Below are 144179 nucleotides of genomic sequence, written 5' to 3' on the forward strand. Positions count from 1 at the left end.
CCCTTTTGCTCAGCACTTTTCCTTGCTGCCGCCATGAGAAGAAGTATGTGTTTGCTTCCCCTTCTGACATGATTGTAAGTTTCCTGAGGCCTCCCCAGCCATGCTGAACTGTGAGTCAATTAAACCTTTTTCCTTTATAAATTACCCAGTCTCGGGTATGTCTTTATTAGCAGTGTGAGAACGGACTAAACAGTCTCCTTCATTATTTTGGTCTGAGCCCTGATTTGGCTACCTTTAAGCTGGGATTGGCAAATACATGGCACACCTCACCCTTCAATCCATTGTCTACAGATCACTAGCTAGTCATGACACTCTTTCCTACTGAACCCAGATGTGGCCTCAGAATCTGTCTAAACCCAGTACCCCAGGCAATGATGACTAAACATCTAGAGTGCTGGTTTAATTGGAGAGAGGGACTCTCTTGGTGGGCCCTGTCTAGGCTTTGCCACTGGATACACTGGATACCACTGGATACCACTTCGTGGTGCTTTGTCTTTTTTATACTTCATCCTGCAGGGGCTCCTCTTCAGAGGATCAGCCTTGAGGACAACTGTGCTCAAAGAAACCACGAGTTTGAGTGTTCCCTGGAGCATTACTTTCCAATATATCAACGGTCTTCAAGACAGCCCCACATACTCAGGCTTTGCTGTAGAAAATGTTTATGCCTTTAGATCCTAAATAGCTATATTTGCCATTTTGCAGCTCTTTCCTGAGAAAACAGGTTCTTCTGGGGCTTTAGAAGCTTTCCCGTGGAAAGGTTTGTTTGTTGGTCTCTGTTTGGGTGGGTGGGAATGGGATCAGCAGGTGCCCTCAGCTAAATTTTTATGTCACTCTGGGTTAAGCAGAAGCATCAAGCTTAGGTTATATAATCTTCAAACAGGGCCATGGGGAAAATTTGGAGTAGGAACAAATCTAGATAAAGGAAAGAAAATTCCATTTAAACTGTTCACAGCCAAAGAATCCCTGACAACCCTCTGCTACCCACCTTTACAGACAGGGTGGCCATCCTTCTGTAGTCAAGACCAAGTCCTACTTTCAGGACTTGTTGTATCTTCCAAGTAGTCAGTATGTGTCCTCTTTTAGATATTGGACTTGGTAAAAGGCTGCATCCTCAGCCTCCTCCAGGATGGTTACTTCACCCCACATTCCCAGCTCTCCCCAGGATGTGGCCCTCCTCTGAGAGAATCTTGGGTTCCCCTCCTCAATGTCCAGGATGTGGCATACAGAGTTGGGCAAAAAGCCCAAGGGCCAGCCCTGGTGAAATGGGAACATGCCTTGACAAATGCTTAGTGGATGGTTATGGACTGCTAGGCAATAGTACTTTCCTGGCCCTGTCTTCCTAGTCTTTCTTAGTTTTCCCAGTGAAACACTTGCCAAGCGTTTACCAAACACCTACTGTGTGCCAAGGAGCAGAACCAAAGCATATATATTCAAGGAATTCACATCCTAGGGGCAGAACCTCCAAGTACTTCCTCAATCCCAGAATCTTGTAGAAGGTTCTGGGTTAACAGATGAGCAACAAAGTGTGACATGAACATGGAAGATGGGTAGATAATTCCCCATGGCTTGGGCAGTGGGAGGACTAGGAAGGTCTGACAGAGTGGTGGGCTGGCCTGATCCACAAAGGCCAGGCAGGGCTTCCTCAGGAAGGAAAAGGCGTCCTGGCTAGAAGGGACAGCACGTATAAAGCATGCTGGTGGGAGGTACATGGACTGCCTGGTGTCACATGGTTGATGATTCTAAGGGGCTCTCAGGGAGAGTGATGGGGGACAAAGTGGAGAAAGCAGTGTGAGGCCAGAGTAGGGGTCTAGTCTCATCCCTGAGCAATGGGGAACAATTGGTCGGTTTTAAGTAAGAGTGGAGCATGGAGCGATCCTCTTGGCTGTTGTGTTGAGGCTTCTCTGGATGGTAGGGGCAAGAGGGAGAGAAGGAGAAATAAGAAAGAAGCTGCCTTTCATCAAATTAGTCCACAACACCTTGAAAGTGAGCCCTTGGAGTACATATTTCTCCTATGTAGAGGCCCCTGTCCCTTCCACAAACCATCTTGTGAAGACTTTTCAGTGATTGCTGGATCCCAGATGGCTTTGGGTATGCTGACTCCACACACAGAACCCTCACCCAGTCTTTCCTGAACCCTCCATAGCATAGGCAAGTTAACTTGTGTGTGCTGCACAGGTCTCCCTTCTGGAAGAAGTTGCTGATTCTCTGCAAGGAGTGCGGGTCACAGACAGACTCCAGGTGTTAGCACCTTCAGGGTCTGCCTGAGCTTTTGAACTGAGGCCAAGCTCTTGCCAGGCAGCCCCAGCAAGTGGCTGAGCATGATGGTTTCTCTAGGGCCTGGCCATTTCTGTACAGCTCCAGACTCTTCTAATACAAATCTTTGTTTTGGAACTTCCTGTTGGGTTGGCTGGGACTTGGTCAGACTTGTACCATTGTCTGAGCTTCTCTCTGCCTCATCCTGCTTCCCCCTCTCCCTTTTACCTTCCACAGGTATTGCCTCCAGCACACTGTTTACATTCCTACTGTGTCTCAGCATCTGTTCTCCTGGGAATACAACTGGTCCACCTGAACATATGATCTGTGCTGCTGTTGGTGCACGAGGACAGGAGGGAAATAAGCTGGAAGCCATGGATGTGGAGAGTCTGGCTTCAAGATGGAGCTTGTTTACCTGCAGGTAGGGCTCCACCCCTGCACCCTGTTGAGTCCCCCGCCTGGCTGTGGTACGAAGAGCCACCCTGCATACCCTCACCCAGTAGTGGAGTAGGCTGAGGCAGCCAGTGTGGGGTCCAGCGAGTGACATGCATCATCGAAGGTGCTTATTATTTTGATGAAACACAACACATTTCTTTCAGCCTGTAAAATCAAAGGTGTGCAAAAAGGCTGTTTTCAGGGTGTAAAATGCCCCTCGTTTCCCTGTGGCGGTGCATAATTATTATGCCTCTGGGGCCTTTGTGCATTTTTCAGGTATGAGTGACACGAGGCTGACTGGGTGGCCTTGGCACCTTGTCTCTTTAGAGAAAAAGGAGACAGGGCTTCTTCCCGATTCCCTATAAAAACCAGTTTTTGTTTGAAGACCTGCCTTTCCTGCTAGTGCCTAATACCAATTATGTCTTTCCAGAGGTGGTGAGATTCTTCTGAAAGGATTTCTTGGAAACCTTGTCTTAACAACCGTATCATCCTGGTGCAATAAGAATATATGAATGGGAGGCCAGTGTGGACAGTAATAGGGCCGGGAGGCTTCATCTCCCCATGGAAAGTATAAGACACAAACAGTATAGTTGAGATCATGAGGACCTGGTTTGTAGCGGGTCGTGGGAAAGGAGAGAAGGTGGAGTTGGGAGAGCAGGTGGGAGGTGAGACACATCCAGAAGGGACTGGGTTTCATCACCAGTGACTGCCATGAGTCTAACTTAGTTATCTGGTTGGATAGGGATGCATTTACTGAACTGGGGACCCAGGAGGAGTTGGGAGTAATTTGAGGGAGAGAAGTAACTCCAGTTTAGCATCTTTTGACTCAGAGATGCCTGTGGGACACCCCAAAGAGGACATCCCAGTTAACTTTCAGTTTCCTTTAGTTCTGCTTGCAAAATCAGACAGAACCAGCATCCTGTCAGAGGCTGTTCTTCCCCTTTGGTCCCTCTGCTGGGCTTTCTCCAGCCCCTTGCCCTCAGGCAAGAGAGGAGCCAGCAGTGCAGTCTGCCAGGGGCTCCAGGGGCAGGCTCTTAACACAGCAGGGCCCTTCAGATGTTCCACAGCAGGGCCCTTCAGATGTTCTGTAACTGACAACCCCAGGCCCACTGCCTGCCAGCATCTGTTCACAGAGACACGGCATCACAAACTCTCCGGACTGGAAGGGACGTTGGAGGTCATCCACTCCAGCTTTGCGGATGGCATTTTCAGACTGTTCTAATAACTCAAGAGTTACTCCTTCTTTTGTGTGGAAGGCTGTTTCTTCTGACTTCCTCTTAATATGCTGCCGGGTCTCCTTCCTAAGGAGAAGCATGCTGGGCCTCGTTTTTGTGGATCTAGCAGCGAGAGACATGACGAAGCCAGATTTGGGAACACAAGTTCTTTTTGTCCTTCACACTACAGCTACGAGAATGGTCTCCATGGTTACAGCAGCTTCTCAGAAATGTCTGGATTTTTCGTTTTCTGTATTTCTCTAAATGTCTAGTTTATGAATAATCTGCTTAGGTGACCGGCTGGAAAGTTTCTGCATGTATATGAATATCAAGAAGTACATATTTATATACATTCAAAAGAAAAGTAGGCTGATAGGCATTTTTGGCAAATTTTTTTTCTCCCACTATAAAAATAAATTAGGATTGACTTTAAAATTTTCAAGTTAAACAAGATTCAACGAAAGAAACAGTGCCTTCATGTTCTTCAAAGGCATGTGAACCACAGAGTGGCTGGAGCGAACCTAATTATGTTTTCTTTAATGTGAAATAGCTATTTGCCTGACGTTCCATTCGCATCTCACCGTCGCGTTCAACTGGCTGGGACATCGATTTTTTTCTAGGGCTTCCTTTGAACATGAAAGCGTTTTTCCTGTTTCTCTCCATTTCCCACCTTGTGAAATACATGATAAGAATGAATCAATAATTACATTGTTGGATAAAAATGAATACAAATTTTATTGAAAAACAACACCAGCAACAACATGGAGAAAGCATACTCAACAGCCACTGGCCCACACAACTCAATGCACACATTATGAGAAGTAATCACCTCTTTCAATTGCCGACTACTTACTCCAAATGAAAAGAAATTATAGACCTAAGATAAACCAAGGTGGGCTATAGAGGCATACCATCTTTGAAAATTTTGCCAATAGCAAATGATGTAGTGATGCTGTTAACCCTCTGTTTGCTGCAGGCAGACCAAGATATCTCAGGAATTAATTGGTTTGGAGAGGAGAAAACCCACTCCTTCTAGTGAACATGGCATCTAAAACCTCAGACCACTGGGAAAACTTTTCTCCTTTTCAAGTCCTTTGAGAAGAGGATTTCACAAACTTTCTTGGCAACTTGTCCCTCCTGCTTAACAACAGGAAATAGTTCTTTATGTCTAGCCGAAATCCTTCATGCTTCAGTTAGTCTATTTATTTCCTTTTAATCTCAGCAGGCAGTGAGGAGGCTGTCCTGGTAGGACAATGTAACATATGGGGAACTCACAATGATCATAATCAGATTGAAAATGGAGTCCAGCTGAGCTGGTGGCACTTCTGAAACAAGCTGGAAAGAAGTGAACTGCAGTTGTGGTTGTAGTGCCTCTGCCCACCACTCCTCCACCCTCCGTTCCCTTCTGCCCTGTGGCCTGGGGGCTGCCATCCTGAGAATTGCAAGCAGATACTTTCTGAGTTTGATCGGTTCCAGTCCTTCAATGGTATAGTAATGAGTGTAGTCACAGCTGTTCCATCCAGTCCTATGTCAAGTGCTTCTGTTTCAAGAGGTGATTTCCAGGCAAAACAGTCCCATCACATCCCTTGTCTTTTCAACACACCAGGTTGTCCCCCAGGATGTCCTCACAGCTTGTGCGTGACAAAGATGTCCTCCGTGTACATATAAGGAAGCACTGAGAAGCCACGAGAAAGCACTTAGTGATTTTAACATAAACATTTCCACGGCATTTTCAAGTTCTGCGTAAAAAGCCCGGTGATAGATCAGCCTCGCGGTGCGTAGCGCCGGCAGCTCCGCACTTCGGACACCTGGGGGCGCCCGTGCCATTCCACCGGCGACTGGGACTCGTCATCCGGGAAACAAAGATGGGGATTTAAAGAAAAGCCTTCAAAATGCAACTCCGAATGTCTACCCTGAGCAGCATGCGTGTAAAAATTCATGAAGATTAGATTTCATTTCATGTATTTTTACTTCGGTGGAAAGAAATGCAGGTGATTTTCTGACTGCGCCTACAGCTGTCTTTACAAAGGGGGTGCCTGGTTAAATGAGAGGGAGGGGCTTGCCGACGCCCTGCGGTGCTTTGAGGGGCGGGGCCTCCCTCTCTGGTGCTGGGGACAGCTCCTATTTTGTTGGGTGGCATTCTCTGCATGCTCCAGGATGTATTGATTAATTATATTGCATATCGAAAAGGTATGGGGGTCTCCAGCAGGACTAAGGGAGGCAGCCAGCGCGGGGTCCAGTGAGTGACATGCGTCATCGAAGGCGCTTACTGTTTTGATGAAACAAACACATTTCTTTCAGCCCATAAGATCAGAAGTGTGCAAGAAGGCTGTTTTCAGGGTGTAAAACTCCCTTTGTTTCCCTGTGGTGGTGCATAGCTGTTATGCCTCCGGGGCCTTTGTGCATTTTTCAGGTGTGAGTGACACGAGGCTGGCTGGGTGGCCTGGGTGGCACAGACTGCGGAGGGCGCAGGACCTGCCCAGGACAGTTCAGCCCCCCAGGGGAGACACCCCTTGTGCTCGAGGCCCCCGGCCTTGTGAGCTGGTTCTGGGCTAGGCCACCCTGCTGGGTGGCAGTGGGGACTTTTAGGGGAGGGATCCCGGGGGATAATGAACAGAAGTGTCTGGAGCCTGGATCTTCAGTCAGGCCTGGGCAGGGGAGGCTGCTGCTGCCTGGCAGTTTCCTCACCCTGTGCTCTGGATGGCAGGGGCCAGGCCCTCTTGGTTCACCTCTGTAGCCCAAGCATCTGGCACTTACCAAGGCACTCTGTGAGCATTTGTTGGATACAGGGATGTGAGGGTGAGTGCCACGGAGGAAGCTATGAGGGTCCCAGCTGGCCCTGGCTGTGGCTGAGCCTGGAGGCCTGTGGAGGGGCTGTGGGGAGAGGTGCCAGGCAGTGCTGGCTCTCAGGGGTGGGGGGCCAATGAGACAGCCAGGGGCCACGGAGCTGGAGAAGCCGGGAGTTCAGCAGGGAGCGTGTCTGTGTGCCAGGATGGTTCTGCAGTGGCCATGTGGGGCCTCTCTTGCCTTTCCCTCTCATCTGCCCTCGCTGAAGCCAGCCTTTCCTCCGTTGCCATGGCAACGGCAGCCTGAGGTGCTGCTGAGGGCCAGCTGGGCATCTGAGGCCTCTCAGTCTGTGCCTGAGCAAGCAAGGGGCCCTGAGCTGTCCCCATGCAAGGTGAGACTGGAGAGGGGTGTCTTCTCAGAGAAGGGAGGAAAGGAGACGGAATAGGACGTTTTCTCTGAGACAGGCACAAAAGCTGCTCCCGCGCAGCTGGAAGTCTTCCCAGCCCTGGCTTTGCTGGTAGAGACACTGGGGGCAGGCAGAGCCCTGTTAAAGTGTGAGTCTCCTCGGCATTGCCGCACTGCACTACTCACCTGATCTGCGCCCAGGTCCTTATTCAGGGCTATCCACAAGACTCCCCAAGGGCCTGGCCAGCCTCTGGAGGCTCCCTGTGGAGGCGGAGCAGGGGCCTGAGGCCCAAGCTCTGCGAGGGCCTGGAGGGCATTCCAGGCCTTAGACTGAACTAACTGCCCTGCGTACTCCTCTCAGAGCAGAGCTGGAGGTCTTACACCCTCAGACCCAGGCTGCAGCTCTGCCAACAGTGTCCCTCCCTCCTGGACAGCCACAGTGGGCATGGGCTGCTCTTTGCTTTCCAGTCTCCTCACAACTTTCTGGTTGTCACATTCCTGACTATACTTAGGGACGTTGGAGATGATCAGCTTCCAGCTAGTTGTGGGTCAGCTAGCTTCCTCACCACACCCTTTTTCTTGGGCTCTTGAAGAACAAGAAGTAGCTAATGAAGAGGCAGAAGGATGCGGAAGATGATGAGGTCTGGGAGGAGAAGATAGTCCAAGATTCCCTGGGGGCCCGGAGCTGTCGAGAGGCACGGTGATATTGCTTGAAAGGGGTTCTGTGATTCAAGGACAACCCAGCCTTGCAAATCATGTCCCCTTGGGCATGGAAGAGAATTCTCTAAGCATCACGTGAAAAGCTGTCAACCTGGGCAATATCCCTGCTTTCCCACATCAACCCTACAACAACAAGAACAACAGCAGCACTAATACGAGAAGGGGCATCTGGATGCAGGTGTACAGTTTACAATACCTTCGATTTACATAGCACCTTTTCCTTCTAAAGAGCCACTGCCTCTGTCCCTTTAGTCACAGCCACACCTGAGTGAAGGCTTCGGAACACAAAGATCACAGCTCCTGTGGCAGAGGTGGGACACTGAGGCAGAGGCCTAGAAGGGATTTCATGCAGACTCAGTGGTGTCCAGGGCTCCCTGCACTTCCCTTGAGCCCTCCCTGGGGAGGTCTGGCCTTGGCCCTTTGGGAGGGTAAGACCGGGGGCACAGCCCTCACTGGGCATTCACTTTGTATTTCAGGATGTAGGAGTAGAAATTGTGGTTGGCATTCTCCAGCACCATGACATAGACTTCCTGGCAGCCAGCTGTGCTGCAGCTTCCCTCCCAGTAGCCCTCGTGGTTCAGGGTCAGGGGCCATGTGTCCTGCCCCTTTACCAGGACTTTGGCAATACCATGCAGCTTCAATTTGAATGGGACGTTCCGGTTGGCAGGAAGCACACCTGACAGAGGCTCCAGCAGCTCATTGTCCTGCCCCCAGTTGCCAAAGCTCTCAGGGAACATGGGCCAGTTCACCTTGGTGTTGGCACAGCATAGGAGGTAATTAAAGACAAAGATGTAGTTTCCTGGTTCCTGTCTCTTCTTGACAAAGATCTTGAGGGCAAACTTGCCTGCATGGGGCAGCTGGACTTTCAGCTCGGTCTGCTTCTCCCGGTGCAGCTGGAAGATGTAGCGCCGCTGTGTCTCCTCAGTGATGGGGCCATCATCCCCGTGGAGGGAAGCCAGGACGTTAATGCCCTCCTCCACGCTAAAGCTGATGGAGCAGCGCCCGTCGCTGGTGTGGATGATAGGGTCAGGGTGGGAGGGCTTCATGATGCCCATCTGCTCCGAGAACCAGCTGGGGCCCACGGGCTGGTGAAGCTCAGCAGGCAGCTGGACACCCATGTCCACATAATTGCACTTGAGCGTGTACTCCAGCACTGAGCTGTAGATGTCGGAGTTGCCCTTGGCGAAGATCTGCAGCTTGTGAGTGCCCATGGTTGGAGGGTACACCTCCAACTTCATCCCATTCTTCCTTAGGCTCAGCAGCCCATGCTCTTGCTTGCCATTGAGCATGAACATGAACAGTGTAGGGGCGCAGCTCTCAATGGTGACCGTGGCCTTCCCGTTCACTGGGGAGAGAAATTCAGGGTCAGCAGAGATGGGTCCAGCATGTGCCGATGTGCTGGTAAATGTTTAACAACTGTCTCCCTGGGAGAAAAACGTCCTGACTTATGTTGCTTGCCTATGTCCACAGCGTCAATACTTACACCACAGTCCATTTCAAGCAACCAATATGACTTCACTGAGCCTGGCATAAGCCAGCGGCAGCACACCACTGGAAGGGTTCCCTACTCCCTTCAGGTGGTTTTCTTTGAGAGAAATGAAAGCTAAGGGGCCTCTAGAAAAATTTATCCCCAGCTGTATGTGTGCATCCTGCCCAATTGATTCACATTAGATGAAGGTTGCCGGTGTCCAGAGAGGGTCGTGGGTCAGGAGGGGCACCATCTCCCCCAAGTCTCAGGTCTAGCTTGCACCTTGCTCCCTCCAGCATCTGTCTAAGTGTCAATGCTGTCATGTCAACATATTGTCCTTAAAACTAGTGAGAATGGCTTCACTCCCTGAGACTGTGCACAGGAGGTTGGGGTGGGGCAGTTCCCTGATCCCCACCTCCCCCACCCCATGCTTCTCACATAGGTGTATCTTAGCCGTGTTTCAGGAATGGGTCCTGAAGAGTCAGAGTGTGCACAGGAGGGTCTTTTGCAACCCCCACACTTCCACCCCCCATCTCTCCCCTTGCTCTGAAGTTTCATCTTCATCTGTCCTGGTCATTGATTTTCAGTTCTCCAGTCTTTGTAGCCCATGAGGACCCACTGCCTGGTCCCTCCTGGCTCCCAGGGTCACAGGGAGGGACCATGGCTTCTCTTAGGGTCTGGCCTTAATTCTCTCAGAAGCTGGTCATCTGCTCCCAGCCCCAGCAACCTCCCCAGCCCCGTTCACAGTTGAGTGCAAAGGAAGGAGAGAGGCTCTCTGATCCATGTCCCTAGGAACTTCCCCCTAGCTTGGACTCTTGGTGGGAGAGGCAGAACACTGTGCCTGGGCTCTAGGACAAAGGCCTGAATAGACTTCTCATTGAATCTGCATTCCATGCCGACTCCCACCTCAGGAATGGGAGAGGCCCACATGGGCCAGCGTGATGGGGAGGCTGCTTAGACAGCCCCTCTACCTTCTTCACGGCTGTCCCACCTCAAAAGCTGTCCCAGCCCTCTCAGATACTGCCCACTCTGCACCTGCCCTACACTCCCACACATCCCCCCACTGCCTCCATTTCCCCTCTGCCTGTCAGCTCTCTGGCACTCCAGTGACTTCCCTCTGCCCCCGCCCTCCAGTGACTTCCTAATAACGAGGCCTCTCAGACCTTGGAGGACCTAGGCTGCTGGCCTCCACGCCTTCATCTGAGTACTCTCCCCTCTTTGCGACCCCTACTCTTTGAGGCCTGGCCCTCATCCCACCCTCTGAGCACTGCTTAATTCCAATGCCATTGCTTCCCCTTCTGTTACACTGAAATTGTGTGACTCTTGGTGCTTTCGTGCTATTTTATTTGTCTACATGCTTTCTCTACTGCCTTCAGCCACTGCATGCCACATCTGTCCCATGTTAACCTCCAAAGGAAGGTGACCAAGATCAATAGACTTGCTATCCCCTCTTGGTGGAAACCCTCCTCTCCCCTCACTTCTGAACCAGCTCAGTGGGCAGAAGCTACCTCAGCTCCTCACTGCTCACGGCCCCTGGTCCTGTTCCATCTCACAACTGGCTGTGAGTCTTTTCTGCAGAGTGAAGCCCAGATCCCCCTGCGATTCACCTTTGATTGTGGAGCGCCACCCAGCACCCCACACAGCAGCCCCAGGGCTCCTTTGAAAACATCCACCTGGCTACTCCTGGGCTGACGGCAGAGCCCTCAAGCTGGAGACCCGTGGAGAAGCCTGTCTCTTCCTGCCTCACCAGTATCAAGCACTCTCTCAGATCCTCCAAGGCTACACCTCTTCATGCCTCAGGGTCCTCTTACCCTCTCCTCCCTCCCCACCACTTCCCCCAAACCTGGATAAGGCTTCATGGTAATGTCCCCATGGCAAAGCAGCCCACCTGGACCCCTCAGCTGAGGCTGAGTTCCCTGGCAGCTTCTCTCCTAGCCCTGGCTGTCCTTCAGGGAACATTCCACTGCTGTAATTCATCATGTGAGCATTTTTGTGTAGTGTCCGAACTCCTTGCTGGCCTGTGGGCTCTGTGGTGAAGGGGCTAGCCTGTTTCATTTCCTGCCACATCTTAGTGCCTGGTTGCGGTGCCTCACCCAGAGGGTTCTTGCCAAAGGTGTGTTGAATGACTGGGAAGACTTGAAATAAAGGACTGGCCACCCCTGCAGACCTCTGTGGGAGTCCATGGCTCTTCCAGTTCCCCCTGCCTCCTCCTCCTCCCCTCTCCCGTCCTCCTCCCCTCTCCCCTCCATGGTGCTCTCCTAGAGCCTGGCAGCTTTCCACCCCCCTATCTAGGTGCCCTCTTTTTCCTTTCCTTTCTGCTCACCTCAGTTTCCCTATTTTGCTTCCTTCCCCTCCCCACTCTTAACAGAACTAGCTGCCACAAAGAAATACTCTGTAAACATGTATCAGATATATGGAATCATATTTAGGTTTAGATTTCTATAAATTAAGGAATCTGGTGTTTATATTTTTGTGTTTCTTAAAAAGGCAAACTCCACTCAATGACATCAGTTTGGTGTTGCTTTGACCTGGTCAGTTCTTTCCGATATTTCAATGGCCTATGATACATTGAACAAGCCCTCCATCTGTTGTAAGCATAGGAAATGGATTCTCAAATTGAGCAACTTCACACTGTTATTTTAGCCGCGGGAGCTGCCAGGTATTTGGAGTTGGAAGAGTATGCAAGAGCTCAGCAACCTGGCAAAGGAAGCCATTGTGTGGTGGAAGGGACAAGTCAGTTGGAACTAACTTGGGGACACCTCTGCTCCTCACTGCCCCATTGCCCTGAAGCATGGGTTGGAGCTCCCTAGGGGCTCTGGGCCCACCCACAGGCACCCTGCGCTAATAGTCAGTGTGAGCTCAGACCTCCTGTCCTGGGTGGATGGAGGCCCCAGTGGCAGAGACGGTGCCACCAGGCAGTCCTTTGCTGAGGTGTGGGAGGCTGGGCTGACCCGACTTACAGGGCTCTGCAGCGTGCCTAGGCTGTGTGCCCAGCACTGGATCAGGCGCCAAGGCCTTGGAGAGGCATAAGAGACAGTCTTCCAGAGAAGGCCCTGCTTTTTTGTGACCAGTTCTGGCCCTCCAGGGTAGCCCCCGTATGCCTCAGAGTGTGCAAACATATTCAGCTGCCATGGCTCTGTGGTGAGGGTTGGGAGATCACATGTCAGCCCAGGCCAGCCATGGGAGATGGCTAAGCTGGGTATCCTATACTGCTCCAGGGGAGTGGGCTGGAAATGGCTGGGTCCCGCCTCCAGAAGGGAGGGGTACTGAGCCAGCCAGGCAGAGGTGCTGGAGCCTGGCCCTCATCCAGGGGTGCCTGAGTTTGGAGGCTGGGGGCTTACTGTGTTCCCGCCTCTCCTCTGCTGCCTAGAACATGTTCATCTCTGTCTAGCTACTATGCCTATTCTCCTCTCCCAAGACCCAGCTCAGTGGCCACCTCCCTAAGGAAGTCTGCCCCAACTCTCTGTCTCGGGTGGGACTGGCCCCACCTGTCCTGGGAGACCCATGCTGCTCCCCATCCTTGCTGGTTGGACCACCAACACCCAGATTCCAGCTCTGCTGAGGCCATGTATTCTCTCCAGCAGGAGTTGGGGAAGAGAACACAGCAGGCCAGTAGCTTCTGTTGGGGACCTGAGCCCAGGGGCTATATGTAGCCAGGGTGATGCAGTCCTTTTCCCTGCTATGTGAACTGAGAGAGACTCACCCAGCTAGGAACTGCCCAGCCCTGGCTTCTGTGACAGGCCAGGCTGTGTGTTCAGCCTTCAAGTTCTAGGAAACCTGCAGCCTTCAGACACATCCCTTTCTGGGTTAATGCTAGTGTGAGTGAACTTCTGTCCCTGCTGATGTGGCCTATGCCCCTCCCCTGCCCTGATGGCCTGGGCTGCCTCAGCAGCCTCCACACATCCACATGCACACACAAGCTTTGTGCTAAGCTCACAGGCCATGGCCCTGGAAGGGAGCAGTCTCAGGCGGGCTCCTGGAGGACAGTGCAAAACGCTTCATTCCTGCTGCTAGCACACTGGCACCTGCTCTGGGCTCACCTGTTCTGATCATGGAAGTCTCCGGGTGGGCACTCAGCATCCCTTTGTTGTAGAATTCACTCTTGTGATACATGTTGTTCTCAAACTGCCTCAGAGATTGAGGAGGTTTTAGCAGCTGCCAGTTCTTGTTGTCTGGGAAGTGGTCCTCGATGAACAGTGCAGGGTGGGTGAGGAAGTAGAACTCATTGTAGCTGGAGCAGAGACAAGCTGGTTAACAGCCATCTCCATGCAGGGGAGGCAGGGGCCCAATACACCCACTGGAGTGGTCCTATGGACACCCTGGATGGGAAGAGGCACCATCTCCAACCCTAACATGGGCACTGGAGACTCCTCCTCAGTGGATGCTTCCAGAAATTATAGTCAAGGCAGGGTCTGGGGTCCCTTCTAAGGGAAGGCCACAGCCTGCAACTGTGGTCTGCACTCAGTGCCCTAGGCTGTCGAGGGGAAAATTGACTCCCTCATGCTCAAAGACAATCAGAAGTTCAAAGAGGGGAAAGGCATAGCCTGTGGACCACGCAGTGGGGTCGTGGGAAGGCAGGGAGACAGAGCGCTTGAATTCACTGCCTCCATCTACCCCAGCCTGTTTCTGTGCTGTGCAGCTGTGCTGGTGGGGACCTTTTGTGGCTCTCCAGGGCCAACTGGAGTGCTGCCTCTCTGGATGTCAGTAATGGGGATCAAGAGAAGAACAGAGAGGCCCTTCCTGAGATGGGGGAGGCTTTGCTCTGCCTAAGAGGAGCAGTGTTGAGCATAACAGAGGTAAAGAGGGCATCTGTGAGTACGCGAGCCCTGTGTGTAGGATGTGTGTGCACACGGCTTGTATTTGTCCCATGTGTGGGAGTGTCAAGATTTAAGCTGCAAAAATCAGAGAGAGCACACTCATGTTTCTGAATAAAAAGGGATCTGAGCTGCTGATAACATCATGATCCATGAAGAATATTGTATGTAGCCTCAGGTTAAGGCCAGGATTGGCCAGAGCCCCAGAGGACAGAAATGCTCCAGTGCCCTGCACCCCAGCCGCCCTGCCCCACTGTGCCTCACAGTGACCCTGCACCGCCAATAGCACCCCTTCCCCAAAAACCACAGCCCTTTCCTCAGAAATGTGATACGGTCTCACTCAGACCTGAGAGGAGAAGGAGTCTGGTGTCTGGGCAAAGCAGTAAGAGAACATTCTGGCATTTGTGCCTGGTAATGTGGTCAATGGCCAAAGTCTGGAAGGGAACCTGCCAACAACTAAAGAAGGCTATTAGCCCTGCCTTTCCTCACATGTGGTCTGGGGGCAAACGCTGCAGGCTTTCAGTGCTTTGGTGGAGGGAGTTATAGGGAGTCAGAGTGGGGAGTTTCTCAGCGGAGGGTGAGGTGACAAAAGGGTCTGGGCCCTCACAATTGGCCTGGAGCCAGCCCACTTCAGAGACAGGGAGGAGTGGGCGTGGGGCCTCCTGGCTCTCCTTCCCCTCCCGCTTGGCCTTCTCCACCTGCTGCTTCATGCAGCCTGGCACGTCCTCCACTTCCACCTGCCAGACACCCAGCAGAACTGAGACAAGTACTTACAGGAAGGTGAATTTGGAGGTGGTGGTGTCCACCAGGCCGCTGCCCCAGGTGCTGTCCACCAGGTGCCATCTTCCCTCCAGGTACACAGCATTCCAGGCATGGTCAAACTCCCCCGAGAAGCTCTGCCCTGTCTGGTAGCCGAAACCCTTGGAGTAGCCAGGCACGGTCATGCACTGCACTCCGGCGAGCCTGGGGGCAGGACAGGGGGTCTGAGAGGGGGATCCTGCTGCAGCTTGCCTCCAAGTTTGTCCATGGTCTCAGGTTTCAGGCATGTTTGCTGCCCATCAATTCTCCCTGTCTATCCTTTTTCTTGCTTCTTGTACTCACATATAAACAGCCTTGAGGGCTTTTATCTCTGGGCATGGGGGACAGGGAGATACAGTGCTGGCTGGTCCTGTCGGTACAGACTGGCTGCAGTCTCCGCTGTCTGCTCCTCCCCTGAGACCAACACCATTCAGATCACTTCTGAAATGTTCATCCCTAGAGCCTGCTTGACACGCTCCTCAAGCAGCTCTTCAGGAGGAAAAAATGGGGGCAAGCGTGAGGCTGGCTTCAAGAAAATAGGACCCGAGAAATGACAATGTTCCTGCAACAAAACCTACATGTAAGGAGTAAGCACAGCTGCTGGGAGAACCAGGGTGCTTCTGGACATGCGACTGAAGAGATGGGTCTCGTGACACGGGTGGGATGTCGGGGAGTTGCTGGTTGTGAGGGTACAGAAGCCAAGCCCTACTCCCCTGCTACTCTTCCCAAGGATGCCTGCACGGGAACCCCAGGGCAGGCAGTGGGTGTCTCCAGCCCTGGCCCAGGGAGGACTGGCCAGCTGCCAGTTTCCTCAGGTCTGACTGGCAGTTCTGTCCTTTGTGAACATGGTGCAAAAGCCATCATGGTGCATTGAGGTCATTTGCTGACTGCCTGCCCTGGCCACAATTCTGGAGTCTCCTGTGGCTGTCCTGAGGGGAATGGAAATGCTGACCAGTCAACCTGAGCTTTGGGGTCCTTTTGACATTGTGCTCCCCCACTGCTTATAGTAGAGCTGGCACTGCTTTCTGGGAACCTGGATGGGAATATGGGCATGGATCACCTCTGAGGAAGACATAAAACTAGACATTTGGAGTTAAAACCCTGAGGCCCAGGCCTGGGCTATGGGCACCAGCCCAAGGCCAAAGCAAGACCCCTGGGTGTCCTTTCCCGGCCAGCTGGTCTTGCTCCTCAGCAGCCCTGCTCCCCCAAGGACAGCCAAGGGGATGGACTGTGCAGACAATTTCACTGCTAGTCTGACCTAGGGACATCCCATGCTAGCCCTCCTAGGGCCTTTGTGTAAATTAGAAAAGGTGCCCCTTCCTCAGGACATTTTCCTTGCACTCATGGAAAATTGGTGTAATAGATACAAAACCTGTGAAACCGAGGATGTGCTTGATGCCCCTTTGATGGGGCTCCTTTGAGCATCACACAAGCTGCTCAGTCCCCAACTCAGTGCTGACCCTGTGCTCTACTCAGCTGAGCTGAGTCTGCAGTCCAGGGTGTTGGTGGGGCGTGTTTCAATGAGATGGGCCCATGGGGCTGGGCCCTTCCACAGACCAGGGCTGCAGCCTCAGTTGCTCTAAACAAGAGGGCCACGGAGCCTCCCAGGGTAATGGGGTGAAATGGCCATGCATCTACCATAGGAATCGGGGGAATCTTCCCTGTAAAAATGAACGTGTAATTTAAAATTAGCAAAATATTGGATTAAATATTACTAATATATGTCACTTGCTGAGAGAGTCATTGGGATCGAATGTGATGTCCTGAGGGTTAACAGATTCTACTTTCCCTGCCATCAGTGTTTCTTCACATGTATGCAGTGATGATGTGTTACCGTGTCTGCCTTAACCTCTGCTCACCTGCGGCAAGTCCGGGCCACTAGTGCTGAGGTTCCTTAGGGGCTTGGAAGTTTTCCAGCCCCCGCCCTTTTGCCTGTTGCTTCACAAAAGGAGGTTCAGGCCTCCTAAGCCCTCTAAGGAATCCCATGAGAACATACCAGCTGGGCTCTGTGGGAAGGCTTCTGGGAGCACTTGGGGGCACGGGGACAGACTGCAAGAGAAACTAGATCCCAGTGTTGTGATTTTCTGCTGGCAAAGGCCATAAGCCACTGCAGGGCGGATGGAGGCAGGAGCTGAGGAGACCATGGAAAGAGGAGGAGAAGGGGCAGCCTGCATGCCTGGAGTGCCCTCTCCTCATTTCTCTGCAGTGCAGACAGCGGAGGGTGGTGGGGAGAGCTGAGGAGATGCAGGGCTGAGGGGGTTGTTCTTAGGATGAGGAAGTCTGGATGTGTTTATAGTCTGAGAGGAAACAGCTAGCAGAGAGGGACCAGAGGAAAGCAAGGCCAGAGGAGTAGGTGGAGGTGTAGGGGTGGGATAGACATTCGATAGGAGGTGGGGCCCCATCTACTCAGAGACTGGGTGAGGAGAAGAAATGTTGTGAAAAATATTTAGTGAGCTAAGCAGTGCCCCTGACATGATGTGAACTGACAACAGCATGTCAGTCTCTCCAGTCAGCACAATGTCATGCCGATGCTGTGTGTGTGTGTGTGTGTGTGTGTGTGTGTGTGTGTGTGTGTTGCCTGCATGCACAGAGAAGGAGGGGCAGGGAGTGAGAGGGGGAGAGATGGCACAAAAGGCACCTGATCTCTTGGCAATGAGATTATAGATGATTTTAATGTTTTTCTTGAAACTTCTCTATATTTTCTAAATTTTTAATAATGATTATATGTTACTTTGAGAATTGGAAAAAAAGCCATAAATACTACTTAAAATTATATTCTTCAAGAAATTACTTTCCACTGCTGCCTAGAATGTCTGTGCATATCACTTTCCCGGATGATGTGGAGGGATAAGGGGAGTCCTGGGAACAATGGGGCTTGGAGAATGGCTCGTTTTGCATTAAGGTGAACTGATTTAGTGGAGCTGCGGACCTCTGCACATGCTGCCCACTGATGCTTGTCCTCTGCTCAGAGCCACCTGGAGTCAGGGAAGGAAGGACAGGAATTTAGCATTTGTGCAGCCTCCAGGCGGTGGGGTAAATCAGAATGGGTATGGAATATCCTCCTGGGAGAAGCCATGTCCTAGGCCATGTGCCCAGGGGGACATCCTGCCCTCAAGGGGGTGAAGTGGAGGCAAGATTGGAAAAACCAAGTCAGGGAGCAGTAGTGAGAGCCTGCCCCAGCCCTGGAAAGGAAAGCAGGAAGAAGAAGCAAGGGGCAGGGATGTCCACCTATACTGCTCTGAGTGGGGGTGGTGGCCCCTGAGCCAGGAAATAAGGTCACCTCCCAGGTCTAGTGGTCACCTCTAGGGACACCTTGCCAGGCTTATCATGGGCAGAGAGAAATGTTGGCATTAAATGATCTCCAGGGGTTGATTCTTCTCTGACAGGCTGAGGAGAAGCTGGGAAGGCTGTGGGGAATGCCTGGGGCAGAAAAAAGATGAAAATATAAACTCAGCTATAAGCTTATGCTATGCTTAACTCTGATATGAGGATGTTTTATTACCTGGCAGCAATGTGCCAGATGAATTGGACAAAGAAGGTCATAATGTAAAGCATTATTGTTAATATGCCATAATTCTCGTGCAAAATCCTCTGTATGTATAAGACGATGATTGTGGAACTCACAGGAGTTTTGTCTCCAGCCTCTCTTGCTAGCCAGGATGAACCACAACTCTTTCACGTCATCAAAAGATCACTGGCCGCACACACTATGTATAAAGCACTGTAGCAGGGAGTACTATAACATGACATGGCACCATACAACGCAACACAATATAACAACATAATAAAATATCATATCCCAAAAATAAGGCTCAGTGGCTGCCCTAGATGTGCTGATAGTTGGAAGGAGGGTGGATATGGGAACTGTCACTGGAACTGTCTCCAGAACTTTGCTTATAAAATGCCAGTCTATAAGCAAAGCCCTGGAGAGCCCAAAGGTGGAGGAATTAACTTTGCAGGCGGGAGCTGAGAGAGCATTGAAGGAGGGGCAGAGCACTAGAAACATTTCCACCTCCTGAAGAGCTCCGACCAGCCATCCCAGAGCCTAAAATATCACCCAAGGAGATTTATTTAATGACCTCAGACTGCAGAATCTTCACTTCTACTTTCCAAAATTGACAACCTCAATTCCGCCTCCATAGCTCACGGCTGATATGTATCCCAAGCCACAATGAAAACATGGATGTAAGATGCCCTGAACAAGCTGCCAAGGAGCACCCTAGAGGATTTGGAGAAAGCTGTAGAACCCCCTCTCCAGCAATATCAGGGGCTCAGGGACTCAATCAGAGAAGACCCAAGGGCTGCAAAGGACCACATGGCCACCAAATGTGGCCTGATGGGAAGAGACTGAACAGAGGGGCAGCCAAGCAGAAGGCAATGTCATTACCTGGGTTACCCTTGATGAACCCTGAAGCTGCTGAGTCTTCTATGAATGCATTATCCTTATTATTTAAAAAGATCTGTGTGTTCCAGTTTGGTGCAGTGTATCCTAGTGTATTAATTTGGTATTATTTTATACTGAGATGATCCGGGCCCTGCCATAGGAACTGTGTGATGCTCCTACAGTCAGCACCAATGCCAGGCCCCAGCAGCAGTGTGGCTGAAATATCTGGGTGGGCAGGTGCACCCTACACCAATGGGCTCTGATCACAGTAGACTTTCCCAAATCTGATCACCTCTCCTAGGATGTGTGAGCCAAGTGAGGGAAAAAGGGAGGGAGTGTGCCTGTAGGAGAGACTATGAAGTATGCTTTTCTTTTGGTATTTTGTTGAAAATACTGTGGTTTCTATACTGCAGCAGGACAAACAAACCATGACTTATCTTTCACAATTTATGTACTTGATTTCTTATAATCTGAGAGTGTGTTTATATTTCTCCCATGTGCTCTCTTTTCCCTTTTCTTACACACTACCCTTACAGCTAGATCACTAACTGGTAATCTTGATAATAATTCTCTCTCCAGGGCCCCATGCAGAACCTCATGAGACGTGACTTCAGAGGCCTCCTCTCTGACAGGTGAGGGAGGCGTCAGCTCTTCAGAGAGAGAGGCTGCCTTGCCTGGGGACACACAGCTAGCCAGTGGCCGAAGCAGCAGTGGATGCAGTTGTCCTGATGCATAGTTCAAGAACCTTTTTTTTTTTTTTCCACATGTGAAAACATCTATTGGGGAAATGGAAAAAACATTTGACCTCACATTCCTCATACCTGACATGGTAAGTTAATTTTTTTTTCTTTTTTCTTTTTCTTTTTTATTTTTATTATTATTATACTTTAAGTTTTAGGATACAGGTGCGCAATGTTGTACCAGCTCTTTTGTAAATCAAGATTTTGTTTTGATCTATACACTTGTAGGTGGTATAGAGAGTGAAATGAAAAGATGGTTTGCACCAGTGACATAACTCATCTTCGTGAGTGCCATCCTTTGGTGTAGCTATAAGGGTGGGGGAGCTAAGATGTCCCTTTCAGAGGCCTTATACACCAGCATCAGATTTGGTGATAATTTAAGGTTATCCAATGAATCTGCATCTCCCAGAAGGCTTAGATGGCCACTCCCTACCTTTTGGGGCCTTTGGAACCAAGTGATGTTTTAGGATTATAGGGGACATACTGCTAACCAGAAGCAGCCATCTGACTGTACACACTCCTGCCCCTGCTCTCGGTGACAGCTAGAGGATGAGTGGAAAGCCAGCTGACATCTGATTGGTGACAACCAGCTCCCTCAGTGTCAGGGCTCAAACTCGTAATAAGTGCCTGGCTTTGTCCAAAGTCTCCGAAACCTGCTAGCTGGTGATGCTAAAGCCTTGCTAAGGGGAAGAGAATTTACTGGAGGCTGACTCAAGGGCAGCAGTCTGGGGAATTAAGCTTGGCTCCTGTGAGGAAATTAGGCAGAATCAATTAAGGATGCGGGCAATCGAGGCAAAAAGAGAGACATTAATGTTGGATGATAGAAAGTCAGAAGGAAACTGGACCAGCAGTTACAAGCTATAGCACTAACCAAAAAACCCCACACCAGTGATTTGGGAAAGACAGAAGCAACTGAATGATGTTGTGAAAATATCTGAATTCCTCCCTAAATTACTTTATTAAATCAGTCTTTAATGAGGCAATTTCAGGGAGGTGGAATGGACTGGCAAAAAGTAATGATGTCCACCCTGACAACCAAGCAGGGATAAATCAGCAAGTGCAGATTACATGTCCTCAGTTATTAAGGAATTAGCTAATTAATTTACCAAACTTTTGGCAGTTATTTTAAAGGTAAAGAGAGTTAGTAGAGGGATGCATAGATAGGTTACTGATCTTTAAAGAAACAGTTAAAGGAATTCAGGGGACTGTGAGCTATTGCTACACATCTCAGGCAGTGTGAGGAATTTTGCACATGGTAATCACCGTGTTGGAACTAACTTTAAATGATGCAAAATGTTAGAGAGAGTTTTAATGATAAGCTGCAGGCCAGAATAGGGCCATTGTTAAGTATCTGGACCAGGGCAAAAAGCTGACAGTTTCACTCAAGGCAAGTGTCAATTTTCTGAAGCCATGTAGGCTGGCGGAATCAGTAGGAAAGTTCCACAGAGCAAAAGGACTCCAATCAATACTCAAGAAAGACAAGATAGGTCAAAAAACACCCACCCCAAAATTGGGTTGGTAACCCCCAAACTGCAGTCTCATTGAGTCCTATAGCCCTGCCAGGTAGGCAATCTAGTCTCCAATATATAGATGAGAGCACTGAGGCTGCAAGAGGTTAAGGGCCTTACCAAAAGGAACAAAACTAATAGGTGGTAAATTAAAAACTGGGAGCCAGGTCTTTCTGGCTTTAACTTTGGCACTCCTTCTAAAGGATGCTAGGATGCATATACTATATCAAGGAGGCGATACCACTCTAAGTGGTAGACCCAGGTCTTTCTAGCTTCGAATCTGGCATTCCTTCTACAGTATGCTAGAAAGCTTATACTGGATAAAGAGGAATATATCCTGGAACTTGGAAAAAATGCTAAGCATTTTCAAATTTGTAAAATCAGAGGAAAATAATCATGTTCTGAAAGATGCTAGGCATAAATGGAGCTCAGAGACTCATGGCTATTTCATCAGTTAAAAGAGAATTCCACATTCCATTCCACATAAGTCTGCTAGGAATATCCTGTCATTTCTATATGTGTCTATTGAGGGCCTACAGGGTGTAGGATTCTGAGATGGGTATTCGCAGGGGAGGTAGAAGGAGAGAGGAGATAAAGGCAAATATAGACGTATACAGTTGATAGGATGTATGACAACAACCGAGCACAGGTAATTCCTGTATGCACAGAACACAGTCTGGAAAGGAATATGACCAAATGTTACCAGTGTTAGCTGTAAGTGGTGAGATTCAGAGTAATAATTTCTTTTATGCTTTAGTGAATTTTATAAACCATCTACAATGAATGGTATTTTTTAAATTTAAAAATGTTATTAATTGAAAGCATAAGGCAACACATGAGTTTGGTGTGCAACTGGGCTGGGGGTACCAAGGAAGGGGAAGGTTGTGGGCTGTCCTGGAGCGGGGCCTGGAAGGAGCACTGGGGAGAGGGAGCAGGTGTGCATGCAGAGGTGGTCAGGAAGGTGGTGTCACACAGTGCAGGCTGGAAACTTGGCTGAGGTCAGATTTTGGAGGACTTTGCTAGACAGTGTGATCCTTTAGTGGTGTTAGGAACCCAGGACCAGGGGAGCCTGGACAGAGAGGCCAGTGAGGATCCACGTTCCTGGAGAGGCCCACAGGCAGCAGGAGGTATGCTTGGGTCTGGGGTAGGGGGTGGGAAGCAGCCTGGGTGGCATCTTCTGTACCCTGACCCACCGTGGCTGCCTCTGGGGCTGTGGTCTCAGGGATTGGCCTTGAAAGTGAGAAAAGGATTGGCAACTTTTTCAACCACATAAATGTGTAGTAGCTTTAATTTATATTTAATCTTTTTGAATCTGACCTTGGTCCCCAACGGTAGACCACTGTTTAATTTCATGGTTACACTAAATAATAAAATAAAGCAGTTCTAGACCCTGGGGAAAAAAAAAAAAAAGAAAGTGAAAAAAGGGAAGAACAGGAAGCAGAGCAGGACGCTTAGAGTAATTCAGCAGCCAGGTAGGTGCCTGTGCTTGGCAGTGGTGATGGGGGGCAGCAGGCAGCACAACAGGGGGTTTGGGCCAGGAATAGGTTGCATGCACCCAGTGCTCAGCAGCTGCCGCCTCTGCAACACTGAGGCCATCACAACTGCCTGCCTGTGGACTAAGTGTTACGCTTGGTTTGATGAATTGCCACCTGCAGTTCTGGTGGGCTGACATCTGGGTGCCTGAGAAGACTCACTCCCAGAAGCCTAGAAAGACAGTGGGCAGCTGTTCATCCACCCCTTGGGGAGGGGTTCTTTGATGGCCCCAGGGCTAGCTGACTGTTTTCTGGAGGAACCCAGCAGACCTCAGAGGGTAGGCTCAGGAAGCTATGGGGGTCAGTGGCCATCCCCTCCCCCCACCCCACATCTTGAGCCTGTTTTGAGTCACTGGGAACTGGCAATGGCCCGTTCTCCTGCTCAGGCCAGAGCTGTCACCCACCCTAGCAACCTGGCCATATGCCCACTCCCAGAGTGCTGAAAATGGAGCCCAGCGACTCCAAGAGTAGCTGCTTCCCAGTGATTCAGCTGTCCAACTGACAAATCTTTTCAGGTGGGAGATCTTTTGTTTCCCCCAAAAGAGGCCCCCTGTGTCAGCCCTGAGGACAGCCTTTCACAGTCCCCTTGGCATCTGCAGCCACTGTCCTCCCGCTCCCAGGCCTGCCATTCTTTTAACCTTCAGCTGCATAGGGATGGGAGAAGGCGGAAAAAGGGCTTTTTATAACCAAATTATCTCTGTGCATTCATCTGCCATTATGTTAATGCATCGCGAAGCCCGGCAGATGGTACAAAGTCAATTATGCTGGTGTTAAAAAGGGAGAAATTGACCTTTTCAGGACTCACTTGGGTTCCAGAGCAGAGTTTGCAAACTCAGGTTTCAGGCCTGGCATGTGGGCAAAGGCACATGGCACTGTGGAAGAGGGAGAGGGATGGGTCTGGTGGTCAGCACGGGGACTCCTGTCTCTCGTACCTGCACATTCTCTCAAAGAGGCCAGCATAGCCATCACAGTTGGTCTTCTGGGTCCTCAGGATGTCAGTGGGTTTGAAGGCTTGGCGGTCCTTCTCCTGAGCAGCTGCAATGTCATACTCTATAGGGCAGGTGAGGGGATCATGAGGAGCCTGAGCCTGGGAGGCGAGAAGACTCCACCCCAACCCCCAGCTGTGCTCTGGCCATCACCAGCCCCAAGAAACTACAGTGGGCTGAATGGAACTACAGCCCCAGCACAAATGGGATCTGGGAACTGTCACCTCTTTGTGCAAGTGGTGAGAGGAGGAGCAGGCCTTGGCAGAGGGGGCCACCTGGCTCCCCAAGCCTCTGAGGAGGGGCTAGGAGGAGAAGGGACCAGGACAGTGCAGGGGCATGAGGCTCTCTCTGCTAATCCCCACCACACAGCTCTGCACACAGTTCCAGTGAAATCACTCATCCTGTCTTCCTGCAGCCCGAAGGCCTCACGCTGACCCATGGGGGACACACAGCTCATCCCCAAGTGGAGAAGGCTGCTCTCCCACAGCCTGTCACTTCACTAAGGAGGGGATGAAGACATTGCGAAGAAGCCTGAGGCCTGCGGTGAGGCCCTAAGGCAGAAGTCTCTGTAGCTATTGAGGACTCATTGAGACTGTGTATGTGTGTGTTGGCATGGGGATAGGAGCAGTAACGAAGTCCCATAAATGTCCCATTTCTGACCCTGCCCCTTCAAGGCACAGGCACAGCTGGTGGAGTTGGGATGGGAGCTGGGGGTCTCTCAGGTCCTCAGTTTGGACCTCCTACTTGTGCCAGGTGAGCTCATTCTCTAAGCTGCATTCCAAACTGTTGCTCCAGAAGAATAAAAGAAAAGCCCAGTGGCAGCAGGTTGAGAAAGACCTGGCTGGTCTTTATGTCAAAGGACTAGGAGTCCACCTCGTGATCTGGCCCTGCCCACTCTCATTTGTGTTTGCAAGGCGGCAAGGGGCAGCATCCCTTAGCCACCACCTCTGCAGCTCTGCTTGACCCAGGAGCTTCCTAAGGCCATCCTGTGGAGAGCTGTGGGCAGCTGCATAGGCCCAGGTCCCTCAGGTGGCTCCAAGAACCTTGGATACTGGGCTGGGACCAGTGGCCAATGTTGCTAGTGTGGGAGCAGGAAGTGGAGAACCCGCTTTTCCTGGCCCTGGTATTTAATGAACCCTCTGGTATTGCAATCACTTTTCAAACAGCTGCAACTTCTCCCCACCAATCGTCATCCTTCTTGGAGATGACCTGTTGCTCTGGGCTCTCATCTCTGTGGAGATGAGACAAAGGGAAGGCTGGGACAGATGGAAGGCTGCTGCTGGATGAAGTTTCCAGCTCTGGGCATTGGCTATGGGCAGAAGGCTGCAAGGAATTCTCCTCCAACTAACTTTCATGGAGACTCATAGCACATGGTGAATTTTATCCTCCTTGGTTACTCTCTGGTTCATCAGTACAGTCTTCTGGGTACCTCTCCCCTACCTTTCATGTCACTCTGCACACGTGAATGAGCTGATAGGAGCAGAGGCCTGCAGGGAATGGAAGCAAGGGATTCTAGAGCCAGCAGTTCCACAGGTGGGCCTACCTATGTGACGGCAGATCCAGATCCAGATGGCGCGGACCCTTTCCAGGTCAGTGTGGGCCTCCTGGAGCAGGTCATTCACCAGTTCATCTAGGCCACTTTTGGCTGTCACCTGGGGAGCAGGAAGGGTATGCTGTATTAGGGCCTCGAGGAGGGGCTGTTGGGGGCCCAGCATCTTGCACCTATAGCCAGTGCTGCTCTTCCTCCAGGCAGAGAAGCTGGAGGAGAGGTCCTGAGGGTCAAAGGCTGGCTGAGGACAAATTGGGAGGAGGTGGGGGAAGTTGGACAGGGCAGGTGGTGCTGACCAGCTCAATCAGAGGCCCTAGAGCCATCATAGCTTTTCTCTGCAGATCTGGGGGCTAGCCAGGCAGGCATCTGGACAGCTGTAGCAGCCTCTGGTCATGGTCAATACTAAGGATTTAACATAATCCTTATCAAAATTCCAATAGCTTTTTGTGCTGAAATGGAAAAGTCAGTTCTCAAATTCCTATAAATTCCAAGGGGCTCTAAGTAGCCAAAACGATTTTGAAAAAAGAACACATTTGAAGGACACAAGTTCCCCATTTTCAAAACTTACTGTAGAACTACAGTAATCAAAACAGTTTGATACTGCCATGAAGACTGTATAGACAAATGGAATATAACTGAGAGTCCAGAAATGGACCCACATATCTACGGTTAGTGGGTCTTCGACAAGGGTGTCAAGTCCATTCAGTGGGGAAAGAATAGTCTCTTTTACAAATGGTGCTGGGACAATTGAGTTTCCACATGCAAAAGAATAAACTTGGATCTCTACCTCATGCCATATACAAAAACAACTCAAAATGGATCAGTGACTCAAATATAAGAGCTTAAACCATAAAACTCTCAGAAAAAAAAACACTGGGGTTAATCTTCATGACCTTGGATTTGGCAATGAATTCTTAGATATGGCACCAAAAGCACAAGCAAAAAGGAGAAAACAGATAAAAGGGCATTTGTGAAAATAAAAAATTTTTGTACATTAAAGGATATCATTTAGAAGGCAGAAAGAAAACTTACAAAATGAGAGAAAACATTGCAAATCATATATCCAATAAGGGTTAAATATCCAGAATATAAAAAGAACTCCTACAACTCCACAAAAACAAAACCAACCCAATTCAAAAAGGGGCAAAGGACTTGAACAGATATTTCTCTAAAGAAGATATACAAATGGCCAATAAGCACATAAAAAAATGCTCGACATCCTTAGTCACGAGAGAAATGTAAATCAAAACCACAACGAGATAGCACTTCAGACCTACTAAAATGGCTATTGAAAAATGAAACCAGAAAATAATGTGTTGGCAAGAATATGGAGGAATTGGAACCCTTGTACGATGCTGGTGGGAATGTAAAATGGTGCAGCTGCTGTGGACAACATTTTGACAGCTTCTCAGGAAGTTAAATGTAGAATTATCACATGATCTAGCAATTTCAGTCCAAGGTATACACCCAAAAAAACTGAAGGCAGACACTCAAACAGACATTTGTTTCCCCAATGTTCATTGCAGCACTATCCACAATAGCCAAAAGGTTAAAAAAAATCCATCCACGAATGAAAGCATAAATAAAATAGAGTATATACAATATATACAATGGAATATTATTCAACTATAAAAAGAAGGAATTAAGTTCTGTATATGCTACGACATGGATGAACCTTGAAAACATGATGCTAAGTGACATAAGCCAGACACAAAAGGACAAATATTGTATGATTCCACTTATATGAAGTATCTGGAATAGGAAAGTTCATAGACAGTAAGTAGAGATTACCAGGGGCTGGAGGAGGAGAAATGGAAATTTCATTGCTTAATGGGTACAGAGTTTCTGTTTTGGGTGATGAGTATACAACATTGTGAATATAATTAATGCTAGTGAATTGTACACTTAAAAATTATTAAAATGGCAAATTTTATGTTATTTTATGATAAAAAAGAACAGATTAGCTTTCTTCCTAGGGGACCTCAGGGAAACAGGGCTGAGGTTGCTGGAAAGGTGGCCCTGATCATGTTTAATCTCTGTAGAGAAGCTGGGGCATGGGGTCCTGCAATGGTGCCCACACTCCCCTCAGCTCCCAGCTTGAGGGTACTCCAGGATCTTGTTTTTAGCTGGAAACATCTCACTGCTCACAAGGGATTCCAGGACTCACCTGCTGACCACTGGCCCAGCACACTGGCACTCTGACCTCTGGAGACCTCTGGGCCCCTGTTCTACTCTCTCAGCTGCTTTCTGTTTCATTTTCTTCTACATCCAGCTCCAACACCACAGACTTTGTCCTTGTCCCTCTCCCAGGGCCCTGAATGGTACTCAGCATTGCAGGCCTGCACTGCAGCCTGGAGTCCTGACTTAGCCTTCTACTTCAGTGCCATGGCTTCCGGTCTTTTGGTCCCCACCTCCTGGCCCCACCTGGGCCTGGCTTGCTCTGGCCACTCCCTGCTCTGTGGCTGGGTCTCTGGCCTCCACTGGCTTCCTGGCACTGTTTTCTGAGTATGGCCAGCAGCCTGACCCATCCCTTCTGAGGGCCATTACAAAAATCTGGGCCCTTTGCAGACTCCCGACCCCACCCACTTTCCTCACTCACAGGTAATGGCCTGGCCTCCACTTCACAGCAGGCCGGGTGGGACTTCCTCACTAAGAGTCTCATCCTCCCCTCCTGCTTCAGCCTTCTCTATGTCTCAGGTCTTCTGCCTTTGCAGGGACTTCCCCTCTTCAATCAATGGCCTCCTTCTCCTATGTTCTCACCTCCTCCCTTCCTTTCCTGGCTGCTCCATGCCCCCTTGTTCTCCCACCTTAGGATGCCCCCCCCACTCTCCTCAGTTCTGCTCATGTCTAGCCTCCCCGTCTCTGCAGGCTCCTGTGGGATTTTCTCCTCGCTCCCTACTACTCACCTCCTGCTTGCTCTTCCACCCACCTGAGTACTGAGGCCTCCAGCCCCTGTGCTCTGCCCCTCTGGAGGTAAGGTGCACTTTGATGCTGCAGTAGCCGACATGAGTCTGTCCTGATCTCACTTGAGCAGACAGCACAGCTCACACTGTTGACCACGTCTGCCCCAGGGAGCCCCTCCCTGGACCTTCCAGAACTCTGACCCTTCCTGGCCTTGCCCCAGCCTCTTTGATGGCTCCAGGCCCTATGGGCTTCCTCCACCCCCGCAATATGATGCCCATCCTATGGCTTCAGCTTTTAACGAAATCTGATGACTGCCAATCAGTGTCTCCAGCCCAGACCTTTCCAAGCTTGTATATGCAGCTGCCCAGGGGGCATTTCCCCTGGATGTGCCACAGACACTAGAGCCCCTCATATCCCAAACACACTCATCCCCTAAAACTTGCTCCTTCTCCCTTGCTCCTCATGAGGAGGTACTGATCCACCCTCCAGGAGTCAATCCAGTCATCTGGGAGCCCCTCTCCCCCACCTCCCACCCACTCCACACCCACTGGTGATAGAGTTCTTCCCCTCTGCCCCTAGCTCAGGATTGGCCTTTCCACTCCTCTGTTTCCTCAATGTCTCCACTTAATCCAGGTCATGTCTTCTGCCAGGACAGGAGGATGTCCTCAACTTATGTCTTTGCTTCTCATCTGGCTTTCTTGATCCATGCACCCACCATCACTATTTCAACAAAAGAGGTGAAATATTTCAACTTGTTTGTTGAAACTCATTATTTCAACAAACAAGTTTCCTGAGTACCTACAAGGCGGCCTTTTTAAGACCACTTAATATCCTGACTTCACTAAAGGGTTCAGCACCTTGTTCCTCCTATCAGACTCTCTGTGCTGAAGCTCCTGCCTGGCTCCAATGACTCCCATATGTCCCTAGTGTTTCAGCTCTTCATCTGCCCCTCCCACCTGCACCTGAGACATGCTCAGGGCCAGAGGCATGAGAGCATGGCAGCTCATGCACTTCAGAGGTGAGCACAGCTGTGATTATAATGGTCCTGGCCATCTGCATCCGCGGTCCTCCCATCCTCTCCTCCCTTCTTCCATGGTCCGGAGGCGGGCATATCTTAGGAGCAGAAATGCCAAAAGGGGCATGGAGAAGGCAGATCAGGGCTGACCAGAGGGGCCTGCCAATGAGGAGCTCCAGGGTGTGTGGTATGGGGTGGGAGCAACAGGATTGTGGGTGGGGTGGCGGATGGAATGGCCTTTGGCCCTGGGCAGGGGCTGCTGCCTTGTACCTTCTGTCCCCACCCATATGCTATGAAAAGGCATTCCAGGGCCATCCAACCAAGCCACTCAGGATATGTTCAGGAGGTGTCTGGGGAGAGGCTTTGCTGCCCTAGAACTCTAAGCCACCTTAAAGGGGCCCACGGTCGGAGTGGCCAGCTCTCCTACCTGTGAGGCGTAGATATCCAATTTCTCAAACTGCTGCAGGTCCAGGGACATGGATTTCAGGCTGGATCGATCCCAGGGGTAGGCTGGAAACACAGGGCAGCTTGGTCAGCAGCTGAGACCCACTGAGGAGGGCTGCCTGGCCTAGGCCTTGCTGTCTCTTTGAGGAGCTGTGACTGTCCAACCTTTAACACAATTCTCAAAGCCTGAAACATTGAGCCTAAGAGCTATGTGGGAACTTTCCTAGAAGGGTCCCCTGATCAAGTTAGTTTGGGAATTATGGCAACTCCCATAGTCCTCTTAGAGGCCTACAGGGAACATACGCCTATTGCAGACTCTGAGAAGTCAGAAGTAGGAAACGGGCTTAACCTTAGTTAACCCAGTAGTTCCCAGACATATTGATGATGGAATCTTTTTTTCCCCACCATTTGGTTTTCCGTGGATTCCCTGTTATTTTTCCCAGGAATGAATGCTCTTTGGGGAGTGTCCAGGCAGTGCTGCTCGTGCTCACAAGCTCAAGGAGGGAGGTCTGTGCCACAGCCATGGCCCTGGGGTGGAGGTGTCAAAGGACGCCTGGGTGGAGGAGGAGGGCATGGAAAGGCCGGGCCATCTGGGTCCTGCAGAGTGAGGTGCATTTGGCATCCAGACAGGCTTCCTCCTTTGCCCTTGGTCAACTGAAGACTTGAGCATCTCAACCATGTGTGATGGCATTCTGGTAACAGGGCCCTGAGAAAGGCTGGGCTTCCAAATCCCTCAACTGTGCTTAGCCTTACTCACAGGGAGCCTGCTGATCACAGACCAAGCCACGAGTCAGGTCTCTGAGACAGAGATACAGGAAGGAGAGAAAACTCGAGACCAGTGCTGATGCAGGGCCAGCAATCATGCAAGCTTCCCACTGGACATGGGACAGCCATAATCAGCTGTTGCTGGGGGGCTGCTGCAAGGCTGCCTGGCCAATGGTTAGACCAACAGGTGCATGGACAGCAGACCCCTGTCCCAGCCCAGAAGAGAGCCTTGGCTCTGGCAGAGCCTTTCTTAACCAAGGGTCCCTGAGTCAGGCAGATCAAAATCAGGAAAGCTGGGTGGGAAGACAGGTTGGGGGTGGGAAGAAGTTGGGACCAAAGAGGAACTGAGCCCCTGACCCAGGTGGACCCACCCACCTTCAGCCTCCATGTCGGGAGCCTCTGGGTGCTGGGCAAGTGAGGTGTGCTGGAGAGACCCCAGGGTATGGTAGGGAAGTCTGGGAAGAGTAGGGCCATGTGAGAAAGCACCTGATGGACCTGCACTTCTACCTTGGTTCCAGTCTGGTTCTGACTTCCACCTTGCTGGGAGGGACTGGACCCAGCCCCCTGGCCTCAGGCACACATCTGTGGGATTCCTGGGAGCATATCATGTTGTGATGTTAGTGTCACACTGCTCTCTGGGAGGGTGCAGGGTGTGGGGCTCCTCTGCAGGTACATGCAGGGAGGGACATGTGGCCTCCCTGCCTGGTGGGGGACACAGCTGGTGCATTTGCCTGCACATCCTCCGGGCTGCCACTGTCAGTGAGAGTCCCTTAATCTGGTGCTATTAGACCGGAGAGATGTGGGGAGAAGGTGGGGAGAAGGTGGGGATGGGTGTGTGTCACCTCTAGACATGGCCCCAGCCTCTTCATGACTCTCTTCTGGGCCGGCATGGTTTGAGAGGCAATGCCCACTTATTGGGGAGCTGACCAATATTTGGGCCCAGGGGTTTCTTGCCTGGCCACTATGACTTATGTCATCAACCCCTGCCCTGTGTGGTCCAAATGCAACCAGAGAAGACTGGGGATACTCAGGCAGGCCCCTGCTGAGCCTTGCCTCTTCTCAGTGCCCTCTCCCTCTGCAGAATCTGTTCCTATCATTCTCTCACAAGAGCCATCAGGGCGACCTAAGTGCATTCAAAGTGGACTCACACATCGAACAGATTTCCACTCAGTATAGCTCTGCAAATGAGGTCTCCCCGCACTCCTATTTAGAATAAAGGTGGCATTTCTAAAATGGTATTGAAAACCCTATTACTAGTTTTCCCCTTTCTTGGTTTCATTTTCCAATATCTGAACATTAAAAATGTCCATGATTTATGCCTCATTAAATCTACCTGTGAGGAGATTATGTAAGATCTAAATATGATTCTACATAAATACATTTAAAATATCAGCGTCATTAACTAAAATATTCTGATTTTAAAGCAAAACAATAGGAAGAAGTATGGAGCTGCACCCCGCCTTAGATAACATCTGGTCTACTGAGGGGGAAACTGAGGCATAGGGAAGGCAAATGAGGGGCAAAAGCAGGATTCCAACCCAGGCTGTCTGTCATCCCTCTCAGTGTTTCTTCCTCTGCCTCACTCTGCTTATTCACATGCCTCCTACCTTACAGACATTTGGCATTTCATTTAAAGTTAACATAATCCTGAATTATGATTTTAATATGTTTCCTATAATGGTCTGCCTTGTTATTGGTGGGGTTTATACTTTAGCTTTAGGATGACATCTGGTGCATGAGCTTTTTCCTTCTCCACCTGTGTCCATGGCAGACATTGCTAATTAATCCTGACACTCTTTCCCTCCTGAACCCAAAGGTGGCCCCAGCCTCTCAGCATAGTGACCCAGGAAGCAACTGTCAATTGGAGATTAGTCTATGAGGCTAAACCCATGTGCTCTCTTGAGAATTGTCCTGGAAGACTCTGGAACTTACCATGGGCATCTTTCCCTCCAGGTTGCCGGGGTCTTGTGTTTCCATTTTTATCACCTTGTAAACCTACAATATTCCAAAGGTCAGAAGTATAGATACTTCAGAAGAAACAGAAATGCAAGCACTGATGACTCACCTTCTGGTGGTGCTTGCTTTTGACCCCTCCTCTTTACTCTCCTTTTCATAGTCTCCTTGTTCCCACCCCACTGACCACTGAATTGCTGCTGGAATTGCCAGGAACTTCCTGGTGTGGCAGAAGGAAGACTAAGAACCAGGAAGTGGCTGACAAGAAAGGGAGCTGCATTCTGCAACTGGAGTTAGTATTTGCTCTGACCTAACACTTTGGGTGATTCAGAGGGTCCTCCTGGAACCTGGTGTTCCTGCCCTCTTTTGGATTTTCCTGCTTTCTTGAATCCACTGCCAGATAATGCCGGGATAAGAACTGACCATGGATGGAAACAAAGATGCAGGAAGGGGAAAGCAGTTCGTGTGAAGGTCAAAACCTAGAAAGGTCAGGTCATAATTAAATTATTCCTTGGGAGGATTAAAGGCCAACTGAATCCCACAAATCTAAGACAGTAAAGGCAGAATTGTAGCCAATAGTTATTAGACTCCCTGGGCAAAAGGAAAGGAACTTTCCCTGCTGATCCGGAACCAGGTCAGGAAGATTTGGGTCCTTGATGGGATCAGGGGAGTTGAAGGTTGGGATGCCAAGGCAGGTAGTTTTATGCCCCTGAAGGCCACTTTAGGCTATAAATATAACAAAGAAGAGTGCAACCACACACGGGTCATTCTGAGAAACAGTGCTCCCTTTATTTCTCACACCTGCATTTTGTATTTCACACCTACATTTTTGATAGAATGATAAAGGTTCAAAATGATAGCTAGCATTTGTTACACACTTACTATGCCTGGCTTGGGCTTTATATTTACTCTCTCATTTAATCTCATAATAATCTTATGAGGCAGATTCGCTTATTTTCCTTCTTTTATAGTTGACAAAACTGAGTTCAAAAGAGGGGTTAGGCCACTGGCCCAAGGTCACACAGCTGAAACATGAACCCAGTCAGTCGACCCTAGAGCCTGCCCTCTTTACAGTAGACTACTCTCTTGAGATCCTGACTGCTGACGACTACAGGACCAGACAGTTTTGGAGGACTTTGGCTCACTGCATGGACCTAAAGAGGACTTGAGCCTCAGTTGTTCTGCAGCCTCTGTTACTTAACCTGCATTCTTCCTGAGGTCCCTGTTTAACCATAAGCTGGACAGATGCAAGGAGAGGACCGAGAAGGGAGTTGGGGAGACATCATGGTCCTGGGCCTGGGCCTATGTGCACTGCACTGAGGGAAGCAAAGTATGGTGGTTAAGACCACAGGCTTCAGAGTCATACCTGGGTTCTGACCCACTTTCTGGCTGGGTGACTTGGGTAGTTACTTCACCTCTCTAAGCCTCACTTTGCTGATCTAAAAAGTGGGGATGATATTAGTATACATCAAAAGGTTAAAAAGTTAATAAATGTTAAAGTACTTAGCATTTTGCATGCCACTTTTCGGGCAGTAAACAAATGGTATCTAAAAGCAACAGCAACAACACTCTTGTGATGCAATGTGTCTTCAGCTAAATGTCTGTGTTACCTATGACTAATTCCAGAGATGAAAAATCAGTGGTAGCTGGGTGTGGAGAAAAGAGTCTCCCAGGATAAACCTGTCATGCTTCTGCCTTTTCCCAGTTTTCAGGCCCATGTCACTCTTCTCCTTCCCTCAGAAGATGCTCGGGCTGGGATCTGGCCCAACCAGCTGCCTTCAATCCTCTGTGCTAGCCCTCCACCATGAGTACCTCTGTCATACATACGTTTAGCTAAGGAGAACTTCTTGAGCAGCTGGGGCATGGCATCTCGAGGGTGGACTTCCACAGTCAGTTGTGTCCCTACAAAGGAAAAAGAGATGACATTTTCTACCAGATGCTGCCAGGAAAGGGTGAATGCCTCATGACTGATGATTGATTAACAAAACAATTAGTTTTAGAACTTTCTTTTGTGTGTAGAAATCATCCTTTTTTTTTCCTATAAATCAAAACAACAACAAACTAAGCAGATAGTTTCCAGATTCAGGCAAGATGGAGTAAAGCACACTCAGCCCTGTGTCTCCCACTGAATGCAATTATGAACAATGTACCGAATGTAAGGGGCAACTATTAGAGGATTCTGCAAAGTAAATAATAGAATAACTGGGGAAGAGTGGGAAGAATTTTTAAAGCATTAGCAAATTGGCAGTGAATTTACCATTCTTCTTTCCCCTCTGGTATCATCTAGACTGGACTTAAAGGCATTCCCAAACCCAGAAGGGTAGAGTGGATGCAGAAAAAGAGCACACAAGAGAAATCCTCTCTTTCTGGCCTGCAGAGTGAGAAAGGGAACCCCTGAGTCAGAGAGAGTGAAAGAAATCTTTTGTTGTTGTTTTTCCCCCACTTTATTGTGTTATTTCCCAACTCAGCCCCCAGGCAATTCTGTTGGTAGCAATGGCAGCAGTGATGTTGGTGGCCATGCAGGCATCTACAACTCTGGAGCAAGGATAACTATTTTCTTCTACCAGAGAAGTTATAATCTCAAGAATATGAGGGCAAATATTTATTGTTTTTTCTCTCTGTTTCCTGCTGATTTGCCCCAGAGGCAGACACAGTTGTGGGGCCTATATGGCGGAGTGAGGAAACTGAAGCTCCAGCTTTTTGGGTAGAGGAATGAGAAATGGGTCATGAAGAGGAGGGAGCTCAAGAAGGCAATTCCATAAAGTTGTAGGTGGACTCCTGTGGTCACCTCTGAACTGTGCATGCATAGATCTCATCCTAAACATCATACCACAGTCTTCAGGAAGTAAACTATGGGGTAGATTAATGCCCAGGTCCCAGACTGGCCACTGGGTGGTGCAGATGCAGGGCAGATCTGTATAGCATTACAAAGGCTACAATTCAAAATTACTCAGCTAGGAAGACTCAGGAAAATCTTAACTTGAAAAGGAAAAGATAATCAACAGATGCCAACTCCACACACACACAAAACCAGCCACAATAACATGCTCTAACAAGTAATAGCAAACAGTTTTGAGATAAATGGAAAGATATAAAGTATCAGCGATAAAAAAGAAGATATAAAGGAGAAGTAAGTGAAGATTTTAGACTGAAAAATATAGTTAAAAATTCTCTGGATATACTCAATAGCAGAATGAAAATGACAGAGAACACAGTCAGAGAACTTGAAGATAGATCAACAGATATTGTCCAGTTTGAACAACAGAAAATGTAAGTAGTGCCTCAGAGATCTGTAGGTCAATACCCAAAAGTCTAACATTCACATCATTGAAGTCTCAGAAGGCAAAAGAGAAATAATATGATGCAGAAAAAATATTTGAGGAAATAATGAAAACTTCTGAAATCTGGCAAAAGACATAAAACCTTACTGATTCAAGAAACTCAGTGAATTCTAAATAGGATAAATGTAAGAAAATCCAAGTGCAGACACATAACCAAACTATTAAAGAAAAAAATATGGAAAGTAGCCAGTGAAAAGTGATGTAAAGCCAAGAGAATTTGGTACCAACAAACTTGCTCCAAAAGAAATGCTAACGGAAGTTCTTCAGATGGAAGAGAAATTATACCAGAGGAAAACTTGGAAGAGGGATAGAAATGGTAAATATCTAGATAAATATATTAGTCTGCCCTCCTCTCAAGTTCTTGACAATATGAATAATAATTGAAAGAAATAATTATAACATCTGATAGGTTTTTGATATATTAGATGTAAAATATATGACAACTACAACGTAGAGTAGGAGAGTGAATGTACCTATATGGAGGTAAGACTTCCTCATTCTACTTGAAATGTTAATATTAATTATAATTAGATTATGAAAAGTTAAGTACATATAATACATACAAAAATAGCTATATATGGAGATACAGTAAAAAACTTAATAGGCAAATTTAAATGTAATTCTGAAAGGCAAGAAAAGCAGGAAAGGGGAAACAGAGGCATGAACAGAAAACAAATAATAAAGTAGAAAACCTAAATACAAATGTATCAATAATTATATTAAGTGTAAATGGTCTAAACACACAAATTAAAAAATAGAGATTTTCAGAAAGGGTGAATACATAAGATTAAACTATATTCAGTTTCCAAGGATCCAACTTTAACTACTATGATATAGGTTGGTTAAGTGAAAAGATAACAGAAAGCTGGAGTTGCTATGTTAATATCAGACAAAGCAGACTTCAGAGAAAGGAAAATATCAGGGATAGAGGAATATTAGCAAGAAGACATAACAACCTTCAATATGCATATGTCAAGCAACAAAGTTTTAAAATACATGAAACAAGAACTGATAGGACTAAAAGGAGGAATAGACAAATCTACAATTATAGTTGGAGATTTTAGCACTAATCTTTCAGTCATTGAGAGAATTAATTGAAAGAAACTCAGCAAATATATAGAAGAAATGAACTACATAATAAAATTTATTTGATGTTTATAAACAATTCCATCTAATAATGGCACAATGCACATTCATGTCAAATGCCCATTGAATAATCACCAAAATGGACTATATCCTTGGTCACAAAACAAACCTTAAAAAGTTGAAGAGAACTGAAATCATACAAAACTCCTGAACTAAACTAGAAATAAAAAACAGAAAGCAACTGGAAAATGTCAAAATATTAAAAATTAACATACTTTCAAATCACACATAGATCAAAGAAGAAGTCTCAAGGAAAATTAGAAAATATTTTGAACTCATTGAAAATGAAAATAAAACATATCAAAATGTGTGAGATGAAGCCAAAGCAGTGCTTCAAGGGGAAATTTGTAGCATTAAATTCTTATTACAGAAAAAAGAAAGGTTTCAAATCAACAATCTAAGCTTCCATTTTAAGAAAGTAGAGAAATGAAGACTAAATCCAAGGCAAGCAGAAGGAAGAAAATCATAAAAATAAGAGAATAAATCACTGAAGTTAAAAACAACAACAGAGAATAATCAATGAAACTAAATGCTGGTTCTTTCTAAAGATCAGTAAAATTGACGAACCTCTAGCTAGAATGACCAAGAAAAGAAAGAGGCAAGACACAAATCAGGGGTAAATACACCAATATCAGGAATGAAATTAGGGCTATCGCTACAGACCCTCATATGTATTAAAATAATAATAAAGGAATGCTACAAAACTTCTGTGCACATAAATTCTACAACTTAGATGAAATGGGCCAATTCCTTGAAAGTCACAAACTACCACAAAACTCATATAGGAAGCAGATAACCTAAATATTCCCAATATCTATTTGTTAAATTAAACTTGTAGTTTAAAACCTTCCACCCAAAAGCCAGGCCCAGATAGCTTCAGTGGTAAATTCTAACAAACATTTAAAGTAAATAACATCAATTCTTCATAGGATCTTTTGCCAAACAGAAGTGAATGCTTCATAACTCATTTTATGAGGCTAGCATTAATCTGATATAAACACAAAGACAGCAAAAGAAAAGAACACTACAGACCAATATCCCTTATAAATGTAAACACAAAAATCTTCAACAAAATATTACAACATTAAATCCAACAATATAGTAAAAGAAAAATATACTACAACCATGGGTGGTTTATTTTGGGAATGCAAAGCTGGTTAAATATTTGGAGATCAATGAATGTAATTCATATTAACAGGCTAAAGAAGACAAACTACAGGATCACACCTATTGGTGTAGAAAAACGCATTTGACAAAATTTAACATCCGTTCATGATAAAACCTCTCAACAAACTAGGAATAAAAGGGAACTTTCTTAATCTGAAAAAGGAAACCTACAAAAAGCATACAGCTAACAGCATATTTAATGGTGAAACATGGTTATGCTTTCTTCCTAATATTGGGAACAAGTCATAGATGTCCACTCTCACTGATCCTAATAATATTGTACTGGAAGTCCCACCCTGTGTAATAAGACAAGAAAGAGAAATAAAAGGCACACAGATTGGCAAGGAAGAAATAAAACTGTCCTTATTCACAGTTGATATGTCTGTCTACATAGAAAATCCCAAGTAATCTACAAGAAAAAGCTCCTAGAACTAATAAGTTAGTTTAGCATGGTCACAGTATACAAGGTTAACATACGAACATCAATTGTATTTCTGTATATTGGCCATAAGCAATTGGAGATGGAATTTAAAAATAACCATTTCCCATAATTCCAAAATTAAAATATTAGTTATAAATCTAAGACAAAAACCCCAAACATGTGCAATAATCACATACTGAAAACTCCAAAATATGATTAAACACATTAAAGATGACTTAAATAGATGGGGAGACATACCATGTTTATGGATTGGAAGACTTAAAATTGTCAAGTGGGCAGTTCTCTCGAAATTGATCTATAGATTTAATGCAAGTTCAACCAAACACTTTGGGGGAATTGTGCAAATACATAATTATAAAATATAGACATCAAGGCACAGGAACTGGAATAACTAAACTAATTTTGAAAAAAAAGATGGGAGGACTCCCACTCTTTGATTTTAAGATGCATTAATGAAGCTGCTGTAATCACAACAGTGTGATGTTGGTAAGAGGATAAACAGATCAATAAACAGAATAATAAAAAATAGACTCACACAAACATAGCAAAATAAATTTTTACAAAAGTGCAAAGGCAATTCAATTGGAAAAAGGGCAAAAGAACAGATATTTTACTATAAAAGAGATTATGGATGGAAAATAAGCACATGAAAAGATGTTCAGCATCATCAGCCATTAGGAAAAGGCAAGTTAAAACCAAAATGAGACATCACATCTATTAGAAGAGCAATAATATACAACTGGCCCTTGAACAACATGGGTTTGAACTGCACGAGTCCACTCATACGGTCCTTTTTTTCTACCAAATGCAGATGGAGAGTACTGTTGGTGGAATGCAAAACTCGCATAGAGAGGGCCAACTTTTCCTATATGGGGTTTCTGCAGGGACGACTGTGGGACTTGAGTATGCTCACATTTGGTTATATGTAGGTGGTCCTGGAACCAATCCCCCATGTATACTGAGGGGTGACTGTAATTTAAAAATAGTGATAATATCATATGCTGACAACGATGCAGAGAAATTGGATCTCATATATTGCTAGTGGGATTGTAAAATAGAACAGTCACTCTGGAAAATAGTTTGGCAGTTTCTTATAAAACAAAACATGTACTTACCATACAACCTAAAAATTGCCCTGTTGGGCATTTATCCCAGAGAAATGAAAACTTATGTTCACACAAAAACCTGTACACAAATGTTTATATAGCAGCTCTATTCATAATCACCCCAAAGTGGAAACAACTTAAATGTCCTTCAATGAGTGAATGGATAAACAACCTGTGGTACATCCATATCAAGAAATAGTTATCTGCTGGGCATGATGGCTCATGCATGTAATCCCAGAACTTTGGGAGGCTGAGGTGGGTGGATCACTTGAGGTCAGGAGTTTGAGACAAGCCTGGCCAATATGGTGAAACCCCATCTCTACTAAAAATACAAAGATTAGCTGAGCATGGTGGCAGGCACCTGTAACCCCAGCTACTCGGGAGGCTGAGGCAGGAGAATCGCTTGGACCTGGGAGGCGGGTTGCAGTGAGCCGAGATCGTGCCATTGCACTCCAGCCTGGACAACAGAGCGAGACTCTGTCAAAAAAAAAAAAAAAAAAAAAAAAAAGGTACTTCTCAACAATACAAAGGAACTCTTAAGAGTGATGGGAGGATTAGAGTCCACACAAGATAATTTTAAAGAGGGAAATAGAACTGTTGTATATTCCGATGGTGGTGTATTCTGTATATTCTGATGATGGTAACTGCCATAGTGGTGGTTCCACAAATCTATGCATGTGTTAGCAATCAGAACTACACACTACAAACATTTGATTTTACTGTATGTTAATTTAAAATAAAAATAAAAGCAAAAATACCAACCACACACACAAAAACCCAAGAAGAATTAAAACAAAAACTTGGATGATACAGAAAGATATAAAGTAGAAAGTGAAACTCCTTTAAGACTTCATTTCTACATTTAAAAATCCAAAGCAGATTATAGTAAACATATTTTTCATAACCTGCTTTCTTCATTTAAATCTTTACATATCAGTGAGCATAGCCATATGTTATCATTTCAAATGGCTACATAGTATTCTATTTTGTAGATGGTTTATAATCCATATAAGAAACCCTTTTTGTTGAATATTTAGCTTTTCACAGTTTTGCTATTAGATATGATGTGATGAACACTCAGATACATACATCTTTGTACGTATGTAAAGTGATTTGCACACTTTGCAAATCAGTTCCTTTGAATAAATTCTTAAGTATGAATCAAATAATACGGATATTTTAAAGGCTTTTGTTAGATATTGGCAAAATTTTCTTATGAATGATTTTATCAATCTATGATCTTATCAGTAATGCAAGAGAATGCCCATTGTGCACATTCTTGCTGTGCTTGATTGCAAAACTGGTCACAAAGTGCAATTCCTCCCAATGAGAGGTCTTTTGTTCCACCCCTTGAATTTGGGCTGGGCTTTTGACTTGGTTTGGCCAATTAGCACATGCTAGAAGTGATGTTGCACAAATTCTGAGCCTAGGCTTCTAGAAACTTTGAGGCTTCCATTCTCATTCTTGGGGTCCGAGCCATAACTGCCATGTGAATGAGCCAGGTTGTAGATGAGAGCCCACATGGAGCAGAGCATAGCCTCTCAGGTGAGGCTATCCTAGACCAGCTGGTCTCCAGCCAACCCACCAGCTGACAACAAGCACATGAGCAAGCCCACCCAAGACCCAAGATCAGCTGGGTGTGGCTCCAATGAGAATTTCTAGCTAACCTGCAGATTGGTGAGCTTGTAAATGCTTATTGGCTAAAGCTGCTAAGTTGTGTGGTGGTTTGTAATGCAAAAATAGATCACATATACACTCACTGATGTTTGGTTTTATCAACCTTTAAATTTTTATCAGTGAATAATAATACCTGGTTGCTTGGTATATTTCTTTAGTTTTATTGTAGTAGTCTTTGCATATACTTATTTACCATTCTAAATTCTTATTTTGTGAATTGGCTATTTTCCTATTGAAGTATTATTTTTTCCTCATTGATTTTGTAAAACCTCCTTTCACTAACCCTTTGCCTGCTAAATGCATTGCAATTATTTTTCATAGAATAACAATACTGTCTTTTTTGTGTAGCTCATAAACTTGTTCTGCATGCCAAAGAGGGTCATTCTCAAACAATTTGAAAACATACAATGTGGCCTCTGCAAAGCATAGCTTTGAAGGGGTTAACATTCATTTTGAAGTGTAGTTTCTAGCATATTCAATGTTGAGAGAAAATCAGCCTTGTGAGCTTGTAATTAAAACATTAAGCATTTCAGAGTTCAAGGCATAATTCAGTTCTGGTCGTAGGATTGGGTGCTATCACCCTCAGCAGCAAATACTTCCTGTGTGTCTTCCCATCATCAGTGAGGCAAGGGCCTGTTCTTCTCCTTTTCACTTTCTCCACCTCAAACCCTCTGAGGTGTCTTTTAAAGTGAGTGCTAAGTGGTACTTGACTTCAAGATGCCTTGTGAAAAATGAATTGAGAAACATGTTCACTCTCTCCCCTCTCATAGGTCACAATACACAATGATCTGAGTAGTCCTGTAGTGAAGAACTCTATTTGACCCAGTACTATTTTGTCAAACACCATTTGGAAAATGCTGGACTGGAACAATCGCCATAAGCTTAGAGAAACTGCAAAAGTGAACAACTTATTGGCATAGGGTTCAACAACAAATCTCTTCCCCAGACTTCTCATAATGCCCAGGTACTTTCACACACACACCTGACAGTCTTTGTTAATTGATCGCTTCAGGCAGCTACTTCCAAAATCAGTCAGAGTTAATGAAAAACATGAAACTTGTTTGCCATCTTGCGTTACGTGTCCTGAGCCATGTCTCTAGGGATATTAGCCATGTCCCACTTCAGCCATGTCTCTTTGTGAAAGAGTGATCAAGCTGAAAAACAAACTGCTGTTAAAGCCCCTCCAGGGCAGGGTGTTGAGGTGGGCTCACGTTCCGAGCACGGCCCTGGCCCAGACGCTCCAGCCATCACTATTCCTAATCCCTTCTCTCCTTTCTGTGATTCCTCTTCCGTCTTGGACAGGGGTCACTGTCCAATGTTTTCCTGAATCCCACTTCCTGGTTCTCCCCCAAAGCTGTGCTGCTGCTTAGCATTCCCTCAAGGAAAACAGCCACTTTCTCGTCCTCCCTGATTTGCGTGGGAGTGTGATTCCTGCTCTCACTTACTGTTGTGTGAGGGCGCCACTGGGAGGCTTTGCTGGCTCCGGGAACTGGGCCTGGGCTGGACACGCTGTTTCAAGGGGAAAAGCATTCGCAATATAGCTTTATGCTTCCTTAAGGCATGGAGTGGAGAGAGTTTGCTGGCTATGATGCTCCTGGATCAAATAAAACTCTTAATTTAAGAAAAAATATTAATGTGGCCAGTCTCTAACAGAGAGTAGATCATTTGGAGCCAAATTCGCAGTCAGATCTAAACCCTAAGTACAGCCTAAGTACAGTACATTATTCTAATCTTGACTATTCACCACCACAACCAAACCTACAGGAGGCCCTTCCTGGGATTCCAGGCTGCCTGGCTGGCCTCTCTATGCACCCCTCCCCAGCTCCACCAGTTGTCAACAAAATCACATTTCTGAAGCTGCAGCTTTGACCATCTTAGTTAAGAGCATGTTAGAGATTCTTTTCTGCTAATCCTGAGGGGCTCCCTGGCCCCTTTCCTAGACCCCACCAGCTCTCCTTGCTTTTCCCTGCCTTCTCAGAAACAGAGCATACAGGCAAGCACAAGAATGTCCACATGCTTACTGCCCTGCGCCTGCCTTTCACCCAGTCAGGTCTCTTCCACCTGACAGCTGCTCTCCAGATCTCTTCAGGTTTCAATCAGGATTTATCTAAAGGCCTAATTGGCTCAGAACACCTAACGCAGTATGGCAAACAGGTTTCATGTTTTTCATTATCTCTGACTGATTGGAAGTGGCTGCCTGAAGGGATCAATTAACAAAGACTGTCAGGTGTGTGTGTGTGTGCACATGCACACGGGTGTATATGTGTGTGTAGGGGTCATGTGAGTCATGTGAAATACTTGCTATCATTGGTTTAAGGTGTTTGTTAACTTTTTCTATAACAGGTTGGCACATTTACAGCCTTTTTTTTTTCTACCTTGGAGTTTTTTTTTTTTTTTTTTTTTCCTGCAGTAGCTTAGAGTCAGGAAAACAGCGAAAGCACTGGTAGTTCAAAAAAAAAATACCCTTAAATTGTCCCTGGTTAGATATTCAACAGACACATGCTGTGATTCCACCCAGGATGCAGTAGTCAGGAAGTGGAAAGCAGTGACATCCCAGGAACGAGCATGCTAGATGGTGACAGGGACTGTCTGGCTCTGTAGAACATGATGGAACACCACCCTTAGGGGGTACTGTTAAACGCAGCATGAAAACCTCACTCAGCAGCTCTCATCATGAGATGACAACCTAATGTTCCAGAGCTCAGGGCTGTGACTGGGCATCTGTTGGTGTGCATGATGAAGGGCATCACTGGCAGCCCTGCCCCTGGCTTCCATTAGGAATGGAAAACAAAGGAACATTCATGATTCCTTCTGTGGGTTGGAGTTCCACAGGGAGGTCTGAGGTCTGGAAACATGGCACTTTGACCCTAGTGCACACATCAAAGAAGACTACTCTAAAAAGTGTTTGCATGGGGATAAGGGCTGATGACCTTGAGGACAGAAGCCTCAACAGAAAACTGACTCCTCAAGAATGTCCTTTGGGGTCAGGCATGGAGACTTATGCCTGTAATCCCAGCACTTTGGGAAGCTGAGACAGGGGGATCGCTTGAGCCCAGGGGTTTGAGACCATTCTGAGCAACATAGTGAGACCCCATCTCTACAAAAAATGAAAAAAAAAAAAAAACCAGCCATGTGGTGGCACTCACCTGTGGTACCAGCTACTCGGGAGGCTGAGGAAGGAGGATTGCTTGAGCACAGGAGTTTGAGGCTGGAGTGAGCTGTGATTGCACCTCTGCACTCCAACCTAGGCCACAGAGTGACACCCTGTCTCAAAAAAAAAAAAAAAAAAAAAAGAAAGAAGGTTCTTTGCAGGGGCTCCTTGTGATTACTCTCCTTACAAATTCATTCAACCCACACACCCACTACAGATCCATCTCCAAAGCCTCTTCCCATGACCCAAGATTCCAATGTTCCTTTGCCACCTGTTGCATAAAGTCTACCATTGAAAGAGAGGCTGAGGAGGAGGGAAAATGTTGAACCATTCCGAGCAATGGGTTCAGACTGAAATCTTAGACTGCACATTGAGGGTGGGGGTTGGGTGGGGGTACTACACCCAAATCGACACCACCGGATTGGTCCCTGTCCTGTATGGAAGAGACAGTATGGTGGAGTAGTTAAGCCCACCGGTTTCGAGAGCCCACAGACATGGATTCAACTTCTGGGTCTGGTATGTGCTAACTGTGCGACTTCAGGCAAGTTATTTAAATATCTCTGAGCTTCCCTATCTGTAAAATGAGGATGATAACCTTCTGCAGAAGGTGGTTGTGGAGATTAAATGAGGTGAGCCATGAGAGGGGCTTAGCTTAATATCTGGCACACACCAAGTGTCCCACCTCTGGTCACCGCTATTACTGTGATAGAGCTTCCAAGAAGGCTTCTCTGGGGGCCCGTGTGGTTTGCAGAACAGAGCCCAAAGGTTGTCAAGGCTCATGGGATGAATAAGAAAGTGGCACATGGAGTAACGATTCCCTGGCCACAGCTTTCCAAAATGGCAGGTGCTGGCACCAACCTCAACAAAGCCAAATTTGAATTCATGTTTCTTTCCCAACCTGCTCTTCCTGCATTTCCCTCACCTTCATCCTCCCCATTGCTCGGGTCCCAAGCCTTGACTCCTCTCTTGTATACCCCAAATCCACACCATGGGGGAACCTCTCTTGCTGGATTATCATGATGCCTCTTAAGGGTTGTCTTGCTTCCAACCTTGCCCCCTCTGTTTATTCTCTACGCATTGGAGGCTGTCATGTCTACAACCATCTAATGGTTTCCAGTCACACTCAGATTAGCCTCCCAGTCCCTTCTGACTCTGCCCTGTGTCCTCTCTGGCTCTTCTCCTGCTACCCCCATCTTGCCCATGTCCCCCACCTTCCTCTCCACAGCACAGTTGCCTGCTCCTTGAACACGCAGACACGCTCCTGCCTGGGGGCCTTCACGCTCACTGCTCCCTCTGCTGGAAGCTCTTCCCTAGATACCCACATCGTTTGCTCTTACCTCTCTCCTTGCTTAGGTGTCACTTTCTCAGTGAGGCCTTTCTCACCTACTCCACTTTAAATTGTCCCCTGGGATAGGCTGAAGAATGGCCTTTAGAGATATCCATGCCAGAATCCCTGGAACCTGTGAATGTTACCTTATATGGTAAAGAGGACTATGTGGATGTGATTAAATTAAGGATCTCGAGATAGGGAGACCATCCTGATTATCTGGCTGGGCTCTGAATGCAACCACACATGAATCCTTATACAAGGGAGCACAGGGAGATTCAGCCATTTATAAGCAGGGAAGGCAATGTGACAATGGAAGCAGAGTTTGGAGTGAGGCAGCCACAAGCCATGGTGGGCCTGCAGCCTCTAGCAGCAGGAAAAGGCAAGGAATGAATGCACCCCTAGAGCCTCTAAAAAAAGCTGGCCCTGCTGACACTTTGACTTTAGCCCTGTGAAACAGATTTTGGACTTCTAGGCTCCAGAAATGTAAGAGAATAAATCTGCAGTATTTTAAGCCACCTCATTTGTGGAAATTTCCTATAGCTGCTATAGGAAATGAATATACAACCCTGCACAGCCCCAGACCCCATACCCGCACACACGCCTTATCATCCTTCCTGCTTTACTTCCCCCTCACGCCTTCTCTGGCTCAGGGTGTTTGACTTGTCAGGATTGTCTGTGTCTCCTCACTAGGACGTCAGCTCCACAAGGACAGGGGCCTTTGTCTGTCTTCTTCACTAAGTGAGGTAAGTGGTGCTAATCCACTCTCATTATAGCCAGATATCTCTGAGACCTTTTTTTTGTGTTGAGCCATGTGCAGTTGAGTTCATTTTAGAGAAGCAACAGGGCATGGGCTTGTCCTTGTGGTTCTCAGGGCTGGTGGCAGGTCCTGCTGGGCCCACAGAGGTCTCTAAGGCTGTCCTAGAGCTGCATTCTCAGGAATTCTGGCTTAAAGGGACACTGGCCTGTACTGTGAGGAGAGCCAGCTCCCCCATGCTGGTAACCCCAGTTGGCTGGCCTTTCATCACTACCTGCCAGCGCCTTTCTATAGAGAAGCTGGTCCACCTGTATTTCAGAGAGCAATTCCCTGAGAGGCTCCAATCCTTCAGGGCCTCCAGAGTCCTCCTGTTTCATATGGGGCATGGGGGAAGTCACTGCCTCTGAATTTGATCAGATAATTTCCTTATAGGTTAGGACATCAACTCTCAGAGCAAGTGTGATGAACTCTTATGGCTGAGCCTGTCAGAACACTTAGACACCAGGGCCCAGTATTTAATGCACAGCAGTTAACCAGGGTGGGCATGAGGGTCTCTAACTTGGCCTCCTGTCACCATTGCTGTGGGGCCCTCCTGTCTCTATCTTGTCATGTGCTCAGATCCAGTCAACTGTAGAGTCAGTGATGCCCTTGCCTGCCTTCCCCAAGTCCCCAGAGCCTGTCCCCAAAAAGAGAGGATTCCCAATGAAGATGCCTCTCACTCTGCCTTGCCGTGGCAAACTCACTGGGTGGGATGCCCTGGGAAGGCTCAGTCTCAGCAGAAGAGGCCGCAGAACTGCTATGGGTCAGGACAAGGGAGGGCTTGGATGCCATGAGCCAGCAGGAGGGAGGCTGGTTTCCAGGGGAGATGAGGAAGCAGAGATATGTGAAGGTTAACAGCTGAGGCCTTGCTGGGGCTCAGACTGCCCAGCTCTGACTCTTGCTGGCCATGTGATCTTGAACACATGACAGCCTTTCCAAGCCTCAGTTTACTCATCTGTAATTTGAGGATGGTAAAGAGGAGTACCTGTCAAACAGGATTGCTGTGAAGCTTAAGTTACACGAGAATAAGTGCATAAGTGGCTTGGCAGGGTGTCTGGCACATGGTTAGCATTCAACAAATGTTGAATGTTGAATAGTGATGACAGTAATAGTGATGATGATGACAGCAGTGCGCTCTGAGGCCCATGGGCTTTACTTCTTGATCTCATGGTGAGGGGAAGACTCAGACTGTGCAGCCTCTTGCTGCTTCCCATGAGACGCACGGAGAGGAAAAGGGTTTTCCAACACCCACAGGAGCAGAGAGGACCCTGCTCCCCATAGTCTGAGCTCCACATCCTGGGCTGTCGCTGGCCAGAGCATCAGGTCTGGGCACACGTCTGCAGGGGAGGTCACGGCTAGCGGCGAATCACTTACCTTGGCTGTCATAGGAAGTGATGACCTGGGGCTGCTGAGGGTGCTGCTTCTCCACCAAGTTTTCTATTTAAGGAAGACAGAGAGGCCTGCAGTGACCACTGGGGAATTTTCCCCAGGCAGAGCAAAGAGCTGTATGTGTTTGCGGGAAAGGTGGGCTGGCGGGGGCCAAGCACATCCCCAGGCCTAAATGTGTGCACACCCTCACAGTGTGCACATGTGCAAACCAGCACGACACTGTGCATGGAGACAAATGCCTGGAAGCCCCTGTGCACACACCCCTTGCGCCTCTTAGCAGGTGCCAGCACAGGCTGGGTTTCTTCTGGAACAGGCTACCAGTCTTCCATGGTCTTTGTAGCCATAACTCCCAACTTTGTCACCAGGCACAGTTTCAAAAGCACTGCATACACAGATGCCTCATTGATCTTCACACATTTCTGTGGAGCAGGCTAGGAGGTTCTAACCTGGGACTTGAACCTCAGGTCTTCTGACTCCCAGTTGAGTCTCCTGCTTCTTTTTTTTTTGAGACCGAGTCTCGCTCTGTTGCCCAGGGTAGAGTGCAGTGGCGCGATCTCTGCTCACTGCAAGCTCCACCTCCTGGGTTCATGCCATTCTCCTGCCTCAGCCTCCGGAGTAGCTGGGACTACAGGTGCCCACCACCACGCCCGGCTAATTTTTTGTATTTTTAGTAGAGACGGGGTTTCACCATGTTAGCCAGGAAGGTCTTGATCTCCTGACCTTGTGATTCACCCGCCTCAGCCTCCCAAAGTGCTGGGATTGCAGGCATGAGCGACCGCGCCCAGCCAAGCCTCCTGCTTCTTGATGAGAAGAACAGGGGGCCAGCCTGCCTCCTACCCCAGCCTAGGAGATGGGATGATGTGTAGTTTGGTTCTGTTTCACAAACATTTGCAGGGCATGCACTCTACGCACATTCTCTCCACACGCAGGGATATTTCTGTCCCTGGGACACAGAGTTGTCCTCAGAGCCTAGTGGGGTCAGGCTGCTGTGGAGTGATGCCTAGTTCCTGCTATAGGCCAAGAAGAGGGAGCTCACAGGCTTACTTGCCCTCCTACGGGAAGCATGACCTTTCCTCCCTTCTTTACAGCTGCTGCTGTAGCCTGCTCTTACTGAAGCTGCCCTTGAACCTCTGCTTCAGAGGGGTGGGGGGAAGGCTGGGCAAGGGGAGGATGGTGGCAGCTGGAGGTTCCCACACCACTACCACTCTGGCCTGCCATCTTCTCTCTATAGCTTCCTGCTGGCTTGCAGTGGGCTTGTCACTGGAAGTGACCACTGAGACCAGTGCCTCAGTCTGGAAACAAGTATGCCTCTGGGGCATTGGCCTGAACAGGTCCATTTAGATGATTCTTCTTGTGCAGATCAGCCACTTAGTGGTTCCCATGCCTGGGCCCATGCAGAAGCCAATCAAGGTGGGGGGTGAGGTACTGAGCCAGGCTGGATTTGTGATCCATCTGACAGGGTCCTGTCCTGGAAAGCCTGCCTCCTCCAGCCTTCTCCTATGAACAGGCCCAGCTAGGTCCCTGAGCCCCACACTAGTCAACCAAGGGCTAGGTCCACTGTGTATTCCAATACAGGGTTATGTGGCATGCGGGACTGGAGCCCCAGACCAGGCGAGGACAGGGAGGCCAGGGCCGCCTTCTGCAGGCACAGCTGGCAGTGCCTCGGCTGGCTGAGGGAGGAAACAAGATCCGGGAAGGGAATCCTCAAGGAGGGTGATTGGCTGGCATAGCTGCTGTGGGGTATTTATAGTCAAGGCTGCACAATTGGTTTCCCTTTAGCTGTGGGGCGTCTGTCCCTGTGCTACTAGGCAGACTTTGTCCAGGACCAAGGAAAGTAGCCAATCACAGCAGCGGAAGCCCGTTGCTGGGCAAGCTATTGGGGTGGGGTAGGGGGGTGAGCAGGCGGCTGGGCCCCAAACACCTGCTGCTTCGAAAAGTTTGGAGCTCTCTAGTCTCAACACCCTGCCAATGTTCCAGCCCAAGCAGTGCACAGGGTAGCAAGAGGGGGAAAATGTGCCCTTCTGGATCCACCCCATGCTCAGCAGCGTCTGTGTGCACTCCACCAGCACATGCCATCAGCCACTTCCTTCTAAGATGGAAGCCATCCAGTTACCAGGGCTGGGCGGCCTGCTGGTTACCAGGGCTGGGTGTCTTGGGCACCAGTAAGGCAGGTATGAGAAAAGGTCAGCTTCAATACCTGCACTCAGAATCTCGACATCAGAAAACACAGAAAGAAACTAATTTTAATTTCTGCATGCATGCAAACGTACTGTTTGAAAAATAAATGAAATTTTGCTTTACACATGTTGGTGGAGTGGTAGAAGCGTCATTTTTTCTGGGCTCAGGCCCTCTGTAGAGCCTCTCTCCAGCCCTGCATTTACCTGAAACTCCCAGTTCTCGTGGTGGTTTTGCAAGAACTATTTTAATCATCTTCTATCAGCTGACACATAGTGCTAAGACCCACTTCATGTCTTTTACAAGAGTCTTGTAATGGTCTTGTAATAGTCAATGTGTCACTTTGTGTTTTGTGATATTTTTCCACTAAACTTCTCCCAAATCAGAAACCCGGAAGATGGTAAAAATAGAATGAATTCAGTATATTTCAATCCTCTCCTGATGTAATAACATGCCTGAGAAGCCCTAAGATGAGTGTCAGACAACTCAGGCAAGGTATGAGACAGCTGCAACCAACAAGGATGCTGTGCTTCTTTGTTTCCACCTGTGGTTGCTTGCCCACTCACCCACTCACACATGGGCTTAGCATGCATATCTTCCATGCCCTGCATGGCCATTTCTGTGGCTAACAGGTCTCTAGGGGTCTGATTCTTATTAAAATTCTCAATAACCCATAGCAGAGTTTTGTTAGCTTTGGCGTCTACTTCAGTACAGCTAAAGCTGGCATGTCTACCAGCTGATGGCCCCTGTAGCAAGATTACAGGGAAGCCATTGCACCCACGCATGCTTGTCAGGGTGGCTCCCTGGCAGTGGTGGGGTGAGGATGGGGAGTGTGTCTTGAGGACTCCTACCAAAGGCAGGGGACACAGGAAGACTCTTCAACTCCAGGGTATTGAGACTCACCTGCAGTGCATTATAATTCCAATCATTTTAACGTAGCTCCCCTGAGGGCAGTGTTCTTGGCTGTCTTTTTCCCTGTTTCATTTCCAATATTTAGAATCATGCCTGGCACAAAGTAAGCACTATAGGCATTTGTGAACAGAATGAGTGAATGAATTCACTTTTAGAACTTCATCTTTCCCTTTCATTATTGTCAGAAGGATGGCAGAACATAGCAGTTTAGTCCTATTCACCTGCAATCCTATTTCCCCATTTGTGTCATGGAGAGTGGTTCCTTTAGACTGGCATTTGATAAGCCAGTCATCTGATCCTAGGGGTCACATAGCTGTGGGCTGATGGAGTTCTCTACTGGGGCTCTGGGAGTAGAGGTTTGGTCTCTATTAGAACCTTCACGTGCCCACTGTGCAGTGTCCCTGATGTTTGTCCCTGGAGGCTGGGCTAATGAACCCTAAAGGGAATAGAATAAAGCCCATTATAGTTGGCCCCTTAGTGTTACCAGAGAGATCCTGGGCCTGGGGCAGCAGATGCCTGGCACCGGAAAAAAGAGGCTTTGGAAGCTGACTTCTTATTGTATTTTGGGTCCCAGGCCAGCAGGGAGCTATAGAACCCTTGAGTGGCATCTTCTCAGGCTTCAAGTCATACTGTCCCAAGGCAGACCACTATCCTCTCTGTTGGGAAACATTTTCAAAAGATAGATGGCTGCCTCTCATAGGAGCACAATCAAACCTCACCATCCCAAGGGATGTTAAGTCCTCCCCTACAGCTCAGCCAGCAAACAAATGGGTGCTCAAGTTCCTGGCACTGCTCTTCAGCCGCAGCCTCCAGGAGAGCAGGGGACCTGACTACAGGGAACACTTCCCATAGTCACAGTGGCCCTAGAGGCCTGGCTGGGTCAGGAGCAGCCACTTTCTGTTCAGTGGTTAGATGTCTAGGGCTAGTCTTCAAATGAGTGAAACCCAATTCTTCCAGTTATTATTCAGTGTATTAAATCCTATAGGTTGAAAGGAAAAAGAGAATTTACCGTGAAAGTCATTTCCTTCTAATTTCTGCCATCTTCGGACTCCATTTCCAACACCTTGGAATCCTGCAAAATAACAAGTTTCTCTGAGGTGGGAGACTCAGGGCAAAAGAGTGATGTACCAGTTGCAGACTTATCTAGGTTATGGTAGAGCAGGTGGATCTTGGCTCTCTTGGAATCTGAGAGAGGCTGCCCATGAATAAGATGCCCTTGAGGGAATGAATGCAACTCTCAAAATTAAAAACATTTAAAAACTGTTAAAACAGTTTTCAAGGGCAGCGGGGTTGGTTATCAGGATCATTCAGGGAGAATTTTTGTAGTACAGATGCCCATTTTCCACTTCCACCTCTCCACTGCATACATATGAAAGCATTATTTTAGAAGTCATTTGCTATCCACGTTGCCTGCCTATTTCTGTATGTGGTGAATCACCCACTTTTAGAGTCTTGATATAGAGTCGGGGGAGTGGGCTAAGACCGTCAATCCCAATGGGAATGGAAAATGACAGTTGCCAGTTCTCTTGGCCTCCCTTGCAGCTAGAGGGTAAACACGTATGACCTAGCCATGGCCAATCTGATGTACCTGTGTTTCACTCTGCCTTGGGACCTTGTGATGCAACAGGGAAGAGAAGGAAAGCTCTCACTCTGGCTGCGGCTGCGAGTGGTAGCCGCAAGGTCGAGTTCCTGGCACAGCATGGGGATACGTTCTGGCAGCGGGAGCTGCTGCAATAAAATTGAGATCCTGGCGTGGAAGGAGTATTCAGTGCTCCTTGGTGGCCGAGGAGGTTTCCTCACTAGACCGGCTCTGTGGTGCTGCTTATGGCACTGTTCCTGGAAGCTCAGCCTTGAGTCTTATTCTCCAGCCCTCTCAACCACTCAGGGGCTGCCACTCCCTTCTTAACACCCTTCTTTTCTGCAGAGTTCCCCATGGCCAGTGCCAGTGACTTACCACTTGGAACCCTCATGACACACCTATGGAGTAGGATACACAAACCACATAGACTTTTGAGATAAGACCTAAGACTTCAAAGCTCATTGGGTCTTGCCCCAGGCAGCTATAGGCTATATCCTCTACTGCCGCAGAAGTATATGCACTCTACTTTCCGATAGGAGTTGAGGGCTTTCAGGTGCGTTTTGGAGAAGCACTGTTCTAGGGAAATGACTGGGACGCTGCTAGGGCCTTACAGAAATGGGAGAGAACATCTGCTGGTTCTGCAGCCCCAATTCCTAGTGACCTAGCCTGTCCACACTCTCCTTGCCTTCTTGTCCCCCTGACTCTTTTCTTCCACAAGGCCACCGGCAGAAGGGCTACTCGTTACGGATTACTCCATCCTCTGCATTGCAACAATAATTGAGCTTTGGTCTTTTCTGACATGGAGCCTAGTCCCTCTTTTACATAGCCAAGGAAGATGCACTCTCCAGTGGAGGACCTGGAGTGCGGAGGAGAAAGGAGGAGATACCTGGAAGTGAGCAAGAGTTTGTTTTAGATTTTGCACCCATGGGAGGCTTCAGAACAAGCTGGTCTTGTTGGGCATTTTCCTCCCTTAGGCTGTTTTTCGAGGAGAGGGTCTGCAGGCTGGCTTAGCCTGGGGTCTATGAATATCATCGCTGCCCACCAGGCATCAAAAGCCATGCACTTTCCCTCTTCTCTGCTCTGGTTATGAATAAGTGACACAGATCTCTACACTGTCATTCATAGCATCGGTGAGAAACAGCCGTCAGAAAAATATTTGGAGAAAAAGATCAGCAGAAAGGGCCCAGCCATTAGGGGTCTTTTTTTCTCTGTCATAGTCGCAAGTGTGCATACATTAGTCTGGAGTCATGACGAGTTTGTGCTAGGTGTTGGGCACCTCTCAGGGCAGTCCTGATGCCTGGTGTTTCCTGGGTTTCTCTGCGTTCTTTGCCCTTTCTAGTGTCAGAGCCTTTAGAAGTGATGTGATCAGAGAGGATTGGGAGTAGGAGACTCGTGGGCTGACCTGGAACTAGGCCTCGACACACACTGGAGAAGGCATTCTGGACTGTGGTACATGTATTCAGAGCAGTCTCATTTCTATCAAGAAGTTGATGCCCTCTGTTGACTTTCTAATTACAAATACCCTGGGCAGGCCATTTCCCCTTCTCCCAAGAGCAGGTCTGAGAACTAAAGAGCCAACGAATCCAAACAACTCCTGCTTCAGTCAAGAATCAGCCCCGAGACTAGAGCGCCTGTCAACACACTCCGCCCTCTAGATTCTGTTTCTTTCCCCTGCCTGCCTTCCCAAGAGGTTCCCAGGGCTCTGGAGGCAGCTCCAGCCTATGTGGCTGGTAGTGGCAAGGCCATCCACAGCAGCATTACTTTAGCAAGGCAGGTGGAAGGTGGATGTTCAATGAGCACAGAGGCTCTGGGGACAGAAGAACGAAGGGCAGAGCAGCAGCAGGAATTCCAAGGAGCTCCAGAGCTGGAGGGGAGGAGAGAGGCAGAAGTCATTCTCCTGCATGGGCTGTCAGGCCTAACTCCTAAAGAACTGGCCCGCAGTCCGCCTAGTGCATCCTCACACCAGCCTCGGAGACAGCTTGCCATCCAGGACCCTGAGGTTCTCTGGCTTTTCAGGGGCTTATTTAACCTCTATTATCATCCATCTGTACTCCATTCACATTGTGTTCTGTCGTCTGGAGAACAGAGAGGCCCGGATCCTGCTTTCCACAATGACTCTATAAACAGTCACTTTATTTTACCAATCTACAATTTACAAATTTACCCAGAAAGTGTGTAGGACAAGTAAAATTGATGGATAAGTTCAAGTGGAGACAGCAGGTTTCAAATCTTACCCTATCCAAACCTGCTTTCCTTTTACGCCTTTCATGCCTTCCATCTATAGGAGGCTGGGAGAAAGTCTCAAGAAAGGAGAAACTGAGGTTGTAAATTGTGCAAGGCCACACAGGGAGCTCCCCATCTAAAAGTCTGACTCAGCACAACGGTTTCCCAGCGTCCCCTGTGCCCTGCAGTGTGCTGTGAGGGGGAGCAGGCCTCTGCTACCCATGAGTCAGCCCTGAGGCTCTGGCCACCTTCCTCCAGGGTATCTTCCAATCTTGCTCTACACCCGTCAGGGAGTGGCTGGGAGGAAAAAGACTCCCAGGGGTGACGGAAGCACCCGCAGGCCTGCACAGGGAGTCAAACTGGGGCAATCACGGGGCTGCGCGTTGCCACGGGACTGCGCGTTGCCACGGGACGCCGGTGCCACTACGGGGAAGCGACGGCAGCCATGGGGGAGAGGGTTGGGTTCGCTGACCTCGTTCGGGGGAGCAATGGGCGCCCCCCGGCGGGCGAGCCCTTGTGGCAAGGAGGCCGAGGTGCCGGGGGACCCGGGGACCCCGGTCGGGCGCGCGTTACCTCCTCGGCGCTGCAGCAGCACGCTGGGGTTCGCCTGCTGGTCTGAGGGCGTACCCTGTGCGGCGCGCCGCTTCTCCGAGTGCACGATCAGCAGCATGTCGATAGATACGGCGTTGATGTCCTTCTTCAGCTCCATGATGCCGCCTCCTTTCCGACCTGGGCGCCGCGGCCGCACGCTAGGCTGCTTGCGCTGCAAATGGCCCCGTGCGCGCAGCTGCCCCACACGGGAGAGGGCGAGGGCGCGGGAGAGGGCGCTCCCCCGCCGCTAGAGCCGCAGGGCGCTGTGTTTCGCTGACTCTGCCAAACAAGCCATTAGGGCCCGCCTGGGAGGGCGCTACCCTAATGAAGCGGCTCTAAGTCACCTTTGAAAGGAAATCCCCGGGCCCAAGCCTTGACCTGCACCGGGGCCATAGTCAGTAGAGGCGGCCGGTCCAGAGCCTCCCTCCCTGCTCCCCTGCCTCCCGCCCGGTGCACTTGAAGCGCCGGTCCTGGGCTCCAGGACTTCTCTGGCTGAGCGCTGCCTCATCCCCAGGGTCTCCGGAGGGTTCTCGAGAGGGCCGGAGCCGACCTCCCACGAGAAGCCCCTGGCAAATACAGAAATCGCACAGTGCTGTCAACATTGAGAGTAGGTTCAGGAAAAGGAAAGACAGCAAAGGGGCTCCAGATTGAATTGCAAGATGTGCAGAAATTGGCCAAGTTTTGGCTTTGACCTCGCTCGTTCCCTGGGTTGGTTTTGGAGGTTGACAGCTCTCTCTCCCTAGGAGGGAGTTGGGTAGGGTGTTGGAGTCAGGAGCTCCCCCCAGTTACGGCCCCTGTAGAACTTGGAACATGCCCATTGAGTATCAAGCTAACGATCCTCTTTGATCTGAAACGAAAGTCTTAAAATCTCTCTTCCTTCTAGAAGCCTGGCTCCTGCCCTGTAGGGAAGGAGGGAGGGGGAGAGGAGGAGGCTGGGGCACAGGGAGCTGGACCTGAGAAGCCTTCTATTTTTAGCCCGGCCTGGCCTGCTCAGCCAACAGCAGCAGGGGTTTGGCTGTAGGTCTCAGGAGTGTTTACATAGGCTTCTGCCTGGTACCCCTGGGCACTATGGGCCCACCCTGCTGGGGGCGTTCCTCTAATTCGAGTTTCTACTGTTAATAAATGCCCCCCACATGGAGGCCTTTGCTCTGGGAGCCCTCCCCGCATTGGAGTGTATGGACCCCACCTTGTAGCATGGTCCTGAGAGTTCCCAGATCCTCCTTGGAGCAGCCTGTATCACACAGACTGCCTTCCAGTACCAGCTCCATCACTTCCTGGCTGTGTGACCTTGGACCAGCCATTTTCCCTCCACCTTCTCACCCTTATCACTAGGTTGATAAAAATTTCCCACATGGCTGTTGTGAGAACGGCATGAATGTAAGGCGCCTGGTGTATAGAAAGTGGTCTTCACATGGTAGCTGTCATTCTTACTTCATTTTAAGGGTGAGGAAAGGGACAGATGGAGTGACAAGTGACTGATGGAGCAGAGAAGCAGGAGAGACGCCACACAGCCACACCCTGAGATTCTGAAGGTCTTCCTCCAATAACAGTGCCTCAGAGTTTGGTCCCGTGTAAAGGCTGTTGTCTCATTGCATTACCAGCGCCCCACCCCCCACCCTGCCCCCTGACTCACCCACTGGGCATCTGATGGAAGGAGAGGTTGTTGGCTTCCAGTAATGTTGAACTGGAGTCCCTAGAGAGCTGAGGCCACAGACAGACAAGTGGAGATGGCTGACTCCCAAGGCAGGTTTCCTTCTGCTAAAGTGAGTCTTGTCCTGTCTGTATGTGTGCAGGTATACACACACACACACACACACAGATGCACACCTGGGAGGCTGGCTAACACTTACTCTCTATGTGGCTGGGGAAGTAAGAACTATGCATTACGCAAAGCTCTTGGGGTGTTGGAGATTGCTGAGGCAGTTCTCAGGTCCCAGAGTCCCCCCAACTACCCTGGTCCAGTCAGTGTTGTCTAACTCCTTCAAGTGTCAGGTTGTCTGAAGTGCTGAAATCAACTAGAAGCCCATGTGCAGCACCCCTGGATGCTGGATGGGTCTGAGTGGTGGTGATGGTGGGGGGAGCTGAAGTCCCCTTTCCTTACACTTGCATTCCCATCTCCCAACCCTTGCTCTCCTGCTGGAAAGTGTCATTGCTAGGAACTCGCAAACTCTGGTGACCCCTCCCAGAACTGCCTCTAGAGAAGGATATTCTGACCTGGGAATGTGCTGCCAGGGGTCTGGGGAGATGGTGTGGAGACCTCCTGTCTCTCTGCTATGTCTGAAGACAGCTTCGGAGCAGGGCCTCTTATCCTTGGCGCTATTGACATTTTGAGCCAGATAATTCTCTTTTGTGGGGCTTTCCTGTATATTGTGGAATGTTTAGCAGCATCCCTGGCCTCTACCCATTAGATGCCAATCACATTCACTTCCCTATTGTGACAACTTAGAATGTCTCCAGACATTGACCAATGTTTCCTTTGGAAAGAATTGCAAAGTGAACACTGCTTTGGAGCAAACTCCTGAAATTGGAGTCACCTCGACTGCTCTGGGAGATGCTGCTGCCCCTGGATCCTGATGCTGCCTGACACCTAGACCCTCTTCTCAGAGGTTTACCCATGGCCATCAGTCCAAGAGCCTAGCTTCTGGGGCCTGCCAGGAGCATAGATGAGATGCTCTTCTTAATGCCAGCTCTATTCCCATCCTTGGCCTGGGTTGACCTAGCTGCTTCCCCTCTTCCCCACTATCCGTTCTTGGGCTGAGAGGGAGACACCATGGGGAAGGTGATGTGGCTGAAGGCATTTGGATGTATCAGGAAAGGGGAAGGAGAGACAAGAGAAGACTGAGGTGGCTGAGATATCATTCAAGTAGAGGCTCTATCCCTTCTGCTCAAATCCTCCCTCCAGCTGCTCACACAATCAACGGGACAAATGACAGAACCCTCAGCCTGCAAATCTCCAGACCCATCTCTTCCTTTTTCCCTACCAAACCCACACATGCTTCAGCAGAAACCATGTCCTCTACACCCCAAACACACCATACTAGGCGCTCCATCCTGCCACCATCTTGAATAAAAAAGATGCAAGGCTCTCTGTATTCTGACCTAAATAATTAATCTGCATCCTTGTCTTAGTATCTGACAAACCAGGGGCTTTCTCCATTCTTGAGCAAAACTTTATTTTAATCAAAATGAGTGGGAAATTCCAGGATACAGAAAGACAAAGAACAGTCAAAATAGCTGTATTGTCACCTTTGTCAAATTCAACACTTAGACACATCCAACTGTCAGCAGCCCTGCATCCACTCCTTTGCTAGAAGGTGAGATTTGTCAGTTGTCTGAATGGTTCTGGGCCCTGAGTTGGTTCTGCTGTCTTGGAGATGAGGAAGGTTCACCAGGGGCAGGGCTTGCTCCTGGCAGTTGAAGCTGTCACCAGAGAGGAGTGTGTTTTGACCCTCACTGTTTTCCCTCAGAAGTGGTAGTTTTGCTGGGAACATCAGTCATAGCTGTTTTTACCACTCTTGGGATTCCAAGAGGAAAGTTTCTCTCTTCCATATAGAGATAGAGTAAGTAAGCCAATGCAAGAAAGGCTTTTGGCAGGGAATTTTCTCCATTGATGACGTGGGGAAGAGGCACACAGAGAGTGGTGTGGGTTGGTGAAGAGTAACAGACCAAGTTCCAGTCTCCTAACTCCCTCAGCCTACCCTGAGATGAGTGAATCCTTACATGGGATACTGGATACCTTTCCCAGAAACCTTTCCACAGCTAGTGTAGGCTTCCCATGGCCTCTTGACTGGCCTGGCTTAGCTTGCTTCTGCTTCTGAGCCTTTGCTATTGCTATGATTTCAGCCTGGAAAACCCCTTTGGACTTCCCTGGCAAGTACAATTTAGGCATCCTCCCCCTGTGGGGAGGGTCTCATGAATGTGGTTTCACAGTTGGAGGGCGGGTATAGAAGGAACTGGAGCCATTCCCTCCCCTCTACTTTGAAGCCTTCCTGGGTACCCCAGTCCTTGGAGCTTCTGGGGAATGCCAGTTCTCTGTGGTGCCTCTTTTTACAATCCCAATAGTTAATTTGGAAGCTCACCCCTGCTCTTGTCCCACACCCACCAAATTTGGAAATCATATCAATCCCCTCTGGAGCAGTTATGCCAGGCAAACCTGTTTCCAGACACTGTCTCCCAGTAGGGTGATAGTGAACAATGTACTTAACCTCTCTGAGCCTCAGTTTTCCTGTCAAGTGGGTGAGGGTGTTGCTGGGATTAAATGAGATAAAGTACTTAGCTATGGGTAGTTATAGCTATGGCAACTTCCTGTATTCCGGTCAGACCCCCTGCTGGGTCCTGCTCTGGGGAAGGTCTCATGGATGTGGTTTCACAGTTGGAGATGGAGTATAGAAGGAACTGGAGCCATCTCTGACCTCCGTGTTGCCTTCCTTCTCGTATCACTGCTCTGTGGCCACTGTTCTACAATCACAGAAAAACTCAGTGAGCCACAGAATCCATTCCTTGAAGAACTGATGTCAGATCTGTGTGGCTGCAGCCTGTTTGGCAGGAGTTATGGCACAGCACAGTTCTGCTTCCTTCTCAACCCAATGGCACTTGTGAACTCTCTGTGTGCATTCAATAGGATAAACCTTTGCATTATCTCCATTTTATAGATGAGAAAACAGAGGCTTAGAAACCTAATGTGACCTACCCAAGGTCTCACATGTGTCTTACAGGTAGCAGGGGACACCCAACCCTTGACACCCCACCCAACTCTGTATGCTCCAAAGCTCATGTGCTGAACAACACCTGCCCCCCTACCCTATATGACCATAACATGCCCATGAGCTGAGGCTGCATAGTGCCCAGGCCAAGGAAAAGATCAGCTGTCAGGCTGTGGGGAAGATGGTCTTAACAATCATGATGAACACACCTTGACTTGGGGTTTCAAGACCTCTGTTGAGGTTCTTGGAAAAATTCTTTGAGCTCAAGCCCTGAGCTGGGCCTTTGGGGGACAGATTTTACAGGCTCTGTGGCATCAGTTGTTTTGGGTGGGGAGAGAACTGGTGGCAGTGGCAGTAGTAAAAAGTTGGTGGCTGGGAGCATTCAGCAGTCTTCAGGAGCAGTAGCCCTGCCAGGGATGGAGAGGAAGTGTGTTGTGATAGTTCCATACCGTTCTGGGGTGAGGATGGTTACACTGTAAAGAGAGCTTTCCACCTCTGCTAGGTTTGCCATGAAGACATTTCCCAGCACAGATGACGGCTTGTTCTTGAGACCCTACTATGTGCAATGCCATAGGATGAAATGAAAGAGTAAGCACAGGGGAGGGGCACCTGTCCTCCCAGAGAGGAGGGGCCAAGAAGGCTACATCCCCAAACAGTGTCCTCAGGGATGAATGAGTAGGAGAGAGGGACAGGGCTTTCCAGGCAAGAAGGAGCCTGAGCAGGAAATAGGAGGGGCTGGAAGGAGTGATGGAGGTGACAGAGAAAAAGGCGTGTCTCAGGAAGTGAAAGCAGGGCAGTCTGGTTGGTGCTATGGTGCAGGGGAAGAGCACTGAGAGGAGCGGAAGAGCAGCCAAGGCCAGTCTGCTGTGGGTGAAGCTTCAGCTGCCCACCTGAGCGGCGATGCTGATGCTGGTCAGCAGGGATGGGAGAGCAGGGACTGTTCACAAGTGTGAGGGTGCAGTTCCCACGGTTGCCTTAGGCATGATCAAAACCACTGTCACCTGAAACTGGCCTTCTGGAGAAGATGCTAGGCAAGGGTGGTGATGGTAGGAAGAGACAGTCAAGCACCACATACAGATGCTGTGTAAGAAAAGGAGGATCTTTTGGGGTAGTGTGGGGCAGAGTGCCTGGGTGAGGTGGGGAACTGGGCTCAGATGGAGAGGACAGGCAGGGGAGACACAGGGCCTCCACCCAAGCTGAAGGGCCAGGCCCCAGCTCAGTTGTCAGACTCAGGCGACCCCTCTGGGTGGGCTGGGTCATAAAGTCCCACAGGGCATCAGGAGACAAGATGCTCTGTCAAATTCAGGCTCATTACTAACAATTTAGAAAGTGCAAGAACTATATAAAGAAGAAAATAAAGCCACCTAAATCCCGTCATCTCACCATCTAGAGGTAATCACTCTAAACATTTTGTTATTTAGTATTTCCTTTCATTACGACTACAACATAGAGTATAATAAGTGAACATTTATTATATATAGGTGTGTTAGTCCGTTTTCATGCTGCTGACAAAGACATACCTGAAATTGGGAAGAAAAAGAGGTTTAATTGGACTTACAGTTCTATGTAGTTGGGGAGCCCTCAGAATCATGATGGGAGGCAAAAGACTCTTCTTACATGGCGGCAGCGAAAGACAATGAGGAAGAAGCAAAAGCAGAAACCCCTGATAAACCCATCAGATCTTGTGAGACTTATTCACTGTAAGGAGAACAGCATGGGAAAGACTGGCCTCTGTGATTCAATTGCCTCCCCCTGGGTCCCTCCCACAACACACAGAAATTCTAGGAGATACAATTCAAGTTGAGATTTTGGCGGAGACACAGCCAAACCATATCAATTGGTGTAAAATAAAAATGAATATTTTTATTTAAAAACTATAATTGGTATTGTACCATATATAGTTTGGTATCATGATTTTTTTTTCACTCAACCTGTAATGAATAGTTTACTAAAAACTCTTCAAAAGCTAATTTAAAAGATTGCTTAGTCACTTTTTATACTGATGTGCCACAATCCATTTTTCTATTTTCTCATTGTTGGACTTTTAGTTTGTTTGCATTGTCTACTTTTATAAATAATGTGATAATAAATATCCTTGACTATATTTCTGGTTATTTCCTTAGAATAGATTCTTGGAAGTGGAATTACTGAGTCAAAGACTATGACTATTTTAAAGATTGAGATATATATATATATATATATATATATATATATATAGATATGAAATGTCAAATTGCCTTCCAGAAAGACTGTGCCTATTTACACTCATTAGCTGTGTGTGTCAACCTCTCCATACACTATCACAAGCATTGAAAACTATCGGTACATCAACCTTTGCCATTATGATAATTGATATATTGTAACCTTTTTATTTTATTTATTTATTTTTTTGAGACGAAGTCTCGTTCTGTCACCCAGGCTGGAGTGCAGTGGTGCAATCTCGGCTCACTGCAACCTCTGCCTCCTGGGTTCAAGCGATTCTCCTGACTCAGCCTCTGGAGTAGCTGGGGCTACAGGTGTGTGCCACCACGCCCGGCTAATTTTTTGTATTTTTAGTAGAGACGGGGTTTCACTGTGTTAGCCAGGATAGTCTCGATCTCCTGACCTTGTGATCTGCCCGCCTCAGCCTCCCAAAGTGCTGGGATTACAGGCGTGAGCCACTGTGCCCGGCCGATACATGGTAACCCTGTCTAATTTTCATTTTTATTACCATGGAGATTGAACAATTTTTAAGCATAAATTTACCTTGTGTGTGTGTATTGTGTGTGCATGTGTGTGTATTTAAAAAATTCATATCCTTAGTTCCTTTTTCCTACTTTAGTGGCACAAATATTTAAATATTGGTTGGAAAAAAAATACTCTTCCAATCTACCTCAGATCTGTTGTGTTTCGTAGCAAAGTCTATGGCAGAGTCATGGTCATAGCTTTGATTACTTGAAGCTCTTTGAGGGCCAGGGGGCCAGGTCATGGTCTTACTCATTCCTGAATCCCCCAACACTTTGTGCCTATGTTTGTTGCACACAGAAAGTGCTCAACAAATGTTTGAATCAAATTGGACAGAATAAATGCTCCCAGCAAGCTGAGACTTCTTCCTTTAGCCTGGAGGTAGAACTGAGCTTTCCAGAGATGTGTAGCATTTGCTCTTCTGTGTCTCTCTCACAGACCTACAGGGAACGAAGAAGAAGGTTAAACGAGGACAAGCAGCTCTGAAGGCACCATCCTCCACATTGACAGAACCATCTGGAGCATGAATTTGGGGAGAGCTTGGTTCTGAGACAGCGCTGCTCAGTCCCATGCAGACACCAGCCCTGCCCCCTGCCCCAATCAGAGTGATAACCCACGATTCATGCTGTTAAGAGCAATTTTCATTCTTAACCTTTCTGGTATGTCTCTTCCTGATCAGTTTGTCAGCCACTCCCTTTCTCAAAGTATTTCTGTTCATGACACCTTAACTGACTTTCCATATTTTTCTGTCCAGAGCTCATTAAAATCTCATCTTCTTGCATATAATAATGTGCAAGTGTGGGAAGCACTGCTTTCCAAATTTCGGGTACTTTGAATTTTGGAGTCTTTACACTCCATGGCATTCTTGGCCCTTTGCTGGGGAGGGAGATGATGAAGATCAATCTGTCTTTCACCACCACTTCCAAAATATCCTGGGCAATGCCAAGAGAGGTATCCAGTGGCACATGAGAGCGCATGGAAAGATTACCTCTTTAACCTAGCCAAGTGTTGATTACCCAGCTATTGAAATGCCCCTTGCATATTCCTCGATCCGCCCCTCTCTCTGACGTAAACAAGGAATCCTCTGCGGGTCAGGCTTCAGAGTCTGCTCCATACCAGTCACCTCCTTCTGTGCAGAATTCTGCATTTCCATTTCCATGAACTCACATAGTCTTCACAATAGCCCAAAGCTGGGCTGATTGATGCCTTTAAGCCCATTTTACTGACAGAGAAAGAAAGGATTGAGAAATCAGTTCACACAGTTCCCCAGTAGCTTCTGGATGGGCCCAGTCCTCCCCTCAAGCCTAATGTGCTTGCCATTCTGCACGTTTCAGTGAAAAGGCATTTTTCCAGGAGCAGGCTGAAATGTGGGCCAGCCACTCCCAGGGCTTAGGCAGTGAGTGCTCCTAGTGGTGGGAGCCCCCTGAGAGAGGACCTCTCCTGGTGGTTCAAGATTGTCTGATCAGGTGGTGAGGAGGAACACAGAAAAGGGCTTTGGAGGATCTGAACAAAACCACGAATGAGCTAAGAGCAGCCTTTTGATTATTACTGTCGACCCCCAGGGGCCTGGCGGGAGGATGTCGGTGTTCATCCGCCCCAAGCAGGAGGAGCCCAGTGGCCTGGATCCCAGGGGGCATGCAGGAGCTTTTTCAGTGTCAGTGCAGACTCCAGCCTTGCCTGTCCCCGGGGCAGAGCTTCTAATAGGAGCCACGGGTATTTTTAGTCTCACGTGTGCAGGCACAGGACAAGGCGAGCTGGACAGGAACAGCTAATAAGCCGCGGTCCTTATTAAGTTGGAAAGGATGAAATGAGGGGATGAGGGGGGAGCCTGGTGGAACTTTTCACACGTCTCATTTTCAGAGAACTCTCTTTCCATAATTCACAGGGAAATATTGAGGTCAGGGTGATTATGCACAGGCCCAGTGGCAGAAGCCTGAAAGTGGGGCGTGTTCAAGTCCTGTGGCCTGCTGGTCCCCTCCTCACAGGGCTCTGCTCTGCCCTCCGGGCAAGGATGTTGCGATGGAGGGATGAGCGGCTTTGGGGCTTGGCTGTCAAGGCTCCTGGGGTGGGGGTGGGGGCTTTGAAAAGGACTAAATTAGAAACCAGTTCCTAATATGATCCTCAAAGTCACAGGGGATAGTTGAGTGGTATCAACTATTATCCTGAGTTCACAGATGAGGAAATAGAGGCTCAGGGAGGTGCGGGACTTGGTAAGATCATGTAGTTCAGAAGTGGCAGAGCTAGGATTCACACTCAGTGTCCTAGACCAAGGTCTATCATTATTTGCCCCCAAAGATAGGCAGTTGTGTGTAAGACTCATTGTTCATTTTACTTAACTCACAAACATCTTTTTTTTCTATGCCAACTCTGTATCAGGAACTTTATCACTGGAATGGGGCAGTGAGGATGATACAATTCCTGCTCTCAAGGAGCTCTCAATTTAGTGAGGGCAACATAGCATCAACTGCCAGCTGGACTTTGGTGCAGTGAGTGTGCAAGCTTGTCCTGTGGGCAAAGCAGACTGGGAAGTGAAATTGGCAGCTTTCCAACCTTCGGTGTTGAGTGTGAGGACAGTCAAGGCTCCACTAGTACAGTCCATTTTCCTTCTGTATGGCCTCTTCTGAGGTTGAGACTGGAGAGTGGGCTAGGAAGGGGCAAGTAAGTCCTCAGCCCCTTTCTGGGCCCTGCGGCTCTAAGCATTGTGATGCTTGGAGTCTGTGGCAGGACTCCCTTAGTGAGGATATGGGCAAGGCTGGAATGCAGGTAGCACCCGGGACTGGCTGTTGTCAGCTACCCACTTCCTCACCACCCTCATCTTTATGGTTTGAGAACAATGGGAGAGAGAATGAAAATTGTGATTTGGGGGTGAAAACATTTTAGTGAGTTTCTTGCAACCTTCCTGCCAAGCCCAAAGCCAGCCATGGCATATGTGCTTCTGTCCATCTATTTATCCCTCCACTCCACCACATACTTGAGCACCATGCTCTTTCATATCCATCCATCCACTCCATCTATCCGATCCATTCCACTTAGCTATTCCTTCCATTGCAACCTAGACACCACTGTGCAAACCATCAGCCAACCCCACCCTTCTATTCCATCCATCTAATATGCTTTGTCCATTCACCCATTCTTTATTCATTCAGTTGACCCCCCCCACCATTCCCATCCAATTATGATTCCTTCATTCCATCTGTAATCAACACTATGTTCTAGGACTGTGTCTGATGTTGTGGGGACACACAGATGAACGAATCTCTCTCTTGTAGTTGACCTAGAAGATAGCGTGTAGATCCACTTATGAAGATAACAATGGAATTGAAGAGGGTCCCAAGAGAAGAAACACAAAGAATCTGGATGAAGGGGAAGAGAGAGAGCTGAATGAGGAGAAATTGAAATGCTTGGCACTTTCCTTTCTGGGAAGATATTATGAAAAGAGAGAGAGGATAAAGGGGAAAAAGGGAAGGAAGACAGGAAGGCTGGAAGGCTGGAAGGCAGGAGGCAGGAAGGAAGAGGGGAAGGAAGGAAGGAGTAGGGAAAGAAGGTGATATGGGATGAATATTTGTGTCCCCCCCTCAAATTCATATGTTGAGATCCTAACTCCTAAGGTGATAATATCAACAGGTGGAGCCTTTGGGAAGTGATTAAGTCATAAGGCTGGAGGCCTTATAGATAGCATTAGTGCCCTTGTAAAAGCAGTTCGAAAAACCTCCTTTGCTCCTTCTGCCATGTGAGAACATAGCAAGAAGGTGCCGGCTGGGCACGGTGGCTCATGCCTGTAATCCCAGCACTGTGGAGGCTGAGGCGGGTAGATCACCTGAGGTCAGGAGTTCGAGACCAGCTGGGCCAACATGGTGAAACCCTGCCTCTACTACAAATACAAAAATTAGCTGGGTGTGGTGATGCATGCTGGTAATCCCAGCTACCCGGGAGGCTGAGGTAGGAGAATTGCTTGAACTCAGGAGGCAGAGCTTGCAGTGAGCCGAGATCACGCCATTACACTCTAGCCTGGGAGACAGAGTGAGACTTCATCTCAGAAAAAAAAAAGAAGGTGCTGTCTTTGAACCAGGAAGTGTGCTCTCAACAGACACAGAATTTGCTGCCACCTTCATCTTGGATTTCCCAGTGTCTAGAGCTGTAAGAAATAAATTTCTGTTGTCTATAAGCCACCCAGTTAATGGTATTTTGTAATAGAAGCCCAAATGAACTAAGACAGTGGTAAAGAAGGAAGGAAAAATATGTATTGGATGCCCACTCTATGCTGGGCCCTATGCTAGGTGCCTTTACAATCTTAATCATCCCAACAACCTTTTGAGGTGGTTAGTTGCCTGCATTTTAGAGATGAGGAACTGGGCTCTGAGAAGGCAGCTATTCAGCATGAATAAAACACAAGGAGCAGGGCTAGTTCAAATATGTTTGCTAATACAGAGCATCAGAGTGGAGTTTCAAGCAAACATGTCTAGGACAATTGAAAAGCATGCCACTTGACAGATAGCTTCTGGGCTGTGCTGCCTGAAGGTGTACGTGGATAGGAACCACAAAGTCTATCATTCAGTGAGAAGGAGGTGGTGGGCATGCACAGCTATTGGAGTCTGATGCCAGATTGTGCCTGTTTGACAGGGAACTAAACCATCCCTTGGCAGCTGTATCAGATCCAGGGTCCTACTGGAGGATTCCTGACCCTGGACTCTCTGGCCAGAATTTGCCAGGTACCCTCAGGCCAGATCTGTGGGCATTCACACAGCCAGTTTAATGTCCAGCTTCGCTTTTCTGATCCAGGATCTCCTCTTGGGGATGGAGATGGAGGTAGAGCAGAGCCCCAGAGAGGAGAGGTCAGCTTTGCCTCTCACTGCTAATGCTTCAGCCAGGGCCCCATGTGCCCCAGATACAGGCCCCTCTGGCACCCAGGATGTGCACGGTTTTCTGCGGGTACATCATTCCTGGCACTTTCTAGGTCCACCCCGTGCTCATTGCTTGGTACCACCAAACTGTCCTCTGACCGTTCTGATGAGTCTCTGAGGATTACTGATTGACAGTCGCTGTCCCATGGCTGAAGTATTCACAAATGTTTAGGTAGGTGGCTCAAGTAACCAAGAGCTCTAGTGACATCCCAGGGTGAAGGGCTTGGTTGGGGTGAGGCAGATCAGCAGATCACTAGACAGATGCCTTCTCACTGCTGCAGAGCCTGTGGAGTAAGGATAAGGCAGAGGCTCGGGGAGAGTGTCAGTGTTAATTAGATATTCTGGAATCATAGAGCTCTCATTCACGTGAGCCCTGCTGCTGCCCACAAACCCCGGGGGCCTTCTATTCTCTGAAGTCAGTCTGTCCGTCTGCTCAGAAACCTACTTGGCTTTGTCTTTGCCAATTCCAGAGAGCAGCGTTTGGGGGAAAGGGAGTGCAGGTTCTCAAGTCCTGGTGCTGGGTCCAGTGGATCATTCCCTGGCATGCGAGGCCCCAGAGGGGCCAGGAAGGAGGGATATGGGGATGGGGAGAGTGGCTGCACCAGGCCTGAGTTACCTCAGCCGTCCTTCCTCCCCAGCTTTCCTCTTGGCATGGCGGGGCAGCCCACTGGCCAGCTCAGCTGTCCTCCTTGCTCACCATGTAATCCCTGCCAGGAAGAGAGGAGGGAAATCTGAGCCAGGCCTTCTCCCACTGCATCCTGCCATCCAGTCCTCCCTACAGCCAGAAGGGAGGGTAGGACGGGGTGGGGACAGGGAAGGGCAGGGCTCGGGGAGATCTTCTAGGCCTAGCTGCTGCTGGGCTGCTGCAGGGGTGGGCGGACTGTGGGGTGTGTGGGAACCACAAGACTTGGGCCTTCCCTCTGGATCCTGTGCCTAGGGGCTGCTCTGGCCTCCTCCGGCATCTGGACACCTGTTAGGCTGCTTCAATTTACCGCCTGCCCTTTGCTTCCCTGTGTCTTGGAGAGCCCCTGCTGTGTATTTTTATTTTCATCCTAAAAAGGCCGTCTAGGAACCAGGGAGTTGAAGTCCCAGCATTCCCAAGTGAGTCACAGCCTCAGCCTCCTTATCTGTAACCCAGCAGCAATCATGCCCTCTGCCCAGGGTGGAAGGCAAAATGAGGCAATGCAGAGTGTGCCCTCAGCACACAGCCAGGCACACAGTAGTGACTGCTCACAAGCAGCACCAGCCCAAACCTGAACCTAGGACACAAGCGCAGACATGCAGCCCTGCGGCTGACCTCACACTCAGGGCTTCTGTGGCATTTGGGATGGGAAGAGCAAGGACAGAGACAGCCCTCTGTGCATGCACCTCACTCTGGGATCTCATATACATCAGGGTGGTGATGTGTGCACAGGTGTTTGTGTGGGGAGGCTCTCTATGGCAAGGATGGGGCCATTTGTTTGTGTTTTCCTAGAACAGCGTACCTCCTGGCACGTGACAGGTGTTTCTTTAAGCAGTTCTTTGTGTGTGTGTGTGTGTGTGTGTGCGTTTGTGTGTGTAACCAAGCCATTTGAACTTTAGCTACCCTACTAGTACCATGGGATGTTGGAAGAGTCTTTTCACTTTTTTGGGCCCTAGTTTTCTCATCTGAATAATGGGTATATTGATTCCTGCCTGAAGCGGCTGCTCTGAATTCAGCACTGGCTCGCTGCATGGCCTGCAGTAAATAGTTCCTTGACATCTGTTTCCCCTATCCCCCAGTGAAGACATTTTTCTCAGGTTGCTTTGGGGTCTGACCCAGGAAGAAGAGAAGGGAATGGTGGGGGCAACAGGGGCAGGGGAGGGAACCCTGGCTTCTCAGCAGACACTCGCACGCTCTGTAGACTGAGGTGGGCAAAGCCACCCTCAGGTCAGGTGCACAAGGCCACTTCTGGTCCCACCCTGTAGGTCTGGGAGAAGTCAGGCGGGGGCTTCAGGGCACTCCAGACTGGCTTCTTCTCCCCATCTCCTGATATGCAGGGGATAGGGCTGGGGGAATGGGTCCAGGGCATCTACACTGCTGTGACCACTTCCTCTCAGTGAGAAAGGTCAGGGCTGGCCTGGTGTCCATGGGAGACTCCTACCTCCTGGTGCTACCCCTGGACCTGGGAAAAGGCTACTGCATGCAAGGCTCCCCCCACCCCATCCAGTTCCCTGAGGCCAGGCTTCTGGCCCCTGGAGTGGCTGTTGCACAAGCAAGGCGGGAGCCTGGCCTGTTTCAGGGTTACCCGAGGCAGGCGGGCCCAGGGCTAGGCTTGGACCTGGATCACAGTGGTGACAGCAACCTGTTTGTGACAGGACAGTTTGCACTCCCCAGGTGGTCGCTGAAAAGCCACCACTGAGGGAGGGGCCTCCGTGATGAAAAGGGGCCTCTGGCCAAGGCCTGACAGCCATCTGTTCCCAGCCGCCAGCTCGGAGTTCTCCAGGAAGGATGAAGACGGGAAGAGAGAGGGGGGAAACAGAGGACACACACACACACACACACACACACACACACACACACACACAGAGACAGAGAGAGACAGAGAGGCATAGGGACAGAGCGAGACAGAGACAGAGACACTGAGAGACAGATAAACAGAGAGACACAGAGACATAGGGACAGACAGAGGAAGAAAGAACAGCAGAAAGGCAGAGAGACAAATATGGAGGAAAGATAGCCAGAGGAAGGGAACAAAGACAGTAAGAATGAGGATGAGAGAAGTCGAGGGGCAGAAAGAGACAGAGACATAGGGAAAGAAACATAAGGACAGGAAAGTCAGAGAGAGACAAAGAAAGACAGAACAACAGAAACAGAACAAAGGGAACCAAAGGGATCAAGAGACAGAGAGAGTGAGACAGGGAAAGACGAGAGAGAGACAGAGAGACAAGGAAATTCCCTGAGACAGATTGAGAGGGTGCTTGTGGTGCTGGCTGGCATCAAAGTGAGCGTAGAGAGACAAAAATGTCCTGAGCAAGCTCTCTGATGGAAGGAGGACCCTCATGAGCCAAATCCCTTCCAACCTCAGCACGTTCAGAGGGAAGAAGCCACATGGGATCACAGCCTCTGGGCCCAGGTTCCTGACAGCAGTTTTCAGACCTTACTGGTCAGCAGACTCACCTGTGGGGCATGTGCAAATGCAGGTGCCTGGGACCAACCCAGAGTCTGATTCATAGGTCGGGGAGATAAGAAATCTGTATTTCTAACCTGTTCCCAAAAAAGTCTTTCATAGGGATTGTACCAATCGCAATGAGAAATGCTGCACCAGGATATGCCAAGCATTGGTCCCCCATCTCCCTCTCATCTCTCCTCAGACTGTGGAGCCCCTGAGTGGTACGGGGCAGGCAGGAGCCAGGGCACGAGGTGCTCTGAGGATACTTTCTCCACAGTTGCTGGAGGCTTCCTACACCTTTTGCTTCACCAGCTAACAATCCCCCAGGAAGGGGTGGAGGCCCTTCATCGACCCCTGGAAGGGCAGCCTGGGAGGCACCTCAGAGGTCATGACTCAGTCCCAGCCACTCTGCACTGCTGGAGGAGTCTCAGTGGCCGGGCCAAGGCAAAAAAGACACATGACTCATTCATTTATCCAGCTCTGCTACGTGCCAGGCTCTGTCCTATCAGTTCATTTCATTCTCTTAAATAGATGAGGGATTCTCATTGATGCCACCTTAGGGATGAAGAAATGAAGTCTAGCGATGGCAAGTAACACGCCCAAGGTCACAAAGCGAGTCAGTGGCACAGCCTGCACTAGAATCTGGGTCTGTTTTACCGGAAAGCCCATGCTCACTCCCAACATCCCCTGTCCTCTGTGTCTTTTAATGGCTCTATTGCCTCTCAGGCTGAGATCCCAAACTCAGCTCTGGGCTCCTCCCCGCGTCCTCCCCATCCAATCGGTGTCCGAGCCTACCAGTGCCAGCTCCACAACAGCTCTCATCCATCACCATCTTTTTCCATGGTATGCCTCTTCCCAGATTCAACTTTCATACCGCTGGCCCAGACCTCGGCAGTCATCTTCCAGCTCACTTCCCCCCGACTAATGTTGTTACATAAAGCACTGGAAGTGAGTGAGATGATTTTAAGTGGCTGTCTTTCCAGGTACTCTAACAAAACAGAGCCTAAGGCAAATTTCCATGCTAACACTTTACAGGAGAGGAAGGGTGGGGGTGAAATTTCAGGGCAGCAAGCTTGAGGGGAATGCTGTGAGGTGGTGGCGGGAGAGGCAAATTCAGGGGGTGCATTACTGAGTTGGTCACAGTCTTCAGAACAAAGCTTCTTTCTTTGGGCACCTGGGTTGTTTCCAGAAAAAGAATCATGTAAACAGTATGTGTGTATGGGTGAAAGGACAAGGAATTTATCCCCTCCTTCTCATCTCTTAACTGGCACTGGTGAAAGTTCACCCGGGGGGAGACATTAATTTCCCTGCACTTCTAGGTTGTTGCTTGGGCAGCCGTGAGACACACTGACTGGGTGTTCAGCTGTGGCCACTCCCACAGTGGTGGGCATGATGGTGGCTGTGCCATGCCCAGCCCTCACCCCTTGAGAAGGCGGAGATGGCTGGTCTGTTGGGAGATAAAGTGAGGAAGCCAGTGGCCAGGTTCTCTTCTGGGCAGGCAACCAAGACCCCGGGGCAAAGAGAGCCAAGCAGCTCTGCTGGGGATCATCAACTGAGTATGATACAGGAGGGCATCTTTTATTGGTGAGTAAGATGATACAGAGCAAAGTAGGCAACAAATATAAATCAGTTTGGTCAAGTTCAAATTGTATTAAAAGATATATAGACTTAATAACAGGGAAACAACAGGGTCAGTGGAACACTCACAAGTCTGCCTCCAGATGTATCTGACCTGGTGACACATCCTGGGAGGGGACTCCTTGGCTCCAGGTGTGGTGGCCGGTGTGCCTCATGCTCCAACCAGCATTGGGGTTCTGACTGAGGACAGACTTGCAGGAACTGCCTCACATCAGACCTCAGGTCTCTGCTCAAATCCTACTGATGGAAATACTTGGAACTGGAAGTGTGGACCAATCTGGGTTGGTATGGGGGCTACACTGTGATGCTGCCCTGGAAGGAGGAGTTGGGTGCCTGTAAAACTGTGTAAACCCAAGTCTGCACTTGGAGAACTCTTGAGTCTCTCTGACCTACTGTTTCTTGTGCAACCCTGGCCAGGTTAGGGAGGGAGGAAGCCATGAAGCCTATGGTCATGAGAACTTCTTGTCTGCCAAGCTGTCTACCTCGGCCTAAAGAGGAAGCTGAGGACAGAGAAAGGCTGTCCAGGTGTGAGCTGCTCAGGAGGGGAGCTTGCCGGCAGCCCTTAGCCCCTAGGAATTGAGCCCACCTAGAGTGGAGAGCAGAACTAGGAGGTGGCATTATAAAGTAATCACTTCCTTGACCGTCAAGACAAGCCAAGAACATATCATGGAGCTGCTTTTAGCAAAGCAGACTTTCAGTATCTTCTAAGTCACTTCCTGTCTGAGTGGTGTCCAGTTCACCCTCATGATAAAATCACTTATATTTTTTCTTTTAACTGAACTCTATGGTTCTTCAGGTTGATTACCACTCACATCTTGTAGATTTCCACATTTCCATTTTTCACTTTCCATTTGTCCCTTGGATTGGTTTCTTAATAAAGCATATCTTATTGTCACATTTCCATAAAAGACCACCACATCCACCTCTGCCACCTCCACTACCTCCACTACCTTCACTCCCAACCCCAACCCTCAAAGAACTCGTCTTATATTTCAGAGACCCTCAATTTTCAAAGTAGCAAGCAATGAAAGGGAAGCTGACTGGTGTGGTCTAAGGAGCACAGACCATGGATTTAGGGCAGTATGCTTCCTTCTTCCTTTTTTTTTTTGAGACAAGGTCTTACTCTGTTGCCTGGGCCTGGCTGGAATTCAGTGGCATGGTGGTCACTGCTCACGGCAGCCTTGACCTCCTGGGCTCAAACGATCATCTCACCTCAGCCTCTCGAGTAGCTGGGACTGCAGGCATGTGCCCCTACATGCAGCTTAATTTTTTAGATTTTTTTTGTAGAGAGAGGGTTTTGCCATGTTGCTGGCTGGTTTTAAACTCCTAGGCTCAAGTGATCTGCCCACCTCGGCCTCCAAAGGTGCTGAGATTACAGGCATGAGCCAACACACCTGGCCCTACTTTTTGTGAGCCTGTTCTTGGGGTTCTGGTCAGATACTGTGTTGGGGTGATGTCCTGCCTTCATCCTCTACCCAGTCCCTCCGCCCTGATACTTGTGGCCCACATAATCCAGAAGTCTGGCAGTGCAGTAATGAGGAGGGGGGTCTTGGGCCCAAGTTGCTTTTCAGCTGGTTGGCATAGTATGGCTTCCCCAGGCTGTTGACAGGTACTATCAATTCTGATTGATCAGCTTCTGCATGGTGTGGATCATTAAATATTTTGCACAACACCAGTGCTACCCCATGAGAACTGTGACTCAGTTTATGTTACTTATTGAGGAGGCTAATGGTGATTTCAGTGATGACAAAGCTCTTTAGCTCCATGGTTTCTGTAGGACTAAAGTGTCTGGTTAATTGAATCAAGATTTTAAATAAAAATAGAGCCAGTGCATGTTAAAAAGATGGAATCTGGGGTATGGCAAATAATTTCTGTGCACAAGAAAAGGTTTTCATGGTTACCAACTAGATTATTGCTATAGACTGAATGTTTATATCCCCTCAAAATTCATATGTTGAAACCTAATCCCCAATGTGATGATATTTGGAGATGGAGCCTTTGGGAAGTGATTAGATCATAAGGACAGAGCCCTTCTGAATGGGATTAGTGCCCTTTTAAAAGAGACTCTGAGAGCTCCCTTGCCCTTTCTGCAATGAGAGGATATGGTGAAAAGTCTACAGCAACCTGGAAGAGGGCCCTCATCAGAACCCCACCATGCTGGGACCCTGATCTCAGACTTTCAGCCTCTAGAACTATGAGAAATAAATTTCTGTTGTTTATATGCCGATCAATAATAATTTACTATAGCAGCCTAAATTAAGATAATAATCCAAATCAAATATGATTTTTGAGGCTCTCTGAGCTATTTTCACAGAAAGTTTTACAAGCTATTTGCCTCCAATATGAACACACTCTTCCCCAAACCACACACAGTCCCTTTGCATATAAAATTTAAATTTTGTTAAAAAAAGAGTTGCTAGCTATGGGGGTCCCTGATTTGATGAAAACACTTGAGGAAATGCTCTGGGGGAATCTTAGATGGTCATAGTCAGAGCCTCCAGTGTGAAGAGAACAGAGTGGGGATCAATGGAGAAAATAAGGCAGTGTTCCATCATTGCAAGGAAGTTCCTTATGGAGTCAGCCAGCCATGGAACAAGAGATGATGCTGTTGAGAATAAATGGTAAATTCCTAACTCTCACATTAGCAGGACAGTGAAGTCTGATGACACCATGGTTGGCTGTGGATGAATGGACTACTTATAAACTGAATATAAACTGTTACCATAATCTTGGAGAGCTATTTGGCAACATCTGATAAAACTGAAAAATATATACCTCATGAACCAGGTCAGATCATGTACATGGTTGCTTATCACAGCAGAGTTTATAAAGCTTAAAAATGGGGAAATGTCTATAGCAGGAGGTATTGCATAAATCATGGAGTCCTCCCATACTGTATACTGTAGAGCAGTTACAATGCATGCACTAGATCTACATGGAAACGTGTGGAGGAACATCTACAACACAAAACTGAATGAATTAACTACAGTTAGAAGGATATTATAGTATGACATCATTTAGCTATAGTTTTAAAACATGCAAAACAATATATATTGTCTACAGATACATACATTTGTGGTAAAAGTCTAAAAAATGAATAGAATGCACCACAACTTCAGAATAGTGATTCTTCTGGGGCGGAAAGGAGAAGAAGGCATTGGAGAGGGATTCATAGAGATCATCAACACATGTGTCATATTTACTTTTTAAAAAAGATCTGACTACACAGCCATAAAAAAGAATGAAATCATGTCCTTTGCAGCAACATGGATGCAGCTGGAGTCCATTATCCTACGCGATCTAACTCAGAAACAGAAAAGCAAATACTGCATATTCTCACTTATAAGTGGGAGCTAAACAATGAGCACACATGGACATAAAGATGGGAACAATAGACACTGGCGCCTCCAAAAGAGGGCAGGGTGGGAGTGGGCTGAGGGTTGAATGATCACCTATTGGGTACAATGTTCATTATTTGGGTAATGGGTACATTAGAAGTTCAATCCCCACCAGTACTGCAATATACCCATGTAACAAATGTGCACATGTATGCCTTGAATCTAAAATGAAATAAAATTAAAAGAAAATCTGAAGCAAACATAGAAGAAAAATGTTGACCTTTGTTCACTTCCAGTGGCAAGCATGTGGGTATTTGTGATATTACCAACTGTACTTTTCTGTGTGCTTGAAGCATTTCATAAGGAAAATAATAAATGTGCAAAGAAATAGGAAAATCCAGAGTCCTGCTTTTATGGAAGTGTTTAAACAAAAAGCTGTAGGAGTGTCTGCTGCTGGGTACAGTGAACAAATGCTTTATACACAGGGGTGGCAGAGTGGTGGGGGTGGCCTGAATGAATAAAAAATCAGAAAAAGGGTTTGAGCCCTTGCCCTGACTCTCATGGCTTTTGGGACATTTTAGTTGGTGGGGACATCCACCAACTGAGCTGTTGTTTTCTCATCTGTGAAATGGGTTGCTGTGAGCCAAGGGAGTCAATGTGTGTGGATGTAGGTGGGGAGCAGTGAGTCACACACAGTGAGGGTGAGGACCTGGGCTCGCCAGAGCTGTCCTCTGGAAACCTGCAGTGATAGATGGTTGTCAAGTAATACCTCAACAAGTGTGTAGGGTGGAGTGTTGAAACCACTTTCAAAAATGACTCTCCTACCTCTCCAAGGACCGCCAAACCCCCTCTGTAAAAAATGGGGTACACTGATTATATCATTAGCCACCAGAGTCAGGTTGAGTTCATACTATCACCCAGTCACTGCCATGTGTTCATGTGTCACCTCTCTGAGCTTTTTCTTGCTGCTAAAAATGAGTAATAATAGTAGCATCTGCCTCGTTAGGTTATTCTGAGGAATAAATGAGATTTCACATATAAAGTGCTTAGCACAGACCTCAGCACTTAGTAAGCCGTCAGAAAATGTTAACTGGTTATTGTGACCATTGTTACTTCTGGGTCTGAGCCTAAAAACAACTACCAAGAAACATTTTGCTAGCTTAGATTCAGTGATATTTATGACTTGAAAATAAGGCCAAGGAGAATATGGTTGCTAAATTCAAAATTGTCATGATTCTGGTTTATTTTCTTCCTAATTAGATATTCTGTAGCTTTTATAATTATGCCTCTGAAAAAGGGGGAAAGGCAAATAATCAGAAATCTGGCGAAAGGCAGCTGATTTTGCACCTCTTTCTTGAACACTCTCATTCCGGGGGCTCCCGGTTCCGTCATAAATGGCTTCTCTTCCCAATCTCTCCCTTGCCTTCTCTCCATGCTGGCTCTTGTCTTCCTCTTACTGTTGGTCTCTTCTGTCCTGGCTCTCTACCTACTCATTCTGTCTTCTGGCTTCAGCTCCAATTATGTGTTGGATACCTGGCCCCTTGCCCCAGCCCAAGCCTCCGTCAACCATTGCCTGGACCATGTAGTAGCTCCCTCCCCATCTCGCTCCACAGCACAGCAGAGTGAATGTTTAGCAATGCAGCTCTAATCATGTCATGTCCTGGCTTACGCTGTTTCAATAGTTTCCCTTTACTTATAGGATGAAGCTCCAATCCTTGGTAGGACCTGTAAGGCCCTGCATGGGTGGTCTTAGCATCAAGCCTGAGCTCTCCCACCCTTCATAGTACTTCCACCCCTCCGTGCAAACTTCCAGGATTAAACTGCCCCGAATGAGGTGGATCACATTCTCCTTTACTCTTCATCAGGTCTTCAGGAGTAAATTTTGTGCCTTTGTTCATACCTGAAGCCTGTAATCATTAAGGAGATACCACCATCCATCAAGAACCTCGTCCCAGAACCCCTGACCTCTGTTAACTCCAGTGCTTTTCACTCATCCTGTCCTAGAACTACCTCCTCTCTGAGATCTTCTCCAACCACAACCTGACGTTCCCCCTCCAACCGTCTCATGGCCTCATATAGAAGCTGTTGGACTTCCTGGAGACCTCCAGTCCTGAAGTCCCACCCTCCTCCCTGGCCATCAGCTCCTTTTGGCCTCTCTTCCTTCCCTGCAATGCATGGTGCCTTCAGTGGTCCATCCAAATGGCTCTCTCACTACCTCCCAGGATTCTCTCATATCCTTCCTTCTGCCACGCATGCCTGACAAAACATCAACCCTGGCTCAGTGTGGCAGCCAGGCTGGAGAACAGAGCATGGCCCGCCCTGAGGGTCAGGACCTCCAGTAGCAGCTGGGCCCTTGGAGCTGCCCTTTGTCCTTTTGTGTACCCTGGATTGTCTCATCTCCATTCTTCTCTGGAACACCTGAAACTTTCATCCCTTTCCTTCTGAGTCCTCAATTTAATCCCTTCCCCACCCTCTCCATCAGCTGATGACCTCATCTCCTACTCCTCCTGCACATCACCTACAGACTTATGCACAGGCACACCATTCTCTCCCTCCTGCAGGACAACCCCAAACCTGGGCTCCTTGGCCACATTCTGTGGTGAGCACCTGTATTTTTGCTACCTATCATATATCAATCACTCTTCTGGTAAAACAGAGCCCCAAGGTTTATTTGGGGGCCCACCATCTCTTATTCTGATCCCAGGTTTTCCTGAGGTTGATCCTATGTCCAGGTCCATGTCTAAACTAATCAGCAAAACTCATTCCATTGGACACAGTGATTAGCTTGTGGTTGTGCACATGACTCAATCTGGATCAATGAGAACCTGACCCTGACTTTTATTGTACTGTTGGGGTGAGGTGTACTGTCTTTCCTACAGAACACAAACTTTCAGCTGTAGAAAGTCATCTCATAGTGTCAAGAAGTGAGTCTGTCATCAACAAAATATAGGCAAACCAAATCTGGGAACATATAAAAAGATAATACATCATGAAGAAGTGGGATTTATTCTAGGAATGCAAGGTTGGCTCAACATAAGAAAAGCAACAAATGTAATATACCATATTAATAGAATAAGGACAAAAACCACATGATCATCTTAATTGTTAGGAAAAAGCATTTGACAAAATCTAACATTATTTCATATTAAAAACACTCAACAAACTAGGAATATAAGGGAACTTTTTTAATTTGATAAAAAAAATCCATGAGTATCACACAGCCAACATAAACTTAATGGTAAAAGACTGAAAGCCTTCCCCCTAACATTTGGAACAGGACATACATATCTGCTTTTACCATTGCTACTTAAAGAAGGTTCTTTTCAGGGAAATTAAACAAGAAAAAGAAACAAAAGGCATCCAAATTGGAAAGCAAGAAGCAGAACTAATTGAAGATGATGTGATCTTATATAAGAAAAATCCCAAGGAACTAATGAGTTTAATAAGGTAGCAGGAAACAAGATCAATATATAAAAATTAATCATTTTTCTTTACCCTAGCAGTGAACATTCCAAGAATGAAATCAAGAAAGTAGTTCCATTCATAAACGGCATCAAAATGAATAAAATACTTAACAATATATTCAACAGAAGAAGTACAAGGCTTCATACTGAAAACTTCAAAAGATCTTCAAAAGAAAAGGCCTTTAAAAATGAAAAACATCCTATATTCATGGATTGAAAAATTTCATATTAAGATCCCCAAATTGATCTACAGATTCAACACAATCCCAGTCAAAACCAGCTGCCTTTTATTGTAGAAACTGGAAAATGCTGAGCATAAAATTCATATGGAAATGTAAGGGACCCAGAACAGCCAAAACAATGAAAAACAACACAATTGGAGAACTCATACTTTACAATTCAAAACTTACCACAAAACTTCAGTAACCAATACTGTGTAGTCTGGCATATGAATAGACAGATAGATAAATGGAATAGAATCAAGAGTCCAGAAATAAACCCATACATCTATGGTCAATTGATTTTAAACAAGAGTGTCAAGACAAACAGGGAAAGAGTAATATTTTCTTTTTTTAAAAAATTTTGTTATTATTATACTTTAAGTTTTAGGGTACATGTGCACAATGTGCAGGTTAGTTACATATGTATACATGTGCCATGCTGGAGTGCTGCACCCATTAACTCGTCATTTAGCATTAGGTATATCTCCTAATGCTATCCCTCCCCCCTCCCCCCAAAGGAAAGAGTAATATTTTCAACAGATGATTCTGAGACAACTGGATATCCACATGGAAAAAAAATGAAGTTGAACAACTGTCTCATACCATAACAAAAATTAACTGAAAATGTATGATAGACTTAAACGTAAAAGTTAAAACTATAAAACTCTTAGAAGAAAACACAGGTGTAAATCTTCATGATCTTGGATAAACAACCATTTCCCAGATATAACACAAAAAAGTATGAGAAATCAAAGAAAAAATAAATAAACTGGACTTTCTAAAAACAAAATGTGTTTGTGCTGTGAAGGACACTATCAAGAAAGTGAAAAGTCAACTCATAGAATGGAAGAAAATATTTTAAAGTCATATGTCTCATCAGTGACTCATACCTACACTATATAAACAACTAATACAACTCAATACTAAAAGACAATCTGATTAAATAATGGCCAAAGGCTTTGAATATACATTTCTCCAAAGATGGTATACTAATGACCGGTAAGCACATGAGAAGATTCTCAGCATCATTAGTCATTAGGAAAATGCAAATTAAAATCACAATGAGGTATCACTTCATGACCACTGAAAAGGTATATGTAATAAAAAAGATAGATGATAACAAGTGTTAGCAAAGATGCAGAGAAATTTGATCCCTCAAACATTGCTGGTGGGAATGTAAAAGGATACAGCCACATTGGAGTGCTTCTGGCTGTTTCTCAAAAATTTTAACACAGTTACCATATGTACTACTCAGCAATTCCACTCCTAGGTATACACCCAAGAGAAGTGAAAATGTATTACTCAGCAATTCTGCTCCTAGGTATATACCCAAGAGAACTGAAAATGTAAGTTCACCCTAAAATGTATACGTAAATAGCAGCATTATTCTTAACAGCTTTAAAGTGGAAACAACCTAGATGCCCATGAACTGATGAATGAATAAACAAGCTATGGTATACCCATACAATGGAATATATTTAGGCATGGAGAAGAATGGAGCAGTGATACATGCCACAACATGGATGAACCTTGAAAAAAATCATGCTGTGTGAAAAGAACCAATCACAAAAGATGACATATCATACGACTCCATTTGTATGAAATGTACAGAATGGGCAAGTTCAAAGAGATAAAAAGTAGATTCTGGTTGCCAGGGGTTCGGAGTAGGGAAAAATGGCGGAGTGACTGTCGATGTGTGCAGGTTTTCTGGGAGGTGACAAAAATGTTCTGAAATTAGACAGTGGTGATAGTTACACAAACTTGTTAATATAATAAATAATGATTGTAAAGAAAAACAAATTGTAAGGGTGAATTTTATGGTATGTGAACTGCATCTCAATTTTAAAAAAGAGAATATTAAAAGTGAGTCTGTCTGAGAACGGGGTCAACAGTGAGGAATTGGGGACAGGAGATGGAGAAGGAGAAACAGGATCCCATATCACTTGAGCCCCTATAATCAGTTGTGCCAGAAGTCAGACTACCTTGGAATGTATCAGTTATGTGAGCCAACACATTCCCTGCTTCCTAGGTTGGGTTGGGTCGGATTTTCTATGCTTACCCCCAAAGGAACCCAGCCTGGCAGTCATGCCTTGTGCCTTCCTCTGGGCAACGCTGTTTCCTTCTGCATTTCCATCTCCACGTATTGGCTCCTCGCTCATGCTTCTTCCACTAAAAAAATAGTTCTCCCGGCCAGGTGCGGTGGCTCACGCCTGTAATCGCAGCACTTTGGAAGGCCGAAGCAGGTGGGTCACGAAGTCAGGAGTTTGAGACCAGTCTGACCAACATGGTGAAACCCCGTCTCTATTAAAAATACAAAAAAAATTAGCTGGGCGTGGTGGTGCGTGCCTGTAATCCCAGCTACTGAGGAGGCTGAGGTAGGAGAATTGCTTGAACCCAGCAGGCGGAGGTTGCAGTGAGCACAGATGGCGCCATTGCACTCCAGCCTGGGCAACAGAGAGAGACTCCATCTCAAAAAAAAGTTCTCCCCTGACTTTACTTCGCACCCTTTTCTCTTCTTCATTTCACTCAAATCTCCCAAAGGGTGGTCGTCCACACTTGCTGTTTCTGTTTCCATGTGTTTACCTCTGAACCCTCTTCTTCTGGGTCCTGCCCCACACTGCGCGGGCACTCTACTGCTCCCCTGTGGCAAAATGCAGCAGGTGCACCTTCATGGTCCTCTTGTGCTTGTCCCAGAGGGTTGGTGCCCACCTACCTCCATATGGGGGAGCTCTGAGTTCTCTGGGCTTCCCTTTGACCTTGCTCCTCAGCTTCCTCGATGGTCCCTGATTTCTCTACTCATTCCTGGACATTTGTGCCTCACTGACTCTGGCTAGGGCTGGGGTTAGGGTGAGGGTTAACCCCAACTGCTCTCATCTTCTCCTCTCTCTCCCTGGTCTGCTGCCTCCATGCTCAGGACTTTGAGCTCCATTCCTCATGACCGAATCCCTTGCCTGAGATTCAGATTAGCCCTCCCCTGTTCCCCACTTGTTTGGAAGCACCCCCATGGACGCAGTCACTCATGCTGGCAACATTCCTCCTCCCTCTCCTTCGCTTCACATAGTCATGCAGTCACCAAGTCACGCAGTGTCCCAAGTATTCCTGGCATGCTTTCTCTCTCCACGTCCCTATCACTACCACCTTCTGTGCCAGTCTGCTTGCTGGTCTCTTTGTCTCCAGTCTTCTCCCCTCCAGTTCCCCTTCTTGCACTTGATTTTAAAACACAAATCTCAGTATGCCACTCCCTGCTCAGACCCACAGGGGTTCAAGTCCAAGCCTTTGGCAGGGCACCTGGGTCACCTGGTGCTGGGCTCCCACCTGCTTCTCAGATGCCCTCCCACTGCCTCTGCTCATGCTGTGCTCCTCCAGCCCAGAGCTGCTTGTTGGTGGCCACAGGGAACATGCTGCCCTGTTTCTGTCTGTGATGTGGTGCTCTCCTGCCCTCCACTCCTTCCTGACACATTCCTGCTTCCCTTAAGACTGGGCCAGGTGACAACTTCTTGGAAATAAGTTTTTTCTGGACACCCCACTCCAAGTCCATCCTCTCTGTACCCCCACCCAGGCCAGGTCATGTGCTCTTCCTCTGGTTTCCACAACCCTCTGGACTTGTCTCTATGAGTCTATAACATTGTTTAAATAGGCTTCACATCTATGCTGTGTGCTTCTGGAAGGAAAGGCTGTGCATGTTCCTGGTGCCTAGTGTAATGCCCAGCCCTCACCAGCTGCTCAATGAGTATTCAATGAATGCAGGAGTGAACTGTAACAGCTAACACTCTCTGGCTACTCGCTGTGTTTCAGGTACTGCTCCAAAACCTCTTTATATATTAACTCATTTAAATCCCTCAACACTTATGAAGTGGGTTCTATAATTGTCCTCATTTTACAGATGAGGATACTAAGGCACAATGAGGCTAAGCAACTTACCCAAGGTAGTGCAGCTAGATTCAAGCCTAGCTCTAGGGGCTTGACCCATACCCACCTCACTGTGCTGCTGCTACAGCTCTGCCTGTGTCCCGTGCTGACTTCTGCTCATGCACCCCTTCCACTTGGAATGTTAGTGGCTGATCACCTTCTCCACCTGGTTCAAGACCCAGCTGAGGCCCTACCTGTGTATGAGCCATGCAGAGCTTGCTGGCACAGTGCAAATGGGCCCCTAACATATGACATTCATTGTAACAAAGAATAGTTCCCCAGAGCTCATTCAGGTCTCAGTACAAATTGTCTTGTAGCCTGACAAAGAAAGCTGGTGATGTATAGACCCATTGTATACTGGGTGTTAAGAGATATCACCATTGACATCCATGCTTTTGGAAATGTCATCTTTTTTGTTGGAGGATGGTAGTTTACTCAAAACGAAAAAGAAACATATATTTTAATATTTTTCATTTATTTGATATAATTATAGTTTATATGATGCTGCCATTTATTTGCTTTATCTTATTTAATCTTCTATATTTTCCTGTGCAGTGCTCAGGACAGGTTAAACCCATTTTATTGAAGAGAAAACTGAATATTAATGACACTAAGTAACTTGCTCGAGGACCCACGGCTCATTTGGACCCAGGTTTGTCCACTTCTAATACTTGTGCATATTCCTTGCTTGATGTAAGCATCTGAACAATATCTGGCCACAGAGCAGAGCCGCAGTGGAGCATCATGTAGGCAGTGGGTGGCAGAAGCAGTCCTTAGGAGTCTCGGGAGCAGTCCAGCAGCACATCTCACTGCAGAACAGCACGGAGGGCTTCTCACCACACTCTTGCTTCACCAAGTTAGTTAGGTTTTTCTCTTTAAGAACCAAGCCATTATGGACTGGCTTGTATCTCCCTGCAATTTCATATGTTGTAGTCTTAACCTCCAGTACCTCAGACTTGACTGTATTTGGAGATATGGTCTTTAAAAATCTAATTAAGTTAAAATGCAGTCATCAGGGTGGGCTCTAATCCAACATGACTGGCAATTTTGTTTGTTTGGTTTTGCGACAGAGTCTGGCTCTGTCACCCAGGCTGGAGTGCAGTGGTGCGACCTCGGCTCACTGCAACCTCTGCCTCCTAGGCTCAAGCTATCCTCCCACTTCAGCCTCCAGAGTAGCTGGGACTACAGGAGTGGGCCACCACATCCAGCTAATTTTTGTATTTTTTGTAGACACAAGGTGTCGCCATGTTGCCCAGGCTGGTCTTAGAACTCCTGGGCTCGTGCTAGCCACCTGCCTTGGCCTCCCAAAGTGTTAGGGATTACAAATGTGAGCCACCATACCTGGCCGACTGGTGTTCTTATAATAAAAGATTAAGACACAGACACATACACACACAGAAGGAAGATCACGTGAAGACACAGGGAGAAGACAGCCATGTGCAAGCCAAGGCGAGAGGCTTCCGGAGAAACCCACCCCACCAACGTCTTGATCTTGGACTTTTAGCCTCCAGAGCTATGAGAAAACAAATTTCTGTTCTTGAAGCCACTCAGCCTGTGATACTGGCAGCCCTAGCACACTAATGCCCACATACATTTTAAACTCGATTTAATCCTGTGACCATTCATTTATGTTCAGTTTTTAAATAGTCCTAGTCTTATGACCACTGTTAAGTTCACCAAAACAAAGGCCATTGGGGAAAGGGGCCTGTAACTCTTGATTGAAACAGCCATTGAGGAGGCTGTGCACTGTGAAGCACATCGATGAGGCAAGAATTCTGTACAACCATGTGCACATCCAGCTGGGCCCATCACTCCCCGAGGGGTCTGGGGCAATAAGTAGACTTTACTGAGCCTCAGTTTCCTCAACTTCAAGTCAAGACATATGACTTTAAGATCTCTTCCAACCATTCTCTGATGGAAGAGGGTGTAAAATTTCTGGCTTAGTGATGCTTGAAGCATACAGGTTTTAGTTTGGGGAAGTCTAAAGCCCCCACCAATCTCTTCCTATTGAAAAACTTAGATACAAAAGGCTCTTTGGTTCCTTTGCAAGATAGTTCCTTATCGAGCTAGTGGCTCAAAAAGAAGAGAGCTCAAAGAGATCTGAAAGAGCCTGGAACTGCCAGCTGATGGAGCGGGTGGCAGTTTTACAAGGACTTCAACGAGAGCCTTTGAAACTTTCTGCTATTCAAGTCTGTTTAGAACTTGCTTCTGAAGCCTGATATCTTTCAACTGTGGTGTCTTAATTCTTGCCTCCTGCCCTGGCAGCTGAGCCCAGAGGAGCTTTGCAGGACAGTGGCACTTGTTAGTGAAGCCACAAGACAGGTGGCACTTGGGCAGGAGCCTTTGAACACCCCAGGCAGGCCTCGGAGCAGGACAAGGTTCAAGGGCTGGGGAGAGCCAAGGGGGAGGGGTGGACCCCTCACAGGACCCTGTTCCTATAAGGGGTCCTCTGATTTTGAGGAGAGAGCCGGGAAAGCAGACACCATGATAAGAGAGCTGGGGGTGGGGGGCTGTGGAATTAGCCTTCTGTGGCTATTCAAGTGGGAACATGTCACTTTGCTCAGTGGCATATTGTAAACTGTGAAGTGAGGGACGATGGCCTGGCACCTTCAGTGACGATCTGTGAACACGTGGCCCACAGGAGCACTGGCCCAAGCACAGATAGGAAGGACAGGAGCTGCTGAAGGTCAATTAAGGCAGAGAATCATAATCTCAGGGTACGTGGTGCTCCAGGAGGCCCATAAGGAGGCATCGTGAAGTCTGTGAGGCCCTGAACCCACATGCAATGTGTGGTCATGTTGACCTAGCATGTTAAGAAGCTGTGATTGGTAGTAAAATACAGTGAAGGTTAAACCAGAGCCTGCTTGACTGTTTGTTAGTGGAAGGACTACTGTGAAGCTATGGCAGGAGATGGAGGAGCCTGGAAAAAGGGGTTTAGTATGAAAACTGTTTGGAGTTTATCCATTCCTGCGGAGGCATGGGGGCGGGAAAGAGCGAGTGGATCCAGGGGCTGGTGCCAGCTCCTAACACAGAAACACTTCCAAGAGAAGGAAAGAAGTACAAAACAAAACAGATGTTGCCATTTGTTGTTGTGGCAGGCATTTCACGTGGATGATCTCATGCAGTCCTCACAACCACTCCATGATGTGAGTATCACTGCCTCATCTTATAATATTTGAAGAAACTGAGGCTCAGAGAAGTTAAAAATGTGCCCAAAGTCAACCAGCTAACAAACAAATCCTGCTGGAGCAGCAACCCAGCCTGCTGGCCCCCTTGGCTGCTCTGGTTGCACTCTGCAAGCCATCTGAAGAGTTTGTGCCTCTGGATCACCCAGCTCCCCTTATTCTAGTTCTGCAGGCAGAGAGCAACCATTTGAGAGCTCGGAGGGTGAGTTTTCTGAGTGGCTAAGCCTCTGGGAGGGAGTTCTCTGAGCAATGCCATGAACTGGGGCTCTGGTCTAATGTATCTCCCATTACACCTGATAAATGGTCTTTCTGAGCCATCAATTGGTTTCATTTAGGAGTGGGTCAGGAGAATTAGTTCCTAAAGCCTGTTACTTCTGAGTGCCCTGGAGGATTGACTTCTGGGGTTATCCAGTCACTCTGGGTACCTTTTTAGCTAAAACAAATATAATTGAGAAATGAGTCTGCAATCGTATTGAGAGATGTTCACATCGGTTACCAAGAAGAGCAAATTACTAACAGTTGCAAATCATTAACTAGACATCCTAGGGCCCTGTAAGCCAATAGCAAAAGCTCTAAAAGAAGGAATTTGTTGGGGACTAGGGAATGGGCAGGAATGCAGGAGAGGGAGCCCGCTGTGTGATTTGTTCTTTCTGAATCGCTACTTCTGTATCTCTGGAACACTATTATTAATAAGTATAACCTGTGGGATATGAAATATTTTTGAATACTTTCTGCTTTAATCCATTTGTTCATCCACCCACACAAGCAACCATTCAGCCTGCATTGAGGAGTCTATTAGGAATGTTACTGATGAAGATGAGAGCTGGCATTTGTCCCATGCTTACTCCATGCTCGGCACTATTTTGAGTGCTTTACTCATTCAGGCTCACACCACTACTCAGAAGAAGGTACTATTATCCTCATTTTATTGATAAAGGAACTGAGGCACAAAGAAATTAAGTGATGCACCTATCATGCTCAAGGCAGCAGGAATGGGGGAATGGATGGGAACTTGTTGGCAAGCATCAGACTTGGAGTCTTGAGTGACAGAGCGTCATTAAAGGGCATTTAGTAGGGACCCTAGATTCTATGAACAAAGCAACCACAGTTCTGCTTTTAAACTTTTTCTGAAGATTATTGAACTGTTATGCCTCCCCTACCTCTGAAAGAGTTTGTGGAAACGATGAGATAGACTAGCTGCAGCTACAACTGGGCTTTACTCATTGGAAGTGGGAATGGAAGTTTTTAGGCACCAGAAGAAATTAGCAAATGACATATCTGCACCATGAATGCCATTATATGCTTTGCTAAAGCGAAGAGGGCTTGCATGGTTTTCATCATCTGACACATGATTAAACTTTGTAAAGTTATATTTTAATGTTTTGAATCCATGATCTTGAAGAAAATAGTTTTGTATCTAATTCTGTGAGTGTGAAGTTTGCTAAGAGACTATTCATAGAAGTATACAATTTCAGAGCTGGAAGGGACCTAGGAGATTGGGTCCAACATCCTCATTTTACTGAAAAGGACATGGATGTGACTTGTTCAAGGTCAAACAGCACGAATTTGGTGTACATTAGGAATGATTGAAGTATTTTATATAGGGCCAAGAACTAAGTAATAAGAGAGAAGGAACATCATTCTTTTCTAAGGTTGAGATTTGTTATCAACACAAACTCCATCAGTTACTAGTGATAGAAAAACTGTCTACAGTGGTTAAGTCAAAAATCAAGACTATATTCCTCATTCATGTAAATGAAATGTCCAGGACACTGGTTTCAGACATGAGGTTTGAATGATGTAATCAGGACTCAGTCTGCCTCTCATTCTGCTTGCTTCTTTCCATGTTTGCTTCCTTTTCCAGCAAGTTCTTCTCACAAGCCACCAAAATGGCCCTAGCAGCTCTGAGATGGTTCCCATCTTTATAGGTTTAGCAGACAAAAGACCCTCCCCCTTCCCACCACTACCAGTTCCATTTCATTAGCTTCAATTGACTGGGTGGGTTGGGGTCACCTGCCCACTCTTGAAGTAAGCACTGTTAGTGGTGAGATGTGGTATTCTCATGGGTTAGACCCCAGCCACATGCTCACCTGTGGATCTGGGTGGGGTCAGGCCCACTGCAAATCATATACCCCAGGGAAAAATGGGGTGCATAGTAACAACCCCAGGAGAAGTGGATGCCTGGGAGGTAAAACCACAGATGTGCACTACAAGGTTTCATGAGAGCAAGTGGTCCTAAGACTTTTTTGTTCTTCTTTGGCTTTTGCGATGGAAAGAGATGTAGTGTTGACTGAGGCTGTGAGGAAGAGTTGAGAACATCTTTTGGGTTGAGGGTAAAGAATTTTTCCCTGACTAAGGAGGGGACTAAGCTATTCTGGGCTGAGTGTATGGTTCCAACTGCAGGGAACTATCTCTCTATTTCAACCTTCCTTCTTTTCCTCTGAGATCATGCCGCCCAGATAAAGTCTTCCTTTCCATCTTTTCCGTGGTTCTCTGGTCAAATAATTCCACATGGGGACATGTCTTTCTTGCTTAAGCACAGGCTCTTTCCTTAATCTTTTGTCTTCTTCCACTATCTCTTTTGACTTTCGCCTAGCTATCTCAAGAGAGCCTTTCTCATTCAATTCATCTATGGACATACTTCCTGCCATCACAAGGACGCTTTCCTGCTACAAATAATAGAAAACTCCCTCTAATTCAACAAAGGAATTCACCATCCAGCAAAGCAGGAAGTGCAAAGGTAGGGCCGACTAGGCCGGGCACATTGAAGTCAGGCTTGGTTTCCCCATAGTCTTCCTGGCTTTGTGCCCATCTGTTGCAACTTTGTCCCCAGGCAGACCTCAGCTGTGCTTGCAAGGTGGTCTTCTGCAGCAACAGGGACAATGTGCCTTTGGGTTTGTATTTGGCAACAGAGCAAGGAAACTTCACTTTCACTCCCAGTTCACTTTCAGTCCAACTGGACCAATTCAGGCCTCATATCCCTCCCTGGACCCTGACAGTTGTCAGAAGGATCCCTGAACCCAGCGTTGGCATGAGATGTGCTTATTGTGATGGCTTCCCTAATCTGGATCCTCGCTGGGGCTAGGGAGAATCCAGGGTCTCTAGGGTCACATGGCCTGATTGGAGGAAGGAAGAAGGATTGGATGGATGCTGGGTAGACATTATATTATGTTTAGTTAGGCTGTACATGTTTCATATGTTCTAACATAAATTTTTTTTCATTAAAAGACAGTATTTCTGAATTTATGGTTTAAACAGAGCTTTATGGATTAAACTTATAACCTAAACATCATGTATAAAATTGTTTGTGTGGAGAAAATGCATATCTTCATGCCAAACATCTTATTCTTAAGTGTATTTATACCAATTTAAACTACGTTGAGATGAAGCAATGATGAAAATAATTAAGACTTTGGGGGAACTCTGACCACCTAGACCCGTTGCAGAGCTTTGGGCAGCACTCTGTTGACCCGTAGCACCCAGGTAAGTGCACACGTGCACACAAACATACTGAAGCCTTCTGTCTGGGGATGCCCATCTCACCCCTTGTATGGGATTCTTATCTGTTTTTATCCTTTGCCTTTTGTTCCAGAGTCTGGGCATAGACATGTGGCTGGTAGCTCTGTGTGTATGGGTTATTGTCAGTGGTTGGAACAAAACAACTTGCGGTTTCATCTCTGTGTGCCCATCGTTGTCCCTTTCTGAAGAATGTCCTGGTTTGGGGACAGAAGAGCTTGGGCAATAAGAAGCCACAGATGATGCCACCCTCATCTTAGCTGGTGCTTTTCACCTTCTTCTGGCTGGTGATTTATGCGATTCTCTGCAAAATGTATGGAGAAACTCTAACTTTAACTACTGAACCCAGGAGTTCCCCTCTGTCTAGTCTCTCCACCAGAACAGTTACCAGGGCTGGGAACACAACCCAGGGATGATGTCGTGTACACAGAGGATGAGAACAGGAGCTCGTCAGATTCACTTTTGGGTCTGGCCAAATGGGCTTCAGTGCCCTCCTGTATAAAATGGGGGCACCTCTCCCAGAATTTGTCTGCCACGTGTTTAGGGCCTACTCCATGCCAGTCTCTGGGCTACCAATGTTACCTACATTTCCTCTTCTAATTCTCAAACACTGACTTGCTCCAAGTCAATCAGCCTGTGGCAGGGCTGGGGTCCAAGCCCTGGTCTGTCTGACTCTGATGTCTGTGCTGTAAGCAACTCCTCTCCTCACAGGGCTGTACAAGGGAAGAAGTGGGAAAGAGCGTGGAAAGAACCTGGCACAGTACCTGGTACTGGGTGATCAACAAATGGTGGTGGCGGCTGCTGCTGCTGCTGCTGCTATGAAAAGCAAAAGTCCTAGATAATCCCCCAAACTGACAGCCGCCCTGCACAACCTACAGCTGGCCATGGTCTCCCTGAAGACTTGTTTATTGGCCTTGTGGTTGTCCAGAGAAAGAGTTATCTGTCCTCTCAATTTCCCAGGACTTCAGAAGGTAGGCTCAAGTTACTGAGCATGCACACCTGTTTTTCTGGGCCGGGAGGGACTGGAGAGCTCAGGTGACCAAGCACACTTCTGACCTGGGCTGGGGTCAGCAGGCTGAGGTACTGGCCAAGAGTCTTCCAGCCAGGGGCAGTAGCCAGGATCCCACAGTTAGAAGCCTTGCAGGGGAAGTGGGTGTTGCTCTGGGCCTTAAAGCTTTGCTTGTTTTATCCTGATTCCCCACTGTCCACAGCGGACATAAGCGTGACTCATCCCCAAGCCAGCTCCACATCAGCAGTGGTAAGAAGGGCTGCTCCCAACTCAGCGAAGGGTCACAAAGATGCAAGTAACTGCAACTACAAACACAGCGAATGCTAATGGGTGCCTCTTGAGTACCAGAAATGGTGCTTAGTGCTTTGTTTATAGTCTCATGTGAGCCTCACAAGCACTCTATGGAGTAAAGCAATATCATTGACACCATTTTAGGGCTGGAGAAACTCAGGCCCAAAGAGATGGGATAACTTGCCTGACTGCACACAGCATGTACAATATGACTTGCACTAAATACATCTAGCATGGAGGTTTGTTTTCTGCACCATGATGCAGAAAACTCCCTCCTCCATGCAGAGTCTGAAGGGCCTTCCCCCAGAGCAAAATACTGGGAGAGTACTATTTTATTTCATTTTCTTTCAGTAAACTTTAGCACAATGACAATGCTGGGAAAGGTGGTCGACCATGCTGGTGCTCACTTCATCTACAAGCCTCACAATGGTCCTACAAGCTATAGCTCAGAGAGGTCAAGCAGCTCACTCCAGGTCACACAGCTCTCTGTGCTTTCATTGTACCAACTTTGGTCACCAGGAAAAATGCATCATGGAGAAATTCTCAATACACATCAGAATACACATTTTCTGATTCTCAGCAAGTGTGACTTTATCTTCATCAAATTTCTCAAAGGTTACTACTACTCCCTCTCACAACTTTATGTGATTCTCTGGAAAATATACGGAGAAACTCTAACTTTAACTTGACTCAGCCTGCAGCAAACACAGAGAGGTGAGCTTCAGCCTGGATGAATGTGCAGCTTATTGCCTAGGTGCCTGAAGAGCTGGGAGATAGCACCATTCTTATTGCTGTGGGGTTTTCTCCAGTGGTTATCTCTGTTAAGAACAAATCCTGACCCCCAGGGTGCCTGCTGGTGCATCCCTGGTAGGCAATGCTCAGATGAGACCTTGGATGTGTTGGCTCCAGCAGAGGTCAGGAATGGAGGGCTGTGGGAAGCGTGTTACTCAAATGCATGTGGCTGTGACAGAACCCCACTCTGCTTAACTTAAATTTTTAGAAAATGGTTTTACTGGCAGGATGTAGGATAATCTACAGACTCCACAGAGAGTAGAATAATCAGGCCTCAAAAAAGTTAGGAATCCAGGTAGCCTCACACCTGTGGCAGGATGGAGGCAGCCTCCTCAGGGCACTGCCCCCAGGATGGGTCGGCGACAGCTGTGGACTGTCCTTGTGTTACTTGGCTCAGGATTCAAATTCACAACCCACAAATAGCTCAAATGAAACAGGAAGACAATACCAAGTGTTGACAAGGCTGTGGAGCAAATGGATTCCTCACGCATCACTGACGGGGAAGTAAAATAGTACAGCTATTTTGGAAAAACATTTTGTAGTTTCCAAAAAATTAAAGATTAATTTACCATATGATATAGAAACCCTGCTTCTGTGTATCTATCCAAGAGAAATGAAAACCTAAACTTACATAAAATCTTGTATGAGAATGTTCATAGCAGTATTATTCATGATAGCCACAAGGTGAAAGCAATCCAAATGCCCATCACCTGGTGAATGTAGAAACAAAATGTGGTATATCCATACAATAGATTACTATTTTGCAACAAAAAGGAATGAAGTATGGATCAACATACTATTATATGGATGGAACTTTAAGACATTATGTATATTGTGTGATTCCATCTACATGAAATGCCCAGAAAAGGCAAATCTGTAGAGACAGAAAGTAGATTAGTGGTTGCCTTGAGCATAGGGAGTACCTGCAAAAGGACGCAAGGCTACTTTTTGGGGTGAGAAAAATATTCTAAGATTAGATTGTGATGATGGTTGTACAGTGCCATAAATTTACTAAAAATCATTGAATGGCCTGTTTAGAGCAAGTGAACTTTATGGTATATAAACTATAGCTCAATGAAGCTATTTTTTAAAAGCTTTGAATTTGCAGTGGCGAGTCAGAGTAGACTCGTGTGTTGTCCCTGCTGTGGTGCCTTATTTGACAGATGCACCAAGTTGGTTACAGGGAACTGAGATAATCTGGGTGCTGTTCCATCAGGAGCAAAAGTGGGAAGAAGGGTTTCTGCACAGACAGGAACCTCAGAGACTCCTCCACCCCCCTCCCCACCAAGCACCAGGATGGCAAGGCAAATGCCTGAGACCATCATTTTGGCTTCCTCAAATGTCAGGGTCCCTGGCCACTGGGTGCTCTCCTCTGCAACTGAAGTCTCAGCCTTCGTGGAAACCTCCCCAGCATCTGGATCCTCATGACAAAGGCCTTCTTCCACCAAGGGTTAGCTCCTGGGGCTGGGATTAGCTTCTGGCATGGAGACCCTGGTGATCTCTTCCAATGATGAGCATTGAGCCATTGATTTCATATAGGTGTGGTTTTGCTCATGAAAACAATAAAAGGTGTTTAGTGACGGTTGGGCACAACACAGTTGTCTCCAGCTTGTGTATGAAAGAGCACACGAAATGATTCCTCTGTAGTCCCCAGCTCTTGAATCTCCTGCTGGCCTCATTTTCTCTCTCTCTCTCATTCTCATAAAGCATCTAACACAGTGCTTTCTCTTTGGCTTATTATGACTTCTTGTGGCCTCTTTTCTGTGCCATAGCCAAAATGATGAGGAAGCCTAAACTAGGAGAAAAGAAAAAAAGCTATGAGACAGAAAAAAAATGCACATAGCTGAATACAGATGTCAGCAGGTAGCAAGATGAGAATTGAAGGACTTCCAGAAGGCAACTGAGTCACATCAATGGTGGAGTCCAAAAACAGAGCTTCATAAACTGTGGTTTGTAAATAATGTAAAGGACCTTATTTATTATTATTATTATTATTATTTGAGACAGGGTCTTGTTCTGTCACCCAGGCTGGAGTACAGTGGCATGAGCTCGGCTCACTGCAACCTCTGCCTCCTGAGTTCAAGAAATTCTCTCACCTCAGCCTCCCAAATAGCTGGGACTACAGGCGCCCGCCACCACACTCAAGTAATTTTTGTTATTTTTTGGTAGAGACAGGGTTTTGCAATGTTAGTTAGGCTGGTCTTGAACTCCTGACGTCAAGTGATCCACCCACCTCAGCCTCCCAAAGTGCTGGGATTACAAGCATGAGCCACTGTGCCAAGCTCCATATTAATTTTTTAATGAACCTGTGCTAATGATTTTATTTAATGCATTAATGGAGAAACCAGTAAGATGTTACAACTAAGTCAATGGAGAATCCAAAATCATGTGTAATTATAGATCAGGAACACTGAAGGAGTGAGCAAGTGGGGGCAAAGCTGGTCCCTTCCATAGCGAGGAAGGGAAGTCAATTGCCTGACAGAATTTTTGCATGTCTACAGGCAGAAATTACTTTTCATTGCTATTAGTTATTTACAATTTATAAACTGCAAAATAGCTCAATAAAAGGCTAGAATCAGGTAATAAGGAAAGATGTACTCTAGACAATGCATAGTTTTCTCTTGAAGCACAAATCTTTCTATGTAATAATTTGTTCCCCTCTTTGCTTGGATAATTAGTATTTATCCTTTATATTAATCTCAAACTTGAAAAGGCCATATTTTAAAAATTTCTAATGCGTCATGGAATACTTTTATAAAACATAGTAAAAATAAATTGCTAGAAAAATAAAATGATAGAAGATATACAAAATACAAGCCTAACTTTTCTTATTATTAGTTTCAACAGACATAAAGTTACTCTGTCAAGTTGTTATGGAAGTTTCTAAAAGCTTCCTGTAATTCTGTACTTCCTTCAACAGTAACTTGTGGTGAAGAGTTTGCAGCCTGGTCCTGGTCCACAAACCACTTTCTAAGCTGAGCTGCAATAGAGTGTTTATTCACACACATTGTTGCTGAGGCTCATAGGATGCTGCCTTCTGATGCCAGTTTCCACAAGGTCCAGCCTTCCTCTTGTTTCCATTCTTTAACTGACTGGAGATTTATCTTATAACTCTCCACTCTATATCCTTCCACGTTTAGTCTGGGACAATAGATCTCAAACTCTTTGGTCTCAGGATCCCTTTAAACTCTTAAAAATTAATGAGAATGCCAAAGAACTTTTTAAAAATGTAGGTTACAGCTATCAACATTAATCATATTAGAAAGGAAGACCAATATTTTTTTTTTTTTTTTTTTTTTTTTTTTTTTTTTTTTTGAGATAGAGTCTCATTCTGTTGCCCAGGCTGGAGTACAATGGTGCAATCTTGGCTCACTGCAACCTCCACCTCCTGGGTTCAAGCGATTCTCCTGCCTCAGCCTCCCAAGCAGCTGGGATTACAGGCTCCCGCCACCATGCCCAGCTAATTTTTGTATTTTTAGTAGAGACAGGGTTTTGCCACGTTGGTCAGGCTGGTCTCAAACTCCTGACCTCAGGTAATCTGCCCGCCTCGGCCTCCCAAAGTGCTGGGATTACAGATGTGAGCCACTGTGCCTGGCCAAGATATTTTTTAAATTATTTCTTGGCTAGGCATGGTGACTCATGCCTGTAATTCCAGCACTTTGGGAAGCTGAGGTGGGCAGATAGCTTGAGCCTAGGCGTTTGAGACCAGCCTGGGTAACATGACAAAATCCTGTCTCTACAAAAAATACCAAAAATTTTAGCTGGGTGTGGTGCTGTATGCCTGTAGTCCCAGCTACTCAGGAGGCCGAGCTGGGAGGATCTTTTGAACCCAAGAGGCAGAGGTTGCAGTGAGCTGAGATTGTGCCATTGCACTCCAGCCTGGGTGACAGAGAGAGATCCTGTCTGTAATCCCAGCACTTTAGGAAGCTGAGGTGGGCAGGTAGCTTGAGCCCAGGTGTTCGAGACCAGCCTGGGTAACATGACAAAACCCTGTCTCTACAAAAAATGCCAAAAAAATTTAGCTGGGTGTGGTGGTGTGTGCCTGTAGTCACAGATACTCAGGAGACTGAGCTGGGAGGATCTTTCGAACCCAGGAGGCAGAGGTTGCAGTGAGCTGAGATCACACCACTGCTCTTCAGCCTGGGTAACAGAGAGAGATCTTGTCTCAAAAAAAAAAAAATATATTTCTCAGTTCATTAAAAACAGGCATAACAAATCATTACATGCTAACATATTTCATGAAAACAAATCTATTTTCCAAAACAAAAGTAAATAGTAAGGAGAATGGCATTCTTTTTTTATTTTTCTCTGTTGCCCAGGCTGTAGTGCAGTGGTATGATCTCGGCTCACTGCAACCTCTGCCTCCCGGGTTCAAGTGATTCTCCTGCCTCAGCCTCCTGAGTAGCTGGAATTACAGGCATATGCCACCACACCCAGCTAATTTTTAGTAGAGATGGGGTTTCACCATGTCGGTCAGGCTGCTCTCAAACTCCTGACATTGTGATCTGCTCGCCTGGACCTCTCAAAGTGCTGGGATTACAGGCGTGAGCCACCATGCCCGGCCGACATTCTTTTACATTTATTGAATATCCCTTTGGTGTTTGGTGCCTTGATTTCCTTTATCTAACAGAATAGAAAGCAGCTAGATTATTTTTTTTAATTAATTAATTAATTAATTTTTTAATTATACTTTAAGTTCTAGGGTACATGTACACAACGTACAGGTTTGTTACATATGTATACATGCACCATGTTGGTGTGCTGCACCCATTAACTCGTCATTTACATTAGGTATATCTCCTAATGCTATCCCTCCCCCTCCCCCCACCCCATGACAGGCCCTGGTGTGTGATGTTCCCTTTCCTGTGTCCAAGTGTTCTCATTGTTCAATTCCCACCTATGAGTGAGAACATGCGGTGTTTGTTTTTTTTCGTTCTTGCAATAGTTTGCTAAGAATGATGGTTTTTAGCTTCATCCATGTCCCTACAAAGGACATGAACTCATCCTTTTTTATGGCTGCATAGTATTCCATGGTGTATATGGAAGACAGCTAGATTCTTATATCTGCTTTTCTATCCAATCTTTGCAATATCATGCCATATAACCTCTGCAAAACTCCTTTGTTTACTCATGAGAGAAAAGAGAGTAAAATAGGCAAATAATACCTTAGCTTATTAGAAAACCAGTCTAACATCACAGGTCCCCTGAAAGGCTCTTGGGGGCCTTCAGGAGTCCTTGGACAACAACTTGAGAAGCACCAGTTCAAGATATCTAGTCTCAAAAGACCCCCTTCACACAGACATATGCACATTCAGGGTGACCAGCTGTCCCTGTTTGCCTGGGACTGCCCTGGTTCCAACACTGACAGTCCTATGTCTCTGGCACACTATGGCCGTTGGTCACCCTAACACTCTTTTGGGTACATACTTTCATTTGGGTTAGCCTAGCATTCCCACTCTGCTTCTTTCCCTTCTCTTCTGCCTCTTTCTTCTTTCTCTTTCTCGCTTGAATCCATTTTCCATACCCTTCAATAACTGGTTGAAGCCAGAACTGTTATACAGGTGCCTGATAGAGACTGCCAGTTGCCCAACCCATATTTTTCTCCCCCTTTTCTTAATTAACAGAGACCCTATTTTGTTGGGACAGTGTTCAGCAAAAAAAGGGTGTTTCCAAGCCTCCCTTGTAGATGGGATGGTCATATAACACAGTTCTGGACAATAAGATGTTCAAGAAAACTGTTGGGTGGGGCTCCTAGGAAAGCTCATTTAGAATAGAGTGCATTCATAGCACACACAGTTTGCCCTTTTCGCTTTTCCACTGTCCCGCCTAGAACTCATCTATGATGGATAGAGTTCCAGAGTCATCTTGCAGACATGAGGACAAGAGCCATACCTGGAGATAGGACAGCAAAGCTGAGGGTCAGAAAGTGACTGGTTCCCTAATGGTTTTTTGGAGCTGCCAAAAAAGTTTTGGGTTAATTATTTCCAGATTTCTCCTGTAAGCAAAAAAAGAAAGATAAAAAAGCCCATTGTGTTTAAGTCACTGCCTTTCAGATTTCTGTTGCCAAACACAATTCTTAATCAACGCAAGACGTTTTTTGTTTTCTTCGTTGGATAGAAAGATTCTTTATATAAAATGGAGGGAAACAGAAAAATATGCGCTCATTTATAACGGATGTTTAGCTGCAGTTGGGGTTCAGATGTTCCCAGAAGACAGGATCCTCTGTAGAGAAACTTCTTGTTTGGTCTGGCTTTGGAGGCTACTGATTTCAGCCCATGGTCACCAAACTCTTAGAAGCCTCATGGCTAAAGAACATAGAGAACCTGAGTGCCAGGGCTTGCAGGGGCAGGGCTGTCCTTTGGCTGCTCTCCACAGGAGTTTTTTGCCTCATGTGCAAGGACCGATTTCCGGGGGCCTGGTGTTGAGTTCAGGGTCCATGTCCTCCTGGCAGTGCACGAGAAGCAGCCCCTATGTGTTGCCACTCACTCTTCACGTTCTGGGCTCAGGGATCTGAGTGGAAGGCAATGGCATCCTGCAGGAATGTTGGCAGCCATCCCACGGGCATGTGGGCAATGCTCCTGGCCAAGGCCCTGATGCTCACCTTCTCCACCAGTTCACTGTCCTCTGGCCCCATTTCAGAAAGGAAAGCCTCCAGCCTCCAGGCCCCTGAGCATAGCTGTCGTTCAATGTGAAGGGCAGGGGGCTCTCAATGGCCCCTTGAGGTTACTGGGGGTAAGGTGGGCTCCATGCTAATGACAACCCTGCAGACAGGCAGGAGTAGGCACCCCCATGCTCTGTGCTGCAGCTGCACGCCTGCTCTCCTGTCCAGAATAGGCCTGTGAGCACTGTGAAGCCAGGCACCCTCCCTCCTAGCCCTCAGTCCAGGCTCCTCATCTGGCTGCAGAGGATGCCTAATTTCAGTTGACATCCTGCTCTGCAAAGTCACTGTTGTTCCCCAAACCCTTCCCCAAGTTAAGTAAAACAGCAGCCCGGAGTCCCTGAGTGGAACTGATCTACCCTGCTCATCTTCACTCTTCTTCATTCCAGCATCAACAAGCATTTCCTGAGTGTTTGTCTGTGCCTGGGCCTGTGCTGGGTGTGAGGGACATAACAAGAATGTCGCTGTCCTCCAGGGCTCCAGGCTAGGAAAAGGGACAAGCTCACAAGCCAGATGCCAGGGGCTGCTGCTTCACTGCATTCTTTCTCACAGAGCCCTTTTCAAGGATTCAGTATTGAGTGTGGTCTCATTTTGCTCTTCTTTTCAGCATTCAGCTCCCCCTTCATTTCTTTCACTGAGGCTCCGCAGGGTTCTGACACCCTGCAACCTAGACAATAAACAAGTTTTTCTTTCTCAGCATGTAAGGCAAATTAGCACTTCACAAGGTTTGGTTGCCACAGATAGAGAACCAAGCATTTGCTGTGTGGGTGTGTGCACATGTGTGGGCACGTGTGTTTGTATTTGTGTGTGTGCATGTAAGGGGTTCCAGCACATTGTGGTGTGGAAGATGGCTGGACAAGACCAGGGTCTTGAGGGAAAGTGATGTAAGTAGCAATGGTGAAGCAGGTTCTTGCAAAGATGAGTTAGTCAAGCTGCTGACCAGATAGCACATGGATCTGAAATACCAAACAGTTCCAGGTCAGCCGGCTGGGACCTGCCTGAGCTGTGCGGGGTAGGAGGTGGGAGGGACTGGGCTCTCTGTGCTGCGGGTGTCCTTGCAAAGTCAAAAGCCACTACTGGAAATAACCACTGGGGCATGATTTTTCATGTCCTGATTCCAATCACAGACCTGTCATCCAAGAAGAATATTGAAGGGGAAATCCCATTTCCTTTGAAACCAAATGTTCCCCACAGAAGCCAAAGGCTTGTAGAAACAACTCTGATTGGAAAGACTTGAGCATACATTGCCTGGCTTCTTGAGTAAGAGGTGGCAACACTCATCATTTATTGAGAGATGAGTTTACAGAGAGAGGGGGCCTGCCCATACATGGTGATGACCTTTCTTGCTTCCTTGCATCAGAGACCCGACTCACAGGAGGACACTGTGGTCCATCTGGTCTCTGTGAGCAGACGGAGATGGATCCTGGCAGGTGACGGCTATGCCACATGTGCTGGCTGTGGTGGTGAAGCTGGGCAGAGGCACAGCAGTAGGGTCTTATAGACTCCTGGAAGGAAAGAAGGAGCTCTGGACCATACCCAGAGAAAGGCGTAATGGCTGGTGCACATGCCTCTCTACTTCTGTAACTCACCCGCACCTAGGAAACTGATTAGAGGGCAGTGGGCATGATGGCCCAAGCACTGGAGGTAGGGCCAAGCAGCCGAGGTCTCCTTCCTGGTCTGCCTGTGTGGCTTGTGAACACAGATGGCTGATAGCTATGGTTCAAAGTGCTTACGTGTACTAACTCAGTGAATCCTCACTACAATCTGGGGACATAGTCCTAGTGGTATCTCCATTTTACACTGGTGAAAACTGAGGCTCAGAGAGGTTAGGTAGAACAGCTTGCCTAAGGACACATAGCTAGTAAGTGCCCCCGGGCTTTTCACCACCCTGGTGTACTTCTCCCTTGCCCACCAGACATTGCTTTCCACCTTGTCTGCCTAATAAGATAAACACCTGGATAGGCTCTTTTAGAGACACAGAGGAGCCTCTCATGGGGCTGAAGTTAGTCTACCTTGCCACCCTTAATATATGAAAATGGCCTGGCAACGTCTGGTTCCAAGGGGAATATATGAAAGGCAGACGTGTTGCTGTGGGCAGTGTTTTACTCACTCTCTAAGCATGACTTACCCTTGAATTGCCGCCTTCATCTTCTGTTGCTTGTGCATTCTCTGCCTGGGACAAGCTCTGTACTATGGCAAAAATCATCACTCACATGGTGTCACCAGCAGGGAGTGCTGGGTTAAGAGCAGCTCCTGCAAAATGTCTCAGGGCTGTTGGTTGACAGTGAGTGTAACAGGAGCCAACAGTGCCTGTTGGACTTCTGGACAAGACTACGCCCTGTGCTGCTCAGACTCATGCAGCATCCTGAGTCTGATTCTGGGTATCATGTTTTTAAACAATAACTTTTCTTTGTGTGAATTAGAAGTAGTATATGATCACTGTGGAATATTGAAGAAATGCAGACAAAATGAGAAAGAATGATCTTCCATAGTACCACCAACTAAGCATTGGTGGTATTATGGTGGGAACTGTTCACATTTAAGGGTGTTTCCTTCCTGTGTGTGCATGCCCACGTGTGTGTGTGTATATGTGTAAGAGTGTGCAAAAGGGTATGCGTGTGTATAATATTGAGTATTCAAACATGTATATTGCTTTTCTCCTTACTTGTCAAAAAGATAGTGTTTTATGGTTATACAATATTCCATCATGATATGGATGTGACATACTTTATGTGTCCACTCTCCCATTATTGCATAATAAATGCTAATAATTCAGGAGGGAATTGTAAGAGCAAAACTTGGCTCTTCCAGATATTTATGTGATCATTTCCTTAGGATAAATTTCAGGAAGTCAGATCATGGAAGTAAAACTATGAACGTTGTTAAGTTACTTGACATACATTGCTAAAGCACCAGCCCTTCTTCAAGGAGCTTTGACACAATAGAACCTGTCCAGGGGTGAGTGATTGGTCTGGTCAAGATACCAGCTCCCTTGAGGAATTATTGAGAGTGGGAAAAGGGAGGTGGTGTGAACACAGTAGCTATCTCCAAATGTTTGAAGGTCTCTCCTGTGAGACAGGGAATGGATTTCTTAAGAATGCCACATACAGTAAAACTAGCATCAAGGAGAGATGTGTAGAGGGAGTAGCATCTCAGCCTAACATAAAGAAGAACTTTTTTTTTTTTTTTAAGAGATAAGCTTAGTGTTGGGTGGAGGCTTTGTCATAACACTGTGGGATAAAACTTGACAGGGTGTTTTGGACGGCAAGACATACACACACTGCCCTCTAAAGCAGGGGCGGACCCTCTGGCATTTGATTTTGGGCACGGTGGCTTTCTGAAAACATGCATGTAGGTGGGCTGTGTACAGGTCCTACAACAGAATCCCACTTTAGAAAGAGGTATAGGGAGATGGAAGTGTTTGGAGGACTACAACCTCCATGGCATTCCTATGAGACACAGTCTTCAAAGGCGCTGGTGTGTTCCCAGCACTCATGCTCTTTGCTCGGCCCTCTTCCCTCATGATTGTACCCATACCTGCACACACACTGCTCACAGGCCTAAGCTAATGGGCCTCAGCTTATGGGCGGCAGATTTGCTTCTTTCAGTAATGCCTGCTGATTCCCACGTTCATGTCAACTGTGTTGAGCTTTTGAGGCCTGTTCTTATCATTAGCACTTAGATTTTTCTTCTCATTTCCCAGTCATTTTTGTAAAATGACAAGAGCAACCGACAGTAAACTATTTAACCACTTGGGAAAATCAAGGAGTATGAAACTGATGGGCTGGGAGTGAAGCTCCAGCTGGCTGGCAGGTGGGGCCTGGAGCAGAATGTGGGTTGTCCTCTGATGCACACATGTCCCTCCGTTAGGACATGGGTGTCAGATGCACAGCATGAACATGCAGGTTGTCCAGACATGGAAGACTGCGTGCACAGTCTTGCCATTCTGCTCAGGGTGTCTGATGGGATGGTGGGGACACGGGCAGATACCCCGCCAGCCTGACACCCCATGGCACAGCATGGATGGCACACTTTCCAACTGCTTCACCTTCGGCAGCTCTGATCAGTATTTGTTTTCAAACCAGCAAGTTGTGTATCCGTGCAGAGATTCCCAAAGCAGCTAGGCTGCAGTGGAGATCAGCTCTAGGGCTCGGTAGGATAGCCAAATATAGGTACCTGGACAGCTGACTCTGGAAAGTTCTACAGAGCTGGCAGAGGGGCATGCCAAGCAGCACTTCAGTAGAGCCAGAGACCAATAAATGGGATCTTTCATTAGATAAGCTAGCTTCTCTGGCTTCTGAGTGAAGGGAGGCGGGATGTGAGCAAAAGCAAAGGCTGCCAGTGAGGGCACGGAGGGGCTGCCGTCTCCATCCTCCACCTCCAGGGCCAATTTCCATAGAGATGGGATTGGGAGGCCAGGAATGACCCGCCAAGAATGCAGTCTCTTGCTGGAAGTTTGCAGCTGCTGCCTGTCAGGCAGAGATTATTGAGAGGTGGCTCCAAACTGCTGCTAAAGCCTCACGCTCTGGAGAATAGGGTGCTGAGCTAACTCCAGGGTGGAGTGGGGAGCAGGTACATGACCTCGGGCTGCCCTCACCCACACCTTGTCTCTAGGTAGTCTGATACTGCTCTCTCCTTTCTCAGGCTACCTCCATCAATGTCTCCCATGAAAAGACTTTGTATGTCTTTGTATTTTAACACAGGGTGAGCACTTCATTCATCCATCATTTCACACATCACTGGGATGTATACAGTATTCCAGGCACTGTATGAGGTTCTGAGCTGGATGGGCACATCACCAGCTAGCTCTTCTTCAGCACATCCTGAATAGATCTTTTTCCAAAGTGGATGGTTCTTTGCTCCAATGAGGCTGTACTTCATTGGAGAGGAAATACTGAGGCCTGTCACTACTTGGAGAGGGCCCAGTGGGCTTACTTGGGGCTCTAGCCAGTGGGCTGGGGCCAAATTCAGACTCAGGTAGATGAGGTATTTTATCTGAAGGGGGCCCAGAGCAGGAAATGTTTCAGGGGAGTGTGGACTGCCCTGGATAACAATATCTCCTAATCACCTTTGTATCCCCTGTGCCTAGCACCATTTGAACACATTATGTGCTTAATAAACGTTGTTAAATGAATGACTAAAGTCCAGTCCTTAGAAAGCAGCAGGGTCAAACCAGGAGTCACCAAGCTGGATGGATCGGTCCTGGGATGAGAGGAGCTGCAAACCGTAGGGACAGGCTGTGGCCTGGAAGTTGGGAGGGGACAGGATTGACAGAAAGGTGCCACCATAGGTGGAAAAGAGAGTGCGCTATCCAAGCCCCAGGTGAACACACAAGCGGCTAGCCTTGGGCAAGACAAAAGCAGGAAGCATTTTGCTCCTCCTCACAGTACAATTTCTGTCAGGAGAGGCAGGGCTGAAGCATACAGGACAGACTGTCTCTTGGCAAACACTTTGTTCTTGGCTTCTGAAACACCAGCTTTTCCTGGTCTCCCTACACTCTGATGGCTGCTCCCTGTCTGTCTGCCTTGTAATCCTCATGGTTCTATGTGGGAATGTCTCTGACCTGGTCCCTCCTGTACACATCACAATCACTCTCTGGGCTATCCAATCTCAGCTCATAATTTCAAGCATTCAAGGATGAATTTCTATCTCCAACCTTGACTGTCATCCTGGGCTGCAGACTTGTCATGCTTGACAACTTCATGTGGATCATTAACAGATGTCTTAATCATGACTTGTCCAGAAGAACACTTTTTCCTTCTTTGTCCTCCCTGGTGAACCCCATGCTTTGCCACTAATTGTTCCCAGCCCTGATGCTCAGTAAATAGTTCCAGAACTGACTGAGTCAAGGCTGGGCCCGTGGTGAGGCCATGAGATGCCAAGGGCACATGTCAAGAGGCCCTCACTTTCAGGTGTCCGCCCTGAACTTGCATGATTCCAAGAGTGAGCGCTTCCTTACATGTTGTGCCCTTGGTGGCTGGCTTGTGCCACCCTAGTGCTCACTCTGCCTGTACTGAGTTCCTCCAACCCAATGCCTAGAAACTATATTTTGATTCTTCTGATTTTTTTCATTGCCAATATTCAGTCCTTCAGGAAGTTCTGTTGACTCTGTCTTCCAAACATTGCGAACATATCCTGTCCTCTCCACTTCCATTCCTGCCACGCTGGCCCTGGCGCTCAACAGCTCTCCCCTGAACCACTTAATGGGTTTCCCAGTGCTACCCATGTCCTCCTCCAATCTATTCTTCACACAGCAGCCAGAAATTCAATTTTTATTTTTATAAAAGTAATACATGGACATAGTTTAAAAAGACAAATAGTCCTATAAGGCTTATAATGAAAAACAGCAGGTTCCTATCCCATCCCTCCTCAGTCAAAATTCACACTTCCCAGAGGTGAACGCTTTCAATAATTTTGGCAGTTTCTACCACCCTTATACTGTTAGCATTTGATTTTTAGGTTTTTAGTTATTTTTTTTTACTGAATTCCAACCATGGAATAAGAAGATTTATCTTCCTTATCATCCTCCTCCATCACACAGACATTTCCCAGTAACATCTTTCCAATACAGTCATATCACAGATTAGATCAAACCCCTAGTCCAGGTGCAGTTGCTTGTTTGTGTGGGATGGGGAGGGAGACGGGGGCTCACTGCCTCTTAGGTTGATCTTCATCCCACTCCCCTGTTTTCAGCCCCACTTGCCCCCTGCTTTCAGAGTCTTCCCTTCTTACAGTTACAGGTTTGCAGCAGAAACCAGCTCCTTCTTGGCTCCCCTCCCATCAGAGGTGCGTTGCTCTCCCTTGGCTGGTCTGCCAGTGTGCTTGTCCTTGTCTGCCTGCTTTCCATAGTACATTTCGCTCATGCATCTTGTTTTCCATCATCTTCCTCCATTCTTTTTCTCCCTATGGGTTAGTTCTGCTTTTATATGTTTTTTGTGTGTGTCATTTTGTTGGGGTTTGAAGAGGACACATGTGTTCAATCCACCATGAGCAACTGGAAGCCCAGGTAGAGCATTTGTGCTTGGCATACAGTGCCTCAACATATACATACATACTTACATTATATATATATACACACACACATATATACGTATATATGTGTATATATACGTATATACACACACATATATATATACATACACATTATATATATTTAAAAAACTTCCTGCTTTCTTTCTTGAAGGATTGAGTAAAATACTATGGACATCAAGTGTATTCAAGAGTGACAAGAATAATAAGAGCCATATATAACAAACCCATGGCCAGTATCATACTGAATGGGCAAAACCTGGAAGCATTCCCCTTGAAAAATGGCACAAGACAAGGATGCCTTTTCTCACCACTCCTATTCAACATAGTATTGGAAGTTCTGGCCAGGGCAATCAGGCAAGAGAAAGAAATAAGGGATGTTCAAATAGCAAGAGAGGAAATCAAACTATCTTTATTTGCAGATGACATAATCCTATATCTAGAAAACCCCATGTTCTCAGCCCAAAAGGTTCTTAAGCTGATAAGCAACTTCAGCAAAGTCTCAGGATAAGAGACAGTGAGACCCCACATCCCTCCCTATCCCACAAAAACAAGCTACTGAATCTGGGCTAGGGGTTTGATCTAATCTTTGATATGACTGTATTGGAAAGATGTTATTTGGAAATGTCTCTGTGATGGAGGGACAAATCAATGTGCAAAAGTTGCTAGCATTCCTATACACCAACAACAGGCAAGCCAAAAGCCAAATCACGAATGACCTTCCATTCACAATTGCCACAAAAAGAATAAAATGCCTAGGAACACAGCTAACAGGGGAAGTGAAGGACCTCTTCTGGGAGAACTACAAACCACTGCTCAAAAAAATCAGAGATGACACAAACAAATGGAAAAACATTCCATGCTCATGGATGGGAAGAATCAATATCAGGAAAATAGCCATACTGCTCAAAGCAAGGTATAGATTAAATGCTATTCCCATTAAACTACCATTAACATTCTTCACAGAATTATAAAAAAAACTATTTTGAAATTTATATGGAACCAGAAAAAAAAAAACAGCCCGAATAGCCAAGGTAATCCTAAGCAAAAAGAACAAAGCTGGAGGCATCACGCTACCTGACTTCAAAGTATACTACAGGGCTACAGTAATCAAAACAACATGGTACTGGTACAAGAACAGACACATAGACTAATGGAACAGATTAGAGAACCCAGAAATCAGACCACACACCTACAACCATCTGACCTACAACCATCTTGTAAATTTGTTTAAGAAAAAAATTTACAAGAAAAAAACATTAAAAAGTGGGCAAAGGACATGAACAGACACTTCTCAAAGGAAGACATACATGCAGCCAACAAACATTAAATAAAGCTCAACATCACTGCTCATTAGAGAAATGCAAATCAAAACCACAAAAAGACACCGTCTCACACCAGTCAGAATGGCCACTATCAAAAAGTCAAAAAACAATAGATGATGGCGAGGTTGTGGGGAAAAAGGAATGCTTTTACACTGTTGGTGAGAATGTAAATTAGTTCAACCATTGTGGACGACAGTGTGGCAATTCCTCAAAGGCCTAGAGGCAGAAATATCATTTGACCCAGCAATCTCATTAATGGGTATATACCCAAAGGAATATAAAACATTCTATTAAAAAGATACATGTGGCTGGGTGCGGTCACTCACGCCTGTAATCCCAGCACTTTGGGAGGCTGAGGTGGGTGGATCATGAGGTCAGGAGATCAAGATCATCCTGGCTGACACAGTGAAACCCCATCTCTACCAAAAATGCAAAAAAATTAGCTGGGCGTGGTGGTGGGTGCCTGTAGTCCCAGCTACTTGGGAGGCTGAGGCAGGAGAACGGCGTGAACCTGGAAGGCGAAGCTTGCAGTGAGCCGAGATAGCGCCACTGCACTCCAGCCTGGGTGACAGAGTGAGACTCCGTCTCAAAAAAAAAAAAAGATACATGCATGTGTTTATTGCAGCACTATTCACAATAACAAAGACATGGAATCAACCTAAGTGCCCATCAATGATAGACTGGATAAAGAAAATGTGGTACATGTACACCATGGAATATTACACAGCTACAAAAAGGAATGAGATCATGTCCTTTGCATGAACATGGATGGAGCTGGAGGCCATTATCGTTAGTAAACTAATGCAGGAACAGAAAACCAAATACCGTATATTCCCACTTATAAGTGGGAGCTGAGTGATGAGACGCATGGACACATGGCTGGGGGGAACAACACACACTGGGGCCTGTTAAAAGATCAGGGGTGGGAGGAGGGAGAAGATCAAGAAGAATAGCTAATGGATGCTGGGCTTAATACCTAGGTGATGGGATGATCTGTGCAGGAAACCACCATGGCACATTTGTACCTATGCAACAAATCCACACATCCTGCACATGAACCCCTGAACTTAAAAGTTGGAAAAAAGTTTAAAAATAGAAAAATATATATTTTAAATGCATCCATTTACTTCTACATGTTGTGGCAGAAGTATTTGCTTGCCAAAGCCTTCTAAATCCTACTTGAATGCTGAAGTCTCTCTTAGATAAAGCTGGTTAGGCTGCTCTCCTGCTCAAATTATACTTTCCCATTGGCTTCTGGATTAATCTTACCTTAGCACTCATGGCTGTTTGTGATCTCTATTTACCTGTTCAGCTTAACCCCATGCTTTTATCCTGTAACTGACTCTGGCAATACCATGTTGCCCATACTTTCCCAACCACTGCATATTCTCCCAGGCCTGGAAGATTTTGTCTCCTAGAGTGTTTTAGTCTGAAATGCCTTTCCCTGGTTTCACACCTTACAAACATCTATTAATCCTTCAAATTCCAACTCAAATGTTATGTTCTTTGAAGCAGGCTTGGGTATCCCATTTCTTGTGCTTCCCTACTGCCATGTACTTCTGTATATACAAATTTATGATTTCTCTTTCCAGTCTGTGAGCTCCCTGAGGAAGAATTGGGCCTCATTCATATCTGCATCATCAGCACCCAGGGCCACACCTAACATCCAGTAGATATTTAGTGGGGGAGGGAAAGAGGGAGAGAGAGAGAGAGAACGAAAGCACGAAGAGAGAAGGAAGAAGAGAAGGCAGACAGAGTCAGATAAAGAAGGAAAAACAGAAAAAGGGGGAGAGAGAAAATGATGGAAGCCATTCTTAGAAGTTTGTTCCACTTAAATCCAGAGGTCATTATGATTAGGAATGGTTCCAGCCCCAGCCCTGTCCATGGGGAGACATTTCCAGCAGTCTTTCTCCTCTGGAGCGAGGGCTTGCCCATGCCTGCTATTTGCAGAGGGAGTCTGCTCCCAGACACTGGGCAGTGTACCTCTCTTTTGTGCCTGTGAGCCAATCTGCCATCATGGTCCCCATGTGCTTTATTTGGACTAGCTGGGCAAGCTGAGACTTGCTCATGGGCTGGGAACTTCTGCAAATAGTGTGGGAATCCCAGAATGGAAGAGGTATGGCGTGCTGAAGAGGTGGGGCCTGGCAGGGGTTTCTGAGCTCTCCTTGAAGAGAGAAACTAGACCTACAGAAGCAGAGCAGAATCAGCCTGATTCTCTTCTAACAGCTTAGGTCTTATAACCAGTTTCCAAGAACCATAGGTCCCAAATAGCATCCCCAGAGTCTACCTTCCTTTTTATACAGAATGCTTTAGGAGGAATATCTGCAGTCCTAGAAAAGCAAACAAACTTAAACAAAAATAACCTGCCAGAGGCTAAGGGTCCCCAACCTTTTTGGATTCTTAGTTCATTTTGTGTTGTTATACCAAAATACAAAAGGCTGTGTAATTTATAAGGAAAAGAGGTTTCTTAGCTCACAGTTCTGTGGGCTGAGAAGTTCAAGGGGCACGGCACTGGCATCTGCTCAGCTTCTAGTGAGGGTTTTCGTGCTGTGTCATAACATGGTGGAGAAAGTCAAAGGGGATGCAGACACATGAGAAGGAGAAAACCTGAGGGGGGAGGGGGGTCTTATGGGAGACTCCTGTAGGAACTCATCCATTCCCTGAGAACTAATCCAGTTTCACCAGAGCAAGAACTCACTACTGCCAGAATGGCACCATGCCATTAATAAGGGACCTGCCCCCATGACCCAAACATCTCCCATCAGGCCTCACCTCCCAATATGTTTCCATTGAGAATCAAATTTCAATATGAGTTTTGGTGGGGATGAACCTTCTCCAAACCATAGTAGATCCACTGTGAGATCTAAATGTGCAGGGTCTCAATACAGCCAGGGTTTATGTTTGAGGATGATTCTCTTTCTTGTCACCTTGGTGAGTACCTGATCAGACTCCAACCCTTCTTATGGGGAGCTGAGTCCTCAGAGCTGTTGGTGGCTGCTCACCTGTACTTGGGCCTGAATGCCAATGGGGAGCTCACACTTACCACATTTGGTTCGCTCTCATTGTCCTGGAGGCTGTTGGTGCAACAAGCTCAGGATATAGAAGGGAAGAGGTATGAATTTCTTCTTTTCTTCAATTATGATTTTGATTGTGTTGAAGTCTTCTGATTCAGGACCTTACATAACTTTCTGTGCATTAAGTGACTTTTTCAGTGAAAAATCCATAGAATTGGTTATAAACCAGGAATATTTGAACTGGAAAAACCAGAGGCCACCAGCACTAACCCACCATTTTACAGAAACTCAGAGAGGTTTGGTGGTGGTGGAGGGGGGCACTAACTCAAAGTCACAAGGTAAGTGGAAGTAGGGCTTAGTGGGGAGAGGGGAGAGGACAGAACTAAGTGGTAGAAATTTTAACATGTTGATTAGAAGTTCCTTAACTTTCCTAACCCATTTCTTTCTACCATGTCATGAAAAATTTGGTGTGGTAGTGGGAGGCCTTAGGCAAGCTATTGACTGTTTTCTCAGGAATTGAGGGTGTGGGAGTTTTGATCTCTAGGGTTCTTGGTAGATCTGTAGGCTTAAAATCTGCTTGTAGTCTCAGATCTTCTATTAACTGGTTTCATTACTTAGGGCAAGTCATTTTACTTACACAGGTCTCAGTTTCCTCTTCTACAAAATGGGTATGTTTGGACTTGAAGGCTCTCCAGCTATGAGATGTTAAGATGAGAAAGAACATCTTGGCAGGGGACTGTTAACTCTAGGACTGAGACTAGGGAGGAGGTACCTGTATGACCCTGAGAATGACTGTCTCCTTAAAGGTTGCTCCTGGGGACCTATCCTGCCTCACCCTATTCCAGTCTCATTAACTCTCCCCTTGATGGTTGACATTCTCAAGGTTCACCTCTAAGTCTCTCTATAAGTTTCCTAGGGCCACCTTAACAAATTATGCAAACATGGTGGCTTAAAACAAGAGAAATTAATTTTCTCACAGTTCTGTAGGTTAGAAGTCTGAAATCAAGATATTGGCAGGGTTGGTTCCTGCTGGATGCTCTGAAGGAGAATCTGTTCCAAGCCTCCTTCCCAGCTTCTGGTGGCTCCAGCAATCCATAGTGTTTTTTGGCTGGTAGATGCATCCTCCATTCTCTACCTCTCTCTTCACATGGCTTTCCCTTCTGTGTATCTCTGCATGTCAAATCTCTCTCTACTTTCTCTTACAAAGACACCAACTTTTGGATTTAAGGCCCACTCTAAATCTAGGATGATCTCATCCTGAGATCTTTAACTTAGTTTTATCTGCAAAAACTCTATTTCCAAAAAAGTCACAATAACAGGTACTGGGGGTTAGGACTTGAACATATCTTTTTAGGGGACACTATTCAACCACTACAGTCTCAAATTCCAGTATTCATTCAACAAAATTTATTGAATGCTCACAGTATGCCAGGATCTGCCCTAGGTTCTGTCCTAGAGTGGTAAGTCCTACTCAGTCTCTTTTCTATAGAGGACAAAAGGAGACACATACATAGGCAACTACAGAACTGTGTGTTAAGTGCAACGGTTGAGAGATACAGAGATTATTTTTTTCGGGAGCTCAGAGGCAAGACAACCAGCCCAGTGCAGATAAATAAGGAAGGCCTGATACATAGCTGAGTAGGATTTAGGCTACCAGGAGTACAAGGTACGGGGACCAGAGGGCTACACAATCCTAACTGAATGGATAGCACAAGAAATTGGATGATCAAAAGCAAGAGGAGATAAGGGATCTCTGTGTCTTTCCCCTTGGATTCAGATGTCTTCCTGTTCCTTGATATTTCACTGGAATCAGCTCTACTCTTAGTTCCACTACTACTGTCTCCTCTTGCTCTTTCCCCTGCAGTGAGAGAGTAGAGTTTGCAACAGCTGTTAGGCACAGACTTGACTTTCAGGCTGTACAACGGTGATGCTGAACAGTGCAGGCTTCTTCTCAGTAGCAGGATAAATGCACCCCTGGTAAAGAAGATATATTTTGCACTTTGATTCTTTTCTTTTTTTTCTGGAGAACACAATTAATGATGCTCATTGAGGTGAACTGGAATTGATGGATGATCAGTCCCCCTCTCACTCTGGGTTGAAGCCCTGTTGAAGGCCCCGGAGACACTGCTGGTGAGCTCAAGTCTTCCCAACGCATGGAAAGGGCTGTCCCCAAAAGAGCTGGGAGGGTTCATCTGGCCACACATATCCTCAAGGGCTCACGGTCTTTCACTGACTGGGATAAGACCTCTTTCCTCCAAGGACCATGCCAAAATGCACATCTATATGCAAGGGAGGGACACGTTAACCTAGGGCAGTCACTAATCCTAGGATGGCAAACAAGCAGCACTTATAATGCCATTGTCCCTGGAGGGCTCAGGGCAGACATTGTGAATCAATCCTTGCACCCTTGCTTGCTGAGCTAAACTCTGGCCACAGTCCTTCTCAAATGAGCATTCTAAGAACCCCCTGCCAATCAATCACAGTTGGCAGCAGAAATGAAATCCATTTGCCATCTTTGCATTAATCTTTTATCAGAGATTAATTTGTTCAATTAGTCATAGATTTTCAACAGCAATAATGCTTTGCCTGGCAGAGACCAGGGTCCCAGGGGAATGGGTTGCAGAGGGGAATTTTTCATTATCTTGATGTGTCATTGAGGAAATGAGCAAGAAGTCTGGAAATTTATAGGCTGTGTGTGATAGAATTGGTCATGAAGGGCCCTGTCAGGCCTCTCCAGGCTTGGAGTGGCCCTCATATTTCCCCTGTTCTGCGGTTCTGTCCAGCTGTTGAAAAGTTTATATACTTTTTATTCCATCACAGCACAAACACAGTTCTGGCATTTTTCTCCATATTGTACTTCGTGTTCCCAGACTATGGTGTTTTATGTTCTGTTGCCATCAATTATTAAATACTTGTATCCTTTGAAATTTCAGGGCTTTCTCTGACATGTAACAAGAGAGGATATGGGGAGAAGCACATGCCTTCCTGCCCCCTTTTGTCCCCAAATGATAAGGTTTAAGAGTGCTGGACCTTGATCACGGAGGGATGACCAAGCAAGATGATTCAGGATGCGGTGGGGACCACCATGCGAATGTGTCTGTGTGTGTTGTGGGGGCAGCCAATCACAGTCGCTCAGCCCTGTGAGTGTGTGTCTGGAAGACTAGTGGGGGTGGGGGAAGATTATTTTTATGAGAGATTAAGGAGTTTCCTGGGAAGAGAGAGTCAGACAGGACTTAGACTCAGGAAAAAAACCACTGTCTTCATAGGGGTTGTCACTTGGATTTGCCCACAGCTCAGTGTCCTGTGGACACATATAAGACCCAGGGTACAGATGAAAGGATATTTTTTAATGAAGAACTTGATAGACCTTTGGCGTCGGAGCCACCTCATTTTGGTACCAGGTGATAGAGCTTCCCATGAGAGAGGAGGCCGAGGAAGAGGAACATTTCCTCCCTCTAGGCACAGAATGCAGTGTGGCTTCAGTTCTCATAGGCTCCAGATGCTCTAGTCCTAGTTTGGCAACTTCAGGATTCCAGAGCACTGGACATTGCTGTGGGGGTGGAGGTAGGAAATGATGAGAGTGATTGCACCTGGATGCCACTGTGCTTGGAGATAGCCAAGTTGATAGTCCTAGAAAATAAAGAATAGCAGAGGAGAGGAATGACTGCTGCTGTATGATCAGTCATAGGACATGTTCACAAACACATGTGAGACACATCTGAGGACTCCCAGAAATAAGTGGGGGGCGGGGGGGGTGGTCAGAGATAGTTATCAGGGAGTGACATTTATTCTGATATCTTCTTCCCACACTGGACTTGCCTTCTTTGAGGACATAAACTTCACCTACCATAGGTTTTGTATAAACAATTCTTACATGAATAAATGGACACTTGTGCAGTGCAGCACTTGCTCATAAATATTCTCCCAGTGAAACTTTGCATCCCTTCTGGGAATCAGATATGTCCCTCTCCATTTATAGAGACAGTCTGGAATGGTGGAAAGAATCCAGACTTGGGGCCAACAGAGCTGAGTTAGCAGTTATTATGAGTCACTTGACATCTTGATTAAGAAAGGTAAGATATTTAGAGTGCACCTGGCATTAATAGAGTAGGATGGTGATCCGTTAATAGCAGAAAAATGAACAATCTGTGATTATTCATCTAGTTAGATTGGGCACAGATTTGAACAGAGTCTTTTCACTCTAAATTCAGTTTTGTCTTCTCCCCGCTCCTCCCACCCTTCACTGCATTGGCAAGAAGCAGGGGCAATGTGGAAACTGTTGTGGCCATTGGGTGTTCAGAGGTCTGGGGCCGGATGGAGGGGGGGGGGACCCACGCTTCAGTTCCCAGCTAGCCTGGGACCTCAGCCATAGGCAAGTATCTTTCAAGAGAGTCTGAAGGTCTAAGGCTGCCTCTAAATCCTGGGGCTGGACTCACCAGCTCTCAGACCCAACACAACGGGCCTGCGGCTGGAGGTGTCAGAGACCAGGGAAGGTCAAGCTGGAAGTTTGAGGCCAACCAGGAAAATGGCTGGCTGGTCTCTCCCTGGGGTTTTCAAAAGCTCCAGTAGTGTCATTTGTTAGAATGAAGAGTTCTGCAGCAAGTGAAGGGAGGCTGTGTGCTGTTTGCAATGAGAACACGTCCACCCTGACCCAGCACTCCACAGGCTCACTGCAAGAAGCCCAGGCTTCGGTGGAATCTCTTGAAACAAGCGAAAATCATTTTTATTTTCAAAAACATGTTTTTACAGAAATAACACAAGCATAGTTGAACAGTTCAAACAGTGTGGCCTGGCTTTGGTTTATGATGAACAACAGCCATCCCCTCCTTCCCACCCCAGGCACCACGCCCTAAAGAGCTGCCGCTGCTTTTTCTGTTCATCTTTGTATTTCTAAATTACACAATCGTACTTTGGTTTCTTTATCTTCCAGTTTTAGATTTATCCATTGCCTTTTTTTTTCTTTTCTTTTTTTTTTTTTTTTGAGATGAAGTCTTGCTCTGTTGCCAGGCTGGAGTGCAGTGGCGTGATCTCAGCTCACTGCAACCTCAGTCTCCCAGGTTCAGGTGATTGCCCTGCCTCAGCCTCCCAAGTAGCTAGCACTACAGGCGCGCATCACCACGCCAGCCTAATTTTTTGTATTTTAGTAGAGATGGGGTTTCACCATGTTGGCCAGGATGGTCTCGATCTCCTGATCTCGTGATCTGCCCACCTCAGCCTCTCAAAGTGCTGGGATTACAGGTGTGAGCCACTGTGCCCGGCCTATCCATTGACTTTTATTTCGAGATCAGGATTTAGCCCCAAATTTTGTATATACACACAACCTTCCACTCTTCTCTTCCCCCAATCTTTTTATTTCACCAGATTTGATTAAATAAATATGCAGTATTTACATTAGTATGACTATAAATATAATTGACAACTAAACAGATTACTGTTCTACGGTTACATTTCTTTCCTCCAAAACTTATTGCTTATTCTTTTCCAGGAGAGTTGGGAAGTGGGGATTATTGTCTCATTTTTCATTTGCTTTATCTTCATGTCTTTATCACTAAATTTACCAAGTCTCCTTCCTAATGTGGCAGGCAATCGATCAGTTTCACAGCTTCCTTGGGGACATCCACCCTGGATTCCTCTGTTTCCTGGTTTCCCTTCAGGCCTTCGCATATTTGTGACTGTCATCCTGTGACCTCTCTTCCAAGAGGTCCCTGTGGTTCCAAGAGGTCCCTGTGCCCTGTATTTGATTGATTCCACTTTCTTAGGTTATTCCCTTGTTTGATGACTCATGACCTCCTGTGGCTTCCTGAGAAAGGGTGCACCACTTTGAGACTCTGAATGTTTGAAAATGTCTTTATTGGTAACTGATAATAATTAATATTTTGACTATGGAATGCCTATTTAAATATCATATTTCCTTCTTATTTTGAAGGCTATGCACCATTGTCTTCTAACTAGCTGTTAGAAGTTTCTGTTTACAGAGGTCCGATGCCACTCACTATTATTTTTTTCTTTTCTTTTCTTTTCTTTCTTTTTTTTTTTTTTTTTTGAGACAGAGTCTTACTCTGTTGCCCAGGCTGGAGTACAGTGGTGCGATCTCGGCTCACTGTAACCTCTGCCCCCTGGGTTCAAGTGATTCTCCTGCTTCAGGCTCCTGGGTAGCTGGGATTACAAGCACGTGCCACCATGCCCGGCTAATTTTTATATTTTTAGTAGAGATGGGGTTTCTCCATGTTGGTCTCAAACTCCTGACCTCAGGTGGTCCACTGTCCTCGGCCTCCCAAAGTGCTGGGATTACAGGCGTGAGCTACCAAGCCCAGCCTGATGCCACTCATTCTTGATCATTACGTGTGACTTTTGTTTGTTTCTCTCTGGAAACTTTTGCCCCATATTCTAAAACTTCATGATCATGTGCTTTGGTAAGAGTAGGTTTTTGTTGTCTTTGTTTGTTTTTTTAAATCCATCCATTGTGTTGGGCAGTGGATAAGCCCTTTTAATCTGGAAACTCTGATTCTCACTCCTAGGAAATATCCTTGTATTTTTTATTTGGTAATTTTTCCCCCTCTTTCCTCTGTGCTATCTTTCTGGAACTCCTGTTGTTAGATTTTAGAACTCCTGAATTAATAATTTTATTTCTTAGGGGACCCCCTTGGTTTCTGTCTTTTAAAAAAATTCTACCTCCTGGGAATATTTCTCAATTTTATCTTCTATTCTTTTTATTACATTTTAAAATTTCAATTATTTTAACAAATTTCATAAAACTCTTTTTCTCTCTTCTTTTTTAAAAAATAACATCACATTCTTATTTGTATATGAAACATTTTCTCTCCTTTAATTATTCAAAAAAGTTTTTTCTCTGCCTGGATTCTCTGTTTCCTCCAAGTTCTTTTTCTTTTTTCTTTTAGTTTGTTTGTGGTTATTTGATCTGGTCTTGGCTTTTGCCACTCCGGAGATCCTTGGCTGGCGTTTCCCATTGGCTGCGTGTGGCTTGGTGACTAGAGGACTTTGCTGCAGGGACATCAGGCAGGTATTTGATGTTTTCTGGGGGAACTCAAATTATAGAGTGTTTTCTCTTGGGGCAGTTTTCCAGAGAATACTTTTGCAGTTTCTTGCCTGAATATAAATCTGGCTGCGTGGGAATCAAGGGAGGCAAGGAGAGAGCTGGGACTTTCAGTGAGGCCTCACCCCTACTCATTGGTACCCTTGGACTGTTCCAGGCCAGAGCATGTCTGATTCCATTTCTCTGGAGTAAAATGCTCCAGTTTTCTGTCTATGAAACATGGGAGCAGGGATTCCATGTCGGTATCACTCAGACAGGCATCTGTAACAAATAATGCTGAACTCTCAAAAACTTAACAAACGTTTGTTTTTCCCTCTTTTGGGCAGCATACTAGGACAGTTTTCTCCTACCCCAAGGTCCTGGCATGGGCTCCATGGACTTGGAGCAACCATTCTCCCTCTTTCTTTTTGGCTGAGTCCCAGTTTTATTTGTGTCTACACCTCCACCATGGAACCCAGGGGGACATCCTGACTCTGCTAAGCCAGTCAAGTCAGTCTCATTTCCCCTTGCCAGCAATTGGTGTAGAGATGGGCATGTCACCCAGTTCCTGCCAATGACATATGTGGGAGGTCTGCTCAGACAGGATTCCTTGCTCTTAAATAGGAGAAATAACCTCTCTTCTTACCACCTGGACATGATGCCAGGAATCTTGGCTGACGCCTTGTGACCACGAGGGGAGCTGGTCTCTGAGGCAGAAAGGTCTAAGCTGAGAATAGCTGAAAGGAAAGAAGGAAGGAGCCTGGATCCTAGATGGCATCGTGGAACCTCTTGTGAACCCATTGCACAGCCACTCTAACTGGGGGATCCCTTCTTAGGTACTTGAGCCCAGAGGTCCAAGCTGGGTTCAGGCTTGGTCTAGGGTATGAGATTGGTCTTGGGCCACACAGTCAGAACCAGACAAGGGGCAAAATTGTAAGGTGGTGGTGCCTGCTGGTTAGGAATGCTCTGGAATCCTGGCTTCACCACTTACTCAGTAGGTGAACTTGGTAAGATACTTAATGCATCTAAACCTCACTTGTAATAACTTCCTCATTTGTAAAATGAAAGTAATCATGGTAACTTCCTTCTAAGTTCTTGAGATTATCAAATGAGATGACACCTGTTCAGAGCTCAGAACTGTGCCTGGTGCATAACAAGTGCTCAGACTGTCCAAGGCTGGATCCACTGTGTGCTGAGCCAGAGCAGCCTCAAGCTGTCTGTGAAAGGGATGGTGAGTCCCAGAGTGGGCTGGGGCCAAGTGGACACCAGCACCCTCTATGCAGCGGGGAGAAGGCTTTCAACAATTTGAAATAGCACCAAGCTGTGGAAGTCACGATACTGCAAGTTATGGAGAAAATACATTAGACCAGTGGTTCTCAAACTTGTGCATGTGAATTGGCATTTCTAATGAGTCGTCAGGTAATATAAATACTGCTGGTCTGGGGACCACTTTGTTAGATGAGGTCAAAGAAAACAAGACTCTGAGGGAAAATCATTTGAGGTTGGTGTCTCTTTTAAATATAAAATTTATTTTATTAAAAATTGTTACTGTGGAAGATGCAAAAGGACATACAAGTAGAGAGGAATATACTGAGCCCTCATGCACACATCACTCAGCTTCAACATGTGCTAATTCATGTTTCACCTCGTGTCCACTGGTGCTTTTTGAATGTGCTCCCTCTCTCTTCCCACAGCCAACAGCACAGGCCCCGGCCCCACCTCAGGCCTACTCCCAGGGCTCAGAAAGAGGCACATTGCTGGGGTCCAGCTGCATTGAGAAATGACTGAGGCAGGCTGATTCTGAAGAAAGTCAAGGCTGAGCATTTCTTGATACTCGTCTGTCACACAAACATTATCCATTCCATCATGTGCTGGTAGCAGATGTAGCATCTAGCTATCCCTGGCCAGTAGCTCAGCTGGATGTCTAAGACTGCAGGTGGTTGTAACCACCACAGTCTTGGGCTCTGAAGATTTGCTCTCCTCCAAATGAGCCAGTCTCCTGGCCAGCCATTGATTCAATCAGCCACAGTACATTGTCCACTTCTGTGTTGAGTGCTGGGGAGACTAAGATGAATATGATCCACCAAAATGGAGAAGACAGGTAGGTAAATTGTGACCATAAGACAACAGGCTAAATGCCCAGGTAAAGCCCATGCATAAAGCATCATGGGAACACAGAGGAGGGTGTCCCAAACCCAGCTAGGGAGGCAGGCCGTCCAGGGAAGACATCCTGACTTGATGCTGGAGCATGGCTTCTGGGCTGATGAGGAGAAGCCCTCCACATCTTTGTTGCTGGGCTTCCTTGTCTCTTGCTCTTTGTCCCAACTCTTCTGAGCTCATGGTTCCTGTAATTTGCATGCATTCTTCTTGTCCAATTATCAGGATACTACTGTCCGTCTCTCCTCCATACAGAGCCCGAATCCAGCTGTGGCCTTCTGTTTTATGAGCCCATGTGGAGTAGGGGTGATTGGATAGCATCATTTGAGGTCAGCCAGAGGTTGGAGGTCAGCTACTCCAGGATGAAGCATCATAGCTCTCTATCCTGAATTTCCTCACTTATTACTCTGAGTCACCTAGAGATGAATTGCACAACTTCTCCTGGTTCCTGTATAGAAGCTGGGTGATTCTGGGGTAGCCTGCATTATGCATGATAGAGATGGTGTTGATGCCAGAAGGGTTGTACAGCCAGGAAAGGTTTTTTTTTTCCTCTCTCTAGACTGGGTTGGGAGGCAGATAGGCCTGGGGTCTCACAGTGCATTGCACATTGTGATATCAATGCAATCTCCTAAGATTCTCAGACCAATGTGGGGCTAGGTCTTCCTTTAAAGAGGGCTTTGGCCCCAAAGGGGTCCTGGTACTGGTGTGTTACAGGGAGCCTCATGGGGAGCGGTAGAAGGAAGGTCACAATTGATGCACTTCAAATTTCCCCTTTACAAAAATTTCTGTTTACTAGCCCTCTGATCACACCAGAACGCTTTGTTCAAGATCTCTCTTTCCACAACTAGATACAACCCCACAAATTTATCATCATCTTTATATTTAATTAAATTGTTGTCTCCTATTTAATATTTTCAGTTAAGCTCCTAAAACCAGATCTTACTTATAGATCTAAGTTTTCCCTTGTAGGTTCTTTCAAAGACTTTTTTTATCACTATTAATCCCCTATAATAAATAACATCAACTCCAATAATGCTACACCAGATACTTTCCCTGACTCCTGTCTCCCTGCACATTTATTATTGACTCAATTTATGTTCCTTTAAATCAGTTTCAGTCCGGGCGGCAATACTCTCATTTACTGACTGATCAATTTGAATTTGTTTTATAAGATTCCATTAATTACTGTGTCCAATTCTCTTGCAGTGCCTGGAAACAGTGCATCTCTTAGAATTCCCTGTAGGCCCTGTGGCTGTATATTTTCATGGAAATGGTCTTTAGGTTAGGGCTAGTGAGTCCTCAGATGCTCATATTCTCAAATGTTTTCAGTCTTATTCTCAGCAAGGAAGAGAGGGCTGAATTGCTCTGTGGTCTGGCTCTTTCTGATACCGTAGTCCTCTAGGTATGACCCCTTCCCCAGTGAATCCCCTGGAAGTCTTGCAGGGAAGAGGAAGTAAAGTTTGAGAGGGGGTGGTCAATCTCTATATGGTGGATATTTGGGGGCTCGTGTGCCCTTCCTGTCATGCACAGTTTGGGTTTTCTAGGGTCTGTCTAGTCTGCCATATATCCAAGCCCCTCCTTGGGTAGAGCACGAATATGTAGACCTGAACCTCCCCTTCTTATTAGCCAGAGGTACAGAAGACACCTGTGCTTTGATACAAAGCCACCAAATCCTTTTTCACAATCCAAACTCCTCTGTTGGTACTGTCTTCAGAGTCATGCACAACAGCCACTCCCCCACCCCAGCCTCCTCTGCTTCTGTCATTTGAAAAGACAATAATTTTGTTTTTCTCTGATGGTCAATTACTTTACACCCTTTCAGTTGGTTAGTTACTTACAGGGAGAATGCTAGGCAGGACGCTCAAATCTTCTCTGTAACACTCAAGTACAAAAGGACACATGCACATGACAAACTCAGGCTGCTGGTTAGGTGAGCACCACCTTCCAAACGTGCTGAGCATAAACTTACTGAAGGGCAGCCTGGCTGCCAAATCTGTGCCAGGTGTCATGCCTCCCCTTTTGGCCAGGGATATTTGGAAAAAAGGTGGAGGCTTAGACTAGGTCTGGCCTATTGTCTGGAGTAACACAGGAGCTGGTCCAATGAGATGCTTCTTTCAGGACATGGGAATGGTACAGTGAAAGGCAGGTCAGTTGATACTGAGTATGGAGAATCAAACACGTGAACAATGGCTGAGGCAGGTGAATAATTGCAGAGCACTGGATGAGGCGGTTTAAACTCCTATTGCTAAAGTCCCATGGCCATCCTGACTGTGGAAACTCAGTTAGTTTTCAGTTTCCTTGAGGTTGGCAGTGATTTCTGCATCAAACTCCTCAAACACTGCATAACTGGGTAGTGTTACCCTGCTCCATCCATCCACATGTGTGCATGTGTACACTCACACTCACACACACACACACCACTTTCTTTAGTTAGCTTGAGTGATCTTATCTTTTTGCAAAACAAAACATCTTGTCTCAAATAAGTGGTAATTTACTAGAGTAGTGTAGACGAGTTGATAATGCTGTGTTGGAGCCTCATTCTAAGGTCTCCCAGGAGAGTGTGTCTTTAATAAGGGCAAAGACATAGACAGAAGCCAGTAACATAGTGTGTGTACATTTAGGCCACAAGGCTGATTCAAGAGGGAAAAACAAAATAAAATATGTCTGTTTTCACTTAGGGCCTGAAAAATTCTATGCAATATGAATTAGGAGGCTTCTTTATGATAAAAGGTATTTTTGAGGCAGAAGCAATTGCCTGAGAGCAAGAATGAAGACAGTAGAGACAATAGAGAATCACTGTCCTTAGAAGAAAGATGATCTAAGATTTGACTCTCTTTCACCGCACCTTGCTGGGCAGAAGTGATGGTGATCATTCAGCCTCTGCTTGGATGTCTTTGGTGATGGGAGCCCACTCCTCCTTCCCTCCTAAAGGAACCTCTTTAATTTACAGACTGTGGAAATCTGTTGGCTTTACTGACAAGCTTCTATTCTGGAATCAGCACCCAGGTTACTTTTTCTTTGGAGAATCACCCCTCCTCCAGTCTCAGTCTTTGTGGTTTGGGCAGGGCTGATCCCACCTCCCAGCCTTAGTGGAGGGTCTGTTAAATCCAAGTCTGGTAAATCATCATGTTTCACACTATGTTCATATGATTGGTTCAAGAATGGGCGTGTAACCCAAGCTGTCCAATGAAAATCAGTTTTGGGAGTTTTGCTGGCACCCTTGGGAAGGAGACACATTCATTCTCCTGGTTATTAAAGTAGGTAGAATCTAAGCCTGGTGCTGCCAGTGGCCCTCTTGCCACCTCTGAAGAAGAACATGCCTAATGATGAAGGCAACATAGAGAAAAACAGTATGGAAAGATAAAGTACTTAAAATCTTTCTCTGGACTTTCATGTTAGGTGAACAAATAAACTTTCCATCTGGCTTAAGCCTATTTGTGTTTGATTTCTGAGTCCTGAATTATCAGGAAGCTTTAAATTATTACAATTTTATTGCTTTTTTATTTATTGGAGTGACTTCTCTACTACAACCTAACCCATTCAATTTTTGTTCTGCCCTGTGGGTTAGACAGAAAACATCTACATTCTCTTTTAAAGGAAGTCTTTGTTTAAAGACATTCTTGCTTGCCTGAATTTTTACTTCTTCATTTTAAACTCATCAATCATTAGATTTTGATCTATTTACCTTATGATAAGATTTCCAGTCTCCTCACCATGCAGGTTACCTTCTTCTAAACAAACCATGGCTTGTCCTTCCAATTACCCTCTTAATTGTGGCTCCCACATCTGAGCCTTGGATTCCAAAGGGGATTTGATCAGACTGGAGTGCACAGGGCTACACTTTCCTCACTGGGATGGACACTCTAGTAATTCAGTTTAAGATTCCAAGATTCCATTCATAGTTTCAGCGGCTGTGGTGAACTTTTGATATATTGAGGTTACGGTTATATAAAACCTCTGTTTTTCGTAACAGTTGTAGAGAAGCCAGGACTACTCTGTCCTTCACTTAACCACTAGGTATGAATTCTGTGGCCACATAAATTTGAATCCAGGCTTTCTTCATTCACTAACTGTGCAACCCTGAGAAAGCTGCTAAACTACCATAGGGCCTTGCTCTTCAAGGTGTGGTACAAGGACTTGTTTTCATCAAGCAGCTTGTTAGAAATGCAGAATCTTTTTTTTTTTTTTTTTTTAATTAGAGGTAGGGTCTCTCTATGTTGCCCAGGCTGGTCTTGAACTCCTGGGCTCAAGGGATCCTTCTGCCTTGGCCTCCCAAAGTGCTAGGATTACAGGTGTGAGCCACCATACCCAGCCCAGAAATGCAGACTCTTAAGCTCCATCCTAAATCTATGAATTAGAATCTGCATTTTAACACAATCCCCAGGTGATCTGTTGGACATTAAACTATAAGAAGCACTTTCCTAGGATATAGATTATTTTCTCACCCATGTAAAAAGTCTATTTTTTAAAGACCTTTATTGAGATATGTCATGTGGCACATAATTCACTCATCTAAGTATACAACTTAATGTTTTTTAGTGTGTGCACATGGTTGTGACATCATCACCACAATCTAATTTTAGGTATTTTTTCTCCTCCTTAATAAAAATTCTGTACCTAGTAGAAGTCAATTTGCATTTCTCTCCTAACCCTATCCCAGCCTTAAACAATCATTAATCTACCTTCTGTCTCTATGTATATACCTGTCTGGACATTTCATAGAAATGGAATCATAAGGTATGTGATCTTTTATGCCTGACTTCTTTTATTTACTATAATGCTTTCAAGTTTCACCATGTTGTAGTATGTGTCAATACTTCATTCATTTCCTTCTTACTGGCAAATAATATTTCATTGCATAGATGTATCACATTTTGTCTATCAACTCATCAACAAATGAAAATTTGGGTTGTTCCTACTTTTCAGTTATTATAAATAATGCTCTATGAACATGTATGCATGAGAGTTTTTAAGGATATATGTTTTCATTTGTCTTGGGTATATACCTAGGAGTAGAATCAATGGGTTGTATGGTAACCCTACATTTATTGTTTTGAGGAACAAACAGTTTTCCAAAGTGGCCACACCATTTTACATTCCAACTAGCAATGTATGAGGGTTCCAATTTCTTCAATTCTTTACAAACACAATGGTCTGTCTTTTAATTATATCTTCTTAGTGGGCGTAAAGTGGTATCTCATTGTGGTTTTGATTTGCATTTCTCTAATAACCAATGATGTTGAGCATCTTTTCACATTCCTATTGGTCATTATACATATTATTTGGAGAAATGTCTATTCAAACTTTTTTCCCATTAAAAAATAGGTTACTTTTCTTTTTACTATTGAGTTATAAGTATGTATTATTTATTGTAGATACAAATTCTATATAAAATATCTGATTTGCAAATATTTTCTCCTATTATTTGGTTTGTCTTTTCACTTTCTTAATGACGTTCTTTGAAGCACAAAAGGTTTTAATTTTGACAAAGTCTAATTTATCTATTTTTTCCTTTGCTGCTTGTGCTTTTGGTATCATACGTAAACAATTCAGGGCAAGCCTTAGATTATAAAGATTCACCACTATGTTTTCCTCTGAGAGTTTTATGGTTTAAGTACTTTTATGATTTAAGTGATCCATTTGATCCATTGATCCATTTTGAGTCAATTTTTGTATGTGGTGTGAGGTAGGGTCCAACTTCATTCTTTTGCATATGGAAATCCAGTTTTTCCAGCACCATTTGTAAAAGAGGTTATTCTTTCCCCATTGATGGACTAGGCACTCTTGTCAAAAATTGATTGACCATAAACATAAGAGTTTATTTCTGGACTCTCAATTTTATTTCATTGATCTGTTTGTCCTTATGCCAGTACCACACAGTATTGATTACTGTACATTGTAGTTACTACTGAAATCAGGAAGTGTGAGTCTTCCAACTTTGTTTTCCTTTTTCAAGATTGTTTTGGCTATTTTGGGTCTCTAAAATTTCCACATGAATTTAGCTCTCATTTATGCAAAAAAGGGAAATTGGGATTTTGATAGGCATTGAATCTGTAGGTTAATTTGGGGAGTATTGCCATCTGAATAATATTAAGTCTTCCAAACTACTAGCACGTTATGTCTTTCCTTCCACTTATTTAGCTCTTCCTTAATTTTTTCACCAACACTTTGTAGTTGTCAGCATACAAGTCATACAAGTCTTGCATTTCTTTTGTTAAATGTATACCTAAGTATTTATTCTTTTTGGTGCTATTGTAAACAGCATTTTTAAAAAAAATTCCGATTTTGGAGTGTTTATTACTGGTGTAAAATACAGTTGATTTTAATATATTGACTTTGTATTCTGCCACATTGTTGAACTCGTTTATTAGTTCCAGTTGTGTTTTAGTAGATTTCTTAGGATTCCTGTATACAGGATCGTGTAATCTACCAGCAGATTTTTACTTCCTCCTTTCTAATCTTGATGTCTTTTTTTCTTTCTCTTACCTAGTGGCCCTTACTAGAGCCTCCAGTACATGTTACATAGAAGTGATGACAACAGATATCCTTAACTTGTTCCTGATCTTTGAGGGAATGTTTTCAGTCTTTCACCATGTGGTATGATGCCAGCTGTGGATTTAAAAAGAAATAAATTTCCTTAATCGGACTGAGGAAATTCCCTTATGTTTCTAGTTTGTTGAGTGCTTTCATTATGAAATAATATTGATTTTTGTCAAATGCTTTTTATGCATTTATTGAAATAATCTGATGCTTTCTGTCCTTTATTTTATTAATGTGATGCCATATATTAGTTGATTTTTGGATGATAAACTAATCTCCATTTGCAGGACAAATCCAACTTGTGCATAGTATATCATTCTTTTAAAATATTGCTGGATTTGGTTTGTTAGTATTTTGTTGAGGGTTTTGCATCTATATTTATAAGAGATCTTGTTCTACAAGTTTCTCTTTTCCTTGTGATACCTTTGTCTGGTTTTGGCATTAAGGTAACATTGGCTCCATAGAATGAGTTGGAAAGTGTTTCTGTCTCTTCTAATTTTTAAGAGTTTGTAAAGAATTTTGTATTAATTCCTTTTGGAATATTTAATAGAATTCACCAGTGAATCCCTCTGGGCTTGGGCTGCTCTTTTTGGGAAGTGTTAATATTACATATTTGATGTCTTTACTTGTTATAGGTCTATTCAGATTTTCTATATCTTCCCAAGTCAGTCTTAGAGATGTGTATCTTTCTAGAAATTTGTTCATTTCATCCAAGTTATCTAATTTGTTGGCATACAGTGGTTTATAGTATTCTCCTATAATCCTTTTTACTTCTGTAAGGTTGGTAGTGATGTCTTCTCTTTCATTCCTGATTTGATAATTTGAATCTTCTCTCTTTTTTTCTTGATCAGCCTAGCTAAAAGTTTGTCAATTTGGTTGATCTTATTAAAGAGCCAGCTTTGGTTTTGTTGATTTTCATATTGTTTTTCTATCCTTTCTTTCATTCATTTCCATTCTGATTTTTATTTGCTTTGTTCTGCTTGATTAGGATGCAGTTTTTTATTCTTTTTCTAGGATGTCATTTTTATGTAATCTGAGAAAAGAGAACAATAATATCTGCTTCAAAGCGTTCTAGTGATTTAAAAAAATGTGTGCCTGGTATGTAGCAGGTATTCAATAAATGTTAGTTCCTTTCTTTATTTATTCATATATATGTTTATATGTTATATTCATATATATATATTTATTCATATATATATGTTTTAGGCTCATATATTCAGCCTGTTGATACCAATTTGAATTTTGATATTGTTATCAGGGCACTAGTCATGCTGCTCAGCTGTGTATCTCTGCAAATTCAATAAAAAATGATTCCAATGCCTACATCCAAGATGTGGATAAAAACAGTGGAGCAGAGCAAAAGCTGATAGCATGCCACTGCAAGCCTTTTCCAGATGGACAACTATCTATTAGTCAATGTTCTTTGGGCACAGCCGTTTAGCAATAAGTCCACTCGGCTGTCCACATTTGCCCTTGCCAAATGCCCTGCTAAAGCTGTGTTGTCTGTGGCACTTCCAGTTACCTCATCCTTATGGCTGCTGGCTTCACTCATCTGTCATCTGTTCTTCTTCAGAGGTATGGTAGAATGAATTATTGGCCCTAATTTTTCACCCCTCCCTGTGTCCACACCCTTGGCATAGTCTCCTTATGAGTGGAGTATATGTTTCACCCTTGACTTTGAAATTGGCCATATGATTTGCTTTGACCAGTGGCATGTGGATGACAGCCATAGTGTGCTAGTTCCAAGCCCTAAGCCTTAAGAGATTTCACCTGTTTCTGTTTACTGTCTTGTACCCCTGCAATCACCCTGAGAAGAACATACTTCTAGTCCTTTGGTACAACGAAGGATAAGAAATACATGTAACCAAACTAGGTCCATGATTCTGCAGCACAAAACTAGCCTATGTAGTTCACCCATGGATCCCTGAAGGTAAATTATAATTGTTTCAAGCCAAAGAGCTTTAGACTAATGGGCTACACAACTTTATTAGAGCAATAGCTGATCAATATACTAGGAAAGACCTATTTGAAGGCTGTGCATGTGGGATTTCAGAGGGTATGAGAAGGAGTGATGGAACCACCTTAAAGGTGAGACTCTGCTCTGAACTAGTGGGAAGAGCTTTGGGGTAAGGATGGTTTAGGAGGTGTCTAATCCTGGCCCAGCAATCTTGGAGCAGCTCTCACCTCTCTCTGTCTGTAACATAAAGGCCTCCCACCAGCACAGTTGTCCTCTGCCATTTTTCTGGGTGTGGGGCATATCTGGTGGACAATGAGAGTATGTAAGATGCATTTCCTCCACAAGACACAGATTTTAACAAAACTCTAGAAGAGTATTTTGGAGAACCAAGTCACTACAATAATTGACAACCCCCACCACAACTGCAGCAGAGTGCTCACACAGGGCTATGGCTTAGATCCTAAGTGCTGTGGATGATGTGAAAATCCAGTATCTCTACAGGTTTTTCCAACTCTTTATTTTCCATTCAAGAAGGCAGTGGGGTGAGATTGCTATTATCCACCAGCAGAGGCTGATTCCCTGGGATGCGAGTGAAACTTCAAATTCAGGCCCCTGACTCACCAGGCCACTGTCAAGACCATGGGAGGGACCTTAGATGTGCCTATGTGATTCTACATTTCTTATTGAATTTGCAAAGGTAAGAAGTTTTAAATATAATTGGAAGACCCCAGTGTCACTGTCCGTTCTCTCTTCTGCTGTGTCAAACTTCTCTTTCTGTCAGGTGGCATTAGAATGGCCAAAGGCTTTTCTGGTATCTGCTAAGGGGGTTTGAGTTGGGATGTACTTAGTTTAGGTTTAGTGGGATATATTTCTGTGGTTTGCATCACTCTCAAGGATAAGTCATTGCTGGCCATGTTGGTATAGAAATGGCTTCCAAAAATATTCTCACTGCCCACTCTGCAAACTCTCTCAGCATCGTGACATGAATGTGCCCATTGGCACCCAGCTCCAGAAGTAGGTGGGTAATGCAGTAAAAACAAGCCTTGAAATGTACGGAACCTGCAGCATTCTGTGGGATTATCTTCTGGCTATGAGGCATATAAAATCGTAAGTGATAGCTTCAGCTCCCGTGAATGCCTAGTCAAAACAGAAGTTCATTTATAGAGGAACATATTAAATAAGGCCGAACATAAAATCATATTTGTACTATAAGTCCTTTTTCATTTTTGAAGGGAATAATGTAAAATAGCATTGAGTAGGATTCTATGTTGCAGGTACAGGCCTATTGCAGTTTTCCAAAGCACAAATACAACCGCAATAGCTCATATATGAAAAAACTTGATAAAAGTTCTCCTAAATTTGACAACAATCCCTAAATGCACATGATGTTACCAATAATGAGAGGCAAGGTTTTAAAAAAAGCTTTTCTAAACTCTCAATAGTTGAAAACAAGGCAACCAGCTGACCTGGAGGAAATAATAAATTTCTATCTACTCTCTAAATAATATCTAAAATACTACAAAATCATTTTCATGTGGAAACATTAATCAAAGAGTATGCAACCAAAACCTGTAAGAAAAAAAGCATTATAGAGGCATGTCAGGCAATGAAATTTTTTTTAAATATGTAATTTTTCTGAATTTTGCAACCTATATGAATTTATCATCATTCTGTGATTTATAAATGTCATTGATATTTGTCATCAAATTTGTAATCGTCTATAATTTCTTTTGTCATTCTAAATAAATATTCATTTTGCACCTAATTTGGGATACAATTTTGTATTTTTTTTTTTAAATGTGCTCCCCAAATTGTATAGGTTTCAGAGCCCAGGAAATTTTCTTCTGCCCCTGCCTGACAGAAGTTACACCCCAAATACATATGAGTGCTGTGGCCACTCAGGAACTCACGTGTCTCTTGAAAAGCCCTGCTCCCCACCGAAGGGGCAGGGCCACCCAACCCCCAACAAGAGCTGATATGTGGGGGCACCAGTCTTAAGTTGCCAGGTTTTTACTTTTCCAAAACAAGCTAACAATATGGATTTTTATGTGCATTCTCCTGAGTTTGAAAAGTTAATACATACATATTGTGTGGGCTGCCATTGTGCACCCTCTCTTCAGATTTCTCTGCTCTGAGTTACTTGGTAAAAATTAACTGACTTGTAAGCACCAGAACTTTATTGCTGATAGTAAGAAAGTTCTGCAGCAGAGACAGGCCTCAGAGTTGTTAGGGTCTTGTTGGTTTGGTGCTCCAGTGTCTACTTCCAGCAGGCTTTCTGCTACCTGGCGTTAGTGCAGACAAGGAAAGACCCTGAACAGTGGTGGCCAAGATGTGCTCACAGGCCCTGGCAGGTCAGGGGGCTCAGAGGAGCGAGGGCAGCAGAGGCCACAGCCACTAGAGCCAGGACGGTGTCCTCTGTGGCCCTGAAGGACGGGAGTCTGTGGAAGGACAGGGGGATTGCAAGAGTTAATGTGATAATATTTGTTGATTATTTTAAGCTACATGGAGGAAAAATATATTATAAATAGCAAGGGCCATAACAGATTCAAAGGGTAAGTGTATTGATAGCCTTTTTCCTCTTCCTAAGATTTCTGATGTTTCAAAACAAGATTATTTCGGGAGTGCATCTATTTTAATTCAAAAGATTCTTCTTTAAACACGTTCCATGGCGAGAGAATCTGTCTCCTTCTTGTTCTCCCCTGGCTTTTTCCACGGAAAGGCAGAGCTCTGGTTTCACACACCTCGTGCCGGCCTCAGGCCTTTCAAAACCTTTCTGGGCGCCACCAGGCCACTGTGCACATTAGTAAAGGCCCGGCTTTGGGTCGGGCTTGACATTTTAATCCCCCAGAATCCTCCTTGTTTACCACTTGACAGTAGGCTTTACTTTGAATGAGGTGCTCTGTAACTTCCAGCTCCTGAAGCTGGACACAGGCACACAGACACAGATACACACACACACACACACACGCACACACACACAGAGCAAGAATGTACCCGGATATAGGAAGGCTGGGCTACCTTCCTCCTTCTCTCTCTCCCTCCTTGCAGCACGACACATCAGCTCAGGAGATGCTAGGGGCTAGTGCAGAGCAGAAGCTTGATCTGAATGCAAGTACTGGTCAATAAAGGGCATTTAGGCTTTTCTGAAGAAGTCTTGGGATCCCGGCCACGGCTGGTCCCGGGCTTTGACAAGCAAGTATTTCTTCACCCACATGACATAACTTCCCCTGATCCACAGCCCCAGCCTTCAGAGCCAGATGCTGAAGTCAGGCAGGCAGCTCAGATTCCTGCGGCTCCTGTTGCTGTCACTGGGATTAGCACAGGGAACTGCCGGCCGGAGCACGGGGCTAGCATGGCCTTCTCCTCTTCCAGCCTGGCTGCAGTTATGTCTTTGCAAGCACTTATTTTTTAAAAGCGACTTTTGCTATCTTGCAGACATGTCTTCCTCACGATCTCTCTCTCCCTTCCTCTCCCCTGTCCCACTTCTCCTCCTTCTTCATGCTGCCCTCCCATAGTCTTCACATTGGAGGAAGCCTGCTTAGATTCTGATTGCCACTGAGATTTGAAATTGCACAAACGGTTCCAATAGAGGAAATAAAAATATTGCCACCATCTTGGAGTTCTGCTTAGAACACCAAGCCCAGTCTGCAAAGGGGAGGGCAACAAGTTTCACTGCTTCCAGGATGGCAAAGAAGTCCCCATTTAATAGGGAGAGGAGGAGAATTTTTCTCTCTCAATGTGAACTGTTATTTAATGAAGATGAATTAAGATTTAATAGTGTTAGTGCAATTGAATTATAAGTTTGATTAAAGTGGGTGATCAGTTAGCAAAAACACCAGCCTGGAAGACTAGTTGTTTATGTGCTTGGCAAACACAAATTGATGATTCCCTTTTCATCCAGATCTGGGTGACTTTGACAAGGCCTTGGTTATTCATTTGTCCTGACAGCATGGCTGTGATATTTTACGAATAACCATGGAGTACGTGCAAGTGGGCTGAAGAAGGATAAAGGCCACATTCTGTATGAAGAAAGAATCAATTAAATGTGGAGGCATGACAGAGGGCAGGATTCTCAAATGTTATAAATAAACTCCTTGTTGTGAAGTCAATCTATAGACTTCTTAAATAGAAATATTCATACGGTAGCTTAAAAATTCCTTGGATATTTATGGGTAAAATGCTATGATGTCTAGGATTTGCCTAAAATACTCTGGGTGAAACAGAAAGTGTCTATATGTATGTGTTAGGGAAGAAACACATAAACAAATTAAACAAGATCGCCAAAGTGTTTAGAATTATTGAAGTTGGGTGATGGGAATACGGGGGTTTGTTGTACTATTTTTTCTACTTTGGGGTCTGTTGGAAATTTTCTATGCTGTAAATCTTCCCTACAAATCTAAAAAATCCCCTGGAGACAATTAGGTAACTTAGATAAAGTGAGAGAAAAACAGAGAGATTCAAAATTTAAAACTATAAGATATAGAAGAAAACATGAAGGCCCTAGTGGATAGATGGACAAAGTATAGGAGCAAACAACTAGCAAAAAAGAAAAAAATTGTGTCTAATAAAATCTGAAAACTTGTTTAACCTCACTAAAAAATTAAAGCAATTTAAATGATGGCAGTTGGATGCACTTTCCTTTCCCATGTGATGAGCAAAAGTTAAAGGAGTAAGAGTTCTTAATTTCAGTGAGCATCAGTGCCCAGCCTGCCCTAATCAGCTGCTGAGAGTGCATACTGGGACAATTTTTTGGAAGGCAAATTGGAAATGTGATTTCCACAACTTTAAATTTTTTTCCTAACCATTGAGCCAGTAATTTCACTTCTAGAAATTTCACCTATAGAAACAAGTAAAGATACACGTAGTAATTTGTGATTTATGTACAGGAATGACTGTGCTAGCATTATTTAGAGGACTAAAAGCAATAGGAAATCACCCAAATGCTCAACAATCAGAAGCTGCTTAGATAATTTTCAGATAATTAATTTGTGCATTTATTCAACAGTCACTGATCAAGATCTCTCTACATACCAGATACAGGTGACACAAAGATGAATAAGACATAGCCCCTATCCTCAAGGAGCTGGCAGGGCAGTGGAGATGTGGACAGGTGACAAAGGTCATTTATATGATGGAGTATACTGCAGGTGTTAAAAACAGAAGTTGCAAAGGATGCTTTTGCTTTAAGGTAAACACAGGATAAAAAATTTTATATGTTGCCTTATGTAAACATTATTACATAAAATATAAAGATTGATAAGCAATATACAAAATATTAACAGGTTTATCTTGGAGTGCTGAAATAATAGGTTATTCTTTTTTCTTGAAACTTTTCTTTAACTTGCAAAATTTTCTCTCATCAAAAGATATAATTTTATAGCTACAAAAAAGACTATATAAAAGAGAAGAATGCTACATTTAATGAATGCTTATTACATTCCATGTACATTTCTGGGTACTACGCACAGACACACAAACACACAGGCACACACACATGCACACATATAATAAAAACACACTATACATAGTCTCATTTATCTTACAACATTACGTGGTAGGGTTTATTTTTAATTTTTAAAAATGTTCAACTTTTAATTTTTATAATTAATGAGTTTTATATTCACATGGTTCTAAAATCAAAATGATACAAAATGGTATACAGTGAAAAATCTAATTTCCAGACCTGCCCTAAACCACTACATTTTGCTACCAACAACTCCCATCCTCACACCAGGGGTAATCACTTTTATTAAGTTCTTGTGTATTGTTTATGTAAAATAAGCAATTAAAAATACTTTTATATTCTCCCTTTCTTATACAAAAGGTAGCATGTTATACATACTGTTTCCCATCTTTCTTTTCTCACTAAAATAAAGTCTACCTCTTATAATCATGAGGATTAAGAAACATGCTCATTTTTAATGGCTGCATAGCATTCCACTGCATGCGAGTGTTGTAATCTGGCTTATTAGTCCCTAGTTCTGCTGCAAAAGAAGTTTGTAGCTCGAGCAGACACAATTTTTGTCCTTTAACCTTTATGGCTCTAAAAGGGTAAGATCTGGTTCAAACATGAAGTTTGCATTTTTCCGCCCATTAGTTTGAATGGTTTCTCATAGAATAAGGTCTGGTTCAAAGGAATTACTTTTAATAGTCCCATTTTATAAGTGAGGCATAGAAGTTTCAGAGAAACTCAGTGAATTGGTTAATGTTACACAGCAGGTAAATGATAGCTCTAGACCTCAACCCCAAAAGCCAGTTAGGGTCAGAGCCCATGCTTTTCCCAGTCAGAGCTGTACTGAGGGGGTAGGGTGGGTTGTGTGACAATGTTGGCAAGGGACCAGGTGGGAGTTCTAGGATGTCAGCTCTATTAGTTTGAAAACCACATGGCAACAGTGCCCTCATTCCCTATATTAAATGCTGAAAGGGGCCCTGAGAAAGTGCTTGCAAAAAAGGGATGATGAGCTGGGTGTCTAAAAGGAGAGCACACATTTGTAACCCTTCTCGGGCACATTCAGCAAGAGAGGTCAGGAGCTTGCAAGGAAGAGCCACCTTGCTTCCCGGCACTCTCCAGTGAAATGAATGGGGTCTTACTCATAGGGTATGGTCAAATAAAATGCAGGACACCAGTTATATTTAACTATATATAACTTGGATAAACAATGCAAAATTTTAAAGTATATCCCATATGATAATTTTATTTGCTAAATCTGGCAACCCTACCATAGAGGCTCAGCTCAGACACTCTTGCCAGCATCCATTCTTGCTTGGCAGCTATTTGCTCATCATAGGTAAAAATATTTGGGCATAGCAGGTTGGGGATATTCTGCCATGCCCTTCAGACCACTTCCACTGTATGGCTGTTGGTAAGTCCACCTGGTTGTAACAATAACATAATTTCCATATAAGTATTATTTATTTGTTCATCTATATATTAAACTATCTCCAAATAATTTTTAGAATACAGAAGTAAAATATGTTCATTGTAAGAAAAAAAGATATAAATAGTGTGTATACATATATGTACACACAAGTATTTATCAAAACATTTAATGTTATTTGGATCTGATAGAAGAAAATACTAAAGTGCAATTAATAGAACAACTGAACTGTAGATAAATGTTTTTTCATAACAAATCAGTTTCTTTAAAAAAACTCTAAACTTAAAAAAATGAAAATAGTAAAAGCAAGGTAGCTATAAAGCACATGGTAAATGTGCTTTATAATATAAATATCACTGGGGAAATTATTCTATATAAATATCTACAATCACAACATAAAATTACCAAGTTCTAGTTACAAGATACAATTATCACATTATAACTCAATTAAACAAGGAAAAATCAATACATATTCTGCCTGCAAGAGCTACATTGAAGTCAAAGGACATGAAAAGGTAAAAAATAAAAGAATGGAAAAAGATATTTGCCAGGTAAAATAACCATAACCAAGCTGGTATAGCTACATTAATATTTATATTTTTTAAAGATGAAAATAATCAAGATATAATGGTAAAATCTTCAATTTACTAGAAAGAGATAATCATTATAAACATTAATATACCTAATAATGTAGTCTCAAAATATATAAAGTGAAATTTGACAGACCAACAAGGATAAATTGACAAAGACACATCGCACTGGGAAATTTTTGACATCCCTCTCTCAGTAAATAATAGCTCAAGTCAACACATGTTTTTAAGGATATTTGAATAGTACGATAAACTTGATTCAGTGAACATATACATGAGACTCCTATAGCAAGAAATTGGGGCATATACATTCTTCTCAAGCACACAAGAATCAAGTATAAAAACTAACCAAAAAATAGTTCATTAATTAGGTCTCAATACATTTCAAAGAATTAATGATATAGAGACCACATATTTGATCCCAATGCAATAAAATGAGAAATAAACAAACAAAATAATTATAAAACTCCATACATTTTGAAATTTAAAAACACACTTCTAATGGGTCAAAAAAGAATTCAAAGTGGACCCTTAAAATACTTAGAGTAAGGGAGAACTTCCAGGTCTGAAAAATAATGGCAGCTGCCTGAACCTGTTTAGTTTTATATCTCATCTCCAAAATCAGTGATTTGAGAAGGCAAGCAAATAAAGCCACCCATGATCCACTCCTTCACATTACCAGGAGACAGAGACTACCGAAAACTTTAAGTTAAAAAACAAGCACCACGTTCCCACAGAGCTCTTGCTGCTGCTGAACATCTGTAGGGTAAGTGTAAAGAAGAGAAGACAAGAGAATCTATGAAAAGGGAAAAAGGGAGAAGAGGGCATAGACAAAACACTACAAAACTACTGCCAGAAAAAAGTTTGACAATAAGTGCAAAATACTGAACACAGATCTGGAACATAGTAGTTCATAGTATCAGCCAAGGGAAAGGGGCTTAAAAATGATCAGGACTGGAATTGGCAGCTTCAGAGAAGCAGAGCTTGTAAAAGGTAATTAGATAATCAGATAAATAGAGATTAATAATGTCTTCTGTAGTTGTGACAATGAGGGAAAAGCTTAAGTTAGAGAAGAAAAATACTGATCCTGCAGAGATAAAAAATGAACAAGATATACCAAGATATTCTATTCCTCTCATCATCTGTAAAGAAACCGAACTTCACTAAACTGACAGAAGAGGGTACACTTAAATTATGCACCTGTATACATAATACTTCAGGAAAAATAAAAATGGAAAATAAATCAAACCAATGCTGCGCAAGACTACTAGCAAATAAAAATTCTCCTCCTAACAAAACCCACTAAGCAGAAGAAGCTAATAACAAAATGTATCCTTCTGAATTAAATACACTTTAAAAGCCATCTGAAGATTCCAAAATGCTGTAATCAGAAATTCAAAAACCAAAAACAGAAAATAATAAAATGTGAGAAGAAAATGTAATAAGAGTTGATTAAACTCAGGAAAGAAATGGAAGAAAAAGGCAATAGAATTTTATAAATAAAGAATAATTACTAGATGTGCAAGAAGAAATACATTTGAATGAAAAATTTTTTAAAAACTGAAGGGCAGAAAAAAACCCAAAATAATAAAAATGAAATAATGAAATAAGTAAAATAGTTTTGAAAAAAAGTGATCAAAATGGAAGATGGTCAAAGAAAGTTCAGTCTGCATGTAATTTGGAGTCTCTGGAAAAAGAAAAACAAAGCATAGGAGCAAAACAAAAACTTAAAACTGATTCCAAGAAAATTGTCCTGACATAAAAGAAAATTAAATAATTGAAAGGGCCCATCATATTGTTGAGAACTATGAAAGGCCTTATATTTTATTCTACTTATAAACTAACAAATTAGCTTGTCATGGTTGTATGGATATCAGCAGAAAAGGAGAGACTCCTAAGTCAGAGAGAAAATAAAATATATTACTCACAACAATAGAAGTAAACAAGTACTGTCATTTTTACACGTTTTTCCCCAAGCCCCAGTGTTCACAGAGCGATGTAAAGAGGGCCAGAGGACATTAGCACAATGTTATAGGAGAGAATCCTACACTTAGGGAACCCAAATCTTTTATAATGGGTAGGAAGCATTTCTTCCCCTTGCTCCATTATATTACACAGTAAGCTTGTCTTCCCTTGGTTTTGGACAAGACACCATCTCTATCTTCTGAGGCTGTTTGCTATACAAACTCCCTTGAAAAGACAGACTGAATAATAATAAGTGCCTCACTCACAATCTGATGGAACCATGAACAATCCATGGAGAATTGTCTGCCAGCACACATACTTGGAAACTTACTCCAGAATGATAAAATCTCAAACCTGAGACATGTATTAGTAAAACTACTAGGCTTTAAAGACAAAAAAAAAAAAAAAATCCTCATGGCTTCCAAGCAAAACTATCAAATTATTTAAATACATGCAAAAAATTTAAGCTTCATGTATCCTTAAGAACAACACACAGGAGGAGCCAAGATGGCCGAATAGGAACAGCTCCGGTCTACAGCTCCCAGCGCGAGCGACGCAGAAGACGGGTGATTTCTGCATTTCCATCTGAGGTACCCTGTTCATCTCACTAGGGAGTGCCAGACAGTGGGCGCAGGTCAGTGGGTGAGTGCACCGTGCGCCAGCCGAAGCAGGGGCGAGGCATTGCCTCACTCGGGAAGCGCAAGGGGTCAGGGAGTTCCTCTTCCAGGGGTGACAGACGGCACCTGGAAAATCGGGCCACTCCCACCCGAATACTGTGCTTTTCCGACGGGCTTAGGAAACGGTGCCCCAGGAGAGTATAGCCCGCACCTGGCTCAGAGGGTCCTACGCCCACGGAGTCTCGCTGATTGCTAGCACAGCAGTCTGAGATCAAACAGCAAGGCGGCAGCGAGGCTGGGGGAGGGGCGCCCGCCATTGCCCAGGCTCGCTTAGGTAAACAAAGCAGCCTGGAAGCTTGAACTGGGTGGAGCCCACCACAGCTCAAGGAGGCCTGCCTGCCTCTGTAGGCTCCACCTCTGGGGGCAGGGCACAGACAAACAAAAAGACAGCAGTAACCTCTGCAGACTTAAATGTCCCTGTCTGACAGCTGTGAGGAGAGCAGTGGTTCTCCCAGCACGCAGCTGGAGATCTGAGAACGGGCTGACTGCCTCCTCAAGTGGGTCCCTGACCCCTGACCCCCGAGCAGCCTAACTGGGAGGCACCCGCCAGCAGGGGCAGACTGACACCTCACACGGCCGGCCAGGTACTCCAACAGACCTGCAGCTGAGGGTTCTGTCTGTTAGAAGGAAAACAGAAAGGACATCCACACCAAAAACCCATCTGTACATCACCATCATCAAAGACCAAAAGTAGATAAAACCACAAAGATGGGGAAAAAACAGAGCAGAAAAACTGGAAACTCTAAAAACCAGAGTACCTCTCCTCCTCTAAAGGAATGCAGTTCCTCACCAGCAACGGAACAAAGCTGGACGGAGAATGACTTTGACGAGCTGAGAGAAGAAGGCTTCAGACGATCAAATTACTCCGAGCTACGGGAGGATATTCAAACCAAAGGCAAAGAAGTTGAAAACTTTGAAAAAAATTTAGAAGAATGTATAACTAGAATAACCAATACACAGAAGTGCTTAAAGGAGCTGATGGAGCTGAAAACCAAGGCTCGAGAACTACGTGAAGAATGCAGAAGCCTCAGGAGCCGATGCGATCAAATGGAAGAAAGGGTATCAGCCCTGGAAGATGAAATGAATGAAATGAAGTGAGAAGGGAAGTTTAGAGAAAAAAGAATAAAAAGAAACGAGCAAAGCCTCCAAGAAATGTGGGACTATGTGAAAAGACCAAATCTACGTCTGATTGGTGTACCTGAAAGTGACGGGGAGAATGGAAACAAGTTGGAAAACACTCTGCAGGATATTATCCAGGAGAACTTCCCCAATCTAGCAAGGCAGGCCAACATTCAGATTCAGGAAATACAGAGAACGCCACAAAGATACTCCTCGAGAAGAGCAACTCCAAGACACATAATTGTCAGATTCACCAAAGTTGAAATGAAGGAAAAAATGTTAAGGGCAGCCAGAGAGAAAGGTCGGGTTACCATCAAAGGGAAGCCCATCAGACTAACAGCGGATCTCTCGGCAGCAACCCTACAAGCCAGAAGAGAGTGGGGGCCAATATTCAACATTCTTAAAGAAAAGAATTTTCAACCCAGAATTTCATATCCTGCCAAACTAAGCTTCATAAGTGAAGGAGAAATAAAATACTTTACAGACAAGCAAATGCTGAGAGATTTTGTCACCACCAGGCCTGCCCTAAAAGAGCTCCTGAAGGAAGCGCTAAACATGGAAAGGCACAACCGGTACCAGCCACTGCAAAATCATACCGAAATGTAAAGACCATCGAGACTAGGAAGAGACTGCATCAACTAACAAGAAAAATATCCAGCTAACATCATAATGACAGGATCAAATTCACACATAACAATATTAACTTTAAATGTAAATGGACTAAATGCTCCAATTAAAAGACACAGACTGGCAAACTGGATAAAGACTCAAGACCCATCAGTGTGCTGTATTCAGGAAACCCATCTCACGTGCAGAGACACACATAGGCTCAAAATGAAAGGATGGAGGAAGATCTACCAAGCAAATGGAAAACAAAAAAAGGCAGGGGTTGCAATCCTAGTCTCTGATAAAACAGACTTTAAACCAACAAAGATCAAAAGAGACAAAGAAGGCCATTACATAATGGTAAAGGGATTAATTCAACAAGAAGAGCTAACTATCCTAAATATATATGCACCCAATACAGGAGCACCCAGATTCATAAAGCAAGTCCTGAGTGACCTACAAGGAGACTTAGACTCCCACACATTAATAATGGGAGACTTTAACACCCCACTATCAACATTAGACAGATCAACGAGACAGAAAGTCAACAAGGATACCCAGGAATTGAACTCAGCTCTGCACCAAGCAGACCTAATAGACATCTACAGAACTCTCCACCCCAAATCAACAGAATATACATTTTTTTCAGCACCACACCACACCTATTCCAAAATTGACCATATACTTGGAAGTAAAGCTCTCCTCAATAAATGTAAAAGAACAGAAATTGTAACAAACTGTCTCTCAGATCACAGTGCAATCAAGCTAGAACTCAGGATTAAGAATCTCACTCAAAACCGCTCAACTACGTGGAAACTGAACAACCTGCTCCTGAATGACTACTGGGTACATAACGAAATGAAGGCAGAAATAAAGATGTTCTTTGAAACCAGCGAGAACCAAGACACAACATACCAGAATCTCTGGGATGCATTCAAAGCAGTGTGTAGAGGGAAATTTATAGCACTAAATGCCCACAAGAGAAAGCAGGAAAGATCCAAAATTGACACCCTAACATCACAATTAAAAGAACTAGAAAAGCAAGAGCAAACACATTCAAAAGCTAGCAGAAGGCAAGAAATAACTAAAATCAGAGCAGAACTGAAGGAAATAGAGACACAAAAAACCCTTCAAAAAATAAATGAATCCAGGAGCTGGTTTTTTGAGAGGATCAACAAAATTGATAGACCGCTAGCAAGATTAATAAAGAAAAAAAGAGAGAAGAATCAAATAGATGCAATAAAAAATGATAAAGGGGATATCACCACCGATCCCACAGAAATACAAACTACCATCAGAGAATATTACAAACACCTCTATGCAAATAAACTAGAAAATCTAGAAGAAATGGATAAATTCCTCAACACATACACCCTCCCAAGACTAAACCAGGAAGAAGTTGAATCTCTGAATAGACCAATAACAGGAGCTGAAATTGTGGCAATAATCAATAGCTTACAAACCAAAAAAAGTCCAGGTCCAGATGGATTCACAGCCGAATTCTACCAGAGGTACAAGGAGGAGCTGGTACCATTCCTTCTGAAACTATTCCAATCAATAGAAAAAGAGGGAATCCTCCCTAACTCATTTTATGAGGCCAGCATCATCCTGATACCAAAGCCTGGCAGAGACACAACAAAAAAAGAGAATTTTAGACCAATATCCTTGATGAACATTGATGCAAAAATCCTCAATAAAATACTGGCAAACAGAATCCAGCAGCACATCAAAAAGCTTATCCACCATGATCAAGTGGGCTTCATCCCTGGGATGCAAGGCTGGTTCAATATACGCAAATCAATAAATGTAATCCAGCATATAAACAGGACGAAAGACAAAAACCACATGATTATCTCAATAGATGCAGAAAAGGCCTTTGACAAAATTCAACAACCCTTCATGCTAAAAACTCTCAATAAATTAGGAATTGATGGGATGTATCTCAAAATAATAAGAGCTATTTATGACAAACCCACAGCCAATATCATACTGAATGGGCAAAAAGTGGAAGCATTCCCTTTGAAAACTGGCACAAGACAGGGATGCCCTCTCTCACCACTTCTATTCAACATAGTGTTGGAAGTTCTGGCCAGGGCAATTAGGCAGGAGAAGGAAATCAAGGGTATTCAATTAGGAAAAGAGGAAGTCAAATTGTCCCTGTTTGCAGATGACATGATAGTATATCTAGAAAACCCCATTGTCTCAGCCCAAAATCTCCTTAAGCTGATAAGCAACTTCAGCAAAGTCTCAGGATACAAAATCAATGTGCAAAAATCACAAGCATTCTTATACATCAATAACAGACAAACAGAGAGCCAAATCATGAGTGAACTCCCATTCACAATTGCTTCAAAGAGAATCAAATACCTAGGAATCCAACTTACAAGGGATGTGAAAGACCTCTTCAAGGAGAACTACAAACCACTGCTCAAGGAAATAAAAGAGGATACAAACAAATGGAAGAACATTCCATGCTCATGGGTAGGAAGAATCAATATCATGAAAATGGCCATCCTTCCCAAGGTAATTTACAGATTCAGTGCCATCCCCATCAAGCTACCAATGACTTTCTTCACAGAATTGGAAAAAACTACTTTAAAGTTCATATGGAACCAAAAAAGAGCCCGCATCGCCAAGTCAATCCTAAGCCAAAAGAACAAAGCTGGAGGCATCACACTACCTGACTTCAAACTATACTACAAGGCTGCAGTAACCAAAACAGCATGGTACTGGTACCAAAACAGAGATATAGATCAATGGAACAGAACAGAGCCGTCAGAAATAATGCCACATATCTACAAGTATCTGATCTTTGACAAACCTGACAAAAACAAGAAATGGGGAAAGGATTCCCTATTTAATAAACGGTGCTGGGAAAACTGGCTAGCCATATGTAGAAAGCTGAAACTGGATCCCTTCCTTACACCTTATACAAAAATCAATTCAAGATGGATTAAAGACTTAAATGTTAGACCTAAAACCATAAAAACCCTAGAAGAAAACCTAGGCATTACCATTCAGGACATAGGCATGGGCAAGGACTTCATGTCTAAAACACCAAAAGCAATGGCAACAAAAGCCAAAATTGACAAATGGGATCTAATTAAACTCAAGAGCTTCTGCACAGCAAAAGAAACTACCATCAGAGTGAACAGGCAACCTACAAAATGGGAGAAAATTTTCGCAACCTACTCATCTGACAAAGGGCTAATATCCAGAATCTACAATGAACTCCAACAAATTTACAAGAAAAAAACAAACAACCCCATCAAAAAGTGGGCGAAGGACATGAACAGACACTTCTCAAAAGAAGACATTTATGCAGCCAAAAAACACATGAAAAAATGCTCACCATCACTGGCCATCAGAGAAATGCAAATCAAAACCACAATGAGATGCCATCTCACACCAGTTAGAATGGCAATCATTAAAAAGTCAGGAAACAACAGGTGCTGGAGAGGATGTGGAGAAATAAGAACACTTTTACACTGTTGGTGGGACTGTAAACTAATTCAACCCTTCTGGAAATCAGTGTGGCGATTCCTCAGGGATCTAGAACTAGAAATTCCATTTGACCCAGCCATCCCGTTACTGGGTATATACCCAAAGGACTATAAATCATGCTGCTATAAAGACACATGCACACGTATGTTTATTGCCGCATTATTCACAATAGCAAAGACTTGGAACCAACCCAAATGTCCAACAATGATAGACTGGATTAAGAAAATGTGGCACATATACACCATGGAATACTATGCAGCCATAAAAAATGATGAGTTCACGTCCTTTGTAGGGACATGGATGAAATTGGAAATCATCATTCTCAGTAAACTATCGCAAGAACAAAAAACCAAACACCGCATATTCTCACTCATAGGTGGGAATTGAACAATGAGAACACATGGACACAGGAAGGGGAACATCACACTCTGGGGACTGTTGTGGGGTGGGGGGAGGGGGGAGGGATAGCATTGGGAGATATACCTAATACTAGATGACAAGTTGGTGGGTGCAGCGCACCAGCATGGCACATGTATACATATGTAACTTACCTGCACATTGCGCACATGTACCATAAAACCTAAAGTATAATAATAATAATAATAATAA

The 144179-nt window shown here is 45.6% G+C and overlaps 1 protein-coding gene across 1 annotated transcript; it reads right to left on the bottom strand.

The window, feature by feature from the left end:
* Positions 1 to 4613: 4613 nt before the first annotated feature.
* Positions 4614 to 55900, bottom strand: KY (kyphoscoliosis peptidase). The gene is made up of 11 exons (XM_024244260.3): positions 55679 to 55900; positions 52313 to 52375; positions 48202 to 48264; positions 34502 to 34576; positions 32654 to 32716; positions 29940 to 30022; positions 25588 to 25696; positions 23991 to 24108; positions 14871 to 15059; positions 13323 to 13513; positions 4614 to 9159 (listed from the first exon to the last, which is right to left on the bottom strand). Exons 1-11 carry the CDS (start codon positions 55812 to 55814, stop codon positions 8264 to 8266), a joined length of 1986 nt encoding a protein of 661 aa, XP_024100028.1. The 5' UTR covers positions 55815 to 55900; the 3' UTR covers positions 4614 to 8263.
* Positions 55901 to 144179: the final 88279 nt, after the last annotated feature.

The sequence above is a fragment of the Pongo abelii genome, chromosome 2 (genome assembly GCF_028885655.2).
Source record: "Pongo abelii isolate AG06213 chromosome 2, NHGRI_mPonAbe1-v2.0_pri, whole genome shotgun sequence".
Lineage (NCBI taxonomy): Eukaryota > Metazoa > Chordata > Mammalia > Primates > Hominidae > Pongo > Pongo abelii.

Coding starts and splice junctions, on each gene's coding strand:
- KY (XM_024244260.3), bottom strand. CDS start 55,814: ATGGAGCTGAAGAAGGACATCAACGCCGTATCTATCGACATGCTGCTG. Junction 24,109..25,587: donor CTGGATCTGCCGTCACATAG/GTAGGCCCACCT, acceptor CCTGCCCTATAG/AGTATGACATTGCAGCTGCT. Junction 9,160..13,322: donor GACTTCCATGATCAGAACAG/GTGAGCCCAGAG, acceptor TTCTCTCCCCAG/TGAACGGGAAGGCCACGGTC.